General features: G+C 34.4%; 2 protein-coding genes across 3 annotated transcripts; one reads left to right on the top strand and one right to left on the bottom strand.

Annotated features, from left to right (window-relative positions):
* Positions 1 to 20,394: 20,394 nt before the first annotated feature.
* Positions 20,395 to 69,840, bottom strand: LOC124362415. 2 transcript variants are annotated; one of them, XM_046816888.1, is made up of 4 exons: positions 69,600 to 69,840; positions 32,666 to 32,740; positions 23,749 to 23,952; positions 20,395 to 20,763 (listed from the first exon to the last, which is right to left on the bottom strand). In XM_046816888.1, exons 1-4 carry the CDS (start codon positions 69,727 to 69,729, stop codon positions 20,555 to 20,557), a joined length of 618 nt encoding a protein of 205 aa, XP_046672844.1. In that variant the 5' UTR covers positions 69,730 to 69,840; the 3' UTR covers positions 20,395 to 20,554. The 2 variants fall into 2 exon arrangements, with proteins under 2 accessions (XP_046672844.1, XP_046672845.1); XM_046816889.1 differs by lacking the exon at positions 69,600 to 69,840 and adding an exon at positions 55,163 to 55,305.
* A 6,593-nt stretch (positions 69,841 to 76,433) lies between these two features.
* LOC124362414 lies at positions 76,434 to 96,693 on the top strand. The gene is made up of 3 exons (XM_046816887.1): positions 76,434 to 76,589; positions 92,062 to 92,229; positions 96,319 to 96,693. Exons 1-3 carry the CDS (start codon positions 76,526 to 76,528, stop codon positions 96,522 to 96,524), a joined length of 438 nt encoding a protein of 145 aa, XP_046672843.1. The 5' UTR covers positions 76,434 to 76,525; the 3' UTR covers positions 96,525 to 96,693.
* Positions 96,694 to 104,123: the final 7,430 nt, after the last annotated feature.

Below are 104,123 nucleotides of genomic sequence, written 5' to 3'. Positions count from 1 at the left end.
ATGTATCAAATCGTAAAATTGCAGCCGAAGCTGATGGTCTAGCCAAACAAATCAGCACATTTGAATTTGTATTCAGTTTAAAACTATTGCACAGCGTTTTGAGTCAGACTGATATACTCTCCAAAGAACTGCAGAGTGAATCTCTTGACATTTCTAAGGTTTTTGCAAAAGTTGAATCAGTCATTGACTGTTTAAAACTGGACAGAAATGATGATGGCTTTATTCAGATGTGGAATGAGTCAGAAGAACAGTGTAACAAATATGGTATGAAAGGTTTGTCAGTTGAAAGGCCTTCACTACCACGCAAACGGAAGATTCCGAAAAAACTTGAAGCTAGTAGTAGCTCTTCAGATGCTGCATTTCATCAATCACCTGAACCTGAACCTGAACAGATGTTCAAGACTGGCATTTACTTTGCTGCTTTAGACACAGTAATTGTAAACCTGCAATCTCGTTTTTCCAAGAACGATTATGATAAAATCAACCGCATTGCCCAGTTACTATTTAATTGGACCGAAATTGACAACAACGCTGTTATGGCAATCCAAAAGTTTTATAACTTGTCTTTAAGTTTCTCTGTACATCTTAAGTTTTTTCACTGTTATGCAAAGAACAATTTTGTCAAAACAGACAAAGCAACCACAAGAATAACGTTCCAAGAGTTGGCTGATTTTTTTATTGAGAATGATCTTCAAGCCAGTGCACCAGATGTTTGGCAGCTACTAGAAATATCACTTTCGTGGCCTATCACAACAGCAAGTGCAGAAAGATCGTTTTCTACACTATGAAGGCTAAAGACATTTCTTCGAAGCACCATGACAGAAGACCGCTTAAGTGGGCTTGCCCTGATGTCTATTGAGCAAGAATTGACGTCTGAATACATGAAAGATAAAAAACTAGATCTGTTAGTTGACAGATTTTCAAATCTAGCCGATAGGAGGCTAATGCTTCATTAGAAGTAACGAAAATTGGTTCGTTGAAAACCATTACTGTAGTTCTGTTCACCTTAAAACTTTGTCTTGTACACAAATTTGTTTTTGTGTTATAAATGTCCTTGCAGTTATGTCTAGAATAGAATAAACTTGTATAATTTGAAATTGAGTCTTTTTACAATCCATCAATATAGTAAAAATTGATTAAAACCAATGTTTAACAAAAATACACATATACTTTACTTTAGTTCTTAAGTGGTAGTTTTCAAAAAAGTTTCCACGGGACCACCCCCCCCTCCCCCGGAGACCCCGTGCCCCCCCAAATTATTAGGTCACGCTACGCCTATGATCCCAAGTACAAGAATGGACCTCAAACAGACACTGGCAGTTATCAGCCCATTCTCCCTGTCTCTACTTTTACTAAAATTATAGAAAAAGCAGCACTTGAAAGACTACTAAAGCACCTTGAAAACAACGATCTGCTAACAAATCAGCAACATGGGTTTGTAAAGGGAAGATCCACAGCCAGTGCTCTAATGCAACTGATAGAATATATCATCGACCAGCTAGATGAGGGCCGCAATGTAACCAGCCTTTTTTTGGACTTCAGTAAGGCCTTTGATTGCGTAAATCACGGCCATCTGCTTAAAAAATTAAAAAGCTTGGGCATTGAAGGAATTGCAGCTCTCTGGTTCGAGAGCTACCTGAATGACAGGAAGCAGCTAGTTGAAATACATTACTCCAAAAATAACATAGCTCAAAAAGCCCAGTCAAGTCTTGCTCAGGTCCAGAGGGGAGTGCCGCAAGGATCGGTTCTGGGTCCAATACTGTTCCTCCTACTTACTAATGATCTTCCCAGCCAACTAGAGGAAACTTGCCATACAGTGATGTATGCAGATGATACAGTCATCACTTTAGCAAACAGAATACCAGAACAACTTGTAAGATATACAAATACAGCATTAAACATGACAAAGCAATACTGCGCTTCTAATGACCTGGTCTTGAATGAGAAAAAAACTGTACAAATAAACTTTTCTTTAAAAACAAATCACTTAACCTGCCTTTAACAGACATAACAGCAAGTCAAACAAAGCATCTAGGCATCATAATAGACTCACAATTAACATGGAAACCCCACATTGACCAACTGTGTAAAAAGCTAAGCTCAGGCACCTACGTTATTCGTAGGATAAAGCAGGTGAGTGGCCAGAGCATGGCTAAGTTAGCTTACTTCGCTTTACTTGAATCACACTTGAGATATGGATTAGCTATTTGGGGAGGAGCTGGCAACACCTATAAGGAAAAGGTTTTAATACACCAAAAAAGAGCTCTAAGATGCTTGGCCGGACTTCACTTCCAGGAAAGTTGTCGAGAAATATATATACTATCATACATAGAGTGGTGGTCTGAGAGACCGCGGTGATCAGGCAGTACTGTAACGCGACCGATTTGGGGATTAATTGGTATCCGCTGCCACCACCGGATGATTCCGGAAAAAGAAATAAAGTTTGTGCAACAACGTTTGAATTTTAAAAACACTGTTTATTAATGATTAATTAATAGAAATCACACAATTTACATTGGTTAAAAAGGGGAGAGCACTTCTGAATGATATAAAGTATTGAATTACATTATTGAAAGAATTTAGAAAAGTTTTAAAATAGGGCGACAGAGAGTTACATGTCTACGAGTCTGAGGCCTGAACTAGACTAGCTTCCCAGCACACGCAGGTGCTGACTCTGCATTGTCAGCAGTCTTACTGCTGACCTCCTCAACAGTGCTGTACACTTTACAATTATTATGTCTTTAGTTAAATTTTACTAAATGAATGAAATTTTTATAAAACCAAATAAAGCATAATTTCTTGAATTATTGTTAATATTGGGTTCGGGTCGTTACATCACCCTCTCCTCTGGAAAAGATGTGTCATAGGATTAAAGTGATGGCACATCTTGAATCTATTACATTCGTATGTTAATGACTTATTTGTAACTTTAAAAATGTTTTTTTTTTTGAAGTGTTCCCCAAATTATTAATACATATTTCTAATCTAAGTTTACATAACCATGATACTATTAAGATTTAGGATTATTACTAATATACAACATTTTCTTTTCAGAGTCACAAGCCGGTCAGAGTCTTTTGATTTGTCACTTTAAAGATTTTAAAAAATTTTCACATTTTTTCACTACTTAATCATGAGGTGGGGGTCATCCGAACAAAGGAGGCTTCGTGGATGATCTCTGCTAATGGAGTTCCTTCCTCCACCCTCACCGTCAGTTGGCTCTGGTCTGGGCCGCTTGTGCTCTGAGTTTGTCTTTGCTGCCGACTGGTCGTGCAAAGGCGTCTTATTCTCCTATGACATATAAAAACTACGAGCAGTACACAATTTAAACTTACAACTACATACATGACAATAAAATTATAATTCTTATTTACATTAATGACGACAGGTTTGTTTACATTATATCCTTGCAATAATGAATTTAGTCCTATTTCTATGTGATCATCAATTAGATTCTTTTTTATATCTTTTAGCGTTTCAAAAGTTAAGTTATTGTTTAATAATATAAGAGCGGTTTCATTCGGCAGCAATAGGTTTATTTTCGGTATATGAAGGTGCGTAATATTTCTTTTATAAACTATATTCCCTCTAATTCTCGAAAATATTTTACCACTTTTTCCAAAAATATCACACCTTGATATCTGTTTAATGATACCTGAGGTGTTAACAACAACTTCTAAATAATCTTTTACAATGTCTGTTTTAATTACAGATGTATCATCTTCAATATTTCTAAAACAATTTAATATTACTTTGTAAGGTTCTGCAACACTATAAATCCAGTCATTGCCATTTTGTAACCAAAACGGCGAGTTTACATTCTCAGTTAGAACTCTGTTACACTTTTGAGTTACAGAACTTAATCCCATAAACAGTGAATAGATGCAACCATCGACTGTATGGTGTAACACACTTTGGAATTTGGACAAATTTTAACATAACTGTGCCTACATTGAACATATTCATCTGAGATGAGAGGTACATAGTACTGCCTATCTTTAGATATCAACAAGTAATCGTGTTCAATTTTCCACACTAACCAATGTCGTAACCTAGGTTGATAAAGTGGTATCACTTCTATTTTATAGGTTTCAAATTGTCTATCAATTGAGCTTAATGGTACTGTAAAAATCAATCTTATGCTAGCTGGATTAGCTAATGCTTGTGCTGTACAAAGATCATAATACAAAAATATATCTTCATCATTTACAGGAACAATTAGTTTCAAATGAGATGGTATACTCTTTTCAATTTTATTCAAAACTTTTGTAAAATCATGTGGATTTAGTAATTTACTGCTTATCTTACCAGAGTATATAAGTTCTAATGCTTGCCTAAACTCTACTACTCTTAGCTTAGCTTCATCAACAGTTTGACCTAAATGTCTTAACATTGTTGTAATTGCCATATGTTTTGCTAAGGACTGATGCATCATTATATTCTGTTCATTGAAGTTCGTTAATGATGTTATTAACCTGTCGTTGGCTGTAGATAACTTAATCATTATCTCATGAATAGCCTTAGTGTTACTTACAATTCTAGAATTAATATCTTTCATCAAAGTTATTTGTGTATGACTCGAACTAACAACTGTACCACTTATTAACTTTAGTTCGTCTACCTTGGTATTTACATGTTCTAAATCTTCACTAGTCGGTACACCAAATAACCACTTTAATGCATAACCTCCTGCATTTATAAGTCCACGCTTATTTCTAGAATGTCCTACAGGTGGCAAAAGTTTTAATAAGTCAGTTATATCACTCTCATACTGCTCGATTCCTTCCTTCACTCTTATATATTCAAACTCGAAGTCTTCATCCCAGACGTTCACACTGATATTTTTAAACTGTTCTAATTCTACACATCTTTCTTTTAATGGTATCAGTTCATCAAGGATTTCTACTAGATCAAAGTCTAAAACGATTCTCCATTCATCTCCGGATATCACAGAGTCTTCTAGCTTCCTAAACACAACTCCTTGGCTCATTTCAGCTGCTTTGACCAACGTAATAATCATTAGTCCTGTAACAAAGTTATACTTGACATGTATAATCTAACCTATCATTTATGTTATGCATATTCAATGTTGTTTAACTAACTTCTCCCTATTGTAATATAACACAATTGATCTTCTTAAAGTAACTCGATTTATTCCTTCCACTTCTTACAACTTTTTTTCTTCTGGCCTTCTGTGTTAGTACTCTCATTAATCTCATGTGCTTGTGTGGATATTCTCAGACAATTTTTAATCTTCAGGGTACCCTTTTTTGTTTTCTCTCACACAACATTCAAACTCATTCAGCAACATTCGTTTCACATTTTCACTTCTGTCAAACTGATCATTTTCACTTCATTTGCTACTGAGTTGTTATCCTACAAGATGAAATTTCAAGAATACACAACAACTTCGGCTTTTTTTCTTATTTCTCTCATGATATAACACTTTACTTCTACATCATTATAGTACAACTTGTATGCTTCTATTTACAACTCAACTTCATAGTCTTCCAGTCTGGATGGCTTCCTCCTCTCCCTAACTGGTCTTTCATTGTTTCTTTCTTGGGCAGGTTGTAATCCACTCGGTCCGGCTTGCTCTGCTGCTTGGCTTGGTACTGTTGGATCTTCAACCTCCTCGTTTGCATCACTTGCTTCTTCTTCGAGGCTTATTCCTCTTCTTGCTTCCGTGCTAGGAACTCGTAGTGCTTCTTCATCTTCACTTTCCTGGAATTCTTCTATGTTGTCTTCACTTTCTTCTTCTTTGTTTTTCGATTCAACTACTGGCTTGATTCTATTCACGTGCACTTTGACGTTTTTCCTTCTTATTCTTAAAACAACATTTAACTCAGATACGATTTCTACTATTTTGTATGGACCTTTCCATAACTGTGAGAGTTTTTTAACTCTGCCCTTTTTTATGTGTGGTACATGCAGGTACACTAACTGTCCGACATAATACTCACTTTCTTTCGACTTCTTGTCGTAATGCTTCTTTTGAGCTTTCCTTGCCTTTTCCTGGCAGTGTTTCGATATTTCTTGAATCTCTTTTAATCTGGTTCGTAGATCTTCCACGTAATCTGAGTAGACATCTGTGTCCTCAGTTATTGTGAGATCTGCTTCTAAGGGTGTTTCCATCTTCTTTCCGTACACCATTTCAAAAGGTGTGTACCCTGTACACTCGTGTTCTTGGCTGTTGTATGCCATGTTGATCATGGGTAACAGTTCGTCCCAGTCTGACTGGTTTTTGTTGACAAAGTGGCTCAGCATTTTAGGGATGGTTCGGTGTACTCTCTCTGTCCGTCCGTTACTCATAGGATGGTAAGCAGTCGTCTGTAATTTTTTTATTTTCAGCAGTTTGCAAACATTCTGAATCAGTTCTGATGTGAAATTTTTCCCTTGGTCTGTAATTAATTCTTTTGGTACTCCGATTGACGTTATAATTTTCTGAACAAATGCTCGTGCTATGGTTTCAGCTGTTTGATCTGGTAATGCTATAAATATTCCGAATCTTGTGAAATGGTCGATAACAGTTAATATGTACTTGTTATTTGATCTAGTTAACGGTAAGGGACCTACTATGTCGCATGCTAATCTATAACCAAATTCACTCACTTCTTGAAACTTCCCTAATGGTGCTTTTGATTTTCCATAGTCTGTTCGTCTGTTGCATGAGTCACATGATCGTACGAATGCTGTTACATCTGCTCTCATTTTTGGCCAGTAGAATTTGTCTTGAATTCTTAATATGGTCTTCTTTATTCCTCCATGTCCACTCGTTGGCAAATCATGATGTAGTCGTATTACTTTCTCTCTCAATTCTCTTGGTATTACAATTAATTTTTCATCTTCTTTCTTGAAGTACACTACTCCTTGGGGACTTGTTTTGAAATGTTCATGCATTTTCAGTTTTTGACATTCTTTATCTTTCTTTTGAGCTGCTTTAATCGCGTCTATATCTAATAAAGGTAACTTTTCACACTCGTTTTTGTATACTACTCTACTTAGACAATCTGCATTTTTGTTTTTCACACCGGGTTTGTGGTAAACTTTGTAATCATACTCAGCTAATTTCAAAGCCCATCTGGTTAGTCTACTTGAAGGATCTTTTAATGATAGTAACCATTTGATTGCACTGTGATCCGTGTAAAGAGAAAAAGATCTTCCATAAAGGTAACATCTGAAGTACTTGACTGCCCAAACTACAGCTAATAACTCTCTTTCGGTTACACTGTAGTTCTGTTCTGCGGAATTCAACTGTCTTGATGCATACGCTATAGGATGTTCTACACCGTTTATTTCTTGTCCTAGCACTGCACCAATCGCTACGTTGCTGGCATCTGTGCTAAGAATGAAAGATTTTGAAAAGTCTGGGTAGATCAACAAGGGTTCAGTGGTTAGTTTTTCTTTTAGTTTTTTAAAAGCTGTCTCACAATCTGGTGTCCAATTAAATTTTTCATTCTTTTTGATCAATTTAGTTAATGGTTTGGCTATGTCCGCAAAGTTTGGAACATGCCTTCTGTAGTAACTGCATAATCCAATGAATCCTCTAATTTCTTTCTCATTCTTTGGCTGAGGGAACTCCTTTACAGCTTCAATCTTTTTCGGACAAGGCTTTACTCCTTGATTCGTGATTATATGTCCTAGGAAATTAATTTCGGGTTTTGCAATTTGGCATTTCTTTAGCTGCACACTTAAGTTTACCTCTTTAAACCTCTCTAGCACGTCACTCAAATCTTGTGCATGCTGTTCTATTGTCGGGCTGTAGACTAAGATGTCATCCATGTATGGTAAACAAGACTTTCCTTTCAGTCCTGATAAAGTGGTATCAATCAACCTCTGGAAAACTGCAGGGGAGTTTATAAGACCCATGGGCATTCTGGTATATTCATAATGTCCTGTTGGAGTACTGAAAGCTGTTTTCTCTTGGCTGTCAGGATGCATTTTAATTTGGAAGAATCCCGAATTCATATCTAGTGCAGTAAAGAATTTACTTCCACCAAGCATGTCAAGTGTTTCGTGGATATCTGGTAAAGGATAAACTTCTGGTACTGTGCATGAGTTCAGATCTCTGTAGTCGATGCACATTCTGTGAGTTACAACACCATCTGGACCAGGTTTCTTTGGAACTATGACCACTGGTGCTGACCATGGTGATACACTCGGTATTATGATTCCTTTATCTAGTTGTTCCTCTATCAGATCTTGTATCACTTGTTTCTGTGCATGAGGCACTCTGTATGGCCTTTTGTTAATGGGAGGGTGGTCTCCTGTGTTAATTTTGTGGCTTACTTTTGCTGTACATCCTAAATTTTCAATTCCTCCAAGGCTAAACAAATTTCCAAATCGATGAAGTACGTTTCTAATCTTTGCTTTTTCTTCTGGTCTCAAATGCTCTATCTTTTCTTCTACTTTTCTTCTGAATTCGTCGCTTTTTTTAGATACTGTGTTGACCCTTTTTGGTTCTGGCGAATTCTTTGGTTTTAAATGAGGTTCTTCTAATTTACAGATCAAAGTGTTCTTGTACATTACTAAATCTTCTGGGCTTGTATTAACTACTTTCGTCCAACAAGTTCCATTTCTTACTGTAGTTAGACTTCTGGCTACATAAATTCCATGAATTTTTACGAGTGCTGGTTCTGTAATTACAACTTTGTTCTCAATTTCTTGCTTTCGTTGTCTCACATTTTTCCCCAATTTTAGTTGTACTAACATTTCTGAACGGGCAGGTATGTTGAGGTTAGTTCTGCAGTATGCTGGAAGATTTTCAGGCAAGTTTTCGTTTTCGTTAGGCTTCACTTGCGCGTTGATTGAGCGATCGGGTTCTACTTGGAAGGTTTGAGTTCGCTTGGTGGCTATACCAAGTCCACTCACACAATCATTTGTAGTTTCTTTGTCTCGTTCGTATAGGTTGACTGCGTCACAACCTTCAATACTTAAGACATATCGTTCTAAATCAATGACAGCTCTTTTCCACCTAAGCACATCATAACCTATAACTGCAATATAATCGTCAGGCAAGTCAGCTACTATGAACGTACACGTCATTTCTGTGTCTCCTAGCTTTATAGTCTGTTTTACTTGACCGTAGGTGTGCATTATGGCTCCTGTGATGCCATGTACACGAACATCAGTCGGTGAGATAGGTCCTTGGGTGACCGTTTTCTCTATCATCGAGATTTGTGCCCCAGTATCAATTATTACTGGCCCATTGACACTCCCAATGGTTCCATGAGCTAGTAGTTCATAGTTGTTTTCCTGCTCAGTGATGTATGCAATTTTAGGTTTTTTCTTCGCCTGTCCAAACCTTATCTTGTGTAGGTTCAGATTTACTTCCTCACGGGGTTGCCAGCGGCGCTTCTGGGTTCCCCGCTGTAGTTTAACGGTAGAGCGTTTCTTGAACTATAACCGCTTCCTGAAGGTTGACCTCTTTCGTTACCCGTGTTCTTTGTTCTGGCCCAGCAATTATCAGCTGTATGACCTTGCTTCTTGCAGAAGCTGCAGTGAAGACGTGTGGAGTTTGCCTTTGATTTACATTCTGATTCTCTGTGCCCTTTTCTACGGCAATATCCACATTCCTTCATCCGCCTGTCTGTAGAGCTTCTACATCTACAGTCTTTTGCTACGTGTCCTATCTTTCCACAATTGTAGCATTTACTTGTTAAATTGTTTCCAAAAACTTTCCTTGGTTTTTCTTCAAATGGATTAGCCTTTTTTCTAAGTTATTTATTGCTATTGCGGTAGTCACTGCTTCTCTAAAATTCTTTGGAAACTTAATCCTTGTTTGTCTGCCAATTTCTCCGTAGAGTCCTCTGACAAAGGCTTCCATTGTTCTTCGGTCAGCTTCTTCTCTTAATACTCTATTTACTTCTTCGTTATTGGTGGTTCTCAGTGTTTTGTCACTGACCCTCTTGACTCTGTCAGAAAATTGTTCGATGGTCTCTCCTTTATTTTGTCTGATGTTAGCTAATTGTTCAAAATAATAGTGATCTGGTAGGCTATCTCCAAACCTTTCTGTTAGAGCAGACTTAATTTCTTTAAGTGTTGTGGCGTTTTTGCATTTTTCATCTGATTTTGAAAACTGTAGTGCACTACCAATTAACTTTAATTTCAATACTTGTAATGTTTGTGTTTCGTTCCAATTGCTCAGTTCTCCTATGCCTTGAATGCTGTCGAAGAATGGCATGAGTAGATCGGCTCTCTCTCCATCGTAGGGAGTAATGCTAGACACTAGCTCAAATGATGGTTTGCTTGCTGCTCCAATTGTCATATCCATAGCGGATGGTGACATTTCTGTTCTGTTCAGCACAGAATTTCCCGCGATGGTTTCGTCTATGCAGTCTTGAAGAGACCTGACTTTGGTTGAAATTGCATCAAAAGCCTCTTGAAATTCAACGGTTTTTCCTTCGAACGTTACTGTAGAACTCATGATTGTTGATTTGTTATAATGATCTTAATAAGCTAACATTTAATTTAGGAAGCTCTACAAAATTTTACGAAGTTCGATTTAAAATATACGACTGAATTTATGACTAATAATACTATTTTTTCTTCAAAATCCCAAAAGTTCTATAAAAATAAATTTTCTGATAACCAATCAATGATCGATAACCTATCTATACCTATCTAATCAATCAATCATCATCAATTGATGTTAGTGATAATAATCCATATACATCATATAAAACTAATTAGTAGATTAGCAATGCCTAACCAATTAACAATATCAATTTACACAGCAAGGTATAAGTATAGATTTTAAATAACGCACTGGAATAGCGTCTAACTTCAAATTCAAATTAATTTTAAAACATAAATATTTCTCAATAACAATTATTTAAACTCAAAATATTAATTTTATCAAAACTATGACACTTGTTTTAAAGAGTGCTTCTACATTACAAAGATTTAATAATTAATTTTTTTATCTAGAAACATTGGCAATTCCTACTAAATATTATTTAATAATTATTCTTATCTTAATTTTAAAATGAGAAATAGGTGCCCTGGAAGTGACGACCTGACATTGAAGTACACATTGTTACTCCATGTTAGAGTAATTCAATTTAATTTACTTATTACTTAATAATCAATCACAAAATTTGCCAAAAAAATGTGTTCATTCAATGCTGCATTCACTATTATACCACAGCACCTTTATTCTCTCTTATTTCTATGTCTTATTTTATTATATAATTACTTAACGTAGAATATTTGATAAAATTTAGTTTTAAAGTGCAGCCAATGTTTCTTTATTATATTTATTTAATTTCTGAACGTGAACAAAGGCTCACCAAATATCGCCGCCATTGTGACTGCCATGGTTGCTAGAGGCTGTGGACAGATGATGTTGGTTGTTGTCAGCGTCACCCACGATGTTGGTTGGTTGCTCCGCTTCCGTCTCCTAGGCTGGTGACGTGATGAAGATGGCAAGATGGCGTCCTTTCTCGGCTAGGCGTCTTCACGTGTAGATTCCTTTATCCAATTCCATCGTCTTCCTGTTGCACTTTTTACTCCAAAATTTTGAAAAATCCAACTTGGAAACACTTTTCCTAACTGTTAAAACTGTACTTGACACTGGATTACACTGTTTGAATAATTTTGATGCTCACGTGGTCACTTCGGCGTCGGGAAAACAATCAACTGTACAGTTAAATTGTCCCAAAGTTACGCGATAATCCCACCGCACTGCCACCAAATCTGTAACGCGACCGATTTGGGGATTAATTGGTATCCGCTGCCACCACCGGATGATTCCGGAAAAAGAAATAAAGTTTGTGCAACAACGTTTGAATTTTAAAAACACTGTTTATTAATGATTAATTTATAGAAATCACACAATTTACATTGGTTAAAAAGGGGAGAGCACTTCTGAATGATATAAAGTATTGAATTACATTATTGAAAGAATTTAGAAAAGTTTTAAAATAGGGCGACAAAGAGTTACATGTCTACGAGTCTGAGGCCTGAACTAGACTAGCTTCCCAGCACACGCAGGTGCTGACTCTGCATTGTCAGCAGTCTTACTGCTGACCTCCTCAACAGTGCTGTACACTTTACAATTATTATGTCTTTAGTTAAATTTTACTAAATGAATGAAATTTTTATAAAACCAAATAAAGCATAATTTCTTGAATTATTGTTAATATTGGGTTCGGGTCGTTACAGTACTAATGAGGCTGTTAAGCTATGTGAATTTATGTAGTTGTGATTGTTTTTGTTGTCCTTGTCAAAATAGAAATAAATGGAAAAATTACTGAATAACAAATTACCTTCAAAATTTTTAGAGAAACTCTGAAAAATTTTAGGGTCTCTTTGAAGTTGAAATACACTGAAGAAAACATCTATTGTATTAAACGTTTCAGTGATAGACAAAATTACATAAAAGAACTTCCAAGGTCAATGAAAAAATTAAAACATATGCTTAAATACACACACAACTTGGAATTACCTCCTGAGATCCCAGCACCAAATTTGACTATAGATCATAATCAGAATCAGAAGACTATTCCTGAATTAGAGTCAATAAACATTACTATAATTAATGTACAAGGAACATAACTGAGCCCAAACAATGTTTGATAGTCATTTAAATTAAGTAGTGAGCCAAGACCTCGTACATTGTATAAATTGATCTCTCCACATGCCATTTTCACAGTAATGTCTTTAGTTCTTTAACATTATGTGTCTTCAGATTTGTAAGAAGTAAATTGAAGAGCTCCTGTATTTGAAGGTTTTTTTTTAAACATAGCAGTTCAGTGAGGTGGAATAATAAAATACTATGAATTTTGTGTAAGCCGTCCATGAAAATCTTTTGTTTTTCACTAAGTCAAGCTCACAGGCAAGTGAAATAACACCATATATATATATATATATATATATACAGAGATATAACAGTCAGTATATTAATATTCTTATAAGTTTCTTTACACTTGTCATATGGCAATCATAACTAACTTACTGCCATCATCTCAGAGCTTTTTCTATAGAGCCATGATTCTTTGCAGATATTCGTAAAACCTGTTTTCCCATAGTATCACACCATACATGTGTGACTCAAAAAGTACATGATAAGTATGACGACTTTGTTGCCTTAGGAGTACTAATAGATTTCACTTTTTTACAGCAAAAATAGCAGAGTTGAGTTGATAGCTTTGTTCATCAACATGATTATTCCAGGGAAGTTTCTCATCTAAGGTGATTCCAAGATGTTTTGTTGAATGAACTTGTTCAAGTCCAAGAACTCTCAGAAAGTATCTTCTGTGTGATATAAATAAAAAATATAGTAGTGGACCCTTACAGAGCCTTGGTGCACTCCTTTTTTATAGGTAATAGAGCTGATCCAGTTTTGGTAGATGACAATACTATTGCTGGGGGCAGAGAACATCCTCATTCATGCTTAATGTATTTGCTAAGTAGCATTGAACTGTTTTGTTTGTATCAAAACTGTATGATCTAAAAAGTCAAATATTACACCTAAAAATTGATCTGATGGCGTTTCTTGTCAAGCCAAAGAGTTGCTTGATGCCTGAAAAGTAAAAAGTCGAGTTTCTGTTGGAAATATTCTTTCTTGCTTTTCATGGATGCTAATTTATATTTTAAGATTATAACACAACATTCCTGCATTATTGCTAGGATGACTAGGAACAATAAGTCTTTGTTTAATACCATTCTGTTTATTAAAATCTTTGAATTCTGATGATATAAAATTTGTGGCATTGTCACTGACAAATATTTCAGGCAGGCCATTGAGTGAAAATATTCCACTAAACTTTCTAATTCTGGAATTGAAAGTTGGAAAAGAGTTCTTAAATCTGACTTCTGGCCGCTCTGATTTAGCATCTACAAGAGTCATAAAGTGATATCCCTTGTAGTGACAGACCTGCATAGCCCATATGTATGTGTCACCAGTTCTTGTTTGGCTGGTTCTACACATGTAAAGCCACCTTATTTAGGCTATTCTTAATTGCACAAAAAGCTTCACAACATTTTACTGTATACTCAATATACTTGTCAATATTTTCCCAATAACAATGTCTTTGAGTAAGATCGTTCATTTGTACTATTCCAGGACAAGTAAGGTGTAAATAAAAAGAATTTCAGGTTGCAAATATTTGAAGGAATGACTACTCATTGTCCACAAAAACTGCTCCAATGTAAAGATTAAACTCACTGCTTCATCTTTTCCAGATTCCAAGTCTCTTTTTAGTTGTGATAGAATTGAATCTTCATCAGTGAATCTTATAATAACTTCATTAGTAATTGTTCTCATTGAAATAGCATTTATAGTCTTCATTCATACAGGTTTCTTCATCCATATTTTCATATTTGCCATCCAAGTTCTAGTGTGATATTTGAACCCATTTAGGAATGTTGCATAGCTAAGTAAACGTGAAGCTGTTGTTATGAAACAGCCTTTTTGGATGAAAAATGGATTGTAATGATTTGTTATCCACATCAAGGTGTAAACTTTCTTTCTAAAAACTACTGGTGAAACTTTTTAAGGACCAGAAAACGACCAACTTCCTTGCCCAACTATGAATAGCCTCTTTCAGCTGACAGCAGTGATCTTGATATATATGCAATAGGATGTTCTATTCCGTCAGTGATGTGTGATAACACCTCTGATAATCCAACTGGACTTGCATCTGCAGCTAGAGTTTTAGGAGTTTTGAGACAAATGGAACAAGCACTTTGTCACTTGCTATTTCCTGTTCAATGCAACTCTTTGCGATTATTAACAAGATTTTATTAGTTCATTTGTTTAATATATTATTAATACACTATACAAGAAAATACTGGTTCTAAAATAAAACACCACATCACAAAATCTTTATATGAAAATCCATACATGTGGGATGTTACATACCTTAAATATGCAGACAATTATTGAACACTGTGGTTGAATACATTTTCTGCAGCCACTTTTGTTGATAGAGCTCAAAATTTTTTGGAATTTAGGAACATCTATTCTTTTGGAAGGTCTCTAACCTCACTCATTAGAATGAACGATAGCCTATGAAAGATAGAATGAAAATGTGTTGTTGTTTGCCTATTCAAAGGATGGGTTAAGGAGAAGATAGCTCTCCACTTTTTTACAACCGAAGAAGAATATTAATATACAATAATAATTTGTAATGAAATAAACAAAATTTAAATTTTAAAAATCTGAAACTTGCCAAATCTTTATGTTGTGAATAACAATTGTCCTAAAATAAAATAAAAAACTAATATTGTTCAAGTCCAATATTTTTCCCCAATAAAATATTATCTAAGTTTTTACATTTTCTGTTATTAATATTGTGAATATTTTACATCATGACAGATTCAAAATAAGTCATAACCAAAAACAATATCTTATAGATAACTAGCACATACCCAAGACCCCACAATTCTACCTGCAATGTCTAAACAATAATTTGTGTATTTGATTGAATAACTGACACAATTTCAGTAGCACTTGAACTATTTTAGACCAATTTAGAGAAATTCCAAAGTCCAAGTTCATAGCTGTCTTAGTGAAATTTAAAAAATGGAATTATTCATGCATTAGGTACCCATTTTTCAGTGTTCATGATTAGTCCATGATTAAAGGGGCTTGAGGTTAAGCAAATTTGTGAGTAATTCTTATTTCAGGTTTTGCACATCTGATTCAAATTAATTCTATTTCCAAAACAAAATTGGAATTTGCTAGTTTGTCCCAAGAACAAAATAGATTTAAATTTAATTTTGTAACGAGGTTAGTTTCAAAACAGTACATCTTTATAAATTATATGTATACTAGCAGTTACCTGCGGCTTCGAACGCAATTTTCTGTTGAAAAACTTGACAATATATCTATGTATTCTTTTTCTATGATGTAATAAACAGTCTAGAAATAATCGATAGTCACTCAAAGCTATTCCAATCTCCTGATTCAATTTAGATTTAAGTTTAAAGAACAGGTTTGGGATCCTGAAGTCATAAAGTGAAACAGTTTTTATAAGATTAGTATTTCCCTCCCACATTCCATGATAATTTATTGAAGTTCTTCGATGGCTTCAGTAACAATAGGAGTTAGCCTTTTTATCCCAATGACGAAAGTGTATCGTACAACTAAAATGTTACTGCGGTCAATATGGGCCTGTTCTGGTCGTTTAAATTCACCCCAGGTGTTTTGGCATAATAAGTAGCCCGCCATTATCTTTTTATTTTCATTAGCAATGTAAACTTTCAGAATATGAAACCACTATGAGAACATTCACAAAAATCTTCTTAGACAACTTCAGGTCATATATAACTTCAGATTACCTCATACAACTCTCCTCAATAAGAGAACTAATACGAACAAGCCCTAACTCAAATAAGCATAAAAACCAATCCACTAAACCTCTTTTCCAAAGTGAAAATCTACAGAAAAAGGAAAATGATCTCATTCCTATTATTACTAATAATAAGCGAAGCATGCCTAAAACATATGGAATATTTAAAGTACATAATGGCCCACCAGTGACAGCAAAAAAACTACTGAAAGGTGAAACTTACAAAGAACTACTGCAAATATTCACAGACGAGATCAACAGCTCAAAAAAACACTCAACCATCAGCAGCAACTCAACGTTCACAACCAGTACGGTTGTTGCTCACAGTTTTTCCAGCTCACATCACCCCATACCGAATCAACAGAACAACCACTCTGAAGTGCCTCACACTACAACCTTTTTTTTTAGAAATAAACAGCCAGAAAAAACCAAAGAAAAAACACCAAATCATCAAGCAATTCTTACATAACAATAATGCACCAAAACATAAGAGGATTGGCCAAAAAGACGAACAGACTACACCATACTCTAAACGATACAAATCCAAGCATTTTAATTCTGACTGAACATGGACTGGAAAAAACAGAATTGGAAGCTACAAAACTTCCTGACTACACTCTAATCACCCACTTTAGTAGAGAAGAACATAAATTAGGAGGCATGGCAATATATTCCAGGGAATCCCTTGCTAATGTGATTACAGCTATTGACATATCAAGCTCATGCCAGGAATTGACTTTAGAAGCAGCAATGGTTCGCATGCAAACAGCAAAGAAAAAATATATCTACATCCTAGGAATCTACAGACCACCAACTGGAAACACAAGATCCGCCCTTGACCTACTATCAGACACACTGGAATTTCAAGACGTGCACAAGAAAACTTTATTAATCATTGGTGATATAAATATCGATAGGCTTGTCCAGGATTTTAAAAACACCATGCTGGAAGAAGAGCAGTGCACAAAATATCTGGAGATATCCTTTACGAGCCACCAGAATAACCCATAACACAGCTACTTCAATAGACTGCATTTGCTCAAATATACCACACGCAGATATTACTGGACATGTTGTGCACACTGGTCTATCCGACCATACTGCACAGCTGTGCCTGCTGAAAACACACCAAGAAGACATTCCACAAAATTTCATAATGAAAAGAAACCTAAACAATACTAACCTTAACAAACTGAAGGATTACCTCCATCTACAAAACTGGGAGCACGTCCATTCCTCGGCCAATCTTGAAACTTCTTACAATGCATTTCATAGTATCCTTCAAATTGCATTGAATTCAACATGCCCTCTAAAGAAAACTAAAATCAGCACTAATAAAAAACAGATTAAATACTATGATCCTGAAGCAAGAATTCTTAAAGAAAACTTTCTGAAAGCTTCACACAAATTTGAATTAACAAACAAAAATGAAGACAAAGAAGAAATGATTAACAGAAAAAGGATATATGACATGAAATCAATGACAATGAAATATATGACAATGAGGAACCTAAAATTGTCTTCCACAGCAAATTTCATACAACAAGCTGACAATAAATCAAAGGCTCTATGGCAAGTCATAAATAAAGAAAGGAAGGGAAATGTGAAGAAAAGCTCCTCACAGAACTAGAAATAAATGGTAAACTTAGTAAAAGCACAAAAGAAATGGCTGAGTATTTCAACACATACTTCTCAATGATAGCCGAAAATACCCTTGATCAAAACAGAGAAATTGCAGTAGACCCAGGTACGACGCTGAGCGGAGAGGAACCTCTCAGTCTAACATCTCTTACCTTAACTTCAACATCCTACAAAGAAGTTAAAACAACAATAAACTCCCTCAAAACCAAAACATCAAGTGGAGTAGACGAGTTTTCTTCAAAGATAATAAACCTTTGCTCTCAAGAACTTATCTCACCTCTAGTTAGTCTTATAAATAAATCATTCAAAGAAGGAATATTCCCATCCACCATAAAAATCAGTAAGGTATACCCTAAACACAAAAAAGGACCAACTAAAAGTGCCAAAGATTACAGACCCATCTCTCTCATTTCCACTTTCTCCAAAATCCTAGAAAAAATCGTTTTAGCAAGATTAATGCACACCTTATTCATCACAACCTCTTAACTGACTACCAACACCTCTCAGTGGTGGCTCTCTACATACTTGAAACCATAAAGCATGTAGATGAAATAAACCCTATAAGAAACCATGATCTACACCACTACAACACTCGTCATGGCTCCAAGCTGGTCCTTCCAGTACATCGAACTACTCTCTGGGAGAAAAAACCTTCTTATGCAGGCTGTAAACTGAGGAACCACCTACCAGACTGCCTGAGAGACCTGGCTGGCAATAAGCTGCACCAGGAGCTGAAGAAGTGGTTGATCAAAAGACCGGTCTACTCACTAAAAGAATTCTTTGAAAATACTGAAAAATAACATGTACTTTTATGTATATATGACACCATTTTAATTCTTAACGAATTTGCAATAAAGAAAATTGTATTGTATTGTAAACAGATGTTTCAGAAAGTTTGTCGAATTATAGCTGTCAACAGCTGTTTAATTTGAATTATGAAACGTTATTAAGTTTCTTTCTTGTCATAACATTCGAATGTAAACAAACTAATTTTTCAATTTGAATTCGACTTTATTTGGTGAAATGAATGTGTTATGGGTGGTAAAAAGCACTCTAAATGTTAATTCAGACCAAAAGCTATACCTGTTCCAAATTTCAGCACAATCAATATAGCAATTTCAACGTGATTCGAGGACAAACCTCCAAACATTCAAACTTTTGCATTTATAATATTAGTAGGATAATTATTGTTATTGAATATTTAAAACTAAAATTAACATCAATAATACTTACATTATGAAAGTTGACATCCATGTGTAAATATGATATATTATATACTAAAGTATATGTTCTTGATTTCCCTTTCCATTATAACAGTATCATACTATTTCCTTGGTCCAGTCAAGAAATTATATTAGTATTTATATTCCTAAGCAGTATTGTATATCTCATCAGTGAGAATTGGATGCAATGTCCTCTTGTCGCTTTTCTGTCATAAAAATTGCATTTAGTGTTTCATGTACTGCTTTGTGATTCCATTTGCTATAATAATAGACTCACAGAGCGAATGGTTTGTTGAATCATGGTAATGCCCAGTTCCTCTGTCTTGTGTTTCTTTAACTACTGTAAATATGCTATCCCACAATGTCTATGAAAGGCAAATTACTGTACACACTTTATGTATACCTTACACATTCACAAGTAAGTTTATTCAGCAAAATTCGGCTTAAATTAATTGGTTTACCATGTAGCCACGATTTTGAATAAGAAGTGTTGCTACTTTTGTTATAGTTTCACTCTATAAATTTAAACAAATTGAAAATATTGAAATATATGGTCTTACTGTTATAATACAATGTTTACACAGAACAGTACATTTAATATATTTCACAACTGAAACTATAAGACCAAGATGGGACTTTGTGGTGCTTTAGGAACCAGTGGGACATAGCCAGAAGGGATTTTTGAAATAAAAATAGGCTTATATTCATCCCAGGGTACCTAAGAATGTCCACGTAAAATTTCAGTACAATCGGTTGAATATAATTAGTGTGTGAAAGCAAAACAAAGAAACAAAGGAATTTTCAAATTTTTAATATTATTTGGTTAGCACATTCAAATCAAAACTAAGATGAGATATGGCCCAACCATAGATTACATCAGACTAATAATTATTAAATTAATGAAATATATGGTCATGCTGCCATAATTCAATGTTCACACAGAACAGTTGATTACATTTAATAGGCTCTTTCAATTAATGTTTTGAAACGTTAGAGACCAAGATAGAATTTTTAACCCCTTTAGAGACCATGGGGCTTAGCCCAAAATGATTTAAAAAATAATAATAGGCCTATACTCATCCTAGGGACGCTTTGAATGTCTATGTAAAATTTCAATTCAATTGGTTGAATAGTTTATGAGTGAAAGCAAAACAAACTAACAAAGGTACTTTTGTGTATATAATATTATTAGGATGTATTAGGAAATACATATGTAGAAATAACAAAACATATTAACAGTTTTGTTTTGGTAGCAAATAAATATATTTTAAATAATTAACACAATACGACTGTACAGTTTATACAAAAACATATTGTAAGAGTAACATTTACTGAATAAATGGCTCAGTATTACTACTCTTGACAGTATTTGAGTCAGAATGCCGTGTCAGATCAGGAGACTAGGATGTGACAGAGTGCCAGCAGCATGGCCAGGACTGCCCCAGCAGCTGAGAAACGGTAAGCACTGTTGCATCCATCTTGAAAACACTGACAGACTGTCTCCGTGTGGTCATCGTTAGCCATATTGTAGCAGTCCAACCTTGGATGCTTCTCCCACCCACACTTCCTGATAACCCTTACCATGTTGTTTCGCTCGAATACTGCAAAAGAACCCAGATCAATTAAAAATTAAATTAAATTTATTTCATTAGTTTTTCTTAACATAACATGCAGAACAACTCCTGTCATAATAAATACATTAAAATATATATATATATATATATATATATATATATATATATATATATATATATATATACAACAAAATTAGGTCTAAGCATATATACTAAATCACTGTATTAATTAATACAACATATACACTAGTATCTGTGAATATTCTTTCAACCTCTCTGAAATAATTCCCTCTAAGCTTTTTAAGGCCACCAGGGAGGTGGTTGTACAACATGTGGCCCCCTCCTCCTTAACCCCAGCATCACTTTATAATAATGCAGGAGATTGACATATATTACAAGATTATATATGAAATATACTCGTACAGCAGTGTTCTGTAGCTTTTGCATGTTGTTAAAATCTGCCCTTGTAATGCTGTTGTCATAAGCAAGCAAAACAGTAATGGAACACAAGTATATCATGGATTCTATCCAGGAATCTTTACCACCTCATGCAGAATTGTTTGGAATACATTAATTTCCCTTAACCTTCCAAGAGCTTTCTCTGAGTGAAATAAGTAACATGGTCAGAAAAAGTGAGTTCACTGTTAAGCATCACGCCCAGTATATAGACAGCGCTTTGTTTTCTTTAAGATTTATGTTCTTTGTACTCATGGTTCTCCAATTATCTAAGACTGGAAGTAGATTACAGGGTTAGAAGTAATCACTTTTCTATTGAAATTGGTTTCTATTAATATATTTATATATAATTCACGTCATTGGCTTCAAAGTTTGATGATATTCAATAGTTCTTTTTGCTTACAGTGTTGCTTTGACTGATACAAATCCAGAAATCTGTTGTATTTTCAAAATTATATAATTTCTAAAGGAAATTTTTAGCTAGTTGGAGTAAATTCTCTAATCCTCCTAGCTTAGGTCTTTGATGATAAATACTTGCTGAACAAAGCAGACAACATATTTTAGACATTTGTGCATTGTCAACTGGGCTATTACGTAGATTTCCTCATGCCCGACAAACAAAATCAAGATCTTATGAAAACCAAATAAAAATATTTGGATAATTTTATGCCCAGGACATTGTTTGAGTGAAAAGTACTAATTTAATCTTTAATAAATACAAAGAAATTGATATATTGAACGAGTCGTCACAGTAATGATTAGCCTAGTAATGTTAATGGTGAAAGTCAAGGAGTTCCTGCCTCACCCAAGAAAATACAAGAATTTTTCTGTGTGACATAAGTAATATGGTTAGTAAAAGTGAGTTCGCACGTGAGTACTACGTGTTTACAGTTCTGTAATTTACAGACGACTCATCGCTATCCGAAGGCCACCAAGGTATGTTACCATCGGGCCCAGAGCTTGTAACTACATTATGGCTCGCAAAGGTATAGGGCTGTGTAAAATTTATTATTTTCTATTTTGGTATTAAAAATATAAATTAAATTAAACTTTAGTACTTCTGCACGATACTAGCTTAGGCATACTAATTACTAGGTATTGAAATTTGAAGGGTATTTTATTTTATTTAACTGTCTTACAAAATAGGAAATATGCCATACTGATAACACTGTATAGGAACACTGTAGGAATCAAAGGGCTATGTCAGTTTTAAATCCTAGGGCTGTGAGTGGCTGACTCATTAAATAATCTTTATGTAAGTTTCGTCATTAAAGATATACAATACTACATACATTAACGATTTATGACACTACATACATTATGGATCTTACTTGGTATTTACTTTAAATTCATTAAGAGGACTACAAAATTCTCTCTCTAAACATTTCCATTGGCTTTAAAGATTAGCCTAAGCTCCATAATCTGCTTAAGCCTCATAAGTACCTCTTTTTTCTACTTTTAGGCTGAATTTCCGAAGATAATTCTCAAGGTTCAACTTGTGCATGGTATGTGTGACCTTCAAGTCAAGAGTCTGTAACTTCATCAGTCGATATGTCTCGTGTGTTTTTCTACCATCCCAACAACTGATTTCAATATGGAACGTAACTTATTTCAATCTTGTTATTGCAGTTTGTTGTCTGGCAGAAAGAGTGAGTATACTATGACCCATAAAAATTTAACTTGGTAGCTTGTTACTTTCCATTAGCAATTGCAGTTTTCCTTGTACTGGAGAGAGAATTGCTGCTAACAGTAGTATACAGACATATATTTCAATTAATTACTGATCTGTCCGTTAAAATTTAAATAATTTAAAACTGATTCTATTTGTGAGAGACAATGAAACTCGATTTGTCATAAAAAACATAAATTATTGAATGTTGTATATTAGATTATATGAGATTTGATTAAAAGAGGTGAGGACTCCCTAGTACCCAACAAGTCAACTTAAACTTGTTGACAGGTTCTAGTAGTTGGGCTTACCTACCCCTGTAACTTCAACGAGATACAATAGTTTATGCCTAATACTTTGATAAATTCATCACCTGGATGTGAGGTTACAAATAGGGTTAATTTCCTAACTTAAAATCTCTCACAATCCAAAATAATGTGTTTAGCAGTCTCCTCCGGCATATTACATAGTCTATACCGAGGATTTTCAGTAGTGAGTCTTAAGTAAAGTGTGCAAGTGTTTCCAGAATTAACCTTGTCATCAGCCAGCTTGTTAACTGAGTGTTAGTCCCTCTAATGAGTTTCTTACCAGAGAAGCTCTGCTACCGATGACAGCGCTCATCTCTGAACCATTTCCTAATGCTGTTGACTTGCTTATACCACAAACAGGTTTCAAGTAAACAGTAACAGGTACTGTTGGACTTTGAGAATTCATAAATATATCTATATATAGTGCTTTTCAACACAGCTTGAAAACATTTATGACGTCTTGAAAGTTAAAGGTTTTGTGAGGACGCCGCCTTGGACTCGCCTCTGTATACACCAATGGCTGACATCGTGCTATCCCTTCTCGACTTGTATTCTACTGTACGAGCACAACATACTCACTTGTCTGCACTATCTTGCGACAAAAAGGCTTAGCCCCCTTGTACTCGCCCAGGTCAGAGCATGGCTTGTAGTGAACACTGTTGGTGCTGTTGGCCTGCAGGTTGGTACAGTCAAGGTCCACGCCGCTGTTGCACTGGTAACAGAAGATGGGTGGACTTGCGTCGCTTCCATCGTCGAGAAAGTTCTCTTGGCTCACCGTCCCAGCTTGATTGAGAACATTTACAATTAATATGACAGAAGAAGTAACAACCAAACAAGACGACTAATATTTCTGAAAATAAATTTCATCAATGTGTTACAACAGATTTTCTCAAAGTGTGTTCCTCGGACCCCCCGGGGTCCGCGAGCCCATACCAGGGGGTCCGCGGAACTAGAGTACGAAATGTAGAAAACATATAGAATTTTTGAATGCTTTTTTATTTTTAAATGAAAAACACGTTATACTCAGAAGAGCAAGCAAATGCCAATAAAAATTTAAGATTAGCTATTGATGAAGCTGGAGCAATGGCGGGTCACTAAACTTGATAAACGGCCCGTGTGATGCAAGTAGCGCCAAATGCCACTGTTCAATAAATATAGACGCGCTGGCAGTGAAGAAAATGTCAACTGAGCTTAAAAATGTATTTGATGAATTCGTCAAAATTGTCAACTACATTAAGGCATGACCCTTAAATTCTCAGTTATGACAGGAAATGGAAAGTGAGCGTGGACACCTGTTCTAATCACAGAGTACGCTGGCTTTCTCGACGAAACGTTAGAAGTAAGAGTCTTTGTTTCTGATCGATAAAACGAAAAGTTAATTTTAAGAGAAAACGTTCATGTGTGAGGACCTTGGCATAATTGCTTAATTTTCAGATTCATTTACACTAAGAATATATTACTAACATATTCTTAGTAGAAGACAAAATCGAAGCAATTATTGAAAACTGAAGTTGTGAGGAAATTAAAAGCCAGCTGAAAGGAATTATTACACATCATTGCTTGTGTTACAACAGTTTCTAACCAAATTACTTTTTACAAAAAAATCATCTACGCTTTGTAACATAAAAAGTATCCAGAGAAACCAACTGAAGAACGTTAAAGCAACCTTTGAGGATGAACATTTCGATAATTCTTCCGAAAACTTCGAACACTATAAACTGAAGAAACAAATGCAATCCTCCCATTGATAGTGATGAGTTATAATTGTACATGTTCATCAAGAGGATAGAGGAAAAACCTATACTAATTAATAGGTCTACTAAATATTGTTGAAAATAGTTGCAGATATTTTAGATTTATCTTACGATATTAATAAACCTGAGTACTTGTAGTAAACTTATTTAATTAAAGTCCTAATACAACAACAGATAAAATGAATTCGGAATTGTTATTACTGCAAATAATATAGGTATAGTATAATTTTTAACTTTTAATTTGGTACAAATTTTATGAATGTGAAGGTATGCAAGTATGTAATAAATTGCCTACTTTGATATATTTTCGTGATAATTATATTGTGTATCTGGTACTTAATCAAATTTTAATTTACATTTGAAATTAAACTATTTATTTATGTATAATTGTATGTGGAAAACTAAGAATAATTTTCATAATTGGGTTTTGTATAGCCCTTGAAAGAAAGTGTTTAGATGGCCTATGGGTCCGCGATTCGCTTGACTTTGAGAACTTCTGCATTACAATATAAGTCAAGAAAACCACTTGCGGACTTTTTAAAGTGAGAAGGTCACAAAGTGCATGGTTTGATGTCTTAGATGTTTGAGAAAAAAAATCTGTAATAAAAGAACAATATCACGAAATAGCTGGACATACTGAATAGAATATGACAGATAAAGATATTCCATTCTCTGTGACAGAATCAAGACGACTTTTGAAATCGTCTTTAGATGCAATGTTTGGTTACAAATTAATATAATCATTTTAAAATTGCAAATACGGACGTTTGTACCATTTTCCATGAATAACTATCAAATCTTCGTTACACAATAATTTTTCAAAACAAAATAAAAATATTTTTAGTAAATCATAAAAATTGTTATTTTGATTGACACCTACAGCATTAGTTAATTATTGTTGATGTAGAAATAAGTTGTTTTGATGTTTTAAACACTGTTAATGTAAATACATGTTTTAGCACGTCTCAATATTTGAAGAATTGACATTCACTCTCTCGTGCAGATAGGCACAACCACGAAATTTCTCCACAATGTAGTATACTCGTTGATCATAATAGCTAACTGATCTGTGCGACCTTATCATGCGGACGACTGGATCGAGTTTCCGAACCAACATGTAGAGAAGGCTTTCACTTACTTTTCATTGCTTTGAGTGACAGAATCTTGAACTTTCTAACGTAAATGATTCCTTAATTGCGTATTTGTGTATTTTAAAGAATATTGGACCACATACAACGTGTAATGTCTAACTTTAAAAATATGTCACACTGTCCGGCTAACAAGTAAATTTATTGTATTCTACAATTTAAGCCTTGCTGGATCCTGTAGATTTTTATATTTTTATGAAAACTTAAACCTATTCAACGATATATTTTACTGATAAAAGCGGCAGTTATCTGAATATATTCATCCTATTCCATCCCTGGCAACTGAGTGATTAGCATTTCAGATTGTTACAGGTTCGTATCCTGGTTTTAGCATGGCGTTATCTCTCCCTAACTAATAATCACACAGGCCTAACCTTAAGTAATGTGACAAACTGTTCCAGGCTAGAACTTTATGTTGTTTCCTTATATAGGTATACATGAGTCTTTTATTTTCAGGAGATTTTTAATAACTATGAAAAGGTTGTGTTTACTCTTACAGATACTTCAAAAGTCAAAGTGTGTCCTCCAAAGAAGAGCAGTGCATGTAAGTTCTTAAATTAGTGTTATTGTTGTATTAATTAACTAGCTGCACACTCCATAAAATAACACGAGAGAACGGAACAGAACGTATTGACGGAAGGAGTTTGATGCAATGTAGTTGTTGATGCAGCTGTCATTGACTACATTGACACGCGATGTTTTGATGTTGTAGGCTACCTAACACCTCCAGGCACTTCAGCTTATCAAAGACGGTACGGAAAGTTTTCCTTCCGTCAAGCAGTAATAAACAACTCTACAACAATTATAAATATCTCTTAATTGTGCGCTACTTAAAAAAAGATAAGTGGATTGATACTGCAGTTTATAAAAATAGAACTCACGAGCACTTGTCACTCCCATTCTACTAGAATTGAGTGACACGTGGCAACCAAATCAGTACGAATTTGTTACAGGGCTAATTTTATTTCTAGCAGGGATGTAGAAATATTTGGACTACAATTGCCAAATTAGCCAATTTAATCGCCCGTTTCTCTCTTCCCCCCTGGAAGAACGTTATTTATTGTGTATACTGTTATCTAAATTACAATTTAGAAATAGATCACAGTGTAAATGTAAACAATGAGCCTATGGGCCACAGGAAAAAGTGTTTTATTCACTGAATTCGTACCTCATGAAAACATTTAACGTACAATTACAAAAACATCAAGTTATATGCAAAACAAGGTGCTATTATATTGAACGATAGATCGATGTAGCTACGTATTATAAATTTATCATTGTAGTTGGATACAGCCGAACTAAAAATTAACTTTAATATTCTTAAATCTTAACCGATAAAACTTCTACAAATCTAAAAATACAAATGTTTATGAGAAAATACGTGTCATATGTACAGTTTTACCTTAAACCAGAGTTTTAAGAAATATTACTCGTAAGTTAAGCCTAACTTATAACGATTCAGTTATGTATATTCAGCCATGTCTCCACCAAAAAATTGACTTGATTAACGTACACTATTCTGAATATAACTGATGATTTCAGCGATTGTGTCACACAAAACTAGTGAGATACACTAAGGATCAGATAATAGTATGCTTCAGGAAATATTAAGCTAGGGCTAACTGACAACAATTATTATGTATGTTAGGCTCATAGAATACATACGACAACTTGGTCTTATGTTAGAAAATTTCAGTCAGTTTCGTGATTACCTCATTGTTCCATTAAAAAAACTTATTTAGAATGTTTCCCATTTCCAACAATACGGAAGATGCACAAGAGCTATAGAAAAGAAGTGCACTGTTTTCATGAAAACGTAAACCTGGAGAACCAATCATTTCCACCTGTTGTATAGTTGTGTTACAAGTCAGTAATTACGTTAAGCCGGGCTGTGTAACCGATCTACATAATTTCTTTTGATCTTCACCGACCATGGATGGAAAACCAAATTTCGGATATACAGCTTCCAACAAAAGCGATATAGCTGCCTTTAAAGTTGAGCACTAGTGAGATTGTACCTCTACTATTTAACTTGACTGAATTCCTCAAGGCAATGTTGTTTACAGTACAGAAAATCATCTTCCAAATGTTCTGAAAATCAATTGTAGAAATGAGTACTTTGGGAACATGGGAGAATTTTATGAAGCAGATAAGGAATTAGAACTGTGTTACAGTACAAGCAAACGAGCCTGGCTGACCTTCAAAATTTATTAGTGTTCACTAGTGGTTCTAAGAATGAAGTAAAACCGGGCACAAATAAAATCACCTCCAAGGTGGTTGATATTGATTAATAAGCATTGCTATGATGAAAGAGCTGGAACTGGAAAGAAGAACAAGGTCTAAGAACTGGAAAGTTTCCGTAATCCTGTAAGACAATTATTGTCCGTCCCTTACAAAAAATACATTGCTACCTAAGTTGTGTTTAATCTTACAACTACTGCAACTGTCAACATTTTTATTTGTTGGATTATCGGCTAAATAATAGCACCGAGTCAATATGTTTGAAGATTTGTTTGTTGTAAGAGATGTAGTCAGGTGTAGCTCACAAGTTCTGCTAAAATCACTGTGAAGCTTTGATTTGTTGCTCGAGTCATAGATTATTATTTGCGAAGCTCAGGTTTCTAGGCTTTGAGGAGGAAGCTGTCAGTTCCATAAAATCGTACCTTGGGGAAAGGAAGCAAATTACTAAAATGGACACGAAAGCTCATCTCACCTTCCAAAAGTTAGGGAGACCCTCATGGCAGCTGCTTGGTTGCGATCTTGTTCACATTGTACACTGCAGATCTTTCATCCTGTGTTAAACATAGCAGTGTACATGCATTTGCTGACGATTGTCAGTTTCATCTAACCTATGAGCCTGGGTAATTTCGCCCGGCTATTGGAAGGCTCAACCATGATCTTGAGAGTATACGTGAGTGGTCAGTAAAACAGGTCACAAAAATATATCTGTGAGCCAAATGGAATTAAATTCTGTAATGAAAAGATTTGCAGGAGGAGAAGGTGGACGTTATGCTTGAAGACATAGCATTGAAAGTGAGCAGTGTTGCCAAAACTTTTGGGGTAATGCTAGACAGTAATCTCACATTTACTTACCATGTCACCTAAGGTTGTCAGAAAGCTCTAGGAAGACTTCGTTTTACTAGATCGCTTCTCAAAGAGAGTTATTTATTGAAAAGTTAACCTGTGTTTGACGGCCTATCCTCGAGATCTGCCGTCATTAATTTCCGCCTGTCTATCCGAACATTATATAAAAAACGAACTGACTTATACAAATGAAGTTTTGCATAACCTTCATTTTCATACAAAGAACATCGAGTTCAATAGTGATGAATGTCCAATCATGGAATTTGACTGAGCGTCATTGAAGCCATACTTCCAAAGGAATTACAATATTTAAGTTATTTTGTCTTCATAAAAAATACAAAAACACTTTTGTTACGTGTTTATTCTGTCATAAAGTTTTCCAGATAACGGCGGTACAAACTTTTACGTTTGAATAATATACAGTATAATTATGGGAATATTAATGAACACATGATTAGCATTAACTTTTCCGTGTGTATTATCTTTTTTAGTTTAAACTGATTAGAAATTAAGGCATTTGACCACTATTTCAGAAATATTACCGTATATTATTCAAGACTGCACCGTTTTAATTCAATTATTTACCGATATAGACACAATAACGACCATTCACAATTTTGGAAAAGAGTGGTTATATTTAAGTTTTTACCCGTGTTTGATTTTTAAAGTTTTAAAAACCAGTTTTAACAACTCATTTCACTACTTCACGTTGTTTTGCCAAACTTGGATTTTGTTGTTGTTTACAAATGTTACATTTGTACGTTCAAATTGATAAAATTAATATATAACAAGAAAAGTGTAAATTTATTGGTACCTAACAACAGAATTTTAGTTGTATCAGAAAATGTTACAAAGTTCTGAATTTTCTGAAGACAGCAATACCAATTACTCGATGTATTGAGTATAAAAATATTTGCTATGAATTTATAAAAGAACGCATGAAAAAAGTGAAATAGTACCTTGCTACATTACAAAATGTCAGGTCTAGGGTTCAGGAGGATTAAGAAAGCTCTGAGCAGGTGGCACAACACAGATAACTAATTCCCGGTACTGTGATGAGACGGTATTTCAGTATTTTGTAACGGTTACTTTTTGCCAGTATATGTAACGGTTACTGAAAACAAAAAAATACTGATGACAGATACTGTGCATCTAGTACTCTGTATGGTTACAAGATACAGATACTCGTATTTACCCGTACTGTTTACTTCACTAGGCCTAAAGTACTCATATCCTTACTGATACTGAATACTGAAATACTGACTTGACGCTGACAAATACAATATACATACTGCGATCGTAAAGCCCCAACTGGAAAATATTGCTAGGTCACAATGTAAATCACTCACCAACCCCGATCGATGTCAGTGAGATATTCTTGAACTATTTATTGAGTAATAATAATGTATTGTTTTAAAGAAAACTAAACAGTTTATATACTGCACTGAGTTAAAAGTGATTATTTATGTAAACCATGTTTAGATATATTATGTTTTTACTTCAAATGAGAGCTTATTTAATTTTTTCATAGTACAAAAATGTGTTAATGTACCAAAGAAAATTAAAATTACTTATAAAATAGAATTTCATTGTCATAACCTTAAAGAATACCCAATGTAACAGCCCATTGGACTATATTCAAAGAATCAGAGTTTCATCGTATAATTCATTAATTATATGTTAAAAAGTATAAACTTTATAATAAAAACAAATTATGTTTATACATTTTTTACGTAATTGCATTGTACCTTTGAATACTATTAATTACATCAAAGCATTTACAGTACTGTGTGTTTATTAGGGAAAATACTCAATATTTTAAACGTTAAAAATACGGAAACACTCATTTAAAGTCTTCTAGTATTTAAAACGTTACCAGTATGGAAATACTGATTTCAAGTATCCAGTATTTGTTACCAGTATTTGTTACCAGTATTTGTACTCAATATCGCCGAGTAACGGTATCGGAAGTAACGGTTACATGTATGTACTGATTTAGCCCATCTCTAGAGTGAATGGGGATTGGGCCAGCAAGCTCCTTATCGCAGAAACTGTAGAAAACCGGGAACGATGTTGCTCATGCGATCTAGTGGTCAGAGTTTGCAATACTGACGCAAAGACAGCCTTAAATTTACACTCTGTATATGTAACCTAAAATATTTGTCATATTATCGTCAGAATTGCAGTTACATTTTTAATGAAATAGTTTACTCGTAATCGTCATTTTACTTTGAACAATAACTTGTTATTAATAATTTTACATCACAGGACATCACAGGACATCAGCACTACGACATCAGTACATCGTAACGAACAGTCACGACTCAAACTAATTTATTCTGTGTGAATAAAGGTTGTCTTCAATAAAGATAGCAATGGCATGTTTGATTTTAGTGTTGTATACGTATAAACTCTCTCTAAGATTTTATCTGTAAAATAATTCTCCATTCCAGTAATATAAACGGAACGTGCATTCTTGTGTTCGGTATTTTATTGTTATGTTTATATCGTATAATATTCAGCTTTTGGCAGGCTCCGGAAAAGAGGTTGGGCCGGGCCCCGTCATGCCCGCCACCGTCGACAAGGTCTCTTCAAATATCCCCGGTAAAATCGTCCGAAAACCCGGTCTGAGTACGGGCCTGCTCAAAGTAAAATATGAAGGAATTTAAAAACTCACACTTAAAAAAATTCTTATAAAAGTAATGTAATTTTTCATGCATTTTGAAGTATGCTGTTAAAATCTAAATTAGTGTTAGAATTAATTCGTTAAAACTACCGTAACCTAAAGCATTTAGGAATCGCTTTGCATATTAAAATCTTATTAGAAATTGAAAATAACGTTTACTTTTTGAATCAGCATAAATCATTTGTTAATTGTCTGTTACAAAGAAGCATTGAGCATTAGTTGAAACTTGAATTGAATGCTAAGAAACAAAATATTTATCTCTTTCAACCAGAGGCTGTTCCGATCTATATTCATTGACTAAAGTTTCAGCTGATTTTGTTATATTTACAAGACAACTTCAATGTGGCTATTAATTAACATACTGTAACTAAACATTTTTTTAACTTTATAAAATCCAATGATGTTGTAGGACAACCTTTTTAACAACAAAACTTGTAACAATGAGTAATTATAATTAACATAAGCATATAATTAACATGAGTTGGTAGTTATCAAATGGTAGTATCATAAAGATTAAATAATGTTCTAATAGTAAAGACAGATTCACAACTGAATAAATTTTAAGTCTGTTCAAAGTTTGATTCTAGTCTATAGAACAAATCACTATAAATATCATAACTAAAATTATATTTATCATAACTTAAATAGTTCTCAAATTTTATGATGTTAGGTTTAAAACATCTGCAGACAGACTGATCGAAAACTAAGCAAGTTAAACATGTGAATTTGATCTTATATGTTAATTATATCAGTGTGCAATTAAATCATAATTGGACAGCAGTTTTTTTGTCCTACATCGAGAATATCGGAAGCGGAACAATTACCTGGAAACAAAGCCAGCAAGAGCAGCGGCAGAGCAGCGAACAGGCAGCGGGACAGAGACATCTTGGCTTGGCCAGCTGTGATAAGATTATGCTGGTTAAACATGAGCAATAATATGAACAAATAATTTATCATACAATACAGCTGATAGGCCCTCTCTGTCACTGGTATAGATTACTTTGGGGGGATCAGGCGTTTATCTGTATACAATAATAGAGTAGGCAACTATTATTAGTGTAAATTCACGTTATCTATGTTATGAAGCATTGACTTAGTGTCTTATAAAATAATGTCACTTGAATGTAAAGACTGGTTTTATAAACGTATAAGTAATAAAATTAACTAGCAATCAAGGTAAAAATTGTAATATAAAAATTAGAAGTGATCAATCTTCTCCATAAAGTCAATCATATCGTAATTACAAGTGTTCTGGATATTCTGTATCCTCGGTATTAACGACGTACTCCTTCAAATTACAGTGGGGGTTTCAAGGATAAATGTACATTATTTCACTCTCATATAATATATATATATATATATATATATATATATATATATATATATATATGTGTGTGTATGTGTGTGTGTGTGTGTGTTAGAATAATAAATTGTAAACTAAAACCCTTTTAAATTCTTTTATTTCAGACACGTGTTTCAGTATAAACCATCTTCAGTGTGAACATTAACCTCTAACTAAATAATAAACAAAACAAATAAATATACACCTGTCGACTATTTAAACAGATGTTCAATTTATATGACACAGTTGTAATTTTGATTAGTATTCTGTGTTTAATATTTTTTCAAAGATAGGATTTGTTTTATTTTTTAAATTGCTATTTAATATGTTGTGAGGATCTTTGTTATAATTTAGATAAATATGTAGTTCTTCTTTCGTGTTTAATTTTTCTCCTTTCCTTTCAATGTCCAAAATTTCCATGTTCTTTTCAATACTTTTGTAGTTATGTCCAGTTTCTAATAAATGTTCAGCGAAATTTGATTTTATTGTAGACATGTTATTCGTTTTCAAAGCTTGTATATGTTCTTTAAACCTTTTATTAAAATTTCTGCCAGTTTGTCCAATATAATAGCTTTCACAGTCACTACAGTTAATTTTGTATTAATACTCCACATTGTTTGTATAAATCTTGTTTATCATCTTTTTGGTTTACTTTGTTTTCAATTAGTTTAAACGTATTATTTCTTGTTTGGTAACTGATGGAAAATTTTGAATTTTGAAAGGTTTTTCAAACAGCTTTGTTTATTTTAGTATTGAAAGGCACACATATATATTTCTGAATTTCATTATTATTAGGATTAGGCCGTATTGTGTTGGTTTTATTGATTTTTCTTGTTTTCTTCTGAATCATTTTGTCTACAATATGGGGTTGATATCCATTTTTGACAGCTAGATACTTTATGATTTTCATTTCTTTAGTTTTATTTTCATCACTCATTGGTATATTTAACATTCTGTTAATCATTGAGTGAAATGCTGCTAATTTGTGTTTCCATGGATGGTTAGAGGATGATGGTATTAGAAGATCTGTTTGGGTTGTTTTTCTATAAATTTCAAATGAGTGGTTTCCATTAAGATTAGAAATGCTTATATCAAGAAAGTTAATTTTGACTTTTTGGATTTCTTTTGAAAACTTAATTGTTGGGGATATAGAATTGAGGAATGTTAAAAACTGGTCTGCTTGCTTTTCATCTCCTTTGAAAAGACATAAGATTTTAGTTTACAATTTATTATTCTAATATGTATATATATATATATATATATATATATATAATTTTTGAGACAATCATTTAAATATTTTAATAAATTAACTTTTGAATTATGGTTACATTTGCAGTACAAGGTTTTATAAAATCTTACAACTTCGTCAATGAGGTGATGAAATTCTAAATTTCAGTTCCAAACATCAGTATTAAATGATATTCTTGGGTATTATTTTGGGAAAATTGGAGAGTTTTCAAAGCCGTTTAGGCATATTTTATAGAAATCTGCCCATTACAATCAACCTTACTGTAGAATATCTAGAAATAATTTTGTTTATCTTTGCCGATCTTACCTTCAAAATACAAAACCACCTCTTTACATACTGATTTATCAACACTATAACTTCTGCCATTACTACATGATCCATAAAACATATGGGGATACTAGATACATATCGCTAGAGTAAGTTAATTGTCCAACGCCATATATTTTAACATTTTCAGCAATAATAGATAAAAAGAAAATAGGAAAGGGGTTAGTGATAGGAGAGAAAGGGAGTTAAAGGATGAGTCCTGATACCTCATTTATCTGTCCTGGTATAGATATATAAATCCAGTACAAAGGTACAAGTAGGTTTGAAGGACAGGACTATTCCACCCCGAAAAGCATTTCGTCCCACTTAGAAAATTCACATACCTGCTCCGAAGATCCATGATAGTGACGATTCTCTTAAGTACTCGATACTAATGAGGCCTTTGCAGCCTGACAAGCTTCAAATCAGAAATGGTGGAAAACCAAATGAAGGAAATAGCTGTAACATAGAAAAGCCAATATCCATATCTTTACACTGCCGCGACCATCGCCAAACCAAAGCGCGAACAGAGCAATCCACTCAACCTCAACTTCCCAAGCGTTTTTTTTTTTTTTTTTTTTTTTTACCCAGAACAAAACTGTGGATGAACTTTTTGGAGAAATAGTAATTCGTTGAAGGAATCCAAATCCCTGGGAGGGTTCATCTAAGTCTCTATTTTCTTAATAGATGGTCGACTGTTGCAATAATACTAATGGAGTGCCTAATAAACTACTATACTGTTTCAGCCCCCATCCAGAAAATTGTTGTGCGTGCGTTTTTAGTCAAAACTGACCAGACTGAAGGATGAGAAACACCCCCGCACGCTCACAAAACCTTTTAGGGCCTGTATACGTATGTGTGTACGGAACATGTAAACATCGACTGTGACAATACATCTCAAGGGGTTTGGCTAACATTGGCATGCGGGTGTAGTTTATGAATATTTGAATAAGGTTCTCTTTAATTGTAGAAGTTTTTAATCTCTGTTTTAATTAATATCGTGTGTTTAGTTAACTGTAATTGTTATTTAATTTTTATGACTTATAGTTCTACATGCTATTATTTTCAAATGTATTTTAAGATTGAATTTTATTTGAGCAAAAACACAGCTGGTTTGCCCAAATTAAACCATAATTTGAATAAAAAGTTTTGTGTACAATGCTGATTTAGTAAAAAATAGGAAGTACAACTGTCCTAATGAAATATTTGCCACTCATATCAACCCCATTAAATAAAATTAGTATAACAAAATAAATAACCTTTACTAAAAAATTAAAAAGTAAATTTTGATTAACTTTGATTAACTAATTTATAAATAACCTTTACTAAAAAATTAAAAAGTAAATTTTGATTAACTTATTATTAACTCTGATTAACTAATTTACCGATGACACAGATGATACCAATATTTTTAATAGCTCGCGTGGTTTTTATTGAAGCAACGAAATAAAACGTGCCCAAAAACAGTTAGTTTTAAAAGTATTCTTGCATTATTTATTTTGAGTAGCACTACACATTAAAATGATTTTGAAACATTTCTTTCTCCTATAGTATGAGTTTTTTTATTTGCCGGGTATAAGTCATATACAGACTTATATTATAATCTCAGAACTAATATCGCCTAATCAATTAATCCAATTTCAATGTCAGACACCTCTAGATATCAAGGTTATGGGATTAAAACATTATATTTTTCATAACCTCTCTCAACATACTTTGTAGTAGATACCTGAAAACATAATGACGATAATCCCAGTGATGTATATAAACAGACAATTTCAAAATGGAACGTTCTAAAGTTTTTAGACACTATATGGAGCTTTTTTGCGCCCGAGAATTTTTATTCGAGTTCACGTTCCTTTTGAAAGCTGCGATGTAAAACCGAGTCAGGAGAGGGATGTTTATTGGATTTCTCAATTTATTTCAGCAATATTAGATAATCATTTATTTTTATGTTTGGTTGTGAGTAACCCCCATGTTAGATTATTACTTTTATATGTTCTGGGGCAGCGCGGGATAGTCTGGAAAACAGAGCCGGCCTGGAAAATTACGGTTTAATGAAAAGAATTCGAATATAATACAACCTTAATCGTTCGGGAATGGTTTTTGTAATGTTCTGATTAAATAGGATGGTTAATGTTTGAAGAAACCCCTTTAGATTATTCAGGAACTTTGAGAATTTTTCCATGCACAAAGGCGATTCTACAATTGACCAGTGGTGCTATGGAACATTTTTGTCTAATATTATATTTGAAATGAAGTACACAACTGCATAAAAATCGTTTGATAATTTTATAACTTTAGTAAATGTTGTACATTTTGCTAGGCATAAGCCATTTACTTCATTTAATTATAAGTTTTAGACGGAAATGAAACGGAATAGTAAAATTGCTATTGTTGTTAACCTATTTGTAAAAAATAAACTTCAAATATCGTAGAATTATATTAATGTCTCGGTCGTGTTATGTATTCTTAATTAATGTACGGTATGCATCGCTTTATAACATAAATGAAGATAAAATGTATTAATCTTATTTATATGTAACACAGCGAATTATATGGATTAACTGCGGTAATGTTTTCACTCATCCTGTTACGCGAAAGATGAGCGTTCTCCTAGTTGTATCTTTAAAATAAGACATGTTCTATAACGCCGCGTTCACAAATAAGGGAGTCAAAGTGTATGAGGTTTAGCGTATTTTTAGGGGTAAACGCAAGGTCGTTTCAATACAACCGGTACTTTGGTTCTTCTGGATCCACTCACTTTTCAGTTCCAGTCCCTCCTTCTAAGTACTCAGGCTAATATTATAGCCTGATGATGTTTTGTAGGACGATGCCAACCCCTCCAGCTCATCCCCTCAGTCCAAAACCCTACTAGAGTACATCAGTAGATATGGGAGGTGGATAATGCATTAAGAGCACTGAGCCCAATCAAAACTTACTGACGAACAGTTAGTTAGTTAGTTAGTTAGTTATTAAAGTTAGTTAGTTAGTTAGTTAAACAGTTAGTTAGTTATTAAAGTCCGGACAGACTTTTACTAAAATCGTGATGTCGCCTATCTGCCGGCAGTGAGATAACTCTTGGTAGACACGTTCAGAGATTAGTGCATAGTTCTATCTTGGTCTAAAGAGGAACTCTATTGAATTTCAGGTCAAAAGGTCATGCAGTAAAGCGGCTGCAAGTAGTGTTGCGGGCACCAGATAGACGGCGCTCGTACTAGCTCCCGACGCGATGTTCTACTTGGTCCTTCGATACTCGCAATATTATAATAATATTAATTGTAATATAATTTAAACTATAATTATTACGTAGTCAGTTACAAAAACGATTCTTGGCAATGGCGAATCAATTATGAAACGATTATTGTTCCATAGTAAAATTCAAATATATAAAAAATATAATTTTTACACTTTTTTACTTCTTTAATTGTTTATTCTATAAAAATAATTTTACAAATTTAACCAGTAACTGTTCAAGTGGACAATTTAAAATTTTTAATGATGTTCAGTTGGTTTGTATTTCAGCATAGCTATTGACTGTACATTCGTTGTCCGTAATCCTAATGTGGAAATGAGTGTCACTAGATTAATTATAACTTTGCAAAATATCTTCTAACTACCAGTTTTCATTGGATTTATAAAAAAAATGCTTAGCATAGCAAGAAATCAGACCACTCTGGGAGTTCAGTATAGCAGGAATCAAACTGAAAATTGCGCTCACAGTATTTTTAATAGCCGATTTTGTAAGCTCGGAAAATGCAATTTTAAGTAGTAACCTATACTAAGGTTTAAATATTCTAGACGTCATGGACAGCTTAAAACAGTCAACACTGCTACAAATCTTTGTTCATGGTTGGCTTATTGCAATCACCGTCTATCCTTGTCCCTGGTATACGTTTAGAACATATCCTTGTATAGTAATAACTTGACTTTAAACCAATTATCAACAAAAATTGCAGTCTTTAGAAATTTTTGGTTTAAGCAAGCTGCTTAGCAAAATTGCAAAATATCCGTTTAAAGTATTCCAATTCACACTGCAGGCGAGTCCTTGTCAACACAATCAAAGTTTTTCGTAAATATCGGACTCGCTATGCAGAACCGTTTTCAGACAACATATGCCAATCCGAAACTGTTAGTAAACATATCAGCTTATACAGGATAGTTGAAGACGATGGATCTATGTCGTAATTATCTGAGACTTTACCAATTAACAGCTGTTGTGGCGAAATAGAGATCAATGAGGTTTCTTTACCACAGACTGTCAGTATTTTGATAATTTGATGCTACCGTTTCTAAGTTCCTCCATTTTTTTAATAAGTGAAACGGATTAGTTTATTGTACATTTTCTCCCTGTAGAGAGTACTGCTAATATCAGCTCTTGTCATTTTAATATACTAATTTTACAAGATATAAAATGTTTTTCTAAAGTTAACGTAGTTCTTAAGAAGGTTTATTAATCTCGTAAAAAATGTGGAACCATTAACTTGTTCTCCTAAACAACGAATACTTTTATAAAAATAATATAATGTTTATATGTAACGTACCTACATTCTACCACATTCGTATTTTCCTGTCTCCAGTACTAGAACACGAAATATATCAACTTTTAAAAATAATTTAATTAAGATATACGGTATTTAAAATGGAAGGGAAATGGGAAAAGTATTATTTCATAATTATAATTTCTATTCCGAAACCGGGAAAAGTGAACCCAACCACCCCAACCTATTCTGTGGTATATTAATAAGGGCTTTATCTCGGATAGTTGACTGAACAAGCTAAATTAACTGATAGCGTGACACGTATCCGTAACTTCTACATTATATACGAGCACATGTGAGGATAAACGGGTTAAAATTATTAAAAAAGCTGGGGGCAACAAAGAAAATTAAGATTTGAATTGTTCACAAACAAAATGTATAACCAATTTAAGAAATAATCTCATGGATGTATATTGTTATTGAGCGATTGTGAACGTTTTTACATTGTTTTAAGGACAAGGCAGAAGTACGCCACACCACATGAAATCTTTCTCGACATATCTTTCCACATTATTAATTCAGATGTTGAAAAAACTAAATTGAGTTTCATATCAGTGTTTAAATAATAAATTCTACTCACTGTTTCTATAAAATTATGTATGTGTTGGTAGTTATGCTAAATATGTTAATATGTTTTAATCTCTTTTGATTATATTGAGTTCGTTTAAAAATTGATTTATTCTGCTATTTCCTCTTTGCTATCATGGTTACCCTAATATCCATGTAAAATTATTCGCTAACGTTCAGCCAAATCTCATGCATCATCGAACTCAGTGTTCCGCATATAGAAATTAAGCCTTATGCATATTTTCAAGTCCATAGGTAGATCAGTACGTTTTTGAGATGTTGTGCGAACAGACAGAGAGAGACACAGACCCCCTAAGAGATTTTTCCAACTCCACAAGTAAAAGGCTTCGCTAAGGCTCAGCCAATAACCATCATGGGTACCCATAAGACCAATATAAAAGTATACGTTAACGCTCAGCCATGGAGGGACATGCACCATAATCGAAACTCAGTGTTCCTTATATAGAAATGAACTTTCTTGCACAATTTCAAGCCTACAGGTCAGTTCGCTTTCGAGATATTGTGTGGACAGACAGACATATTGACAAAAACGAATTTTTACAGCTTCAGCTTCACTGTGGGGGCGAAGCCCGTAGTGAATATAAAGGTTAGTTTTTTTGTAATACAGTCAACACATTTACTTTTGCCTCATCCTAATAATTTTTCAGAATTTTAATGAACTAATTAAAAAAACAGGTATTATATTTTATAGTAATGTTGTCTTATTTTTTGACAAGTTTTATTTATGTAAGCGAGTTCGTGAGTGCCTACAAATAGTAATCTGCAACTTGTACACGCTTGTGTTAGTATATTGTGTAGATAAATTGATGGCGCTCAATGGGCCTCTATATTAAAACAGATTTAGTCCAGTGTAGTACAGTATATACTTGAATTTTATTTACCAGACTATCATCCCAGTTTTTTTCGGCTGTACATTTATTCATGAAGTTTCTAAATATTATATATTTAGCTAGTCTCTATCTATTTTCTTTAGAAACGTCTTTAATTATATAAAATAATTACTTTTGACTTTTCGTATTGGATACAAAAATTGAAATCGGGTGTTTAAAAATCAGTACGAATACTGTATATTTAATTGTATTTAACACAAAAAACGTGTTCAAAATGTTAATATATCTTTGAGGAAACAAAAGTTTGTTTTATACATTGTATTCCATGTTATAAACTATAAAGATGAGTAATATATTGATTTTCTCTGAACTCCAATTATAGAATCATAAATTTCCCATATTTGTTTACGCTGGATTGCAAAAACAGTCTCAAAACCCCGTGTAAAACGGGTTTGATTTCTCCACAGTATACATTTAAAACCACAGACATTGAAATATTAGATTTTTTTATACAAGAGAAAATAAAATTGTAATACTCTTCCACTTAATATTAATTCTTTATTTTACGTCCACTTCCTGTGCAAAGTGGCTATTTACTTCTTCTAAACAAGTACTAAGGGATACTTTAATCATTAGAAATGTAAATTTACTTTGTTTCTCCGAAGAATAAAGTAGTACAGTAAAACAGTAAGAAAATAAATTAGTAGGGGGCAAGAGAAAACCCCATTTCTGTATGTGCAGGGTGCATTATGAAAGTAATGCACATGATTTTATTGTGACAACTAATAAATCGCAGCGCGCCCTGACCAGTCGGGTAAAATTAATGTGGTGAAGATTTGCCCTCCAAACGCATCTGGTGGTCTCAGTTTGCTCCAAGTAGTAGGAGTGGTAGGTCGTGTATTTGCGTGAAGTCTGTTTTTCGATTGTGTCAAGACTCGCTGGAACAGCGGTACGCGATCAAGTTTTGTGTGAGGCTTGGGAAGGATGCAACGGAAGCTTATCAAATGCCTCAAGAGGCCTTTGAGGAGGAATGCATTCCGAGATCTTAATGTTGAAGGTGATACAACACAATCTTCTTCCAAACACAAAAACGCGCGTATGAGCAAATCTTGCATCAAAATAATGCTGATTGTCTTCTTTGACGTTGAGGAATCGGCCATATCGAGTTTGCACCACAAGGACAAACTGTTAACGCAGCCTTTTACGTGGAGGTGCTGGAGGTACGCCGGGTCGAACGCGTCAGGCCTGAAATCAAAGACGTCTTCAGTTTCACAACTGCAATGCCCCCAGCCACTCGGCCTTCGTCGTTACCAACTACCTCACCCTCAACAAGACCCCCGTGGTGCCCCAGCCTCCTTACAGCCCTGATTTGACCCCGTATGACTTTTTTGTTCCTCCAACTGAAGAGAGAGCTGAAGGGAAAGCACTTGGAGTCATCGGAGAACATCCAAGCTCACGTTACAAGGTAGCTACCTGATAGGCATTCCATTCCAGTCGAGGAGTTCCAGGGTGATTTCCAGCCATGGTAGAATCGCCTCTGCAGGTGTATTGATGCAGGCGGAGACTATTTTGAAGAATTTGAATAATTTATATCAATCTGATCAATAAATATATTTTTCTTAGAAGATGTGCATTACTTTCATAATGAACCTGTATTTCTATTTGTCTGATTGTCTGGCCATCCGCATGGTTCTCGAAAACGAACTGATTTATAGACTTGAAATGGTGCATGGATTTTCTTTTAGTTATGAGAAAAACGAGTTCGATGGTGGTACATCATCACTTCATTGAATTTGGCTGAGGGTTAGTGAATATTTTTACATTGGTCTTATGGGCAACATGATGGCAACGGGAAACTAGCAGATAACTAAAGGTTTAAACAAATTCAATACACTATTAAGAGATTTTAACGTGACATATTAACGCATGTAACCTAAAAATCCTAAAATATACAACATATTTTTATGGTGAGTTGGTGTGTAGACTTTTATTATTGAAACACTTACATTAAATCCAATTTAATGAACACAAAATCTGAATGTGTGTGGTGGGGTGTATCGAAAAAGATTTCGTCTACTGAATTGAAACGTTATATGAAACTTGATTTCTGCATATACAAGAATGAACTACAAGAAGGCACTCGTAATAGTGCATGTCCAAATATGAAGTTTGGTAGAGTGTCATTGAAGTCTATCACTCCGTAGGCTATTACAATTTTCTCTTTTGTTTACCGGGGGATGTAAAATTTCCTTTTCCGTATGATAATGTGACGTTCTATTTGTCAATAATAAAATGGCATATAGACTTGACATTTTTAAATTGCACCTCGGCGAAGCCTGTTATGCGATATACCTAGTCCTCCTTGTGTTAAAATTGTAGGTAAATATTGTTCGCCCCAAAATAAATTTTTCGAGCCTCTGCGTCGTGAGGTCAAATTTATCTTTTAGAGTGACAGAGTACTTTTCCACCCTTGGGACACAAATAATTGTAGTTTTCCCGCCCACGTCATCCAGCACTCCCCCCCTCACCAGTCAGTCAGCGTTGTACATTAATGAGTACCACGTGTAGAGGCGCGCCGGTAACTGAGTTGTTTACAATCAAGACTCGTCCCAGATAATTAGTGTAAGGTCACCGCTCCCAATGCCACGCCAGTATTCTTTGCACATCGCGTGGGTCAAGTCTTTCTGAGATAACCTCATCTGTGTTTTATCTTTGTAAATATGGTTATACTGCCAACACAATACCGTGTTGACTTAACATTATTTATTCAGTATTATTTAATTAAATCTAAATCCCCCATACCCTGACTACGGAAAGTGCTCAATTTTTAATAATGTTAGCATTTTCTTTTTATCAAAATTTTGCCATACGCATTAAAAGGATATAAAAGGCTTGACGCAGTGTAAACATTAATTTTATTTATTTAATCCTTCACGGCTTTATGTGCCAGTTATTTTACTTAAACAGATCACTTAAGAGTTTTTAGTCAAGAGTGCTATATTTTCCTGCACGATAAGGTTAAATTGCAACAAAGAGTAAATCCTAACAAATGTGTCGGCCTATTAAATTGTTCTTGGTTGCTTGTTTGTATTTGAATTTGCTTGACTAGAGATATGATTAATACACGTTGAACTTAAATTAGGGATTCACGTTGATGATAATAGGGGCATTTCTGTATTGTCACCGAACATCAAAATTGGTATTAGGCTCTCTCAAATCGAATAAGATTGCTAAATACCTGGTTCGATATCCATAAGTAATTTTCATTTAATACCATACATCAGCATTGGTACTGGTAGAGATCCTAAAGTCAATTTCCATGCAGCGGAGTAATTGGGAGGGAATAGATCAAAACGAATTACTGAACTTTATTCGATATAACCATTTAGTAAAATGGGCAACCAAAAGGGCAAGTTTTCGGCTATAGTTATTGCAGTTTAATAAAGAAATGGGATTTCATTATAAGAGGGTCAGATTAAGGACTTTAAAGTATTTCAAATACAAGTTTGACTATTAATAATAACTTTGATTTCTGTAAAGGGGTTGCATAACGGGGCATAGGGGTTCTATTGTTCTATATTAAGAAAAGTTATCTTATCTTAAAGAGCTGGGACAAACCTCTATTGGCAATTTTTTTTAATGTACTAACCAAATACAAAATATATAACCTTAAAGGCTGCCATACAAGCTGGACAGTTCAGCCTGAACACGGAGCGTTTATGGTTTCCGGTTGGCCTGTCAGTGTGGAGACAGGCGCCCGGTGATCGAACAAAAATCTATTCGGCCATCCGGCTGGCCGGAAGATGATTCAGGCGGGTTGGTGCGTGTTTGGGGATTTCCGGCCACCTGACTGCAAGCAGCATAGTTGACACAGTTCTTGTGGGTTGCTCAGGCAACATATCGCGATAAAAGGAAAATAAGTGTCTCGAGGAATTATTAGTGTTTATGAAAGTGAACCGTGTTTATGGAAAATAAAATCGTCGGAGTATCACGATAGGACGAAGAGCGAAACGGCTTACGTACGGCTTGTTGAAGTGTAAAAACAGGTAGATTCCAACTGTACGACATCTACTGTTATACCAAAATTAACAATTTGAGGATCAGCTACAGAAAAGAACTAGAGAAGGTGAGGGATTCTTCGAGGTCCGGTTGTTCTCGAGACAAGATATAAGTACCAAGACTCTAGTATTACAACCTTCTATAGTTTGTGGATGACCAAGGAACTCCGAGAAATTCAAGAAGCAACTTGGGTGATGCGAAAACTACTGAAAATAACGATGTAAGTATACATAACAATAATTTATTGTAATTAAATGGAACAAAAACTGATTTATTGTAAAACTCATATGCCTATTACGTACTGTATACCACGTTTATTCATGGCAATGAAATGACTAAGCTCCTTTGGCAAACACACTTGCCAGTTATGAACGATTACAGTTTCTTAGTGAATAAAGTTTATTTGCCAATCCTTTGGGATTCCCTTTAATTCACTTATTAAATTTACATGTGAGTACGTACCCCTCTTCGACAACCACTGTTTACACAACAACTCGCGTTTTTTCGCCATTTCCTGTTACCATTTAAGATTACTAATAAAGCTAAAATGGCATTCGCATCTTCATCACTGGAGGACATTTCAATTACATTTCATTTCACGCATTGCAAGTCAGTAGCGTAGCCAGAAAGTTTCGTTCGGGGGGGGGTCCGAATCCGGGGAACGTTTTGTGTGTTATTTGCCATTGAGTCCACTGATAAAAGGTAAATACCAAAAATATGGAGCTTTAGTAACTACGCCATGTAGAAAGTGGAAAGATGTAATAGGTAAATTCAACTCTCACAGCAACTCTAGTACCACAAATTTTCTTGTATAGCTACAGAAACTTTACGAAGTTCGATTCTGACCGAGTAGAAGGCACCAAAGTGAAGTGGATTCACTGGATAAGAAAGAAAAAGAACAAAACAGAGCTTCACTCAAGCGTATAATTGACACAACTATATTCTGTGGAGAAAATGAAACACCCCTTCGGGGACATTGGGCTACTGACGGCCGAAAACCCTTTAGAAAAGGAGGGCAATTTTCGAGCGTTGCTCGGGTACAGATCAAACTAACGGTCGGAAAATGCACCGGAAAAACTCTGATATACTGATTAGAAGTACGGCTACTTTGGATTTCACTGATAGATGTAGACGAGTATATAATTATCGGGAAAGAAAATCACTTTCGGTCGGAAATAAAATACACCTGAAAATCTCTAATGATTAGAACTTCAACTACTTCGGACTTCAGTTATTGAGGTAAACGTGGTATTTTTGATTGAGTTAGGACGACGATTTTTTGTTATCATTAAACTGTACTCGACTACCTGTTAGGACATTGATTTTAGGTATTAACATAATTCTAAGTACCACTTTTACCTCAACCACTCAACCAGTGAAATCTAAAATCGTTAAAACTTAAATCTGTAGAGAGCTTTTCTTCGGTATTTACCGACCGGAAGTGATTTTTGTCACGATAATTATATAGGTATAGTGTACAGTTTAATGATAACAAAAATCGTCGTCCTAACTCACTCGAAAACACCACGTTTACCTCTATAACTGAAGTCCAAATTAGTTGAAGTTCTAAACAGTAGAGTTTTTCAAGTGTATTTTCCGACCGAAAGTGATGTTTTATATTTTTTTCGATAATTATATACACGTCTACAGTTTAATGACACCTAAAATCAACGTCGTAACTTAATTCTAAGCAGTCATTTTACGTCCCTAAGGCGAATTTGAAAGAAGTGGTCGCTAATTTCAACTGTTCGCCGAGTTACGGTTCAGTTTACTTTGCGACGTCATGTGACCGCGCCCTATAATACCGTGATTACACTACACTATCCGAAAGGCCGAGCCCAAACCTATCGTTTGATACTTTATGGTTTAAACAAAAGGACAATTATATTTTTAACAACGGTCACTTTAATCAATTAAATCAATCAATTTAATGTTTGTAGACAAGAGTAATGATAACTCTCCTTTTTCTCCTGCTCCATGCTTTATTTTTTAATATGTCTTAAAATTTCGGGGGGGGGGGTCCGGACCCCCTGGACACCCCCCCTTCGCTACGCCACTGTTGCAAGTAGTTTACTACACACAAAAATACCGCTTGCCTGACTGGATTCAACTGAAGGTGTATGGTGTGATCAGTCCAACCTGCGGAAACCGACAGACTGTTTAGGCAGGCTTCCGGTACGTATATGGCGGCATTAATCGCTTGCGACCCACTCCCTGAAAACGCCTTTTAGTATCCTCTATATTTGTTTGGAACCAGCATATCCATAAAGTCATTTGATATAGATTAGGAGCAGTTTACAATCACATTTACCTACTATGGGAAGATTTAAGTTGTGTTTGCTGGGTTTGAAACGTCCACACTCATCAAGATGCTCCAAGTGTAGTTGATGTTCAATAATAATAAATAAGTGCTACAAATACACTTAGGTTTCGTTACCAACGTCAGAGAATATCTGACCGTCTACTCCCAAACGGGTAGGGTTGCAGCTTAACATTCATTCCCCTTACCGTACAGGAACATTTTCGGTTTGGTGTACACAAAAAAACCAGCCGATAGTGGTGTTGAATAAGAATCAAGCAAAGGCTACTTGTGAAACCCATGTGAAATGTCTACCATTCGAGTGAACAAAGTCGCATTCCATAAAGACCGAATTAAAAATAACTCGGCATTAGATGGACGTGGTTTTTAAAGGGCGTAGTTGAGTAATTAACCTCCGTCGTGGAATGACTATTCGTTATAGTGCATTTATTCAGTATTCGCCTAAGCAATGTATATATGATACGCGTATTTTGCTCAAAACATCGCACGGGTACACTTAAAACTCAGGAGAAGCAGCAAACCCATTAATTCTACACAAGTTAAATTGATCTCTGATTGTAACGTTTTTATTTACTTTAAAAGAACAAGAGTAACAATTCTCATCGAATGCAATTTTTAGGAAATAAATGTGAAACTTAAAGAATTTAAAAACATTTTTAGGTTTTTCGGGTACTACTCATTGAACTTTAGTCTTTCGTAGCTTCTATCTTAGTTTTACAGTACCGGTATCTGTCATAACAAGATATTGACTGAATCGTCCATATAATATAAGCACGATAAGCAACGAGCTTTTCAAACAGAAAAAGAATTACACTGCATAGGTACTTCTTTATTAACGAAATGTTTTTTATATCGCTAGAAACGTCCAAAAACGAGAAAAAGAATAATTATGATAGAAGAGCAAAGGCCTCGTGGTCTACGACGTCAGATTTGGATTTGAGTTAGAGATAGCGCAGATTCAAATCATGTCTGTAACCGCATCCTTCTTGCACTTTTTATCAGTACCATTACACTATATAGACTTTCCTTCTTATTCTATTGATAAGATTCTCCCCAAGAACAGACAGAATAAGGTTTAAAAGGGAATCGGCTTATCCTTAAAAAAAGAAATAAAATGATTTATATGAAAGGTGTTAGTACCCACAATACTCCCTTAAATTTACCCAATTTTAACATGAGGAATGGTTATAAGGACTTCATATATCTGGCTCATAGAATCCTTGCGATGATTCCCCGAAACAGGAAACGAAAATGCTAATCCTTTCCGTCCTATCAGCCATTTTCTCTTCCATTATTTACATCCTTTGTGACTCATCCTTTGGGTACTATCAAGACAGTTTTGTCGGGAATTTCGGCATTCTCAATAACTTCCTGAGGTTAGCGAGAAAAGTAAGTAACGTACTTTCAATATCGATATGACACTGGTGGAAAAACGTCACCGTCCCGAGCGAGTTGATTTTATTTTTAAATCCTACAGGAGGTGTGTAAATGAGAGTTTTCGTGTCTACATTATTATTAGTGAAGATTAAGTGTGGGTAGGGATATGTTATACAAAAAAGCTGTAACTAAGCGAGCGTTTGTCTCAGCGCTATTGTGAACGTATTGATTTGGATACTGGCTTTTTCCACACTGCAGTGCGCGACGGTGGATTAAGTGTTCCTTCTGGCTTTCACCATTTCTGGAGTGATGGAGAGCAGTTTTTATTAAATCATCATACCCATTAGTTACATTTTTCCGATCCGATTGGCATTTCCCTTTTACTCAAAATGCCCTTACTTGACATCGTGGAGAAAAAAAATAAAATTTTTTTAATGTCCTCATAAGAGAAGCGGTGGACCACATATTTACGTTCGACGACACTTGTACTCTGTCAATACTTCTACTGTATGGATGAATTTGATTTGTCTTGAAATTCCGAGTCAGGGTTTGTTTACGTTTGTTAATGTTTGAGACAACTCTTTTTCTGGATACGTTCTTGACAGGAAAGTAGCATTTGGACGTAAAATGCCACCGAACCAAATGCTATGTGTCAAAGACCACGTGATACAGGGTTGCCCACACAATTATGGTGGTGGTATTGAACAGTGCGGCTGCGGCTTTACCAATTATTACGTGGGCAGTGGCGCAGTCACTTAGACATTGAAATAGGAACCTTGGGTCCCGAAATTTGTTTGTGTAAGAGGGACGATCTGTATATTCAACACTCAATTTTTATATGGTTTGTGTTAACTGGTTTATCCGCTACGAAAGTTTCGATGAATACACATTAGAATATACTGAACTGGCTTTGACTCAGATATATGACGATGTCAATGTATTTTTCTTCTTGTCACAATTTATCCTTGGCACTGGATTTGGTTGTTCATGAACTTGCAAAAAATATCCAGTGAGGATAGTGTAATTAAGAATCAGTCTTTTATGCGTTATATAATTGCCTTATCAAGCTTTCCTCAAAGATATGTTGCAACTATTTATTAATTTTTAGGGTTGAAATGCACTAAATCTGAACAACCAATAACAAAACATTTAACTAAAATCAAACAAATTTTTATCATTCAATGTAAAAAATTTTGCTACGCAACGCACATTTAAAGTTCCAACAAATAATGTTGGGTTCCTCAGTAAAAAGATATTACGTTATCAAAATGGTCGAAGTGTTTAAAATGAAACTGCATTAAACCGATATATACAATATATAAAAAGCCCAAGGGCGTCGCCAAGGGAGGGCAGGAAGGGGTAGCTGCCCCTCTTCTAGAGATTCTAAAAACGTTACCAAATGTAAAGCAACCAAAGTCCAAGTCTTTGACTGGACTGGCCTTTGAAGTGGTCGAGAAGTTTAGTCGAAAAGTTTAAAAAATCCCTCGAAAGTTATGTTTTAATTAACCGAATTAAAAAATAATCTGCCGATCACTATCATACTTTTATCATTCTCCATATCAGTTGCCCCTCCACCCTGGACCATCGGCTGACTACGCCCCTGAAAAAGCCATAAATTCACAATAATTGCCAGTTCTACACCTCACAGCCTAGATTAATACACTAGGTCCATGACCACGTAAAATGTATGTCCTTATGGCTACACTAGTAGTCTAGGAGCCGAATGCCAATTTGCTTTGTATAAAAACACAACCTTGTTTTTCACGAATTCGATAGTAAAATTTACCCTTGGCAAGAAATCGAGTTTAAGTACTGTGCGCACAACTGTGCCCATAAAACTACACTGTACAATTAAGGGTTGAACGGTTGATACATTAACTAGTTTAAACTGTGTAACTTTTCAAATTGTCACCCTGAAAATATCTTTTTGTCTACTGATGCAGTAATGTGTCCAACAATGTAAACGTGTTCAACTACAGGGCAATAATTCTGGTTGCAAGATGTGAAGCAGAATCTTACATAGTTTTAACTAACACAAAATGCTAAAATCATTTTCAAAAAATATAACTACACATTTTATTATATAAATGGTCACTAATTTGAAAAGGTTATATAAAAATGTAAAATAATATATAAAACATAATTAAAAACCAACTGGACCAAAGAAAATTACACATCTTAAACCTGTTTTTTTTCGTCCGCGCCTTGACCTGCTATTTTATAAACTTATCTGAGAGGTCGTTCTGTGTCAGCAAAGTGATATGTAACATCATTCCACAGCTGTTACAAACTATTCAACGTATAATGGGTGACTATCGAAGTGTATTGCTTTAAAAAGTATTCTAAATGATTCCTTGGTCCCTTTATTAGAGTTTATTAGAGAAAATTGTTGTAAGGTATCCAACTGTAGTCTCATATACCCACATCCGTTGGATTGCAGACATGAAGTGTTTGTTTCTCTGAATGTTTTTAAAGTGTATGGTAGTGTTAATTTATGTTATGAAAATTTACTTGGCCCAACTTTTTAAATAAGAAAATTATTTGAACCCCAGTGATTCTCGATACTGCATGAAAAGTAGTAAAAATAGTAATATAGAGGATGTCTTATTTTACCAGGCAAAGTTAAGGCTAAAACACCCTCTCTAATACAACCTGGGGACTTCGAACAACTGCCATTGTCCAGGCAGGTGAGCTGCTTGAAGGACAGGATCGCTCAGCGGTCACCCCTACAAGCAGCAGTCTCGTTTGACATCGCTCGATTCTGTTATCTTGCGATAACCGCTGTGTACTCGCTACACTGCACCATCGGCCTTAGCGTTGGATGTAGCTATTAGCAGAAAAGTTACACATAACATACTACGTGTATCGGTTATCAACTATATTGTGGAAAATTACAGATTGTAAAGGTCGAATACAAATGTGCACATCGTTCTCTTGAATTCGATATATTTTTTAATAAATCTGTTTTTTACTCAGTCTTTTTAATATTACACTTAAAAATAGAAATTTTATTTTCTACAGTGTTACTCATTAACTGCAACCCGCATTTTGTTTTTTAATTTTATATTAAAAACTTAATATTCTATCGTTCGCAGCTAATTTAGTACTCAATATATTATGCCAAAAACAGACATGCAGAAGAGGAATAAAGTCACCCCTCTTAGTGATAGTACAATAGACAAGAAATCCCTTGGTCTCTAGCAGGTCCCGGCCTCTAGATGCTCTCGTTCTCTGGTAAGTTCCGGACTCTATATGTTCCCATTCCCTGGTAAGTTCCGGCCTCTAGATGTTTCCCATTCCCTGGTAAGTTTCGGCCTCTAGATGTTTCCCATTCCCTGGTAAGTTCCGGCCACTAGATATTCCCATTCCCTGGTAAGTTCCGGCCACTAGATATTCCCATTCCCTGGTAAGTTTCGGCCTCTAGATGTTTCCCATTCCCTGGTAAGCTCCGGTCTCTAGATATTCCCATTCCCTGGTAAGTTCCGGCCTCTAGATGTTTCCCATTCCCTGGTAAGTTCCGGCCTCTACATATTCCCATTCCCTGGTAAGTTCCGGACTAGATGTTCCCATTCCCTGGTAAGTTTCGGCATCTATATATTCCCATTCCCTGGTAAGTTCCGGCCTCTAGTTGTTTCCATTGCCTGGTAGGTCCCAGCCTCAAAATATTCCCGTTCCCTGGTAAGTTCCAACCGATGGCAGCTCCCGGACTGTGGCATATTCTAATCACTGGTAGCTATTAACTCAAGTTCATAGTTCTTGGGAGGTTTCAATCTTTGGATACTTTTGGTGTCTGGCAGGTTCCGGTTTATTAAAGCTTATGGAGTCTGCTCTTAGCCTCAGGGTGATTTCAGCCTCTGGAAATTACTGGATTTTGACATTTTTTCCTAGAACTCTGCTCTCTTGGCTCAAAATTCTAAGAAAACCCGTACCCGTCCCACAGAACGTTCATACTTCTTTCATTTTAAATATACGTAATTAGGATAGAGAGGCTTATTCAGTAATGTTTTATAAAACTTTTTTTATCCTATGGTTCCTTGTCTCAAAAAGCGTCAAAACCCCATCTTTGTTCACAATTATCATATGCAACAGTCATGCCAATTTTGGTTAAAATACTTCCAACATCTAGGCGTCTATAGCAGGTGTGTATAAAACTGTTTTGGTCTAGAGGCTCCGCTTCTTTGCTTAAAAGCTGGACAAAGTAAAAAGGACCTATCCATAAAACATTCCTGTTAGTTTTGACTTCATTCTCTAACCACAGGAGATTTAGTAGATTGTTTTATAAAACTGTTTGGTCTCTAGGACTCTGTTCCTTGTATCAAAAGTGCACCAAAACCCCATTCAAGGTTAACATTTATTAAATAGACCATCAAAATTATTTTTATTTAAATTAAACCAACAACAAAATGTCTATTATTATTTGTGTAGCAAACATGTTTGACCTTAGGGCTGTAACCCCTTCGGTCCGATTGCCTCCAATAACGAAACTAACCTTGACATTCTATAGAACTACCCTACCAAGTTTAGTAAAGATTTGTTAAGAACGGAGGACGTGATCTTGAAGACATTTAAATTAACAATTACACATTATAATAAGTAGCCTATATTAAAAAGCTACCAAATAGAAAACATACTAAACAACTCATTTAAAAACTTAAATTCACAAACTGGGAAAGGATTTGATTTATATATTAAATTCGTCATATATGTGAAAAGTAGGATCTTTTAAATTAAAAGATTGATTATTAGTTTTTAAGAAGAAGGAACACTATTAACACTGTATTAAATAAAACGCACCTACTCCCTTAGGTTAAGCATATACATATATTCCTGTATTTACATCACAACGAAAGCTTAAATATTTTATTTAAACGCCATGAGAGTCTATATAGTCCAGTTGAGTGTTTGCAAGCTCTAAGACCAAAAGTGTACAGGTTGGTGTCTCTCTGAAAGAGAATAAACAGTTGAAGGAGATTTTGTACTCCCTATGTGCAGTAATCATATTAAATTTTATACATTCATTTCTAGATTTTGATAGTTTAGAAAGTTTTTTTTCACCAAAGTACAGTTAATTATCTGTCAACTCCTCATACATTTCAATTATATTTTCGGAAGAAAATGGTCTTTATGCCAATTTGAGTTAAAATACATCCAACATCAAGGCCTCTATAACAGTTGTGATGAAAACTAATGGCCTGTGTATTTGAATTTTTGTGCCACTTTTCATTTAAACTAGTATACAAAATATGTTAAAATGGCCGTCAGTGCGTCATGATTTGATCAGTCATTTGTTATTCCCATCATGTATGATGAGCAGGTGAGCGTTTTAACACGATTAAAATGAAGTAGCCTATGAGGTGCAACCATAATGACAAGAACTACTCCAGTAAGTGCTTAAAAGTTAGTTCTAAATTCCTTTTATTCCCGTATTAATAAACATTAGAGTTCCTATATTCTTAGAAGAACACACAGTATAAAGCTTTTCATTGAATGTAATAAATTGTATCTTTAGTGTAGAGCTACATATACACCTTAAACTGGGAAATATGCGCTATTTGTAGTCTAAAACTCTGTTGCCTCGACAAACTGATCTCTAGAAACGGTTATGTAGTGGAATCCTTTCAGGTCACCTATACATCGTATACAGGCCACAATCGTTCACAATAGAATAGGTTTATTCCAGGGATCATATGGCGATATGACGAAGAAGGTTAGTTTTTTAATATCTCCTTCGCATTCTTAATATTAGATATTAAATTCAAAATATTAAAGAAGAATAGACGTTATAAAATATATAAAATAGTCGATACTGTGCGCAATTTGATGCGGTTTAACTTAAAGAAAACTCAATTGGAACTACGTTTTGCGTCATACGAACAATATTATATCTCCAACATATCTTATCACTTTTGAGTTTTTCTTATGGAGATTAATAATTTTTAAATATCTAAACAATGAAGTAATGAAAAGTTGAATATTGTTACGCATAACCAAACAATATTGGAAAAACTAAATGGATGCGTATCAACGTACCTTTAAATGAGGCATTTTAAAAGTTCTATAGAATAAACTAACAGAGTAAAAGTGTTTAATATTTAACATTCTTCTCATGAGACTAAAACCAAGATGGCCGCTATTACAGTCAGCTGTGAAAATTCAGTAGATGCGCGGATGGATATACAGTACGTATAATTTGGAGGTTATAGCTGTGGTGGCGGTACCGAAGTGCAGGTCCCGCATAGAAGTTTCACTAGTTAATTTTTTCAATGAAGGATATTTTAAACCGATAAATAAGATTATTTTTTTTAAATAAGACAATTAGCCTTACTGTGACAAATAATAATAAGTACAAAATAATAACTGTAGAGATATAACTGTATTTTAAGTGTAACTTTCAATTTGAGTACTAATAAAAACATTTCCTGCAACTACCAAACAACCATTCTTGAGCAAGAAATATAAAAATAAAATTGTGCACAGGATCCACACTTGGGATACGCCTAAACTAATATCTTTTTAAAAGCTTTAAAATTGAATTGAAGTATCAAGAGGACAAAATAAAGAGGTTTTGATGAGATCATGAACTAAATAGTTACCATCACCATTCATGCCGGTGTGAGCACAATATTTGTGTTAAGGTTAACAATTCTGAAGTATAAAGTACAATTTTCCTACTATAAAATATATACTAAAGACGGGTGAACCTGCTTACCTGTAAAGGAAGGTGAGTGGAGTCTCGCAGCGTAGTGGTGCCGGGGTGAGACCCTACTGAAGCGAAATCACGGTTTTGGTTAAAGTGGACATTGTACGTGTTTGATACGGATTCCGGTTCATACAGGATATGTCCAGATAGACACCTATGTGAGATAGCTGCCGACCCGAGATAATAGCGAGCTGACGAGGCCAGCGTGATTGTGAACGTCTCACCAATGCATATATGAGATAAGATGCGCTTTGAGATTCCTAAAAAATAAAGTCTGTTTCTCGAAAATTGTTATATAAATTAAAATTTTTTTGAAACTTTTAATTAAAAAAAAGCAAAACAAGACATCGTGTATAGATTTGCATTTTATGCAGTGCCTGAATGCATTTTGTCCAAGTTTCCAATGAACTTCCACGAAATACTACCTTAGTGTTGTTGCTTGGAGGCAAAGAGTCTTATTCTATTAGTCCCTGAATAAGTAAAATTGTATAACAAGCGTAAAGGTAAAGGATATATTATTTTACCAAGTGGATATCTTATTTTACTCTTCAATACTTATTATCATGGGAATGGAAATGAAGGGAGAGGAAAAGTGAGTGATCAAATATACTGATTTTTCTGCTAGTTCCCAAAACCTACAACTACAAAAAAAATAGTTATTTACCTGAAATATATTTTTATATTTTTTATTTAGTCAATACTTTTATTATTCTACAGGGCTGAAAACGTACTTCAACATGTTGTACTATTTGAAATTCAATCTAAAATTATTGAAATCAAGTGTTCCAGCGTGCATGAAAATGATCATAATTGGTTTAAAACATGTTGTAGGAATATTGGGTTGGATTCGGTAATCTGCCTGAAATACTTACAAATGTTTTCCAGGTAGTTAGAAGAGTTTATTATTCCAGACTAGACCCTTTGGAATTATAGTATGTTGTGGGATAGCCGATATCTATAGGGTTAATTCGTCACGAGTAAAACCCGATATAAATTCGATAAAATCGCGAAAACTATGAATGTAAAAGTTATAAAGATTTCCTTATTGGTTGTATTTCTATCTAGTTGAAATAGCATAGTTTAACATTTTAGCAGTTAACAAAATTTAATAGAATAGAGTTTTAATATTACTTACTTCAACCCAGTATTCCATCTTAGAAGCTGCCAGCAGTATTTGAGAGGGTTTCCAAAAAACAATTAATTTATTTCATATACAGTATAATATAAGGTTTGTCTTTAGTGTATTTTCATTTATATTGCCGTGTTCATAATTTGCTAATGCAGCTTTGACAGAATTTGTTTAACTGTTCCTGTGTAATCAGTTTAAAAGGTTGATTTTTAACTCTCGCATATTCATTTACAAGTATGTGCGTATACGTGGTTTGAGTTTTTCGTCTTCTTCATTTCAATAATTCATTTAATTTCAAAGCGTTTAATAAACCAACAAATATCCATAATTAAAATGTAAGTAAGAGTAAAGAATAAAATTATTGAGAAAAATAGATGCAGACGGTGTACACTGGACAAACAAATCTAGCAATGTGCAGACAAGATAAATCTTCCGTGGTACATATTATTGGAAACTATTTTTTGTTCAGAGCTAAGTACTCAGTGAGTGATAAAGGAGGAGTAAAAAAGATCATGTCCTCACTCAAATTTTTCATATTTAGTTTATATTAGTATCTACATTATAAACATATAAAGCGTGTACCTTATTTGCATTATTCAAATGTTTTAAACCAATCGTGGTAGGAGTGAGTACAACACTCAAAAGCAACAAAACTACACATAAAATTAATACAAGAACACAACTCCATCAATATTTAAGTTAATATTTCTTCTTATAAAGGTATTTTTATTTTTATTTTGAAGAAATAGCCACAACAGCGGTTTACCGCACACAAGAAACGATAACGCTTGATGAAAATGTGTCAAATGAACTTTTCTGAGTGAGGCTTCTTTATTGGTTGAGGGAGTCACATCGGTCGTGACTGATGGTCGTATGTGACTCTCAAATATTACTTGACTTGTTGCAATAATAATAGTAAAACATATTTTGTTAATATCTGCATTTTTTTTTTTAGAATAAATGATATAGCACAAGTGATGGTCACAGTATAAACCACTTCTTTATATGCTCGGTTATAGGGGTTTGACAGTTATTACCAACTAAATATTTGTATCGTTATTCTTAGACATTTATAACAGTCCATAGAAAATCCAATGCAATTTACTCAAGTTTAGTTTAATACGATCGAGTTGGCCGACTAAAACAGTTTTCGATTTTATCGCATGGAGCGTCTGAAGAGAAGTTACTCAGGAAGTTTTAGATTTATTCTTAAGGGGCTCAATCCTTATTGGTGCTATACACTCGGCCTGAAAGTATAATAACACATGTATATAACACATGTATAATTTTACAAATATATCCCTACATTGGGTCTTGTACACTTGTACTTTGAGGAGATTGTTTTGATATTATCTATTACATCTCGTGGAAATACGTGTTAATGTTTGATCTCCGATCACACTAGTCCTACGTGGGCCGATTATCATTTATTCATAGGTCCGTAATGTATTTCCGTAACACGGATCTAACCCTATGTTACGAGGGATTGTGGTTATCACAGTGAAAACCAAATAATTACTTTCTGATATCCAAAAAACATCGCTTTCCACAATTAATTTTGAATTATTATAGGTTCCTAAGTATACAGGGTGATTCATGAAGTTCTCCCCCCACTTCTACAGCACATTGTACTAGTAAAAATAATGAAAAAATGTTTATATAAACATAGGTCCGAAAACGCTTCGTTAGCGAGTTACAGCTAGCGAAAGATTTCGCCTGAATTCCTGGGTAAAGAGTAAAATAAAGCCATACTGAACTTTTGGAAAGGTTAATTAAGTAAGAAATATCGTGGATTCTTATGTATTTTTACCTGATAAAGCTAATAAAATTGGTTTCAGAAACTGTACCTGTAGTAGTTTTTGAGGGATTCAGGGTTAATGCAAAAAATTGGGGGCACGAAAACAATGTTTTTTTTTAAGTTTGATGTACAATAACTTTGTTAAATTGGTAATAAATACATAAAATCAACAAAATTGATTGTAGAGAATTTAATTCTGAGAAAATTGATATAATCCAAGTCTAAAATAAAACAGAAAATAAGTACCAAAAATCGATTTTATTCAGTATAATACATTACTAGTTTTTAAGCAAAATAATCAGGTTGGGCCAACCGTACAGCACCTTTTTTATAATAGATGTTCGAAAATGAGGCCATCATTATCAATACATTTTGCAGCACGTTTGTGTAATTGCTTTTGTTGCGTTTCTTAATTTTTCAGGACTCCCCTGTATCTGCACAGCCGAATCCATAATACGGGCAAATTAATTCATCACGAGAATTCACTTTTGTCTTGTATACAATGTCTTTCATCCATCCCCAGATGAAATAATCCAATGGAGGAGATAGATCTGGTGATCTTGGTGGCCAAGGGTGTCCACCCTCCACGACCAATCCAGTGTCCAGGAAATTGATGATTTAAGTAAGCAGAAACGGCACGTGAAAAGTGGGGAGGTGCTCCGTCATGCTGGAAGTACAAATTTTGTCTGAGATGTAAAGGAACATTCTCTAACAGCTGCGGCAACTCTTCTTGAAGGAAAAATGCAAATAGAACTCAGCATTTAGGCGTCCAGGTAATATGAAAGGTCCAATCAAGCCGATTGTGCAAAAGGCCACACCAGACATTGACGCTAAATCGGTGTTGAATGTTCTGTTCCACTACCTCATGTGGATTTTCTTCTGCCCATGAGTGTTCATTGTGCAAGTTATTGACACCATCCCGAGTGAAATTGTAAACATCCTCATCCGTAAACAAAATACGCTTGTAGAGTTTATTATTAATATTTAAAAAGTTGCAAAACTCCAAGCGAAGTGGACCATCCCCTAGCTGTAGATGTTGAACCTTTTTTGTTTATAAAACGGATAAAATTTGTTTCGATTAAGTGACCTCCACACCGCTGACAGCGAAACTCCTATCCGCCTAGAAATACGTTGTGTCTTACATCTGGACTGCGATGAACAGCATTAATAACAATATCATCATCAAGTTGGACAGCTCGTTCATAATTGGTTCTAGTACTTGGTAGTGATCCTGTTTCCTGAAGAGTACGAAAAGTTCCTGAAATTGTTTTGGTATCTGGAATCCTCCTATTAGGGTAACGTAGTTCATATTCTTCCACAGCAGCTCTAGCATTACCATTACAGTAACCCAAAATATAAAAACCATATCAGCGTATTCCTCTGATGTAAATAAGTAAGGTATTTTTTCGCTGAATAAACAATCGAATTATAACTCACAGAAAAAATTGCATTTAATAACACGATTCACAGAACCCGATCTCCTGCTGTAGCTTGCAAAACACCACTAATACACAGTTCTAACGTAACAGTACAGAATACCATTGTTGATCAGCTGTTATTCGTGCGTTACCAACTTAGAAATTAATAAAACAAAAAACTGCATTTCGATTGATTAGTAAACAATAATGGGAAAAATGTTTTGCTTCATTTACTTTCGAAACATTTGATGTAAATCTTTATTTAAAAAAAATACAACGTAATAAAACATGATATTTTTATTTACAAACAAATTTATTTAACAGTTTAATCTTGTTTTCCTCAATTTATCTCATCATTAAGGAACAAACATTTTGTTTTTGTTTTATTTTAACTAAAATACCGTACGGTATTTCTTTACAGCTAGTAATGTATTATACTGAATAAAATCGATTTTTTGGTACTTATTTCTGTTTTATTTTAGACTTTGATTATATCAATTTTCTCAGAATTAAATTCTCTACAATTAATGTTTGTTGATTTTATGTATTTATTACCAATTTAACAAAGTTATTGTACATCAAACTTAAAAAAAACATTGTTTCGTGCCCCAATTTTTTGCATTTAAACCTGAATCCCTCAAAAACTACTACAGTTACAGTTCTGAAACCAATTTTATTAGCTTTATCAGTTAAAAATACATAAGAATCCACAATATTTCTTACTTAATTAACCTTTTCCAAAAGTTCAGTATGGCTTTTAATTTTACTCTTTACCCAGGAAATTCAGGCAAAATCTTTCGCTAGCTGTAACTCGCTAACGAAGCGTTTTCGGACCTATGTTTATATAAACATTTTTTCATTATTTTTACTAGTACAATGTGCTGTAGAAGTGGGGGGAGAACTTCATGAATCACCCTGTATATCAGTTTGTGGTCTACATTTTTTATTAATAATCCTAAAGGAAAATTTTAATTAAATATATTACAAATATGAATTTAATTTAGAAGGAATAAATGTTATTATATGTGGTACTATTTGATCTTCAAACCATCAAACGGTTCCCATCCATAAGTTTCTAACTCCTGTCCAATCAGGAAATGATGAAATTAGGGATCGATTACAATTAATGGAATGAAAATTAAATTAATGCCAACAAACGTTATTATTTGATTATCAGTCATCTAATTCCCTACAGTTTCTAGTATTTTCTTTGGACGGATCCGAAGGCATTGTTGACTTTCTAAGGAGTATGTTTTATTACTTATAACGGAATTTTGGTGATGCGAATGAAAATCAAGCGTGTAGTCTGTAGCTAGATATGACTGATATACCTTATGTTATGCATTTTAAAAATCCTACGTGTATGAAACCGTAATCATTTTTTAAATTGTATTTAACCTCCTCAGGGCCGGCCTTAGGTGGTGTGAAGCCAAGTACAAGACTTTTAGTGTGGGGTTTAATTTAAGCCGAATCTTATTTAGGTTATAAAGTAGTCAATGAGAGTATACATGTAAACTTAAAAAGGTATAAGAATAAGGCTAGTAACGAAATCAAAGGCCTACTATGTAGACTATGCTGGAATATATACTATAAGGCAAACTGTTCGTTTATGAAAATGCTCTGTGCTGTTAAGTTATAATGTGTCTAGAAAATAACTTAGTGCGGGCCGACGGGCCTGAAATTTAAAGTTTCTGCTATGGAAATTTGTAGGCATATATTTGGGGGTAAAAAATTATCTTTGATTATTTTTACACTATGCAAATGATCCATATGATTAGTTAAGTACAAAAAAAAAACAAGTGAACGTACTAAATTATTTTCAAGTACCGTACATAAGTATTTTAACTATTTGTAGTACTTGGGAATCTAGGAAGTTTTAGATTCTAAATGCCACCTAGTTTATGCGTTGTGAGGTCATACATTTTTACATTAAATAACTTCGAAATTATATGTAATTTTCTATGAGTATTTGGTTAAATTGTTTCCACGATACTGCCCGTATCCTACCTGTACCTGTTTTCATATCGTGTGTATTACCAAAGAAAGTTTGTGAAATCCACACTAGTGGGATATGATATTCTAAATAGTGATATTCTAAAATCGCATGTTAGTTGCCTTGTTTTATTAAATGCAGTAGCTGCTTTAAAATAGTTTTAAAGAGCGGTAATAATATGGTGTTGATTTGTCTAGACATTGTTGAGGTAGTCAATTTCTTTAAGAGCAGCCTGCACCTGCATGACAATACAGGCAGAGTTTTCATATCTTTGCTAACCATCAGCTGTTCTCTGATGTTGAGACCAACGAACTATATTAATTCGTTGGTTGAGACAGACCAATTTTTCATACACGTAAAACCAAAAACAGTGTTGGATGCGGGATGAAGAGGGGGGATTAAAACACAACAGTCGTTGGACTATTTTGGTGCAAGCTGATCTAGTTGTTATTTTATGATGTATACGAGCTACTACTTCGAAATTATACTATTCTAGAATAGGTTGTGAATAAGTTAAACGTTATCTTAACCCTATTTATTGAAGTTGTATGCCATTATCTGGTCATTTACCACTTTGAATCTCCAAATTAGTAAATTTGCCACTACAGGGAGCAAGCATTTTCTGTATTTCTTAAAATTCCTTTTCTACCAGTTATATTTAATTAAATCAATTACATTTAATTAAACGTATGGCATTATCCAAGATCATAAAATGCATTGAAATGCTATGACTGTATTCTGCTCGAAAGCATAGTTTTTAGTTACGTAAACAACAAAGATTTATGATCTTGATATTCGTCTCCAACAAGGATCTGAACTGAAAATACGATAATAATCCAATGAATTCACTTTATCACTAGCATGTTCAACTGGAGTATGCAAGACGAGTAGTATTGTAAGAATTCTTATTGTACCCTAGAATGCACAGTTAGTTGAAAACAAGTAAATAAGGTCAGTACCCTCACGCGCATGCTCACTATGACGTCACAGTACTACTGACACCGACCCTCATCTAATGATCACTGGGGCGGTGTAGAGGCTCTTGGGATACATTCCTTCATGATATATTTATTGTGTCTTGACCCTTCACTAATGTAAACAATATGAAACCAAATGATATTACACTTTTTCAATGCCGCGTAGGTTGTAACAGTAACTTTCATTATATTTGTTACAACAAAAATGTTAAGATACATCGATTGTGTTCAAGAACTTAAACTTCATGTTAATTTCTTCATAGGGCACTGATAAATCTGATTAGGCATCGTAGAACCTTTTATGGTGTTCTAATCTAAAAATTTATTATAATTGAATAAAACTTAGTTACACTCAAATGTTTTTTAAGTTTTTGTATATTCTTATAATTTGTTCAGTGCACTCATTAAATCAAACCAACGTTATTATTTAGCTGAGATTTTTATTCATGTTGTAACACTGTTTAAAAGTGTTTCTTGGAGTGGGCATTGGGTACCAAATCCCTCACTTAGTGCCTACTGATAAAATATACTATACAAGTTCTTTTACCTTTCGTCACATGTCGATCCTACAATTAATTTATAAACGTTCCAACACGATAATGCATTATCAGGAATGCATATAACATATAATAAGTAAAGGAAATATCACTCAGCCTTGAACATCATCAGTTAATTCAAATTACATAAAAACATGTCTCAACATACTTATACAACACAGATTAAACACACATTACTCTAAAATTGGCCAAGTCATAATGTAATTGGGCGCGTTTATAGTTACAGTTGTTTCAAAGCAAAGTTAACAAAGCCAAACTTCTGTTGATAACAATGGGAGAATTGTAAGTTAAGTAGCGCCATTTGCCATTGGTACCCAACTACAACCATTGATGTGGCCTGTACCTATTACAACGTGGAGACGAATATTATTATATATGTGCCGTTACTAAATCATATAAAGTAAAAACTTTGATCGGCTCCAATTTCCAGTTGGCATCAAACAGTATTAGATCAATTAAAATGCAACATCGGCATTGAAAGAACTTCCGGAATGCAGAGGTTTTAACATTATGATATATCGTAAACTTGATTTTCTTTCACTGTCCTATAAATAATTATTCTAACGAGAAAAGACAATCTTGGAGGAAACAGAACTTTAGACATTGAACGTGTAGAAAGAGGACCTGGCGAAAAGAAGATATTTTGTTTTTGTCATTAAATATCATAAAACTTAATAGAAATTACTTTTACAGAAGGTGTATCGTAGAGCGCCTCGTCAGGCGGGTATGTTGTTAATCATTTACTATCTAAACTTTACCTCTTCTTTCCTCCAGAGAAATGTAATCATTGAAATTAAGACTCATATTTGTGCCGAAATTAGTGCAATATGATAGTCTATAGTTTTAAATTAAGTGTAAACTAAACTAGTTAATAAATATCCTCCTACAAGTGTATAAATGTATTATTTACCTTCAAGAATATTAACCTACAGCTATGTTAGCATTAAAAGTGTTGTGTAATAATTTTGCATTTTTTCCTGTTATTGGAATGCATGTCATTGTTCAAATCTTTTCATTTGTATAAAGTGCAGGTGTGTTAAAAGCATAATTTGCTTTTTGAATATCTTTAGATTACTGTGTTTCTGTATATAACCTAGAAATGGAATTAGTAAACTTCAATCTGTCATGTTTAAAAGGTGTTTAAAAAATAAAATAAGTGTTTGCTTTTAAGTATCAAACTTCACGACTCTGAGGTAGAGGAAAGAAACAAACACAGAAACTAGGGGTGACCAGTGATGTGGGGACGAGGACTATCGTACACTAACTGTTCCTTTACTTAGTTTGGTAATAATATAAATAAAATTATGAGAAGCTTCTTAAATTTTGTTATAACGAGTATACCAAAAGCTCTGTTTTTGTAGCCCACAAAACACTTAATGAAGTATTATATTCTTACCCTAAGAAAATATTGACTCATAATTTGGACAAAAGTATTGAAATCATAATAAGAGACCAAATAAATGGTTTTATATTAGTGAATATTGTAATGGAAACAATAATAGTAACAGTCTGAAAACAAGGTTTACTTTTACTTCAGCCAATTATAGCTTCAGGCACTATGCTGAAAAACGTGAGTGACATGTATTGTGGTCAGATGATCTTATTTGGGTGAACACGTCATGTCGCAAGCCGTGTTGTCAAGTTTATTGTCGTAAGGTTCGCTGATTGCTGAGCAGGGGGTCGCAACATCAAAGGTAGCTGAGCACTCCCCAATGGAGCCAAGGCTGTCTAGAATTGTGTTTAACTGAATAATGTTCCATTTCCTGGTCAGTCCTCTATCACACGCCTTTGACTCTAAATTGCCCACCTCCTTTACACCAACCATCTCGACTGTCCTGCTTACTACCATCCTCTCTGGCCGCTTCGCCAAGAGAAAAGTCCCGGTCACATATTCACCTATTATTGTCAGATGTATTGTAAGGACGTGTTTTATCAGATGTATTAATTCACTATACATTATACTGTAAAAGCAGTCATTATTTGTTTGGATCTACATTATTCAGTAGCATGGCCTCACCGATCCGCTTGCAAAAAACATATACTCTAAATTTTATTATAACACTTCATAGTTTAGAACTATTTTATGAATGGCCAATAACGCAAAAAAGGCATTGTTATGGTTTGAGCACTCTGGAATCTGAATGCAATGTACGAACTTATTTCCACGAGGGCCCAGACAGGCTGATTACGAATGATACAGTGGTGAAAAGTGTTTGAGACTTTTCTCGATAACCATAAATTAACCAAGGGTTTGGCTTAAGTATTACTTTATAATTGAACTTCAAAAAGCACAACAAAATAAAGTAAAAATAAAAAACTCAACATTTGTAATCAAACGTTTCTAACAGAATCGTTTTCAAAAAGTCAAAAGAAAACAACAACAAAAATGAATTATTATTATTCTGGCCAAACTATGATCAGCTAACGAGCTAACGAGTTCTATGTACATCATGTTTGTTGATACGCTTGGTTCACCCTGTACATTACATAATCCTTAGATCGTCTGCAAAAAGAAACTGCTCTCCGGGGTGTTTCTGATCTGATGTTTTTATTTTCATGTACTGGTAAAGAAACTGCTATTTGTGAAGGAAACAGGATTTTTACGGACATTTGCCATCGTTCAGTGAAACAAGAAAACAGTAACACTACGTTTCGAGATCTGCAATCTGATCTCTTCTTCAGGTAAAGAACTAACCTAATACATAATTACAAACTAGGTTAAAATAAACAAATCTTACTAAAGCGTTCATAATTTAACCTAGTTTGTAATTATGTATTAGGTTAGTTCTTTACCTGAAGAAGAGATCAGATTGCAGATCTCGAAACGTAGTGTTACTGTTTTTCTTGTTTCACTGAACGATGGCAAATGTCCGGAAAATCCTGTTTCCTTCACAATCCTTCCATCGTCAAAAATAACCTTTAAACAAAGAACTGCTATTTAATATGGTTTTATTAGACGTAGCTCGTTCTGGAATACGGGGCTTAATGAATCTCTCATTCCTGACATATACAGCTCCATTTTCACCATCCTTCACTTCATATGAACGATTTCCTCGACTATTGACCACTTTAACACTTTTCCATGAGTCACCTTCAAGCTTCTTCTTGTACCAAACCTCTTCATCAACAGTTATTTATTTGAACACCTCTTCTCTTGTTTGAACCACATTCTTGTTGTATGTACCTGCTGACAATAAAGGACAGTGGTCATGTTGCATCATTTCGAACACCAAATCATGAATCTTGTTGCGTTGTGTGTGAATCCTTAGGGTGTAAGTTCCTTGAACTCTTATTTGAGATCCACCAAATTGCTCTAATTACTGCTCCTGACTCAATAAGATTGAAAAATGTTACACCAACAAATCTCTGCAGAGTTTTTAGGCCAACAATGTTATAAGATGCTCCTGTGTCCATATGAAAACGGGCGTCCATCACTCCACTATCTCCTCGGATAACTCAGAGAGTGGCAAATACTCCCTCGCCAGGACGGTTTTCTATCTTCAGAATATCTTGGTTATCTTCCTAGACAGCCATAGAGACTTGCTTGATTTGTTTTTTACTTCTGCAAACGACTTAAAAATATCCCTTTTTACCTCAATGCCTGCATATTTTTGCTCAGTAACACTTCTTGTGAGAGTCATTAGTTGAAACCACATTGTTGTTTGGTTTGTTTTCATGTGTTTTGATATTGGACTCAGCATGTATCTTGTTGATTTTTTTTTAGGTCCTGCATTTTTCTCATTTGCAGTTTTATCTCCTCGCTACTTTTGCACATTTGAACAGCGTCGACCAAAGTGCCATCTTTTTACAGTAATAACTTTTCTCTCATCTTTATATTCTTTATTGAACAAATGATCTTGTCTAACATGAGCTCGTCCTCCATTTGCTTGAAGGCACACAGATTCACCTTGTGTCACGAGCCCCATGAAGTTCTCCTGGTATATCTTCCGTCTCCTGCTTGTTTGAATCAAACGTACCGAATATTCAACCATGGAGTTAGTGTCTGTTCCAGTATACGTAACACCTCATTCACTGTTGTCCTCTCAAATTCATCGATTAATCTGTAAATGATCCTGCAGGTCTCATCGCCAATGATGGTTATAATTGAAGCTACTTTAATAGAGTGGTCCTCGTCGCAGAGCCTGGTTGCTGAGGAATAGTTGCTGAACATCTTCCTAAAGTGCTGAATGTTCTCCCTTCATGCTGACATCAAGCTTTAGCTTAGAGGGTTCTGGTACTTGTCTCACCACGTACATCACGTTGCCAGTAGTGGAACCTGATGTGTTGTTGTAAGAAAAGCATTCATCTTGATCTGACATATTGCTAGGCCTTGATATTTGACTCATCTTCTATCTCAAACGTCCATTTTCTGCTTTAACAGGCTTTAAACAGTACAAGAGGAGAATGCTTGTCTAAGACAGGTCTTAGACAAGCATTCTCCTCTTGTACTACCATGATACGGTCGTTGACAAGGTGGTTGATCAAAGCTTCCAATTTTGGCACTTTATTCTCCTAACATTGTGATGAAAACTCTTCACTAAGCTTATAATTGAACGTTTTTTAAATTAAAACAATAGTTTTACTTTAAAAAAGCACAACAAAAATTGAAAAAAGTAACTCAACATTGTTATTCAACACTTTATTCTCCTAACAATTCTCCTAACATTGTGATGAAAACTCTTCACTGAGCTTATAATTGAACGTTTTTCAAATTAAAACAATAGTTTTAATTAAAAATGCACAACAAAAATAAAGAAAAGTAACTCAACATTGTTATTCAAAAGATTTTAACATAATCATTTTCATAAATTGAAAAGCAAACAACAAAAATGAATTATTATTGTTATGCTGGTCAAACTCATCAGCTAGTCAGCTGAATGTACTGGGTGTACATCACTTGCCATCCTATGGATTACGATAAGCCTTAATTGGAGAATACGGGTAAGAGACCTTCATGGAAAAAAGTAAATAACCCTTGACCTAGAGATCTTTCCACATAACTGTAAGTAATGCTTGGAACTTTTGTGGTGATCTCCGTTGAAAGTTTTTAGATCTAATGAGAATGTATCTTCGAAATTGTAAATGATTGTTACTAGGAGTTTCATCGTCCGGTTATGGATTTCGATTTGTAGGAGCCCGTAGGCATTGGCCTGATGGAGATGAACGGGAGGCTTGAAGTCGAAGTGATTTCTATCTATGACCACAGGAGAATTGAACTAGTATGAATAATGAACACCTCATTTTTGTACTGTGTGTGTAGATTACGTATATAATCTGTCACCTTTTAAATTTCCATTCCACTCAAGTAACGAAATACTCTATGTTTGTTTTTATTAAGAGAAACAAGAATTTGCAACCGTATTATTGAAACGTTTACATTAGTGCATTTAATATCAGCGAGTGACTACAGCACTTCAGAACGAATCTACTGTCCTGTGTGTAGAGAGTGACCTTGCCGTAGGTTGTACATAGAGTTGTCAATGACATCTGAGGGAGGACCCAGACACGCCCTACATTGTCAGCTGATTGCTGTGACGACCTTTCTATCTTTCTAGTGTTTGTATACGACAGAGATCGCCACTTCATTCACTAAAATCGAAGTCTTAAGACAGGAATTTGTTTTCATAAACAATAAAATTATTTCGAACAAATTTTAATTTTAAATTTAAGTTATTCCTTTTACATCATTGTGATTCTACGAGTTAAATTATAACCTAATTCGTAGGAGATGGATTAACAGTGGTTCTCTACGCTCTCTCCGATATGTTTTCATTGTTACCTACCATAGGGTTTTGAACATACGGACAATGGAGAGACCCTTAAAATTAGTAACAGTATCAGTTATGTCATATATTCCTGTAAATTAGCTGATTGGTAACTAGCCCGATCGATTATATTCCAGGATCACATTTAAGATCTCATTAAGGAGTTTTATAACACTCATGATCTTTCCTTGGCAACGCTGCTGTTACCACAACACCGTTACATAACAAAATATTTATACCAGCTCAGTTGAAAGCAGTAGGTAGATTTTGTGACAATAGAAATATTATTAATTTATTTCTTGAGATAAGAATATCTCGAAAGCCATTCGAGATATAAAAACGTGGTTTATTACAAAACGTCTAGGAAACGCTATTAGCATTCCAGAGCACTTTTAACTTTTTCTAATTCCTAAAAAAACTGAGTTGTGAATTTGTAAAAGGTTAAAAAGACAAATTCAAACTCTCACTGAAGTTGGTAACTAGGACCAGTTAAAAACTCGCTGTTTGTACCGTATATACTATCAATGGTAGTTCTAGGTCCTGCCGTCGAATGGTGCGCTAATCAGTATTATAATGAGACTTTTGTACACTATCTTTTCTGTAAAAATTACAATCAAGGAGCTAGGTGGCCCGTCCATTTACTTCACACGTGAATATCAATTAAATTAAATAAGATTCAGCTTATGAGTACTAGCATCTATCTTACTATTTCCTTCATGTATTTTGTCCACTCGATATCATTGAGCCAAGCCAGAGCTAAATTAATTAAATGTATTAAAATTAAGGACGTTTATATTAATCTCAAATACCTGGAGGATGGAAAGGAGAATATGCGCTCCAGAAGCCGAACGTCTTGTCACAATGGTCGTGGTTTAGGCAGATGACGAAGTCTCTTGGCGTCCAGCAGAAAAATGTTGACAAATACACAGTAAGAATCATTTACATTGGTAACGTGTTTTACAAGGTCACGACAGTAAGACTAAGCCAAGGCGACATTCGTAAACGTTATCCAAGTACCAAAACTTCCAACAAACTTCCGTATGCACAACAATACAACTATGAAATATGTAATTTTCGAGCAATGCAAAACTTTGCTGCTGTACGACGAAGTCACACAACACAGATGTGAAAAATATGTCCTCTCTTGGTGGTTACGTCACTTTGTGTTAGGTTAAAGCCATCTCTGAAAAGCTGCCAAGAGCAAGGCAACTGAAGTACACGTGGCTCGTTATTCCGCTGAATAAATAAACACATAACTATAACATCTCTGGCAATGATTTGTATGACTATAAATTATAGAACTTTTATTCCTTTAATGTTTATGTAATTGAGAGTCGTTTATAGGGATTTTACTGGGTTTGAAATGTTCAAGTAATAACGTGATTAGCAGTCTTCATAGTCATGGAAACTTGCTACACCATGAATGAGCATATATTTTGAGTGATATCAAAAGTGAATATTTTGAAAATGTTTAACTGGTGGAAAGTAACTGATTAAGAACTAGGGTTCTTGGAGTTTCCTGAGGAAGCCCTGAGGCAAAAGACACCTTTCATAATCAGAAATGTTAGGAAATTATCAACAGCATAAGTGAATTGATTTATGCCAACCAAATTTTTATGATCTTTTTCTTCGGCATGCATTTTCTGTACTCTCGCCTTCACCAACTTTTGACAAATAATGAAATGTTTAACCAGCTGTAAAACTACTTGATCAGCTACCTATGCCGTTAGTAAACATACATTTATGATTTAGTTACAGATAAAAGAGTATTCTAATAGATCCAAACGAAAACTTCTTTTAGTATTGATGATAAAGAAATATGTTTATTAAAGAAATAACGTATAAACTGTACATGTTTTATTGTATCGTTGCGCTTTTATATCGGCGCATTATAACTGGGCTAATTTAGGAGATCTAATTAGAAGGATAATTCAATTATTTAGCGTTAGGCCGAGAGTTTGATTGTATTAGGCTTGTTAAGATAATGTTCTAGACCATTTTCCAGGGTTATCGTGTTATTTATGTAAGTAAAATTAAAAAAGGAAGCATTTTCTTTCATCGATTAATAGAAATTAGTGTATTCCAATAAGAAGAGTTCCTCTTTCAATGAAAAGAAGCATTTGTTTACTTCTCCACTAATATATCATGACCAGTCTCACTGGAATACGAACCAGCTTCCACCAGATAAGCCTTACACACACGCGCTAGACGAGACCTAATGAAGTCGAACCTCTTGAGGACTGTTGTGCATCATTGTAAGCTTGCTGGTGCAAGTAAATATGTGCTCCAGTAACAGTTGTAGTCTTATAATCACTTGTTGCATTGAGTGGAAAAACAGTCCGGTAGCCCAGTAACAGTAGTAAAGTCATAATCACGTGTAGCATTGAATGGGAGGAAATAGTCCGGTAGTCCAGTAACAGTAGTAATGTCATAATCACGTGTAGCATTGAATGGGAGGAAATAGTCCGGTAGTCCAGTAACAGTTGTAATGTTATAATCACGTGTAGCATTGAATGGGAGGAAATAGTTCGATAGCCCAGTAACAGTTGTAATATTGTAGTCACGTAACATAGCTATAGTAGGAAAGGTTTATCCAATTTGAATTTAGCTCAAGTTCATCTTACTTTTAGTACAGCGTCTGGTATCAGGCCCTTACTCAGACTTGACTCCTGGGATCTGGAGTCATGTTCGTCTGAACAGATCTAGAGAAAGTAGGCGACAAAGAAGCTCATAACGAATCTTTACTAACCTCAATTGCTCTACCGTGCTTAGACATCATGTCACAAACATCGTAGTGCACTCAATTGTGCACCTGATAAGACAATGATACTACCACTTCACCTATTTATAGGTATCTCTGATTTCGAAACGATGCCGACTTTCGTTGGATCTCTTTTGACGATTATGACTCCAGAAACCAGACGCTGCAATAAAAGAGAAGTGAACTGGAGGTAACTTCAACATTTAAATTATAATCACGTGTTACATTGAGTAGAAGAAAATAGTCCAATAGCCTAGTAACAGTAGCAATGTTATAATCACGTGTTACATCGAGTGGAAGGAAATAGTCCGGTAGCCTAGTAACAGTAGCAATGTTATAATCACGTGTTACATCGAGTGGAAGGAAATAGTCCGGTAGCCTAGTAACAGTAGCAATGTTATAATCACGTGTTACATCGAGTGGAAGGAAATAGTCCGGTAGCCTAGTAACAGTAGCAATGTTATAATCACGTGTTACATCGAGTGGAAGGAAATAGTCCGGTAGCCTAGTAACAGTAGCAATGTTATAATCACGTGTTACATCGAGTGGAAGGAAATAGTTCGGTAGCCCAAGCAGTTGTAATATTATAATCAAGTATTGTATTGAGTAGAAGAAAATAGTCCGATAGCCTAATAACAGTAACAATGTTATAATCACGTGTTACATTGAGTAGAAGAAAATAGTCCAATAGCCTAGTAACAGTAGCAATGTTATAATCACGTTTTACATCGAGTAGAAGGAAACGGTCCGGTAGCCCAAGCAGTTGTGATATTATAATCACGTATTGTATTGAGTAGAAGAAAATAGTCCGATAGCCTAGTAACAGCAGCAACGTTATAATCACGTGTTACATCGAGTAGAAGGAAACGATCCGGTAGCCCAAGCAGTTGTAATATTATAATCACGTATTGTATTGAGTAGAAGAAAATAGTCCGATAGCCTAGTAACAGCAGCAATGTTATAATCACGTGTTACATCGAGTGGACGGAAACAGTCCGGTAGCCCAGTAACAGTTGTAATATTATAATCACTTATTGTATTGGGTAGAAGAAAATAGTCCGATAGCCTAGTAACAGTAGGAATGTTATAATCATGTGTTACATCGAGTGGAAGGAAATAGTCCGGTAGCCCAGTAACAATATTGTAATATTATAGTCGCGTGTTGCATTGGAAATAGTACCGTAGGCAAGAATCAATTTGCATCGTATAATTATTTCAGATGTGATGAATTCAGAACAAAGTTTATTGGAGCTTCTTGAAGAAGCCCTGAGTAGAAACAAACTTTCTTGGGGAGAAACGTTCGAAACCCCCGCCTATTTCGTAATGAAATCAATAATTTCCTCTAAGTTAAAAACCTATCTTAAAAAAAAATTATGGTTGCCTGTAAAGTCGGTTTTACGGGCGAAGATTTTACGTGACAACGTCTTTTTCTCGGTAGAATATTTATTGATATGAATATTATTAAATTGCACAATAGGAACAAGGGATTGAATGAAAATAAGAATTGCACAAATTTTAACTATAGAAATATATTTTGTTTACTAAAACATTGTACATAATTTGAAATTAATTAAAATTTGTTATTGTAAATGGTAAAGTTGAATAAAACATTTACTAAAATTGGAATTTGAAATTCTTGCTAAACACAGTTAAATTCTAACTCCGCGCGTGGTGATTGGTCGGTTTAGTTCGTTTGTTTGGTCGCACTGTTATGACAGGTTAGAGGTTATAATTGGTTATTTTAAATGTTTGACTAGCAATACGCGCTGTTTCTTCTCAATCGACTGAATTACGATTGATTGCAGAGTGATTTAAACTAATAATTTACTTAACACTATCAACATTTGTCAATAGTATGACATAACCTATAAACTCAGTTTCTCAACTTTTGTGTCAATCTAACAATTAATCAATCAATCATAGTTTACGATAATGAAATATCAATGTACAATTATTTACCTTTATTGTTGTAGTTGTTGTAAATGACGAATCTAAGCACTCCACATTTTCACGAATAAACATAGTTATCTGCTTTATCCCGTGCGGCGGACCCACAGTTATCAGCTTTATCCCGTGCGGCGGACCCACTGGACGGGCATCGTAACGTTACCGGGCGTTACACTTTTTCATGAGTGACTCCGAGCCGCAACCTAATTTAAGACGTTGTCACGTCAATAAAAATCTATAAGATCAAAATCTAGTCGCGCTAGTTTTGGAGGGGTTTTTGAAACGGGACTGTAAAAGTAGCTAAAAATTATAGAATGATGACCTTTGTCATAGGTCATATTATTTTAGCTTTTCACACTAATAACCAACCGTTCCTCACCTAAATCGGCCTACGAAATAAAAAGACTGAAAGTCACCACATTCAGCGAAATATTCGCCATTTGACTTTTTATCTGGCGCTCATTTTACTTTTATTTACACGTCCATCAAATTGTTTGAAGTTTGTTGAGCTAAAAATGACAAGCGATCATTAAAACATGATTGTAGGACTGTAGGTCCACGCCTAGTTTGACGAGGGTGGCTGACGTCACTTTTCTACAGGGTAGGATAGTTAGTCCACGCCGATACCTGTGGACTACCTGTCCTACTTTTCAAAACTGACCTGGCCGTGCATTAGTTTTTCTACCTGCACTTATTCTTTATTCTGGTCAGTGATGATTCCACTACATTCGCACAGCGTACTGCTAAAGCAGCAAATATTAACAACAGTTAACTCAAGCTATCACATATGAAGTGGATTACTAATAGGGAATTTCATATAGGGAATCCATATTACTATCTGATTAATTTGGTTGGCATTGTCCTAATGAATCATAAACATCGACAGTAAGTTTGTATTAGTTATTCCTTATATTGGACCATCGTTTTTATAATACTGTATATACCAGTAGACACTATAATCGTTACAGACATTCTTAAGTTATAAATGGCGTAACTAACCTGACTTTATTTTATGTATATAATTTCGTTTCATTCTTTTTGCAGCTGTCTTATGTAGTGTACTGAAAATTATTTAGCAGATATAGAGTTTAGATCTCGAAACATCCATTCAAGTGCTGCAGTGTGAGTACGACGATCCCTTGTCAACCCCTCGTCAAAAGAAACCCGTGAGTCGGACAGTGGGTCCCAGGCCGGGACCGTGGACTTACTGTCCACCCCTTAAGAAGTACGTAAGAAATGCTTCCGGCAGTTTTATGACTTGGACCTAGAGTCCGTTTACCTTAAAACATATATCTCTTGATGTTGTTAAACCTTCGATACTCTCCCAATTCCAACCGCACCGAAACTAGTCGACTTAAGATCGATTTTCTAGGGGAGAATTCCTTGATCGATTTCTAGAAAATCTGGGTTGTGTACTTATAACGATGCAAGTTGGCTCACATCTCCCGCACAAATTAATCTGAAGACAATAACTGTAATTAAACTTCTCTACTAATAAGAGATGGCACACCACTTCCGTTTTAATGGTTAGCCACTGTAATCTTATCCGGTATAATAAATAGATCCCGTACTTAAATACCATGTGCACTCTTCTCCTACTTAAACTGAGAGATTTATGTTGCTCTATGCTTCTCAAGTTTATACGTAACCTTTCTATTTGGCTGTAACTAACCTCTTTAAAACTAAAATATCACATTCCAGCCTAACTAGCGGATATCAACGTAAAAAGTTTTGAAATTTAATTTTTGCTTAGTTCAAAGTTTGGTTACAAAATTAATCATTACGGCTGAAGGTGGATTTTATTCATCTTTATATCCTTTTCAGTGTTGTGTAGTACACTAGTGACAAACGTCTTAGACCGACGCATATATGGGTATATCACAAAAAAACCTGGCCAAGAACAAATTTGTGATTTTGGAATAATTTACGAGCCAGATGACTTTTTAAATCATTATAATTATAATTCCTATGCACTTTTTCGAATTTTATGCAACAATTATTAGTGAAACATCTATATGGGATACAAATTAAAAAATCCAATATATATAAAATTCATAGGGGTCTGATTTATTGTTGTATTGTTTTAATCACTAAAGTAAAGTATTAAATATACTCTAAAAATTACATATATTAGCTTATTACAAATCAAAACTTATATAATAAAAAAACATAATATACGAACGAAAGTAAACAAAATTATAAATTAAATGCAAAAGTGAAGAACATTCTTGTTGAATTCACTATTCTCTTATTAACTATCAAACATTTTAAATTTAACCCTCAGAAAAAACACACAATTTTATAATATCTAAGTCTAATAGTTTAACAAATATAAATAAGTAAATATATGTAGCTACAACATACAGCACGGCTCTGTACTATGTAAACATAACCAAAACGTGAAAAAATAATATAAATTTATTCCTAATGTTTTTGTAATACCGGATAAAGTAATATAGGGTGTGTTTATAATAAACTACTGATTGGTTTTGATTGGTGTGAAGTAAGTAAAACCTATTCTTCACAACAATAAGTCTTCTAAAATTTAATATTTTGTTATCGCTGTAAATCGATCATTATCTTTTATTCTTGAAATTCCATTGTATTCTTGGGCTGAGCTTGTATTATCTACGAAGCCATTTTTTCCATTTCATAATGAGTATGTGATAGGCCTAGAAGTGTAATATTATTTCAGATGCTCGCATTTTCATTTAAGTTTTACACCTTTTTAAATGGGCAACTATAAATGTGTTCTGAAGATTGTAAATGAACAAAATGTTTCTAGTTTCTGAACATTTATAGTATTTTAGCTTTTTCAACAAAACGAAGATCCCATCTTCAGCTAAACTCATCGGGGTGTGTCATGCATGACCTAGGCACAATGTTTGCACCTCGACTACCGTACTGCAGTAGTGTTGACACTGACAGCGATCTGTCCTGTGTTATCAGTGTATGTATAGTGGCGCGCGCCGCGGCAGATAACTGCAATGCTGCCAGTCTCGCGTCACTCAGCACCTAAACCTCGACATGGCCGCTCTTCTTACAGCCTCTGCCTTAGGCGCGCTTCTCGCTCTCATATTCGTCCATACAGGTCAGTTTCCATAGCATTCAGTTATCTTTGAGCACTATTTTATGTTTGCAAAAATGTATAACTGATTTGGTCGAATAATTTTACTATGCTATTTGTTGAAGAATATTAACATCAATTTAGATGTTATATCTCCTACGATGTTTTTATCCTCTTATTGATTAGTAAGCAATAAACAATAATTGTTTTTGTAATGGTCTGTAAGAATTTCCTTCACTTTTTAAATTATATAGCTACTTTAAACAAACATATATCATTATAATGGAATACAACATATAAATTAATTCATTATTTATTACTTATCATCAGTTTACTTGCATTAAAAATCGCTGTTATTGTTTGATTTTTATGAATAGATCTAAATGCATTTATAATTCTATTAGGGGGATAAGGTTCATGACGGAAAATGATAAAGTTCATTAATCAACTCTTGCAAAAGAGTGGCTGATTTGATGAAATTAAAATTATGTATTCGTTTCTTCCAAGTTACTTTGATATTTATTGAATCTAAATACTCTTACACTATAGCCTAAATTAAACAAATTTTTCTCTACGGCTTGCCTAACTGAATTTATAAAAGTTTGGCTATTCCACTGAAATCACGTTAAAATTGTAAAACATACGAATTCCATTCTACGTTCTCAAAATAAATTTAAAGTAAAAAATCCATTATAAATGTAGTACATATGGACTTGATTTAATCGTTACACTTTACAAATTTCAAGTTTCGTACACAAACCTTTTTCTGTCCGGGTTTGTTTTTATTCGGATTTTAATCAACTACAATAAAATGCCATAATGTTTTACATCAAAGTGTGTTAACTGGAAAGCTAAGGACCTACTTTAGTCTCCCTTTAGATTTAAGTAATCTTCACACCAACCTAAAATAGTTAAATTGTTACTGAAATCGTTGGAGCTGTTCAATAAAATAGTACGAAATATGTCAGAAATCCCAGAAACTTTAGAGGTAGGCTACTTATGACAATTGAAACATTTGCTATGTGATAAAATCATATGTTTTTTATTAGAGTAAATGTTGTAAAGTTTTGTCTATGTTCTTTCTTCAGATCAACCGAGAAGCAACAGGCTGTGTGAGGGACAAAGGAACGGTTAGGGCATATTAGGTCTGTTACCATGGCAACACTGCCCCTCCTCACTGACGCCATGTTCGATAGCATCAACTTGGAGCACACCCACCTGTGGAATGAGTTCTCAGAATTTTATCAGCTAAATAGCGCTTAAACACGGACTTTTTGCTAGCTGTGGTTCTGTTTTAGCGTAGACTGCTGACAAAAACTTAACAAACATCTTGAAACAGGTACTTGACAGACCATTCTCTTCAGTGGCGACAAGGGGGTAGAGGGGGTCATTATAGTATAGTTTCTTGTAGGCGTGAATGTTTAAATAATTTAAGAAACTTCAATTGTAAAGTGAAATCAAATGTTGTTACCTATAAATACAGTTTTCAAATTGTCCAATATTAATTGCATAAATGGTCATAAAAATCTCTTCATTCGAGATTTTAAATGTTTCTGTAATTATTTGTAGACTTTTTTATTTATTGGAGCTTTTAAAAAGTGATCGTTCCTATTAAACAATATTGCTCTGTTTTCTCTACGGCTGGAGCATGACAAGGCTATGGGGTGAACTGACTCTTGAGCAATCTATGACGGATACATGTCCTTTTCGGATAAAAATATGCTTAAAATGACTCATTTAAAACACTTAAAGCCAAATTAAAATTAAATGTAATAAACACAAATTATGTTGAAAAACTCTTGAGACTTTCTTAGTGAATACCAATTCACAACAGGTAAACTAAGATTTATGTATGAAGCGTCAATATATTTGTTCCCAACAGCGAAAGCTATTGCATTATACGTTAATTGTGCATTTAACTGCGCGTTTCATTGTTATGAAGCCATATCAGTTTAATGTAAAAGTCAGGTGCAGATTTTATGTTGTAATGAATGGGGATCGCGGTATTACGCGAGTTCTCACGATTGATTATGGAGGTATGAAAAACATCTTTAAAAACGTAAATGTAGGATTTACTTATTTTCTCATTCTTTCTATTGTATATTTTTACACGTCTCAATGTGATAAAAATTCGCGTTTTCGCGGTTTTTCTGTGATTAGACCACAAAATCTTTTAAACCCGTTTCTTAGCGAGCCTCTAAGAGTACATACGCGTCCATGTAAATCCGTTCTTCAGTTAGGGAGTTTTCGTGATTAGTCAATAAGTGATGTTGTTTGGCTTCTCCTTTGCATATAGATAAGATCAAATTAAATTAAGAAAACAGTGATTAGTTCGGAAATTTATAGGCCTATTAGTTTGACAAAAACGTCACTTAACATCGGGGACCCAATTTCTGGGCTCCTTCAGAAAACAAAGAATTTATAATCTTCATCTTATTAGTTTGAATAAGATTTACAAGTAAAACAGATAATCAATATATGAAAGAAAATACTGAAAATGTGTAGAATGTTTTCATAAATTTTATTATATAGAAATAATTAAGTTGGCCTACTGAACTTATTACACAAATCTTCTATAAATCATATAATTGTCAGATCATAAAAATGTAATTCTAATATAATTATAATAGCTGTTTTGACAATACATTATCAGCCTGTTAAAGAGCTAAAATGGCTATTCTTAGTGAACTATAAAGGCTATTTTTCCCGAGGAGTGCCCTCGGATGCCGCTTTTTACTGGAGGCTATTCCATACCCCAGGCCTCCTAACGGATCCCCCAGAATATAAATTGTATTCACGCCACTGATTTTCTCGAACAGTTTATTTAAACAGCTTTAAAGGACATAATAGCCCCGGAGCTAAGAGCCAATTTTCCATTGTAGAAGCACAGAATCGGTTTTTTTCGTAAAATCTATAGAATAATGTACCCAAGAGATCAGCCTGATGTTTTGGGGGAGGGGATAGGAGGGTTTCAAAAGGGTTAAAAATATAAAACGGTGGTTTATTTTTAGAGTGCATTTTTATTAGCTTTATGCATTTAACAACCGTCAGATTCGAAAATTATTAAAGTTAAAACAATGTCTCTAAACCCTTAAAACCAGAATTTTTTACTGAGAATGGTAATTTTAGCATCTTTATGCCATATTCTGATGCTGATATTACTATCAATGTCGGTTGGTTTTCAATGTAACAAGCTAAAAATTGTAATCTGAGAAAATAAAAGAAAATTAAAAAATGCAGACCATTACAAATGTATATACTTGAATAAGATGTAAGTAACCAATTGAAATAAACTTTGTATAAATTGAAAAAGAGATTCTAGTAATCGAAATCAAAATAATTTGACCCAACGTGTCCCCTTAAACCCATTTTATATCCTCAAATTTCAATCCCCACTACTAACGCGGCTGCGACCAGTTTATTTCTTAGGAAAGATTCCTCTATCGATTTCTCGAAAATTGTACTACATATTAAAATATCTACGTTGCAATTCTAATATGAAATATTTATCTTTATCATTTATAGTGTCATAAGAATACAACACAGCTTATTTTATCATATACGAGAAAGCTGTAAACAGGTATGAACATAAACCTGTTTATGAATTTGGAACTGTTACATTAAAGATGACATTTACATTATTATTGCGTTCAGTAGTAGGATGAAAAATACTGTCTGAACAAAAAATAGAAACCTTACATCATGTGGCAAACCGATAAGCTATCCGTATGTGCTAATTAACTCAGTCCACTTTAAGTTTAGATAGTGTACAAGACAACAGTAGTTTCCTGGCAATATTTGTAAAGAATAAAAACACATTCAAACAGGAGTTTTACAGTCATTGACGACAATACTCATTTAAACATTCCAATATCATTAGAAAATACCGTCTTTGCGTCCCAATGTGTTTTGAACGAAATAAATTGTGTAATATTGATAATCACAGTCCTTATTTTATGATGTAGTATAGAGAAAATAGTATTAAAAAAAACACGGGGAAATGTATTTTTCAAATGCTCGTCGGCCGACTCTCACTTTAAACACAACTCGAATTAGAAAAAGCCAATTTTCCCACTAGTGACGAAATAGTTATAAATATCCTTTTGGTCCCATAGCTCCATACTACAAACCCAAACATTCACGCATTTTTAAACGATGTAACTTAACCGTTTCGTTTAGAAGAATAAGAGACATAACGAAACTTGTAACTCCTAATTGTAATTATGTCTGTTCCATACCCTTTTAAGTTTTTAAGAATATTCTATGCGTAGATAATGTACATTCTGCGTGCATTGCCAAGCTCAGATAGTAGTCGATACGAGTCTGAACTTATATTGTAATCGGCGATTGACAACGGCAATCAAATTAATTTCTATGCAGACGCCAGACAGTTGGAACCGCAGCAGCAAATCTTAGACTGCCGGTCTGTGTAATTGTGCCTTTTCTCCAAAGTGTACGAATAAAATACAATATGCCTTTTATTGCCCGAAACAATGTTAACATTGCATAACATGCGTCACATAATAATAATAATTTCATATTCATTAAATTAATAAAATGTCTTAATGCCAACAATTTAATTTTTTAAATATCGTAATTAGTTAACAATAAAATTCTATGTTCACACATCAAACCCGTGTTCTGTACGGAGTTCAAACAGTTCTTGTATTTTTTCGATTTTATATTACGTCTTCTCTGTTTTATCTGTTGTTACTTGGGTGTCAGTACCCATTAACTACGTAGCGAACCCATATAACTTGGGCATTTTCTGCACTCCTTCCACTGCTATCTTGTAAAGATCATTCGTATTTAAGTTTGGCGCCAAAAGTTACAAAAATTGTCAGTTGAAAGCATATTTCAGCCAATTACTTATTTGAAATTTTATTTTGTTAATTACCTTAACTGTTTCGGGAAATTACATTTTTTATAGAAGCTGTTTAATGTCAAAACTTACAAGTAATTAATTATTCGTTATAATTAATTAACTGATTCCGTAAAATTGTTGACAATTTATTGCAATACAATACAATGTAAAAGATTATTGTTATTATTTTTATGATAACAATATTGCGCTAATGTTTTTGTTTTAGTTAAGTGTTTTTAATTTCTCACGTAATAACTTGTTTTGTTTTTATGGAATCGATACCAAGTTTGAGACCTTAAAAGTTTGTCAGCTAACAGAGCTGAGTATGCACATCTCCTATAAAACATATAGGAATCATTGGAATGTTCTCTTCATACACGAGTGTACGAAATTTCAAATAGTTGCTACTATAAATTATTGTAACACCACGTATAAAATACAGGCATATAACAACACAGTTAAAACGAAACACGCACTAAGATGTGAAATTACTTGCAAATATTCCATTTATCATTCCAGGATAATAAGAGAAACCAATCTTGCATGCCTATGCAACAACTCGAACTCCTAGAATCATGGCTCAAGAAGTAGAGCATAATGTTAAGCATTGCCAAATGTGAACCTAGAACCACTAGGAAGAAGAGGGGACCAGTCCTTCGTGAAAATCTTCATCTCCAGGGCGAGAATCTTCATCTCCAGGGCGAGAGGCTATAGTGAACCACTAGAACCAAATATTCGGGAATAGTGTTACACCGCACCCTGGCTACCTCACCGGCCGCTGTCACCCGTATCAACCTGGGGAAAGCCTCCTGCACAGATCTTTCCTCGCTGACAAAGCCTACCTCTCCCCTCTCGGAGAATATTAAGCTTCTGTTGTGTAGGACTATCATTCGTCCAAGTCCTTACCTACGTCGTGTCTGCCTGGTATTCTACAAGATCTGCCTCGACCAGGAAAAAGCTTGAAGCGTTTCAAAACTCCACAATGCGTTTCCTGACTGGATCGTGATGGTATGTCAGAAACACAGTGATCCTTCGTACCATGGATCTACCATCGATCCACAACTACATCAAGGACCAGGCGTGTCGGCTCTACTCAGCAGCTGAACAGTCTGAGTGGGACCACATCAAGGATTGGGTTTTTCTGGAAGAGTGCCCCACCCTGGCAACTACACAGACCTAGGGCACTGTTGAACGACCCGTTTTTACAAACATCACTACTATAACATAACTGACCCAACGACTGCTAATCCCAGATGATCACAATCTTTATTGAAATCCTCTGTCCAAGTAAATATTCGAGAAGTAGGGTCTTCTTAAACTGCCCTACTGCACAAAAGGTCCTTGTGAGCTAGGAGCACTATCTGTCCTGCAGCCACTGGGATTATTTCCCAGAAACCGCCTAAAGAGAGGAATAACGTCCCCATCGACCTGTCTGGAGTCTAAAAGAGAAACCTTAGAAATAATCAACAGAGTAAGCAACAAACAAGACAGAATATGACTATCAGCACACAAACAGAAATTACATTGATCACTGATTGGTCCAGTTTCAGCCAATCATGATATAGCTCCCTCATATTTATAAAAGGATGTGCATTTCTTGCTCTGGCTGTTTCAATTTAATACCTGTTTACTTAATATGGGTCTCTACAACAGGATATAAATTTTTTAATTAAACAATAGAACTTCAGAATCAATCTGATAAGAAAAATAACCTTAGAACATTTCTTATATCTACGAATGCTTATAAAGGATTACAGATGAAACAGCGATGAAAATGTATCTCTCTATAGGTAACTTCGTTTATTTCCATGCAAAAATATTATAATTCTAAGGGCATTCTTTCGGTTTAGCTTTATTACTAGTACTGCAGAACACAGTTAATCTGACAAGAGACCACCTTTGGACATAGTGTAACGTAGTTCCTTTGAAAATACGAATAATGGATAAATAAATAATGGAGTACCCCAAGAATCAGTCCTCAGCGTGCATCACTCAAATAAAAAACTCCACAAACCTATGTCTGCCAATGGCACTCACAGGTCGTCGCTACTTTTAAACATCCTGCCTGGTCCCAATCTGTTGAAATACCTGTTGTTCCTGATCTAGAAATGTTTGAAGACCTTTGAACCCTTTTGAGTACAGTGCAATCTCGCTAATCCGGCAGTATATCGGGATTGGTAGTGTCGGATTACCGAAATTGCCGGATTAATGGATGTACGGGTAAAAACGTACGAAAAACATACAAATGTACATTGAAATTTATTAGAAACTAGTTAAAGTATAGTTTAACATTAGTAGAACGTAAAAGTACAATTGGAAAATAACTAAATACACAATAAAACGTATTAAACAAACAGTACAGTATGCCTAATCTGGCTGTGTGTAATGAACCGAAGGGCATTGACCCGACCCGTCATCGCTCGCACAGTGCCGGATTACTGGACGTGCCGTATTAGTGCACGGCCGGATTATAGAGACTGCACTGTATGTTTTAACCCTTTTCTTTCCCCTCTTTACTTCTTTCTGTTTTTTTTTTGTTTTTTTTTTTTTTTTTTATTGCTCCCCCACCTGACGAAGAGGATAGATTCCAATCCTCGAAACGTTGTGCTATACATTTTATAACCTGTAACGATGGCTAATGTCTGAAATCCTGAAAGTATGTTACTGTAATTGTTTCGCTTAGCAGTCCAATGTTCGAAAAAGTCCTGTTATCGTACAAAAGAAACTTTATACAAACAATTTTCCCCCTAACTGTTTTTTAAAATTCTATAGAGTTATTTTCGAACAGGTAATCTCAGAGATCTTGGACTGGCCATTTCTTATTTCTGTTTTAATCCAATTTTTAGTATAAAATACTATGAAGTATAATTTTATTCCCGGAATGATACAACAAACATAATCCACATTTGTAACACTTAACATTAAGTCCATGTTCAGTAACACTTCACGGTGAAATAAGATTTCATCCCTAGAGTAACCAACATCTAAGATTTCCCGTCCACACCGCTTCGAAACTTTACTGAAATTATCAAATTCTTGAAATATTTCGCAACAATGTGGAGAGCCAGGATTCAGTCAACAGCTGATCTTAAATCGAGAGCTTTAGTAAAGTGGTTCCACACAACAACTATAATCCAGTATCTCAGTATCTCTTCAATAATTCGCTCTACTGTTATTAATACTACACTAATCAAGTGCAGTACACTCGACATCCTCATTGCACTCCATAACATTGTTTGTTTGGGATTGAAGAGTTTACGAGGACACTTATCTCCACGTGGATAACCTACGAGTTGTTTATTCATACTTACAGTAAGTATATCAGAGAGATTATTATTATTACTACTGCAAATTACGACACTTATGTCGTTTTAATGTTATACGAACACGTGACCGTCAAGTCTACCTGTTACATATTTATAAGTTTAAACAGGCTTGTTTACTACATTAATAGAGATCACACAATTGTTGTAAATCGTCCTGGTTGCTTTTCAGATTTTTCGGCACATGAATTCTACTTTTTATTGAAACCAAGAAAATACGGGATTCTTATCAACGAATCATTTCGCATTTTTATATGTCTCTTATTCACGTCAGAGACGATCAAAGAGCGACTTATGGCTTGAAGTAGAGTAAAATATATACCGTATTGTTTCAAAATATTTTGTTAACCTATTATTAATCCTATTTCAAAAACCGTTTGAATGCATTCTTGCGACAATTTTAAGAGATATGTTTTTGTGTTTAGTAGACTGTTCAATGTTGTTATTGTTTGAATATGGCAAGAATGAGACTAACCTACAAGTACTTTAGAGGCCGATTATATTATTATCTTAACTCTATACGTCATACGCATTTAATCACATGTAAACAACTATTTTAAAACTGAATGTACTCACACTCGTATATGTTCATAATTTTGCACTATAGGAAATATACACGTAAGACCACCACATGGCCAAATGTGTTCTGTTCTTAATGTTTGGGTCTATTTCCGAGTGTATTAAATACGTAATATATAAAAAAGATGTGATGAATTTATCCCCTAAACTTTTAATGTAAAGGGTTGGTTTCGCCGCTCATCTCTGGATATGCCACTGCATTTAGTCACAGAGAAGGGATACTTATCTGTATTAAGGCCCTTTTGTCTAAATAAACAAATGTACAAAAAATGTATTTTCCATAACCCTTTTACCAGTGCAATACAAATCTGTTGATAATATCATTGAAGTTAGCTATCGTCATTAGAATCAGAAATGTATTCCTCATTTCTCCGTGTTTAGGTAACACTCTCTTCAAACTCGTCTATATTTGAATGTGTTACGTATATACGAATATATTTTAATTTACAGAATACTTCTTATTTATGATCCACTTTTACAATACGTTATAGCAACTGTATGTTATCAAACGCTCATATAATTCCAAGGTCTCTGCGACTGGATTGATAATACAAAATAAGAAGAAGATTTTATTTCAAAATTACAATCTATTACAAGTTTTTTTCTCTTTGGCAGTTTCTTGAACACAAGACATGCATGCTATATCCAATATACGTTTTATGAGTGTTCATATATTTATCGTACTACGGTCAAGTAAGACCTTCCTGAAGTTACCAAGTACTGCTACTAAATATCTCAAGGATTTACATATCGAGTTGTGTTTTTATCCAAGGGCATGGTAGTTATAAACGTGCTTCTTGTCTCGTAAAAAATGTTTTCCATACACTTTAACCCGTACAAGAACAATCCAACGTCTAGAAATTCAGAACATAGACTAATCGATTAAATGTAATCAAATTGTAATCAGTTCAATATTTCCCAAAATAGTTTTAAAGATTTTTATTTAAACCTCACTATTTTAAATCCTAAAAAAAGCACAGATGAGGGATTAATTAAAACTGAGGTACACATAACATTGGATTAATAATAGAATGAATTGTAATTGTCATTCAATCTAATGAATGTTGGCACAATCAATTTCATATTGTTCTCAACGATGCTGTAGATGGCCTGCTGGAAGAGTTATTAGTTGTAAGACTTCAGGAAGGCCAAAATGCTAAAAATTCCTAAACTTCGACCTTTCTAAGTTTCTGATCATTTATAAGTCTCAGTTTCCGTATCCATCTAGGCACACAGGATTTCCAAGTCATTGAGTCAAGTCTACGATTCTGTGTCTTTTTAGTTCCATGACATTTTTCGTGTGACTGATTGACTTTGTATCTAATAAAGATAAAATGCCATGTCATTTTTAATAACAATGTACAGTGTTGGAACAAAGCTGTAGTACGGGCTGCAAGGTTGCACCCACAAAAAACTAGAAAAGTATCACCGAAGTGGAGTGGAGTGTACAAGGTCAACTCTGAGCTCTGGAGGGGAACTACTCGAGATCGATATCGATTGGAAGATGACGCTATTGGAATTTATGAGGTGGATATTATCTCACAGCAAAGAGTTTATTAGCGGCGAACCAGAATCCATAGGTTATTTGCCAACCACGTATATTTCCTGTTCACACCTATAAATCTTTAAGATTTACCTCAACACTCAGGAAAGTACAAGATTTTATAGACTTACACCAATGCAAAATATATTTATATAGAGTGTTCTTGGGGACTTTTACCAACAAATTATAGAGAAACAATCGCTATAATTAGACATTCAAAGTAAAAGAAAATTTACGACGAGGAGATTGTATCAAGTTTTGAATAAAATATGTTAAAGAACAAATTTAAAGATCGTTGACAACAGGAGTTCTCTTACACAAAAAATAAATATAGTGAAACCGCAAAAAAAACGAATATTTTAGACAAATTAGTATACTACTATTCAAATGGAATGAAGTTATTTACACCTTGTTATTCTAATGTGTAAGTGCAAAAGTATAAATACCAAGGTTGTATTTTTGAGAATGCGGAAGATTTACATTGCATTTTGATAAGCGCTATCTAATCTCTTCTTAATGTGAATATAACCTAAAATAAAGATTTTTGCAATGCACTGTTGAGGATCTCAAAGGTATAATACTAATATTTAATATCGCCTTATCTTGAAAATTGTAACCACTAAATTGATGTCCATCATACGAGATTGTTTTCACAAATCACGAAGTAACTCCTACTAGAACCCAAAAACTGAAATATGATTTACTAAATTTGGTGTTGAATTACCTAAAAATCCCTATCAATGTACGTGATTTAAGATAGAGTTAGTTGTATAAATTGTATTGTCAATATTGTAAAATCGAAAGTACACAAAAATATTAAAATTGACCCAATTGATTTAAAAGTTTTAAATCTACTATACAACTACAGATCGAGGGATTTACCGGCCCTCATTTTCCTATGGTATTTCCTATGACTCATCGCGACATCTTCCTTTCTCGGAATCGTACTGAGACAAATAGCTCATCATACTCGATAAAATCGGTCTGTTTTGTGACAGTGCTGAGTGTGGTAGTTGCTTGTGTTTTTTACTGCTAATGTTTGATGAATTAAAGTCGAAAGTCAAATGTAGAATAATACATAGTCGGGACCGCGAAACGTGAGTAATGTTTATAAATTTATGAAGGAAGCTGCAGACCGTCACACTGTTATTATTCCGTTGTCGAAGGGACGTCAAAGTACTGCTGCTGCAACTAATGTATCAGAGTGAATTGTGACTCAAATAAACAGTGAGCTTAAAAAATTGAAGGTTAGTTTTCGGTGTGAGGTAAGTTTTACTACACCAAACATAAGCCGACATGTAGAACAGTTACTCATTTAGATCGCTTCGATAAATGTGAAGTGAAAAGACTAGTACAAAATTTTAACATTGAAGAACATCAAATACCGACTGCAAAACTATTGAGGGAGGTGGTAAGAGAAACAATAAACTTCCAGGACTGTGAGAAAAGTTGGAGGTAAGTATTAAAGGATCTGGAGCTTACTTGGCGGACACCAAAAAGTAGGAAATAATTAATTGAAAAACCAGAAATCCTAGAAAAAATGATAATATATTTGAGGTCATTGAAACATTACAGGGAGCATGGACGTCCAATAATTTATTTACATGAATCTTACTATCATCTCATGTATCTAACCAAACTTTATCGGATGGCTCAAATAGAGCGTTACACGAGCCGATGTCCAAAGGTGCATGCGGGTGGAGAGAAAGGGTCGTGCCTAATGATTTGACCTATTGGAAGCAAGCAACCTCAGTGGAGACTACCTCGACAACGTGAATGGACCCAAAATTCAGTACTGGTCGTCCGATAACGGACCCTACCACAACAAAAAAATTGTAAAGGCTCCTACTCATAAAGTAGGAAGCAAGATAGGAATGTGTGGCTTTCAAAAAGTGGAATACCATTCAGCGATGATATTTTTTACCTTAAATGTACAAACTTGTGCAGCTATATAAACCAAGACATGTACGCCTTGGGCGAAACTGTTCAGCTGGAGGGTCATGACATCTTACGACTTCCGCCCTACCACCCAAACATTAATCCCATTGAGTTAATTTGGGCCGAAGTCAATGGTTATATAGCCAAGAGGAATATATCTTGTACTATGTTACAAGCTAAAGCTCTCTGCGAAGATAAGATATCAAATATGGACGCAGAAGTGTGGCCAGTAAAGTGCAAGCACGTGGAGGAAATCGAAAAGGACTGTGCAGTTGTAGAACCTCAGATTGACAATATTATAGAATCCTTTATTACATCCGTTGGAGATGGTTCGGATACAGCCAGCAGTGATATTGGCCCAGAAGAGGACTATTTGTTATTAGAAAATTATATTTCCAACCTTATAACCAACCTTATTATTGAATTCACTGAAAATAAATAATTAAATAAATCCAAATACTAGCAATAAAAGGCCATAACCCGGGTGTTATGTAATTGTTATAGTGTCGTTTAACGTGTTTTAGAAAATAACTTATTTGTCGATAGTAATCGGCAAATCGTGAGTTTAAACTGACGCTGACGTTAAAGTAATTATTGCACCTTCATATCAGCGGCAAGCACGTAAACGCAACCCGCAACACAGATAGCGATTATTTGTTGAAAGAGTAGTATTTGGGTTACATGCGCGTAGCTAAAATCCTCCATCTGTTTATGAATGTATTCAATTCACTTCACTGAATTGATTTCACATTTCATTGTTGTAGGCTATAGTGAAGTTTAAAATCAAAATATCGTTCCTCTAGGTCTAGGAGCTGCGACCCATTTAAAACTATCTGGATGGTTGATATGCAATGCATATTTTTTGAGAGCATAAGGCACGTGTGTTTCAGATTTCAACCATCTAGGTCGTCGAAAATTTGATAAACAAAGATATAATTCTTATACGGGATGCAAACGTATTTGAACCTCTTAAGCCCAGGTCATCTTCATAAAAAGTGTTATATTTTCGCTTGAAAATATGGCATGAGTGTATTTCAAGGTTCATAGTTTTAGATCATTGGGATGATTATAAACAAGAATATTGCTCTTATAGAGGCTGTAACTCCATTTCAAACCTTATAGGTGGTTTATCTTTATGGAAATGCTTTCTTTCTTTATAATTCATGAGACACGTAACTATGTGTCGAATTTTATCTTTCTAGGGCAAAGGAAAGTTAGAAAAAAAAATAGTTCTTCTAGGGTTTTCAATCCCATTTCATCCTTCTCTTATGGACATCCCTATGAAAAATATTTTATAGGTGTTTTTATTTAGAGCATGAGACTCGTGTGTGTAAAATTTCATTGAGAAGTTGGAAAACAAAATACAGTTTTTCTAGGGGTTGCAAGCTCATTTCAACCCCTATACATGTTTGATATTTATGAAAATGTTTTATTTTTTCTGTTTAAGTCACGAGGCTCACGTGTTCCAAATTTCAACTTTCTGATTGTGTGGCGGCTTTGCTTTTTATGTATAGATTATATAACAATCCATGCCAACAAATAACAAAGAGCTAAAGGTGTTTAGCAGTTTAATAAACCACAATAATTTTTGATATACCATAAAACTAAAGATCAATTAGTAAAATAACTAAACCAAACTTAATTATCCTATGAAGTATATATCAACAATTAATACTTTTCAAATCAACAGCAGTAATACTATAGAATCACGAGCGTACAACATGAATAGTGCCAGCATCACAATATAAAAAATATCAAAGAATCAACGATATAGTGCTTCATCAAGAAATCATATCTGTATATTTTTAAAAAAACAGCTTTACTATGAGCAAATAACTTTCTTTTGTCCTAAAAAACAAGAGCAGTGCTAAAAATTGAAAGAGAGCTTTATCATTATATAAATTTATGATCATAATATACGAAATAGAAAACTATTTTAGATGTATAGTGTTAACGAGAAATTATGTCATATGCCACACTCATCAAATAACAGTAATTTACAACACAATAATTTAGATAACCTTAGAACATCTCGTTATCTTTCCTTTGCCGTGTTGGAGTGTTTTTGATCAGTGAATGGTATATTTATTTGCAACTTATTTTGAAAACTTTTATTTTAAATTGCGATGTGTATATTCAATTTAGCTATATTAAAATTATCTTTTGCTTTATTTATTTATCAACCCGTTCTTCGCCCTTGCTTAACTAGCTATTGATATAAATAAATAAACGTCTGATTTACAATTGTTATTGAGTTTATTTGTCACATACAGGGTTTCGTGAATTATATACTGCCATGGTCACATACAAAAAGTATATCCAACATATAAAATGTTTTGGTGCATGTTAGGTTTGAATGTATACAAAAATAGGTTTGAATGTTGAAAGATTTGGAATCTTAAATTGGGTAGATCTTACTTGAGTTCAAATCCAGTTTTACTTTGTATGTTCCATTGACACTTGTTCATCTTCCAATCATCCTTGTCGGTTTAGTGTAGATTTAATACTGGTAGTAGTAATCCTTGCAGATCTGAGAGTTCTGGTTGCCATCCAATATTCAAGTGTTCATCATCTAGTAAATGTCTTTTCTGTTCTTTGGATTCAAAAATCGAGATTCACCAATTTAATACAAACAATAAAAAGTATTACTGTATTTAATAACTCAAATGTTGATTAACTTTGATGAGTAAAGCTTCTTCTCAGTCTCCTCTTAAGCCATCTTTCAAAAGAATAAATTTCCATTATTGTAAAGTCACCAGCTGATCTAAATTCACTTTATAACTCCATGTGTTGTAAACTTACTTTGCATAACAATCTCCTTGATATTAAGATTTAATGTATTCTGTGGTATTTGGTCTAAAGAAATTACTTTATTTTATCTGATGATTCAATTTTACAATAGTTTATGTATTTCTATCTTATATGTATGATAATTTGTTTTATGTTAATTTTAACTCTAAAATAGGTTGCTAGTTTTTCTTAGTTTTAAAATCTATTAATTTATATATGTTTATTGTAAGTTATCAAAATTGTATGGGTGTATGTTCTTCTTCTTGTATGGATTCCTATGTGTGTGTACATATGTGGTATAAACTCCTATAGTTATTTATTAATCTTTTATAAACAAACGTAAAATAATATGAACTATTAACTTTTCAAAACAAAACTGTAACAGCTATAGAACTGAACAGTATATAAACTGTTGAGATATTTCTGAAAATCACTAAAAAGTTACTGTTTTATGTTCAGGTGAAGCTATCAAATGCTTCGACTGTAACAGCTACAATGACACCCGGTGTGCTCATGAGAAACCGCCCCCGGAGCTGGAGATGGACTGCACCAAGAAGGACACAGACAAGATCAAACACACTATGTGCAGGAAGATCACTCAGACCATCGAGTTTGAAGTCAATGGCCGTAGGTATCATGTAACATATCTAGTTAGAAGTGGAGAAAAGGATTCCTTCAGGGGGATTTGTGATCTGGCAAAATCCTAATGGAAGTAAGATCAGAATCTGAGAATAGAGATATAGGCGACATTTAAAGCTACGTGTAGTTTGTAGTTCGTGATTTGACACTGATCGGAATTCTAACTATGCAGATCCTTAAACTCTTATTAATACCTAGCCTATGAATATCCATTGAGCTTTTTCCAAAATGTCAGTTAATTAATTCAAAAACAAGGTTAGTGTAAAATTTTTACAAGATAGTATTTAAGTTAATCTGGAAAATATAAAGCGCGTCATGTAGGAAAATCATTCGTCTTTGAAGTCAATGGCCGTAGGTATCCCCCAAATTTAAATATAAATAATTAAGTGAAACGTAAAACTAGTTCATAAATGATTTTTACATTGATCACAATAACGCAGATTCTTGAAACCCTGTTCTGACTAAGCGTATGCATTTCATATCCTACGATGATTTTGGCAAAAACGGACCTTATTAATTCAAAATCTAAAGGAGTTTGAAACATTAAAAAGGTATTATATTAGTGAAGTTAATACGTGAGTTATTTATGTGAACGTATCCCAATAAAATACAATTCTTGTGTTTTAAAATGTTGTACAAATATGTGGATTTAATCCGGTTTCAGAATATACTTATTTATATTCTACTTATCGTGACTTTAAGGACTAAAGCCTTCTTAATTTGAATAGATTCAGAAATTAATACACGTTATATCACTAAAGTTCCAAAGAACCGTCGGGTACTCCATTATTCGTCATAAGGCTATCATGAACCCTGACTGAGATAGGATATACTTATTTATATTCTACTTATCGTGACTTTAAGGACTAAAGCCTTCTTAATCTGAATTGGTTCAGAAATTAGTACACGTTATATCACTAAAGTTCCAGAGAACCGTCGGGTACTCCATTATTCGTCATAAGGCTGTCATGAACCCTGACTGAGATAGGATTCAGCAGTATCAAATACGTTAGTGGTCAATTACTTGGTTATTTGATTGCAGACCAATCAAATTTGGAATATATTTCTTTGAAATTTACCTTTATTCACCAAAATAATAGTGTCTAGAAAAGTTTTACATTGTATTAAATGTGTCTTATGCTGAAATGACAGTATCTCAATATTGACCTGAATATTGTTTAATATTCCTAATGCAATTTTAGAATTTTTTGCAAACTACCTGAATTGAAATGTGATTTTTTTAAGGTTTCCAATACTAACCATTTCTGTGTACCTGTATCTTTCGGTTGGCCATGAGAGTATTAGAATGAGTAATGCGGTTATTTCCACAATTGTTGTAGAGCCATTTCCTTTTCAAATGTAGATGAGATGAGTTAAACTAGTCTTATCATTTACGAATGACATGAACGTGAAGGGTAATATTTTAAATATGTCACTTGGAGGAAGTGCAGTAAGGAATGTATCGTCACTAGAGCAAGATGTCACATACTCTATATATATATAATTATTATTTAAACACATATGTGAAAGAAAAAACCTAATACAAAATAATTATATATATATATATATATATATATATATATATATATATATATATATATATAGTATGTGACATCTTGCTCTAGTGACGTTACATTCCTTACTGCACTTGTTTACGGTACTTGTTTACTTGTGTAATGGTAGCACATTCACCCGGCAAGTGAGAGATCCGGGTTCGACTCCCGGCGGAGCAAGTACTTTTTGCGATTCAATGTTTATTGAAATTATATGTATATATATATATATAATATATATATATATATATATATATATATATATATATATATATACTTGATAACGTTTATTTTTAAAAATTTAGATCTGAGCAAGCGCAGACGATTATGTTGCACTTAGTAATTAACTGATTGGTCTCAACGTAGCTCTCAGACTAGTTATTTGGGTTACGTGATAGTTTGGTCCAGTAACAAGTTTGTATACTAGTTCACCTTGAATGAGATTATGAGAGCGACGCGACCCGGTGTTTTAGTTAATAAAATATTCGCCATCTTCAGCAAATCACAAAATCTGTTATTCAACCTAGCTGAATGTCATAAAAGATGAGATTACAAATAACAATTTGTGTCACTGCCTAGAGACGACGAGATTGCAGAGGATTCTCAAATAAGAGAGTCACTACAAGTTCTAAATGAAATATACCTTCCTGTATTTGAAATAGCATCAAGATAATAAAATTACCAGGGGTTAATCAATTATAATATGAAACATGGCAGGGTTTGTTTGTACTTTAAAGCGTGCTCATACGTTATCGGTTTAGATCAAAATTGTAGATATCAGTGTCACTGAAATTGGCTCAATAGAGTAAAATAGGCCACATTAGGTATTGAGTGTTTTTGGACTGAGGAACAGGTGCACGTCATAGAGTAAGGAGTAAAAATATAGAGAGGGCCCATGTAAAAAGTCGGTTCGTAAATTTGATTATCACGCATTCTCGCGTTATGGTACTATCCTTAGCTCAACGGAAATGGGCGGTCCTGATTTTCGTCACCGATCACATGGCATAAAATTCAAAGCAATCTAATATTATCCTCGTGTTAAACCATGTAATTTTTTCGGACCGTTTTTATTCAATTTTTAACAAAATTGTCAATTGTTTTAATTTTAAACTTAATAATTGCCACAAAGTATAAATATTGTAAATGAGATAAAACAACTCTGTAAATAATTTGGAAACATAAATGCATGGTTTACAATACATTACACAAAAATGTAAATTATTATTGAAATATTGACAATGTCAATAAATCGTTGAAAACTGCAAAGAACGTAAACCATTGTTAGTAGTATCATTGATTCATTTATTAATCTAAACCGATACTTTGACTTTTAGAGTAATTAAAAATGAGGTGCCGTGATTAGCGCTCCTTTTGGAGTAGAACGCAACAGCGTTCACAGACGAGAAGATAGCTCGATCATTATTGAGTATGATCCTGGTACATGTTCGAAATCCAATCGTAACAACTAAAACAGCTGTATTGAAAAGTTATAAATGTTGTATTTTGTCTCTTTAACACGTTGACTGTGGCAGACACGTCAGTGCGTACTGGCTAGTGACAGTACTCAACATCACGCAGTATGGACTCGCAGTAAAGAGAGCAATAAAATCACTTTTCCGGGTAAAGAATTTACAAAACAGTTTTTGTCGGAGACTGACAAATATGAACTCGATCTCGGCAGAGAATACGGTCGTGAGTACGTTTCTGTATGACAATTCATGAAATTAAGAAAACCCGCTAAAAAAAATGTTGTAGAGGTTTGGATTGACGCATATTTTACTTTCTTTGGGTTGGGTGTTACTACGATTACTACCGCAATAAGTAATTTTTCACACAGTAGTACGATAACAAAGTAAAGCAATCCCAATACGCCAACCCGGTGTGACATGAGTTTGGAAACACACCAATTATTCAACAACGCATCATTAACATTTTCTTTTATTCATAGCAGCGAACACCCATTAAAAAGGTATCTGCGAGAGAAGTGATTTGAAATAGTACTTCAGGAACGGGTAGTTTTAAACTTAAAAGGATAATCAAAACTTTATATAATTATTAAAAAAAAAAACCAGTATAAAACTGCACATGTAGTATTTTTGCACTGTATTTTTTCACTGCAGTATGTAAAAAAAATGTTTTAAAATTTCGTTAGTTGTAGTTTGTGCAACTAGTATTACAAATCAAAATTGTAATCATACAAAAACTTATGCTGCGTTGCCATGTCAAATTTGGTATAATTTGTTAACTTTACTTGTAATATTATTGCTATAAGTTATTTTTTACTGAACTTAGTCATCTGTTACTTGCTAATGGTACAGTATAACGTTTAAGGCGAATATCTTAAGATGCTGCTTGGATGGGTCATCACTAGTGATCCTGTTTTTGTAAGAAACATCGACCATTGGTGGTGATCGATCGTACGTAGGTTTCAAATCATATTATCTCTGTTTCACCCATTCATACATTGTCAAATAACACAGAGTTGCCCAAATCTTGGTGATTAACAACTGTGTAACTATTGCAGTGCAGCCGGACACTAGAGTGATCCGTGGCTGCGGATGGGACGAGTCCAACTACAAGGGCCGCTGCTACCAGAGGTCCGGGTTCGGCGGTCGACAAGAGGTCTGCTCGTGTACCTCTGACCTGTGTAACTCTGCCCCAGGACTGTCCACTGTCGCCTTCACTCTCGTCGGGGGGCTCTGCCTCGCCCTCGCCAGACACGCGTTATAGCATCTTCTGCCACATTTTCTCTCTCTGTCACACCACACACTTCCCTTCATTCGCCTTCTCTCCTTCAGTACCTTCATCTCTTGTAAATTAGTTGTACGTCTTTGAATGTATTATTATTTATCGTTGTTGTACTTTAGTTGTTTTCAATTAAAACGATGTCTTTTTGTAATTTGTTGTTATTGTACATTATATGCTGATAATGATAAGAGGAAGAAGAGGCATATACTATCAAATACAGTAGCTTATCCCAATTATTGTGCAAAAAAATGTAGTCATATTGGGCTACATTGGTAAAATGATTCCCATGCCCCAAGGGGAGGATAATTTACTTCCGCCTAACATGTACTTACTTCAGTGGCTAGGTTATAACGTCAATATAAATAGATATTTTTAAATAATCTTTAATGCTCATGTAATTGCTATACAGTTTAAAACCTGATTGGAAAGATGAGGTGAGTCATCATGAAATTAAACTATGCTTATAATATGCCTATTTTGATTATTGACATACATGGTTTATCACAGTAATGTAATGACTAATTTTATTAATGGTCTAACACATTGATAAATTTGATCCCTTACAATTTGCTTTTCATAGTTTATAGAGAAAAATATTTATAACAATAACGTATGGAAAATTTAAGATTCCAGACAGTTAAGCTAGTAGATTTTTGTATACATGGTAACCAATCTATAAGAGAGTAAATTTTTGAAAGATTAGAAAATGGTTGAATAAATAACATGAAGTAAGAAGAGCACAAAACAATACTACCACTCTTTGACTTGCTACAATAATAAAGTTGTGCTGATCTTAATTTAACCTTTTCTTCCCTTTTGTTAGAAGGAATATTTTAAAGGTTATTTCCAAATGTATCCTACATGCTGGAGACTTCTCAATCCTTCAATTTTTTTCAGAAATAGGCATCTAAAATTAACCTATGATAATACGTAAACTTTATATGGCTTCAGTATTCTTCCTTGAACTTCTCATTTTTATTTTACCAAGATTTAAATTTAGTAACGGATTTAGTATCTTATATGCTGGAGACTTCTCAGTCCTTCTAGTTTTATTTTAGAAATAGGTATCTAAAATTAACTTTTGATAATACGTAAACTTTATATGGCTTCAGTATTCTTCCTTGAACTTCTCATTTTTATTTTACCAAGATTTAAATTTAGTAACGGATTTAGTATCTTATATGCTGGAGACTTCTCAGTCCTTCTAGTTTTATTTTAGAAATAGGTATCTAAAATTAACTTTTGATAATACGTAAACTTTATATGGCTTCAGTATTCTTCCTTGAACTTCCCATTTTTATTTTACCAAGATTTAAATTTAGTAACGGAGAAATTAAACCTTATATGCTACTATTGGTATAATCTAGTGGTCTAGACGGTAGTCACAACCAGTTCAGAAACATGCGTCTTCCATATTGGATTAGTGTTTACCTTGTGATTAGATATATTTTGGAATTAGACCTACAGTGACTCAGTAAAGTTTAGACTACAGATTCATATTTAAAATTTTGCTCATTTTTATTTTAATAGTTTTTTTGACTAATGAGGATTTTGGTTATTCTTTCTTTAGTGGCATAAACAATTTAATGTGTCTGTAGTCGAAATAATAGGTTTTGATATCCAATTAACATATTGACTGCAGATGATGCATATTTGTATTGTCCCGGATCTCCATAAGTCTGTACATGATTTGTGTCACAGTGAAGGTGTTAATTGCCAGTCCTATCTCATACTATTCTATATGAAACTCTTGTGATAATATATTTTATTACCCTTGTCTTTTTAATCAGCTACAAAACTTGGATTAAGCATTTACAATAATTTCGGATAGAGGTTATATTGTCTACATCATGTTGAAATGCGTTATATAGGACTTTGGAACAGTTGTTCTATCTTATGAGTGATGCCTCATTTCAATCCGATATGGTCAGTACAAAGACAATAACTGTGGCAAGTGGGAGTGCCTGCGTTAATGCTTTCCATGCTGTGAATATATCCAAGTATCAATATAATCGGGCAGCGAGGCTGTTTGTATCCCAAATGTACAATGTTGGAGCCAGTATACATTAGAAAAAATTATATTCAGTATTCCAAAGCGTTAGACCTCCTATTACCGAAGACAGTAGCTGCTAATAGCAATACTGTTTATAGCAATGTTTAAATCTTGACTTTAATGAGCTTTCGTTTTTTTATTTTATTTTCTGGTTTTGCTGTATTACTATTTTAATACACTAGGCTAGGCATTCAATGTTAGCAGTACACTTGATCTTTTTTTGACAAGTGACTTTGTTTGAGACAAACTGGAAGACCTTGGCTCGGCTGTTGATGCAGAACAAATTGAGAGATTGAGATCATGCTGGCTTGTTGACAACAATCTCCCAAGTGGATTGGACTAATTGTTCCATCATGTTGCAGAATAGACTTGTATTGTTACTTGCTTTCATACCAGCTTCAGTCATCCTCCTCTACAGTCGGAATCTAAATACGGAAACCTAAAAAAAAACATTATTTACAATTAAGATTATTTCAACTGAAAATGAGTGTGTTATATCAACTTCGCTTTGAAATTGGAATAAAAGAAATCACATTAATAAAAATATACCCTACAACCAGATTGTCATAGTAAAACATTTATTTATATCTATAAAGTATGTGTTCTATTTTTTTTTTTTAATTTAGTAAATACAATAGAGCTCGCTCATTCCTGCAGAAATGACGTTTTAAACAAAATTTGCATGTCTAAAAGTCTTGCCACAAGGTACATTCAGGTTTGTGGTCATTAAATTAGCCATATCAGTGTTTGATAAAGGTCTTCACCAAGTCACTATGAAATATGTTGTACTAGATGTTACCCGCGTCTTCGCCCGCAATTTTAAAAACCAAAGACTGTAGTCTAATTAGTCAAAGCACTTATTATGTAATAATGGTCATCTATGATATTTTTCAAACGTAAGTAGGATCAGGTACATATTATTTCACCGTTCATGGTTAGACGATCTGAGGTTGAGGGACTAACTCTTATATCACTTTGTGCGATTATAGGTGCATTTCTGGTTCAAAAGAATTATATTTCCGATTTGTGCTGATGTTTTCTTGTTATTCCGATTAGAAACATTTATACATACGTCTCAAAAACCTACTTTAGTTGAAAACCACGTAGTTCCAGCTCCTGTGATCTACTTCTGGTTTAATATATTAACAGTGACATAGATGTTTACCTACTTAGGATTGAGAAGCCTATCTCGGTCAAAAAGTGACTACTTCTGGGTGTTTGAATTCATTTCTAGTCTAATGTATTTACGGTGTCAATTTGAGTTTGCTTTAACTCCATCAAGTATATATAAAGCATATGGGTGTGTGAATGTGTGTTGATGTAGAAATCCTACTCCTGTAAAAAAGCGTTGACTTCCAATCTAAGATAGTAGAATATGCCATGTTGTTCTGATAAATGGAATATATATGTAAACACGTAGAGCTGAAAAACCTACTTCTGACAAAAAGAGCCTAATTACGTTTCTTGCTATTTTCTTTCGGTCTAAGATATACCCGTGCCATAGTTGAGTTTGCCTTGTTGTCACGATGAGGAAAAAATACATAAATATTTAGGCTTGCATAATCCACTGCGGTCAAAATCATCTAGTCCTGGTATAAGGAGGAAATTTTTAGGACATTTGTGCAATATTTAAGCAATCATTTATAGTCTTGTTCTTCACTGTATTAATGCCAAGGAACCCAACCAGTCGAGATTATCTAGAGATTCTTGCACGTAAACATTCACAGTTATTATGAAACATAAATATTATTTTAAAATATTGGTTAAATGATAACATATGGTTGCGATGTCGTAATCAATGTTGACACAAACAGTTGATTACATTAATTAAACAGGATCTGTAAATTAATATTTCATAACTTTACATACTAATATGTGGTTGGTGTTTTGATATTTTAGAGACCAGTGGGGCGCCCAGAGAGATTTTAGGAATTATAATAGGTCTATATTCATCCCAGTTACCCTAAGAATTCCTATGCAAAATGCCCGTAAAATGATAGTTTATGCGTGAAAGCAAAACAAACAATCAAAGGCACTTTCGCATTTATAATATTATATTAGGATTAGGATGTGTTAAGGTAGTAATGGTACATGTGTTAATATGCCACATGTTTGAATCTCTTATGGGTGTACTGAGTTTATTTACAAATTGTTTTATTCAACTATTCTCTTTGTCGTCATGGTTCCCCATAAGACCAACTTAAAGATATTTGCTAACGCTCAGCCAAATGTAGGGATATGTGCAACCATCGAACTCGGTGTTCCTCGTATAGAAATACAGCTTATGCACATTTTCAAGTCTATAATAGGTCATTTCGTTTTCGAGATATCGTGAGGACAGACGTTCAGAAATGAATATTTTCACCCTCAGGAGCTTCACTAAAGCTCAGCCAGTAAAACACAAGTCCACAATGTTTAACATTTAGTATTTACAATTCCATAGATATATTTAATCTATTAGAACGATGTGACCCGAAGATCATTTTTAACATACAAAGCAAGTCCACTTCTGTTAGTATGTGATCTGTTAATACGCCAAATACTTAGCAATACTAAACGAAACAGAGCTATGTTTCTGAGTATCTTAAAAGGACATTCATAAAACAACCCACTAAATGGCGGAGCTTCTGAAACCCCATATTTTCAAGTGCTTTTTGCCTTGAATCAAGCACACGTGCTTCTCTCGCAATGGAAGCGGAGTGGTGAGCCATGAGTTGAAGGTAAACTGAGTTGAAGGCTAATGGAGTACAATTCAATTTACCGCCATGAACACATGACAATCTATCAAAGATTCCAATAACATGACTAACGTAGTAAAATACAAGGTCTCCAAGCAGATTGTTGTCTTTTCTGTTGAAATGTCTGGCATCTCTCAGCTGAACTATTAATGTTCCTTCCACAGATAAAACACTATTGACTATAGTAATACTGGAACTAGCTGGATTACCTGTACACAACTATCGGCCATATTATACTAATCTGCGCGCCTTTCCCACCCCCAATTATAACTGGGTCATAAATTATACAATTATACCCTTTTACCAAACTATTGGTTCCTACAAGCAAATATACAATGTTAGGTAAAGTGTTTATATTGGATTTAAGTTTACCTTTGATATTTAAAATTTTCCCCCAGGGTTGACATCCAGCATTACACAGTTCTGAGTGCAACGCTTCCTAGAGTGTCTTAGAGGGAATTCCACATTGCACAACGCTCCGACTACAGAAGCAACTAAACTGATGCTTCGAGAATCGTTACAACCGGTATCTAATGGATCACACTTTTGTCGTCTTCATAAAGACGACTCAAGTCACAATAATTCATCCCTTTTCTGGATAAATTGTGACGGTATTTTCGGGTCGATACCGTCCTATTCGGTCTTTTCTCGATTTCCCTAAATAGCTAAAGATCCAAGGGTTGGCTGATTTGCTTCGGCGGAATTGGGAGCTTTGTGTGCTGCTATCCACAAAGGATTACAACCATTCAGTTAATCCTGTGTGTTATCATGTGTGAGGAGATAGCTCAGAAGTTGAATTTGTCCTCGACTCAGCCCGCGTCTAGTGATGTACTAGTGGTGTAACCACCCCAAACGGCAAACGCCAAGCAGGAGACAGTCTTACGACTGTTCAGGTGAAAGGTTCGCCCTTCCACTGGACACTACCGGACAAAACTGTACGTTAGCGGATTTGTTCGAGGGAACTGCGTAACACCTACACGATAACATGGTCGCTCAACTCGAATACCTTACGCCGGTACATAAGGAAGTCTCAGAAGATGAGGCAAAGGCTAACAGCCGTCGCAGAGTTTCGTATACAATCGACCAAATATGCTTGACCAAGTGTGAAAAATATGCCACTGAACTCCGTCTGCTGTGGCATAGCCTTTGTCAACTCGTGGGTGAAAACAACCTGACTTACTGTTGATGAAGCAAAGTGTTCATCTATCTCAACCCTACGAGTATTTACTGAGGGACTAGATTGCACGTTCACATCTAAAGAATAGGTTAGCGAAGCTATTGCAAAATGGTCGTCCACAACATCAAGATTCAACCCTGCAGATTGTACATCCATTGGGGGGCCTGCCTTACTTCTGAGACCAACAATACACTCCATTGCTCGGAAGGAAGTGCCGAGTCAGCACGGCCTATCTCATTCCTTATATAGCGACCAACAGTATGATGCGTGGCATGTACGAGTAGTTTCCGGTGCGCCGTGGTGTCCTTCTTACTTATCTCTTAACGCTTATCATCAGTCTGCCTTATTGATTCCGAGCCGGTCCTCGCTTTCTTCCTTATCATTCGACTTCTTATAAACCTAAAATGACTATTCTTCTACCGGAAAATAAAATCCTTCTTTAATAAAGTAAATAAAATTATCGTAAATGTAATATGACAATTACAATATTTAATATCCAGAAAACACACTAAGGATTATATCTAAATTTACAATCGAATCACCAAAGAAGTTTGACAAAGATATAAATGGATTAAAAGAATAATCAAAACTGATGATTTGTATCTTACACAAAAATTCTGTCTGTCGTGAATAAGAAGAGAAATAGAAGGAATCACCTGAGTCCCAGTCAAAAAATGTTAAGTCAAATTTTAAATTAAATATCATGTATCATGTAGCAGAACCAAATTCAGAATAAGCTTAAAAATGATATTACATAATCCTTTTGCAGATGTACTTCTGCAATACATGAGGCTCACACTCGCTAAGTAAGCAGGAAATTTCATTAGGGCGTCCCACATCAAGATGGCTCCTCTGACTCACGCCACTTAGATCCAGAACTAAACAGATCTGCGCTAGACAATGTCGTTGGTTATGAAGAGGGGTTGCAGTACTTTCTTCCTGGTTTTTTAGTCTCTATCAATTTTTCTGGATCTCGACTTATGTTCAAATTTGTGTGTGTGTGTGTGTGTGTGTGTGGGCGCGCGTGTGCGTGTGTGTGCGTGTGCGTGTGTGTTTGGCTGAGATTTCTTATATTTGTATAGATTTTCGGAGTAGTTTTTATTTGTGTTAGCGAAAGTAACCTGACTTAAAAAGAAGTTGACTAACGGTTGCTATGATAATGTTGTGTATAAAGCCTCAAATCCTCGTATCGATGTGGTTCATCATGTCTTTATCCAAATCATAACATGAAGTATGTGTTGTTTTATTGTAATTGTTTTCTTATATGTTTAGTTTTACTAGTAAAACTAAAGCGATACGTAGATATAGTTGTTGACAAGGTACGATATAGAGCATGACAAAATCACAAGGGCAGTTGAGTCACAAATAGATTCTCGTTAGTCCTAACAGTTTACGAATAAAAAAAAACAAATCCCTTAAAAATTATGTTGTAAATATTCAAATACGGCAAACATTGGAAAAAGGATACAAAATTGCAATTACAATTTTTATTACTTAATTATTTGGATTAAATAATATTATCTCGTTTTTTTTCAATCTAATACGTTGTTTAATTTAATTTTAATATTTTGTATATTACATTCATACTTTATAATCTTGTCAAGTTACATACT

This window comes from Homalodisca vitripennis, chromosome 5 (genome assembly GCF_021130785.1).
Source record: "Homalodisca vitripennis isolate AUS2020 chromosome 5, UT_GWSS_2.1, whole genome shotgun sequence".
NCBI lineage: Eukaryota > Metazoa > Arthropoda > Insecta > Hemiptera > Cicadellidae > Homalodisca > Homalodisca vitripennis.
The sequence above is the reverse complement of the archived record's forward strand: the minus strand, read 5'-3'. Positions and strand labels throughout refer to the sequence as shown.

Bases quoted from the DNA above. Each gene is read 5' to 3' on its own strand.
- LOC124362414 (XM_046816887.1), top strand. From the start codon at position 76,526: ATGGCCGCTCTTCTTACAGCCTCTGCCTTAGGCGCGCTTCTCGCTCTC. The intron at 76,590-92,061 runs GTCAGTTTCCAT...TTTTATGTTCAG, and splicing joins TCTCATATTCGTCCATACAG to GTGAAGCTATCAAATGCTTC. The intron at 92,230-96,318 runs GTAGGTATCATG...TAACTATTGCAG, and splicing joins CGAGTTTGAAGTCAATGGCC to TGCAGCCGGACACTAGAGTG.
- LOC124362415 (XM_046816888.1), bottom strand. From the start codon at position 69,729: ATGATTCTTACTGTGTATTTGTCAACATTTTTCTGCTGGACGCCAAGA. The intron at 23,953-32,665 runs GTAATTGTTCCG...TTCTCAATCAAG, and splicing joins CTTGCTGGCTTTGTTTCCAG to CTGGGACGGTGAGCCAAGAG. The intron at 20,764-23,748 runs GTGAGTATGTTG...GTTCTTTTGCAG, and splicing joins TCGCAAGATAGTGCAGACAA to TATTCGAGCGAAACAACATG.